We start from the raw sequence: 144,179 nt of genomic DNA, 5'->3' as shown, positions 1-144,179 counted from the left end.
CCACCACCAACAATGATCCTTCAGCATGATCAGAGGAGAGCCAGCACTGTCATTATGGAAGGACCACGTGGCCATTAGATGAATAGTGATATCAGCATTAATAAACCGCATGCGGAAGGTAGACTGGCAGACGCCCATTGCTTGGACTGGCGGGGTGAGAGATGGGGGCCAGGGAGAGTGTTTAATAGTGTATAAGTGAGTTTGAGAGTTTTGAAAGGAGAGTTTTCAATGATTTTCTGCATAGGTGCATAGCCAGAGACTAATAGATTTTCTGTCTCCCTTTCCCATGTCTTAAATCTCTCTCTGCTCACTCTCCTGTGTTGATTCTGCATTTTTGTGCTCTAGGTGGTTTTTAGGCGAATATGCAGTCAAATTCCTAATGCTCCCTCATAAACCAAACTGGAATTGCTTGCATCATATGGTTCTGCAGGCTGTTCTGACACTGCTCAGCTTCAGAATGACGAATGATGATGTTGATGTTGTTGTGAGTACGCATTGTGCACAGGTTTAAACCTGCGTACATACATACGCATGCTGTTGATATTGCAAGTGCTTGTAACCTGAGTGGTTGTACAGGTGCCAGCCATCTCCTGTTTACTCTTCCCCATTAATCTGCATCACCAAACAGGAAAGAGCCACTGATGGACAGTAATAGGAGATGTGAGAGGACAAGAATTTGATTGTCAAGTGGACTGGGACTGACGAATGGAGGGTAAGAGAGGGAGTAGCAGAAGAATAGATAAGAGACGGGTGGGGGCATGTGATAAAAATGATTTTATAGAGATGAGAAAAGAAAGGGAGGGAGGCTGGTGTATGCTGGCACTAGAAGAGAGAGGAAAGTATAATAAAATGAGAGATAGACTGACAGGGAGGTGGAGGAGGAAAGAGGGATGTATGAATGAGGAGAGACGGCTCAACAAGAGTTTGTTGTGATGAGGTCATACTTGGACTTGGTGCCATGCAGAGAGGTATAAACCAACACAAATAATGAACTTCAAAGTGCTCTCTGACACGGATGGCCCTTTCCTCTGTCCCCTATATCAGGGGTCACATTGTGCGATGAGGTAAGGTTTGCGGGCATTAAGGGCACCAGCTATAAAGAATCCAAATCTTAACACATGTCTCAAGGAAATGACGATTCTACACATTTTCTTGATTTCCTGGCTAGCTTTTGTTGTTGACTTAACTGTGGTGAAAGCACCACACCCAGGAGAAATGAGAGCATTTAAAAGACCATTAGTAGGCTGGTCATTTACAACATTGCCATTAACAGCTTAGCCAGCGGTAGGTCTGACCTTTTCTTGTCAATCATACCACTAATCCCTGAGTAGGCACAAATTACTAAGGACAAAGTGGTGGTCTTTTCACTGTGGCCAGAGAATGTTTGTATGTCTGTGGCTCTTGCGGTGCCTCCATTCCTGCGTGGACTGTTGATCTTGGACAGGTCTGGACATTATTTCAGGCCTAGCTGTCCAAACCCAGTGCCATTACATTTCAGTGCTAGCTGTCTTGATGGTTAGGGTCCCGGGTCTGCTGCCAAGCTCTGGGAAGCCAAACTAGTGGTGAGGTGGAGGTTTCTGTCCTCTCCAGAAACACAGCCAGTGGTCAGTCGGTCACCAGGTCAGCCTGCCCTGTGTCATCGTCTGGTTGGCAGCATGGCACACTGTTGAGGCCTGTGGCCCAGTCCTAATTGGCAGTTTGTCTATGTGTGGCTTGTTTTTGGCCAACATAAAGACATGTTGCAGTCTGTTTTTAAGTCCTGGGGAAATCCTGACAGCTTGTAATGGTTTTTGGAATTTCCAGTGTATCTTTGTGGACGTAACTATCTATTGCAGTCTCATTTATTGAGCTGTGTGATGATTGGTGTGGGTGATTAGACATTTAGCACTCTGACCTGATTGTTCACTATGTTGGTAGTTGGTTCAATGGACAACATCCTTATTTATCCACTCTGTTCTGTTGACTAACAACAAATATTCAACATAATATATAATCCTCCTTCCGTCATTTTTATCAATACCCCTATCAACAGGGTTATGTTTTTGGTACATAAAATAAATGGGTTAAAGGGAGACATATGTTCTAAAGCTTGGTAAATATGAGCGTTTTAATGTAGCCATATAAACAAAAATGTTTGAGATTATAGGGGAGTAAAGTTCCTTTGGAAGTCAGCAGAATTGAGAATCGGGGTGTTGGTTGTGCGTTCAGATTGTAAGGGTGACCGGGTTAAAGAGCTGTCCTAATGAGGTGTGTAAAGACAGCTAATCTAAAGTTTACACAACTCTGTCCAAAGCAGGCTCACATTGATTACATGCCTGTTGCTGACACATCGAGGGCCCCAGGGCCTCGTTGTGGCGTCTCACAAATGTACATACAGTATGTACACACACACACACACACACATAGACACATACACACACTCTGCACAGCACATATGTACTATCTCTCACACGCTTATAATCAGTGTTTGCTTGACAGAGAAAGAAGTGGGGCCATTGCCCGCACAGCAGGATAAACAAAACACTTGGAAAAATGTGTGACACAAGTAGTCACCCCCCGGACCTTAAGTGTGTCCGGCAGGCGCCAACCCAGACTCACAAAGTCACATATTGCATACACACACTACACTAAGTTGCGTTAAGTAATATGTCTAAAATGCTGAGATAGAATATTCTCACTCTGTTTGTCTTTCTTTCGTGTCTCATCCGAATAGACACATTCACTTCGCCATCAAGCTGACTGACTGTGAGATCTACGTTATCTGTGCTTTCAGCCATGCAAAGTGCCTCCAAATCATTAGGTGGGGGTGACAGTGCTAGCCTGACAGCCTCCACCCATTACCCCCAAGCCTTCTGCCTTCTCCACTGTCTCTACCTTTTACAGTACACACTTTCATATCTTGTCTCACTGTCAGAGCCACTTTGCTCTGCTCTTCACCAGGCTTTCTGCTCCTTAGCCTGACTTGCACTAATGTTCCATTCAGAGTGGAGGGGAGACAGATATCACTACTCTCACTTTCTTGTGTCATAATACGGGATTTCGTTTTTCCCCCCAGATCTGCTGCACTTTTTCCTTATTTCAATAACAATAATAAAGATAATGTCCTTTATAATCTTGGGGAATTCCTCTTGTTGCTTTCTTTACCGTGGAGGTCAAAATTCACGGTCAGTTACAAAGATTCAGTGTCCTCCTTTGAGCTAGTCGGATGCGTGCTAACACAAGGGCTTGAACCCAGGTCTTCTGGTCAAAGAGCAGTCTTCTTACTACACCACCGTTTTGGCCTTTTTCTTTTCAAACGTAAGCCCTATTTTGGATTTGCAACATTGGGTCACAGGAAGTGGTCATAACCTGATGGCCTGTCTTTGACCAGCGTCCGGTGTTAAGCAAGTGTTTTGAATGTTCAAGATGGATGGGAAGAGAGAGGAGCGTGGCGAGATGTCAGGGCCTCTAGCCCGGGTTCTGACCCTCTCAGTCCCCGATCGACCCTCACCACTCCTCTTTCCCCCCGACCCTTGAACCCTCGACCCCGAGGAGCTGCGACCTCAGAGCGGCGTGTCACTGAACGTCCGGTGGGCCTGACTGGAACTGGGTCTGGAGCTACTCAAAATGAGAAGGGGGGGAGCTGGCATCGATGAAGGACAGAGTGAGTGAAGAAGAAATGAAAGTTGTTTATGTGAGGAGCGGATGTTTGGATTGCCTTGAGTAAGAGAGAGAGATAGGGTCTCTGCTCTGTATTACTGTTGAGGTTAATAGACCATCTTAAAGCTGCATGCTGCTATCCGTTTTGGTCTGTAAAATGTTCACTACTTAATAGCTTCACAAGGGGACAGTGGTGCTTTAGACCAGTGTCACACAATTGAGTGTAGTGACTGTTGTGTAAGTGGGCTGTCGCACTGATAAAAACCATGAAGGAGGCACATGGTGCTCAGAGAGACAATGCTGAAGACAGCTTAAGTTATTAAGGAAACATCGGACGTTTGAATATTTTGCCTTTCATCTCATCAGGACGCATTAATTCTTCATGGACCAAAATTATGGTCATGTGGAAGTTGCATAACATGTTTACATCTTTTAAAACCCATTTGCCCACATGGTGAGACTTAACATACTGCTGATTTATTTAGTTTAAAAGTTTGTATCAAGCATTCTTCAATTATGTGACTCAGCAGTTTTTAGAGAAGGGGGAAAGACACAGTGGTTAGGGCATTACTGAGCAGGGAAATGAGGATAATAAATAAAACATGAATCCACAGTGTGGTTTGAAAATGTAAAAAAAAAAAAATTAATATAAAAATATCTTTCTGCAGAGGTGGGGGGAGGAAGTGAGCGCGATGGAGCCTCTGGGCTGTTTATACCCAGCTCTCTTCTTTCCTCTGGCTTGCTTTTCAGGTAGAGTCTGCGCAAGTTAGATGACATGAATATTTGGGACATTCTCTTACTGTATATCTACCTAAAGCCACATCACTAGCTTACTTGAATTCTCCCATTGGTGGGTCTTTGATGGGACCATAGGCGATGATGAGCAGAAAAGTTGCAAAGCTTTTAACACGTTTTTGATCACATCCAATCCATAAATAGCTACGGTCCAGTGCAGTGTGTTTGAGTGCTCTGTAAACTGGGGATCCCTTTTAACATCTGGCACCAGAGAGTTTTGTTTGTGGTATTACATCACAGTTTGGCTTTTTTTCTATTGTCTTGTTTACCCCGTTGATTAGGTGATCAGGTGATCAGGTGGGATTTGGCAGTGCTATGGCGAACATTTTAGGCAGAAATATGTGCGCTCGCATCACTCGTACCACCTGGGTGCTCAGCTGTGAGCCACATGGGTGTAGTCAGGGGGGCGAGTGGAGCCCCCGAGCGCTATTAATACCAAATCTAACTCACTTCTGTTTGACTGATGTGTCGCCATGGGCATGGCAAGCTAGTCCACTCCACTTCCACTTCCACAGCCTGGCCTGAAGTTTATTTTCATATGCTTCATATGCTCAGTTAGGCTAGACCAGGATTGCTCCACACAGGATTGATTGGATGAAACATTGTGTGTACAGCATGGAGAGGATGTGCATTTCAGAAGGCACGATATTAATTTAACATCTTAGGCATTTTGCAGTCGGTGAAACGGCAGAATACTTGAAAAAGACGACCTTAGGGGCTTAGCTAAAAGCTGAGGAGAGAGCTAAAAGCATTTTAAGAGGGCAATTAGAGTAACTAGAGCTGGAATGTCATTCATTGGGTACAGGGTGACATGAGATACTTGAAGTTCCAGTGAATGACAGCAAATAAAGGGCTCCTCAATTCTGACTGGAGTGGGAAGATGATTAGTGCTCACGCTGAATTTTGGGACCCACTTGCATTCACACATAATTTGCACTATACTTGACTCAGTTGATACTCCCCGCTGTGCTACCCCCTAGCCTGTCCTCTTGCCGCCAGCTGTGGGCTGGCTCAAGCTCTCACTCCTGGAGGCAGCAGTTTTAGTGTCAGAGTGAGGGTCATCATTTTTTAGCCTTTTTTTTTTTTCCATTCGACTCTCCAGAGTACCATTGTTAGCTGCTGAACACGCACACATTTGAAATTAGCAGTGTTTTCACTGGTCTAATAGGAGCTGGCAGTGTATGACACAGGACCTGATGAAATGCCGAGTTTGGTAAGCCAGCAGGGAGCAAGGCCCCATAAACAAGGCCAACTAACTAGCCTGCACACGCACCACTGTGTCTCCAGGTTTAGGGCATAGGGGAATTAGGGCTATGGGGGGAAAATGCTCTCTGCTCCTCCAGCAGCTTCTCGGAATAATGGTGTTTCCTTGCCAAGTCACTCAGAGGTTAACTCATAAGAAAGAGGGAAAATAAGGACAATGGTTATTGTGCTTGATGTGTCTACGCTGGTCCTTATTATGTTCTCATGTGTGCCTGTTTGTGTCCAGGAGATGCTCGGGTGCTGAAGGACGTGGGCAGAGTTATGGTGCTATACAGACGGACCGTCATGCCCTACGCGGCCTACACCCGCAAACGCAAAGGCTCCAACGACGAGACGGAGGTGCAACAGTACGCCAGCTTGGTTGGACAGGACTGTGCTGAAAGGATCTTGCTGTACCGCGCCTAAACACACAGCGTCACACCACTGCACCTTTTTAATATACGTAAATACACACTTCCCAGCAGTGTCTGTCTGTCTGTTTCTGTTTCTGTATATCTGTGTGTCTCCTCACTGTCTATGAAAGCGCTTTCTGCTGCCTCTCCCAGTAGTCTCACCATGCTTGGCTTTACACAGGCTGGAACAATGCAGTAGCCACCCACTATCTTCTGTATGTACGTCACCCATTGGCCTCATAGATCAGTTATGTCTCATTCATATTTATTTTATGAGTTGAATTTCATTCATCAATGAATCTTGCAGCATCCATTCTCAGTTTAATTCTTATACATCTTTTAGTCTGATTTAACTCCATACCGGGACCAGTCCCTTGAATGTTATTCTGAAATATCATATAGTCATCGCTTTGATTTTTTTGCGCTATCTTCAATCACAAATGCTAAAATAATGATATTGTAGGAGCCACACACAGGCGACAGCTTTCTTATGAACTGACACAGGTTTAGACTCAGCATTGCCACTTGAAGAGCATGTTCCTCTATGAATGTTCAGTGATTTTGAAGGTGATTTTTCAGTTGCTTACATTATATCCCAAAACATAAAACTGAGACATCTGACACCACAACATTAAGATTTTTATCACTGGGTTAATGTGAAGCAAATAATTCATTGTTTTCAATGTTTTATGTTATAAATGTTATATTTATAGCTTCATTTCCTTTTCTTTTAAAATTCACACTTGTTATTTTTGCCTAAACTGAATAAAAGGGTTGTATATTCCCTGCTTGAACTTGGTGTCTTTTCTTTGCATGCTAATTATACAACTCAGCCCTGAATCCAGAGGCAGTGGGATTTTGGAAACAGGGCAGTAATGTAATGAGTCCTCTTGCTAGCACAAACTGTATACATTTTTACACATACAGTAGTAAGCTTGTGTCTCCAAAAACACATGCGCACCCAGAGATAAGTGCTTGAGTTGAACTTGTTGAATTGGGCCAAGCAACAGGTGTTAGATATATGAGCCGGCAGAACACAAATGCGAATGGCCTCTTGCCCTCAAACCGAGTGTCAACAGCAGTCCAGCTCTCAGCCAGGACTAGGGCTCGGCTGAGCTGGTGTCAGCCGGCAGGCTTCACGTCTTGAAGAACAGAGCTTGTAACCGTACAAGCTACGTCGGTCATGGCCGTAGCTCAGGATCTCAATGCTCTGTATGTCTGTAGTTACGGTAAATTTCTGTGGTTTTAACAGGCTTTAGAGGTTTTCAGCAAATTTGAGTGTGAAAAAGTACCATGCAGTGGAGGTCTCAGTGTCATCATAGGTCTGTCTTTGCAGCCTGTGTGAAACTAGTATAACTTAGTTAAGCTAAATGTGCTAAATGTGTAAATGTATCTGTATAAGTGTGTGTTTTAATCCTTTGAATGAGATTGATGCAATTTTAGCAAATGTCAAATCGGAACACACTGGCATCATAAAAACACTCAGCATGACTCACTCTTTCCAGAGTGTCTCAAATCTATGATGTCCATCGCTGATAAATCCACTTAAAATAAATGGTCCTTAAAACTTAAAATCTTGCTTTGATAGTAAACCAATTAAGATTATTTTTTTTAAATGAATCAAGCTGACTTTTGTCTGAACATCCCTGGTTACAGTGCAAATAGTACCAGGACTATACAGTATGTACTTCCACAGTACAGACAATATTTAGTATGATATAGTAAATCAACTGGAAAATCAGTCAGAATCTAAAATGATGCTATCCTGTGAGTGTTGGTTGAGCACGTCCTCAGAAATCCTGCTCCACACATAAATGTATTTCTGAGAGTGCCGCCAAGCCGCCACCCAGCAGGGTGAGAATCACATTCTTCTGGATGCTTACCTAGAGACATACAACATGCAACTAACTGAGCGAAAAGTGTAACCACAGACTGTTAAGTGTCAGTTTGACCCTGGCCTAGAGTTGTATTTGTGCAGCGGCTCTGCTCTCCAGTGTGGCCTGACCTGCCAGCCTGTCTGCACCCAATCCTGAGAAAACAGTTGAGAGAGTCAGTCTCTCCAGTTTAAACTCAACCTGTGTTTAAGAGTAGCCTGTGTCCTCGGGAATTAGGATGGATTGACAGGCTAATTCTCTGAGAAGGGAACACTGACGCTGGCTAGTGGCCATCTTGGATTCACTGTTTCTCTCCCACATTAGACATGCTTCCCCTCAGACTTAATGTGCACTCACACGGACCCACACACACACACTCCTGGCACTGTCACGAGCAGTTAGTCTTGGTGGACGCCACACATGAGGACATGTGCCAGTACTGTGGTGGACCTCTTTCTGTCAAAACAAGTGGCCTGGACTGGTTGGCTATTTTATAATGAGTCCATAATGCTGCAAGACACAGCATGGCAGGGTTTGGACATTACGCTGATATATAATTGTGTCACTGCTCATAATTCTTATTAAGTATGAGGTCTGTACTGACCACGCACTGCTGCTGAAATACCGTTCAGCCAAAGGTCAGCATTCAGGGAATAAAGGGGCCTGGAGAGAAGGCTTTATCTTCATGTCAAACCTGAGTCACAGAGATGGTTTAAATACTCTCTATGGTTTATTTTAGGCCGTGTTGGTGCCAAATAGGTGGGGTTTGTCGCACTGGAAAATAAAGAGTCTGCCAAAAAGCTGGGAAAAGAGAGTATGACCCTGTAGTAAGATAACATTTAGAGCAAGACAAAGCTACATTCTCTTAAGAAAATGCAAGTGTGCTTGCTTTGACTGAACATTGCACTCTGTAAACAAGTTAAAATATATTTAAAGTTAATTATTTGCATGTGGCATGTTGGATGTGAGTTGCAGTTGAAGATGAAGCACACAGAATTTGAAATGTCAGTTAAAGTCAAAGCAGGACGTAATGGAAGTGTCTGTTGAAGGGCAATTAGTGAAAGCATTTGCAAATTTAGATTCAAGCCCTGTTGGCAGATGAATTGTGAGTTTGTATGTAAGCACTGAAAGTAGTTGAAGAGTCAGCTGAAGAGTAAGAGATGAAAGCAGCTGAAATGTCTTTGTGCAAGCCAAGAAAGCAGTTAAACTGTTACTTACAGAGTGAAGGATGAAAGAACTTGAAATGTTAGTTGAGATGTAAAAGATGAAAGCAACTAAAGACATTTCAGTTCGAGGTGTAGTCCCAGAATTAGCTGAAGTGTGTGCACTGTTAACAGTCGAAGTGGCATTTAGTTATGTAAGCAGGGACAGCAGTTTAAAAAGTCAGTTTAAGCTCAAGTAAATAATTATTTGTTAGAAGTATCTCCTCTCCATTTTTTGCTGCCTTCTGCTGTTTTGCTTCACCATACATGCAATGTGGCCAGATGAAAATGGCAAGGGGACCCACAGAGTAAAGAGGATGTGTCAGCGTGAAATAGTATGGGAAGGAAAAGCGAGTCTGAAAATGAGGAAAAAGAGACACCATGCCTGACGTTTCCCCCCTTTTTCCAAACGTCTAATCCAAACTTGCGTGTGGAATCATGTCAGAGAAATATGGAATAATATCCCTCAGCTGTTTATGTAAATGTCTCTAAATGTTACATGCTGCCTCAGTGAGCATTATTCGATTTTGTGGTTAAAAAAAGAGGGAAGAATGTGTTTAGGAAAATAATGGTTTTGCAGATTGTAATCTTTCTTAAATATTCATTTTCCCTTATGGTAGGAACACAAATGCTGCCAGGGGATGGAGTTGGAAGTGTATGCGTCATCCACCAGCATCTGATCACATCTACTGTATGTATGAGTAAACCGGGACTCCGTGTAGCATCTGAGGGCGCTATTACATGACACTGTCTTCCTGTTTGTAAATATGAAACTATCTGTAGGCAGTAAGCTGTTTGATCTCTCTCTTTTTCGGTCCTTTACTGTGCTAATCTTTCTACAGTACACACAAGCTTCATTTCATCGTACCCGGGGGCAGAATGTAAACACAGCCTCTGCCCATAGTATGCATGTGTGTGTGTGTGTGTGTGTGTGTGTGTGTGTGTGTGTGTCTGTGTGTTTACTCTTGCTGGCCCTTGTGTGCGTGGGTTGCTTGTTTGGATTGGCTCCCCATAAGGACAGCGTGAAATTACAAGTTTGTTTTTTTGATTCTCCCATGCTAACTTCTCCGTCCACCGTCGCATGCGTACAGTATGTGTGTGTCTATATGTTTGTTCCATTGTAATGCAGACGTGTATTATTGGTGCATGTTTGTACTGGCACCCCACGCCAGCCCCCTCCCCCCCACTGGACCAGCGGAAGCTCCCAGGCCAGAGGAAGTGCCGGGCTCCTTTGTGAACAAGGCCCTCCCGGATTAAGCGTATCGCACCCTAAATGCAGGCCCTTTCTCCTGGGGATTATCTAAGGGACAGGGGGGCGCCCACTCCCACTGGGGCCCTGTCACCCAAATTCAACACACCGTCACCAGACCGCTCCCTAGCCCCCTCGCTAGGATACAGGACATGAGGGGAGGCATTGTGCCCCTAGAGACAATACTAAAGTGATTAGTGTGACTTATTAAGGGACCATAGAAAATGCATTTTGACATGGGGCTTCAAGTTGATCCATCTCACTGTTGGACATGGTGAAAATATTCACAAGCATCAGGTTGTTGTGTACATATGTTCAGTCATTTTGAACTGTACTTATGCAGGCATGTAGTCAAGACTAAAGCATTTAAGCTCAGTTGATTTTTTTTTTCATCACTGGGAATACCACCGGTCACTGACTGCAACTAATTACATTTACTCAAGCACTTTACATAGGTAACCCCCTCACAGAGAAGCAGAGTCTGGTTGGGGCCCTTTGTCATGTCATGTCTATGAGTTGTTGTTGTTAGCAGTTCTATCAGAAAGACATTTCTCCTCTAACTCTCTCAGATGGTTTCATTTAAATAATGGTTTGAGGCCCAAAGACAAAAACCTCCCCAATATTTCACACAAAAGCAAAGATTAAGGAAATATTCCAAAAGATGAATATAAATTTGGGTCGCAGAATTTTGTGTTTTCTTTTTCTCAACCCCATTAATCATCTCTAGACCCCTGTTGGAAGGGCCAGACCTCTAAGTTGGGAACCACTGGACTAAACCAACTGTATATAAACTACTTGTGAAGGAGTATTGTTACATACACAGGGTTAATTAAAGTATTTCTAATTCTGATTCTGATTCTTTTACTTAAGGAAAGGGTGTGAGCCCAGGAGGCTAAAAACACTTTGGCCAAAAACAGGTTTTGTAGAACAAAGCTGTACTGCAATTGATCATTATCAATTCATTGTCTGACTTTAAAGGTGAACTAGGGTGCACAGGCATGAGAAGTGCTGCTGTGTAGGCATGGAGATGCAGAAAATGACTGCAGGGAGATAAATGTCGTCATCATTTAAAACCCTGTCTATGTGTATGTGCTTCTCTCCTCTCCCTCCCTACATTAATGTGTCTCTTGTTGCTAATGTCGCTCTCCCTCCTTTGTCTTTTCTCCTGCTCCTCTGGCGCAGGCCTGTGCATCTCTTTCTCTCTGAGGCAGTCATACATATTCCCACTAGCATTAGAATACTAATGTGTCAGTGTGAATAGAGTAAAGCTTTTGGGCGGTGGTGGGAGTCCACCCACCTCTCAATATGTGCGCTGTCTCTGTGAGGAATCTAAATCTTCTTTTGCTTGCTCTCTCCCTGCTGCTCAATCTAATTGAACTCCACTGTGGAAACTTCCCACTCCCTGTTTCATGTCCCCTCGAACTTCTGTTGGATGTGGGAAATATATTTTCCAGAAGTTTAGAACAGGTAGAGGTGAGAGTCACAACCAGCTCCAGCCCCCTCCTAAACTTCTATCCATCCCACCCCCGGCCCATGAAAGCCAGCGCAGCCAATATTTGCAGAGCTCTAAATCTTCGCCTGTTGAATGCTGCTGTTGTTGTGGAGGGGAGTGCTTGGCATCGTCACGGCAACCTGCTGGGTCTGAGGGGGAGCTGGCCCTTGGAAGAGAACAGAAAAATGTCTGTATAATTAAGATTATAAAAAATGCTGATATTTATGGCCTACGCAGGCTACAGCAGGCGAGAGAAGTCGTAGCAGCAGAACAGAATCCTTTTGACACTGTTTTTCCTCACTGTGTCCTTAATGTGTGTAATGTGTGTTTTTCCTGACAGGGGTGTTGTAGTAGACCATACATGGTGCAGTTTTTTTAATACATCTCACACTCAAGTATTTCCATTTGTATTCGCTGTTGAAATCCCATGTACATTTCTATGACATGTCTATAATCACTTTCACTGTAAAAGCAACAAACATGCGATTGTTCACTCTGGTTACAGCATCATTTGTCTGCCCCTCATCCTTCAACATCTCACTCTCCTCCTTTACTCACACCTCGTTTCATGCTCCAAATGAAGTTGGCTCTCAAGTCTAACTAATAAAGAATACAATCTTCACTCCTAATAGCCTATAATTTATTAATAAGCCATTTTTTCCACTAGTAACAATTGTTTTTATGATTAGGTTTCAACTTACAATGTAGCCTTGCCTCTTAATTGCCAAAGTGGCTAAAAATGGTTTTGTTACACCATATCACAAGTAATAATTCACAGAGTAACTGGATTTATGTACTCACTGCATGGTTGACCCCTACACTAATATTTTCATAAAATTATATTGACGTGAACAGTCTATAAACCTATAAAAATATATTTCATCTGCAGATCATTTGCAGAGCTGTATGTTCTACCCCAAAAGTGTTGTACAGCTGTACGGCCTCACCTCCCCCTTTTTCTCCCCATCTCCCCCAGTTAGAGAATCCTCCACACATGAGCAGCCATTCCTGATTAGCCACACATTTGAGAAATGTCAGAAATGTTTCATGCGCCTTGTCTCAGCTCAACGTACAGGACTGATAAAGGCTCTGGGCCGGGGAGCTAAGAGGGGAGGCGCTGGATGCCATGGGGCCACTATTTGGTTTGGAGGATGAACCCGCGGCCAGCTTCTGCTACCCTCGATGTTTCCAAGAATCGTACGTGGAAGGTGTAACTTCAGATGAGACAACTGAAATCAGTCCATCATCAAGCACTAGACCACCTGAACTCCAGTTGCCCGACGAGCCCATGAGACTGTTCAGCCATTTGCAGAAACACTTAACTGAACAAATATTTTTATTTCTGGCAAAAAGTGGGCACAGGCCTTCAAACTGCCTGGCTCGGGACAAGAGTGGGAGAGGGTGCGGCTCCTGGTGGAGCTGCCATGTGCGGATGGATGAGGAAAGGGGGACGGATGGGGTAGTGGAGCACAATGCATTTCTCAAATGGAGTCTGGAAAAGACTTCAGCTGGGAAAAAGGTGTAGCAGCATTTTTCATGGGCTCCATATACAGTTTAATGACTGTCTTTGTGACATAATATAGTGTCAGTCGTGATGTGTTTATAGCTGCTATAGTTAAGATGTAAATATGCTGCAAATGGAGTCTGACCCCATATTCTGATTATTATTATTTAAGTTTCTACAAAATACACATACATATACAGTAAATCATTTTGTAAATCTAAGTGTACCCTCAGAAGCTTGCTGGAGAATGATGTGAAACTATGCAAATGTATTTAAGTGAGTGAGTTCAGGTAACAGCCAATACATCAATATAAACCACAATTGTATTAAATACTTTGGTTGATGTGGTTTGCTTGGACGGTGTATGCAGAGAGAGAATTCATGTCTGGGTTTTGACTTTGTGGTCGCTACATGGCGCCCGTAAATCGAACCAAATAAGGACCGTGGCCAGAAATCATGCTCGCTCCAAAAGACGGAGCCTCCGAGCCTTACGGAGATAGGAGAGATTCACTGATCCCAGAAATCCCCAGTGGCATGCAGCCTGGCTTGCTCTCATCCAGCCACTGTGGCCGCTGGATCAGGGCCCATCAGTGGCTCACAGAGCTGATCAGTCTCACAGAACAGAAACTGTTCCACACCACTGGGGTTGTTGAATGTGCGTGAGTTTGCAGGCTTAAAGTGTTCTCTGCAGGTTTATTGCTGACTTTGCTGATGCATGATCGGGGATTCACCGACCATTCCTTCATACCAGCAGTCATCCAAGTCAAAATACAACTACATGAAACAGAAATATTTCACTGCTTTTTTCTCTGACATTGTTCTATCAGCTCCATGTTCATCTCTAGGTCTCTATGAAACACAGGCAGCATGGACCAGAGTCTCTTTCAGCAGTGATTCAAAAGGCGTTTGCTCAGGTCAGCATATGAGGTTGCAACGAAGAAAGTTGTTGGCCGAGGGGATTTCTCAGAAAATATCCCCTCTCGCTGGTTAGCAAGCCACAAATCCTTGCTTTGGCCAGAGGACTTTGCTGAATGTGCAAGAAAAAATACAGGGTAGTAGATGAGAAAATGGGAAGAAAACAGTGGGCTGCCATACAAATTAAATGCAGATTCTGTATATATGATTTTTATGTCACATGTGAAAAAAAGGGAAAGATGAAAAATGGAGAGAAATAAACATCATCGGGCTGGCTGGGCCTCTTGTTGCATTTGGCGAATTGAGGCTCAGTACCATTACAGCCCAGTCATTACCCAGGAATCTAGAGTTAGGGAAAAGAAAACCAGGCCTTTCCTTCCTCTTTTTCTCCTCTCTTCATCTCTTTCACTCAATTTCTCTCACCCTATACATCCTATACCTCTCTTTGCTCTCTTTTCTGTTTCTCATTGTTTTCACTCTTTGTCTTGTCTCTCTGGTTTGTTCCCTTAACCGTCTATCCCCCCCCGGAGGGTACTTTCAAGGCAGGTCTAATGCACTTACAAGACCCCAACATGCTGCATAAAGAGACTTTTCCAGCCTGTTTAGGGTTAGAATAAATTCTACTGTTGGTGTGAGCTTGGACAGAGTAAGATTCCTAAGTGCACCACTTTAAAAAAGCAGTACATAATTTTGGGGTTAGTGTTTACGAGGCACTCAGGCGGCCAATACTGTAATATGAAGAATAATATAACAAAAACCTGATCTGCAGTGCTGCGGGAAAGGAAGTGTTTTGGGCTCTGGTCACGTTATTAGTATTATTCTTCATGAAATGGGTTCCTTTCTGGTGGGAATGACGAGCCTCAGAGTGAGCCCACGTCGGTCTGTGGCCTCCGGGTTTTACTGTTCTGTAAACAGAGCAGGGAAGAAGATGGTCTACACCACACATGTAGAGAACCCAAGAAACTTCAGCGTTTGAATCGAAAACGTCTGTGCAGGAAAGCTCTCAAAGCTCGGTGCCAACTTCACCACACAGGATACAGCAGCTAGAAGTGAGAAGGGAGGAAAGGAGCGAAGTGGATGAAGGAAAATGGATCTTTTGTGCCTCCTGGACTTAATAAATGGAAGCAGAAGGCAAATTAGATCAAGTATTCTGTATTTAAAATGTTTGTTTGATGCGCTGCTTTTTTTTTCAATACAAAAAATAACATTGATAATAGTAATTGGTGTCATTGGATAGACAGACAGATGGAGTGAGATACACAGAGACAAAGACAGAAACAGTCATGCATGACCTGCATTATCCCTGGTCACCACACTGGAACCAGGTTGTGATGGAAATTACCATCACAAACTAGACACTGAAACTCACTCTCAGTCGCAGGGAGAGACATATTCATTATGCTTTTAAGATAACACCCCATGTGTCTCTTCCAAAATAAAATTTTCTTGCTGTGTGTTTTCCACTGCATCAACGTGTGTGTGTGTGTGTGTGTGTGTGTGTGTGTGTGTGTGTGTGTGTCCGAGGCTGCCCCTTCAGATTATCTCATCTTCTGACAGAAAGCCTCCTCTCTCCCTCCCAAAAGTTTCCTCCTAATTCTCCTTCGCTTCTTTAAAGCAGCTGGCTTTAGACAGAGTGAGCTGCGTTCCTGGCCTGCTAAGGCGACTTTCCATCACACTGATGTGTGTCTGGAGACAGGACAGGCCTCTGCTGGCTGGGAAACCCACCCCCAGGCCCCAGTGTAGGGGTGAGATATGGGGTTGCGGTCAAGAACTGTACCCGCTTGGTGTAGGGCGCAAACCTGGACAGATGGAGAGAGGATTGTATCCTTTTGGGAACAAGTTAAGATTTAAATGTCAGCAGTCCCACTGCTCTAAATAAAACAGTGGACACACTCCTCCCCAGACCTGTAAATTATAATAAGGTTACCTAGCCATCACATAAACAAAAGACAGTTAATTTCCAGAAAAATGTTGGCATTGCACAATAAAACTATAAATGCATGTTGGAACTGTGAGCTGTAACTGTCACAAGGTTCTTGCCTTTACTATTAAAAGAAACATTTCCAATTCAATAAAAACTACACACAGCAACACTTTTTATTGTGTGGCTGACAATAATATTATCAGTATTTTATAATCTTGTAATTAGTTTATTTGTGGAAAACCATGGTAAACTAATATCCACAGTAAGAGTTGAACCTTTTATATGAGAATTATTTGAATTAACTGGAATACAGCAGCATTTATACATCAGTGTAGTAATCTCAATTTACAAATCGCATTGCCAAACCACAAAGTGTTGTCTTTTTTTTGGCCCTTGCAAGTTAGAAGAGTCCCAGCCAGAAGCCTTCCCAAATGTACCAAACCTTACATAATGAAATTTATTAGATCCTCCTTCACTGGAACGCCCATGTCTATTGAACTTATCACCCCAAGTTTGTCACACAGTTTCTCTGTTTGTAGTCTCCAACTCCAAGCTGGGATACCCCTGATGACATCGCTTGGCTTATTCACTAAAAGTGACCAAAGCTTCTCCAGAGCCGCAGAAGACATTATACAATTATTTTCACATGCCGAGTAGTTCACCCAATGATGAGTTTCCATTTAAACAAAAAACGTATAGAACCAAGTTGCATGAAAAGGTTTCATGCATAATAGCTTTTTTCTTTTCTTCTCACAGTTTGATGAAAACTTTACAGCTGAATAGGTTTTGAATTCATCTTCCACTTCTTTCTTGAATAAGCTCTTGCTGATGCTGTGAAGTTACAGATACAGAGTGTGGCCTGGAAGATATACAAAAGTTTAATTCTAATGGAGGAAATAAAGTTAAAAGGTTGAGAAGTGGCCTTCAGACAAAGATGTTCCCATTTCAAAATCTTGACAGGAAGGGAAAAAGACTAATCTGGGTATTTAAAGTGAGTAAATAGCTCAATTACTGAACTGATGTCTCACCAAATCACCCAAACCCCAAAAGTCCTCCAGAAGAATTTGGTCACCTTCCTTGAGTCATTACTGAAAACGATAACACATTTTTCATCCAACTTGAGTTGTTTAACTGGAAAGTCAGTACATACTCAGTAGCCAAGTAGCTACCAAATACTAAATATCCTGTGATGTTGTCGGACACGGGGCTGTGCTCCTAGCGTCCTGCCAGGAGCATCTGTGTCATTGTGCCAGAGGGAGGGTGGCATCAGTGTCAGTCTTTTCACACCGCCCACCATCCCTTGTTGGTAGATTTAGCATGGTGCATTCTTCCTTTTCAAAGAGTCTGCAGGGCCAGAGGAAAATACAGAAAGAGACCCTGTTCGTGACTGGACGAGGTGGAGTCACTGGGCACCATGCCCACACTCTGTCCTCCCTTCATCCCACACTGGTGGACTGACATGGGGCAAGAGTGTGGGCCTGGAGCTTTTGTCAGACATATTAATGAGTGACAGGCCAGACCGAATGATTTTTAATGTGTGTGGTTTTTAGGGGGGTGGATGTAGTTGGAGTGGGCGTGAGTGTCAGGGTGTGGGGTGACAGGGCTTGTCAGTCAGAGGGGCTGACAGACAGGCGGGCTGTGGGAACGGGTGACAGAGGCCATCCGGGCCTTCATGGGCTAACATGGACGCCTTTTATGGGTTTATCAAACTGCTGACCCCCCATCACCCTGTGCACAGGAAACGCTCTGGCAGATGAATGGAGAGATCATGTCAATGAGGAGGATGGGGCCCGGGACATGGGGCAGGGTGGGGGAGGAAGATGAGCAAGGGGGAATTGTGGGTGAACTTGACTGGTTGGGATGGAGATTCAGCGAGGATCATTTTAGATATATTTTTAATCATATTTTTAATATCAATTATATTAAATAAATTATAAATTATAGTTCACAACTTTACAACAGCTTAAGAAATGGTATAACTTATTTTATTTCTTCTTGAAAGTTGGATGGAAAGGATCAATACCATGTCAACATCATGTCTGTACAATAAAGAAGCTAAAGCCGGCAGCTTAGCTTAGCTTAGCACAAAGATGGGAAACAAGCTAGCCTGGTTCTGTCCAAAGGTAACAAAATCCACCTTCCACCTTTAAAGGTCACTAATTAACACTTAATAACTGGTTTAATCTTTAAAAAAAAAGTCACCTTGTGGTGTTAAGGGTGTTATGTGCCGGACTATTTCCTGGACATGTTTTAACTAACTTGACATCGCCACAATGTTACCAGTCACCCAAAAAAGACTACTGCTTGCCAAGAAATAGTCTGGCACAAAGCCCCTGTAAAACCACAGTGTGTGACTTTTACACTTACATTTTTGACAGATTGGACAAACAGCAGATATATCATGTGTTTGTTGGAGGCAGATTGGGTTGCTAAAATGGAAATTACGAATCACTTTCCTGATTCAAATAAGTTTGTTCAGTGTAGCTCAAAGATTCCACATCACTGACTCTGTAGTTCATTCCCTTTTTTTTACTAAACGAAGCAGAAGCATCACTATTCAAATTCACTTCAGTCCGCACATAAGTTCACTTTTCACGACACCACGACGTTCCACACTGACTCTGTCTTCAGTTCAGTTTTACGTTCAGTCTGAGCAGTTATCAAATCACAGTTGTTTCTATGGCTTTCATATTGTACACTAATGATGGCTGACCTGACAACGGGCCAGTAACCATGGTGATTCAGTACAGTTAGTATTCGGTCCGTACATGTGCTGAACTCCTCCACTTTGTTACCTTTGGGTAGAGCCAGGCTAGCTTTCCCCCTCCATTGCCAACTGCTGGCTGTGGCTTCATATTTACCATACAGACCTATGTGATTGGTAGCAATCCTCTCATCTACCTCTCGGCAAGAAAGCAAATAAAGAGTATTTTGCAAACATGTCAGCCCATTCTTTCAAACTACTCTTGTAGATTAAATGACAAATAAATGTGCTATTATATGTTCAAATGTTCCTTCTCAAGAGACCATCAAATCACCTCCGTGCTGCAGTCAGATACTGAGCTTGAGGTTAACTGTGTGAGTCGAATCCCCCTTAAAACAGCCGTTTCTCCCCCTCTACCCGGCAGCTAAGTACAATATTGGTAAACAGATCATGTAGCATTGCAGCAGTGAAGCGAGCAGTCGCAGACAGATCAGCTCGATGATAGAGAGGGATGGCAAAACTTAGCAGGAGGGAGGGGGGATCTTGACAAGAGAAGGGGAGAGAATAAGAGTATTCTGAAGAGTTTCATGAAAGTATGTGATGCTTGCTGTTTGATTTAAGAGGAATGATAATGTTACATGTAATGCAGAGCGTCAAGTGCGGGGCCTACGCTTGTCAGATTAAAACATTTGTAATATCGGGCAAAGATCTTATCTGCCTTTATGGGTCATCCCTCCAAAGATCTATATACTGTAAATCCACTATTTACATAAAATCTTCTTTTTATCAGCCTTCCATCTGGGAGTTATACAAAACATATCTCACCCAAAGACAGATATGTGAAAGAATAACATAAGAAGTCCCTGCAGAGATGAACATCAATCTCCCTTTCAAAGCATAAATGGAGCTGAACACATTTATATGAAGCTGACCTGTGACCTCCATAACTGAGTTTAAGGGCAGTGAAAGTGAGCCGCCCTGGTTCTCTCTCTCTCTCTCTCTCTCTCGTGTGTGTGTGTGTGTGTGTGTGTGTGTGTGTGTGTGTGTGTGTTTGTGTGTTTGTGTGTCTAGGTTGGTTTAGTCCAAGCTGGGCTGTGTGGATTTAAGAGGGCCTTGAGTACTGTGCGTCTGCGTGTTTGGGTTCGGGCGTCCTCCTCTATCCCTGCCGGCTTATTTATGACCTTAGTCGGGCCTGGTCCAACAGCCAGAGACAGAGAGGAGAGGAGGGATTGAGCGCCACATAACCCTTGTGCATTCCTACGCACACAAGACCTGACTGACACACATTCGCATAGAAACACAGACAGACACGCTACAGATAAGGAGATGGAAATATCTCCCATGATCTCATATCAGAAAGAGTGCTAAGCTGTAGAGTAAGCCACTTTCCCTCCTTACTATTTGTTCTCACAGCTCTCCCACTCTCTTTTTCTTTGTCCCTTGATCACTGTAGGCATCTGTTTCAGGGTCACGGCTCTCTGTTACAGGCCCAGGATTTATCTTAAAATTGAAACTTTCAGTTTATTTTAATCTTACTTCTTCCTCAAGACAATTGATTCTGTAACAGGAATATCATTTAAGGGTATCTCCACAAAAACATTTTGTACAAAACCTTGTACCAGCTAGATTCATTTCAAGAATACCATTGCTACCATATTTGCCCCATTTCAGTTGACCTTTGGGATGTTCAGATGGAGCATTTGAGCTGTTGTGCTTTATGTTGTGAGAGCAGATAGTCTGAAGATGCTGATGGTACTCAGATTCTCTCAGTTGATCTGGGGTTTCAGGCTGATATACTGTATATCAAAGCTCTGCTTCCTCTCTTACCTTTAAGTTACGGATGCTTCTCTCTAGTCAGTCTGCGTTAAAGAGGATGCAGTTCAAAAGCTGCAGATCCACATGAAGACTCTCCTTGCTCTCAAGCATTCTTTATTTCGTTGCTCCCTGCTGTCTTTTCACCTTTCCCCCCCATATGTAAAGACTCCTTACATCACTGCTCAGTCATCTGTGTGTCAGTGAACTAAATACCAAGGGGGTTATATGTGGTTGGACAGGAGCATCAGAACATCTCAGTGTCAAAACTGAGGCTGTTGCTGCTGACTTTCTGTGGTGGACATGTAAAAGAGAAGGGATGGACAAGAGAGCGCTTCACTGCACCTCTCTGTTTTTTTCAAATTCGCTCTTCCTTTTTTGTGGTTAAATGCTGCGGAAAATTGGACGGCCTGGCAAAGCAGAGGTGGATGTTTTCCCCGAAGCAGAGTGCGGATGGAGCACATTCCAGGGGAAAGCTGTGTAAATCCCTCCATTGATTTGGTGCGAAACCCTCCTGACCTCTGGAATACATTAGCAGATTAGCCATGGAGGCCATGTGCACACAGCTCTCTTAGCTCAGCCGCTGGTCTATTCAGACTCCACACACCAGCAGCAGTCTGCCCATGCATGGCCCCCCAAACACAGAGCCCGGATACCAGGGGCAGATGGGCCCACACCCGCTCTTATACTCTCAAAGCCCAATTACAACTGTGTGTATGTACTTAATGTATTCACTTGTAGTTAGGTACATGTTGTTTGCTTCATATATGCCTTGGTGTAATGCAGAGTGCTCTTTTATTACTGAATTTTAAGAAGTGGAAAGGTTTAAAGCTTTCTTTAGTAACTTCAAATACATCTTAACCTTCACTTTCTTTTGTGCCAGACTCCTTTTGTTATGTTGTACAGTCTGAAAAACACACAAAAAGACGCAGGGTAAGTCGTTGAAAGCCAGGTCAATACTACCTCAGCCATCTGATCGATTTCATGAATATGTACAGAGAAATCAAAACAGAATCAAAACACATTGATTAAGACTGTTTGATTCTGTTGAAAATTGGATTTATACAAAATATAGTATGATTCCCTTTTAAACTGTAGCTGCATCATCTTTATGGCTGCAATGTGCATTCTGTGTGTGTGTGTTTGAGATGGGAAATCTGTGTTTTGGAGCTGTCTTTGGTAGAGCATCATTGCTGGCAGTAAAGAACACCAGTGATTATGGGTTTCTATGTTTGAAGTTGGGACCTACATGTGCAGTTAGGGTAGACTATGTTTTAACATAGATTTATAGTACTCTAAAAGCCTCCAACTAAGCGTTGATGAACAGATGTGGGATTGCTAATTTTGTCCCGTTTAGTGGTTGAACAGTATATTGGCACAACTAACTTTTACCAGACCCAGAGCGTGGATCTGGTGGCCAGCTTTTCCATTGTAGTACAACCTTTGGACATGTGCTTTTCATAACATTGTAAGCGCATATAAAAGCTACCAGAGTGTTAATGGATTTGAGCAACTGGCCATTGACCTGGTATTGTGCATATGTGCATTTGGATGCATGCGTCTTGTTTGGGGTGAGGGGTGGTGCTCTGGGTCAGGAGGGAACAGGCATCATGGTCACAGGCTACAAGGCCCACCAGGACCTCTGTGCCCCCCTAAGAGGGGACACATGGCCCCGACAGACCCCCGCACCATAGGCAGACAGTTCGTCCAGCAGCCAAGCAGCCTGACACCCAGATGGTGGCTGCTCCATCTTCAAGCGTGAGGCGTGAGAAATTAAATCAACTCATCTGTCAGATTTGTGTGTTTTGACTGAAGACCGAGTGATCCACTGACCTCTGGAAATAATAAAGATATGGCCCTTTCTACCATTGCTTCCCTATCATACAATCTCCTCAGTTTCAACAAGACTCTACTGTGTATCAGGAGTACTCTCCACTGTCAGTTGGGAAGATGATCCACATTGTGCACACATGCAAACTGGCACACAGATGCTGGTCTTATAGAAAATTAAAAGTACATATCTGATGTTTCACGTAACAATAACAGTAACCACAAAAGCTAAACATCCTCTCTGTTCAATATTATTGTGGGCAGCTGACAGTAACTACTGACCACAGGAAAGACGTTACAGATGGCAGAACTTGCTCGTATGCATCTCTGTGCTATTGCAGTCGAGTAAACAAGTTCCCGGTCTAGACTGGCTGGGGGCTGTGATGGTGGAATACAGAGGACATCCAATCAAATACATATGGCACAGATGCCACCATCACATACACAACTGCAGTAAGAGCATAATGAGGAGGATGTTTACCACTGAATGAGTTAGCACTCCTGAATTTTTGGTGTGTAAAATTGTTGTAATTTACAAAACATCCAATTTTAAGAAATCATAGAGCCTGTAATTTAGTCTTGGGAACTACAAGAACTAAATCATGTTTAACGTTTCAGAGTTTTTGAGAAAACATGTTTGAATCGAAGCAGAACAACCTAACTGGAATAAAGAAAAACACATTTGATTAAATTAAAATGTTTACTTATTGCAGTCTAAAAATATGTACTTAAAGGCCCAGTGTGTAACATTTACACGGATTTATTGGCAGAAACTGAATATAATATGAAAAGTATGATTGCACCTGAAGATAAGAATTGTTGAGTTTTCTTTACCTTAGAATGGGTTGTTTTTATCTACAGAGGGAGCGGGTCCTCTTCCATGGAGATTGCCATGTTTCTGCAGTAGCCTGGAACAGACAATCCAAACACTGGCTCTAGATTGGGCCTTTTGTGAGTCTACAGGCTTGGAAGGCGAGCGTTATTTAGTTGGTTGCAATCTGCAATTACACCGCTAGTTTCCACTAAACCATACACACTGGTCCTTTAATATTTATAATATTTGTTTTAATAAAAAAAGTGCTTTGAGAAATATAGTAGTTAAAAAGATGTTTTGCAGTGAAGTGATTTCCTTGAATATGCTTTGGAAACTGTGGTATGGGTTACATGAACAAAAACATGTTACACACCTTGTAAATGTTTGGTCAGTTCCTCATATTCTGTGGGAACTTCCTTTTAAACTGATCGAAAGGTTAAGGACTTTCTCCAGTTGCCTTGTTTGTCATGCTGTGTGTGAGTGAATTCCTTCTTTTTCCCTGAAAGAGTTTCCCGCCCTCCAGCTCTCTGCACCCTGGTTAATGTTTACACAGTGATTGATTTGGCCCTTCTGAGTAATGCTAGATAAACAACAACTGATCAGTACTATTAGCACATCAAGCCTCAGAGGTGGTTGCGCTCTGCTAGAGAACAATTTGGCTCCTCTGTTGGAAAGCAAAACAAAGATCTCAAAGGTGCCATGTTTTCACGCCATCTTTGATTTATGCCTTGTCTTTGGCTGAACCTTGGGTTGTGTGCCTTTTTCTTTCTCTCCCTCTTTTCTCCCAGCCTCCCCTCCTCCCTCCTATAACCATTTCATTCCTATCTCTCCACTTATTGGTATTCTTCCCTTTGCTCCTATTTCCCTCCATTTCCCTCCCTGGCTTTCTTGTCAACCTTTTAAGTACTTAAGGTCTCTCAGGGAAAGAAAATGCTCCTCTCACTTGCACAAAAACACAAACTAAGCGCTGCATTTGAGAAGGGGTGTGAAACTGAAACTGCCGCCCCTCACTCCACCCCTGTCTTTTTTTCTATGCTTTGAGGTCGGAGGTCAGCAGCCGACTATTCCTCAACCTATCAACCCCTCTGACAGGACCATACTGATTGTCAGCCTCATTGTGGCCTTTTGGAATAACAGCCATATTGCAAAATATTAATTGTGTTTCTTCTGTTGCAGTTAACGCAGCAGGATGTCATAATGTGGAAGGAAATATTAAAATGGCTTTTGAATGAATATGACAGATAGGGTTCATATACATGACAATAGCTTCCCCTCCCCTTTGGCCCTTTCCTTCTAGTCTTTCTACCCTATGCCCTCTTTCTCTTCTCTCTGTCCCCTCCTAAATGTCCCCTCTGCCCCCCTCTCTTCTTCCAACTCTCCAACCCCCCCTCAGTTTTCTGTGAGGGATCATGGGTAGTGTGTAGCATGGCCAGTTGTTTGTTGTCACTGTGAATTACGGTGACATACTAAAGGAGTGACAGCTCGTGCTGGGTAGCACAGGCGAGGGAGAGAGGGAGGCCAGGCCGGGGGTTTGAGATGGGTGTTTGTGTTGTGTGTTTGGAGCGGGGGAGCTTTCTCCCTTACTTTACCCAAGCTTAGCTGTGCAGCCGGGGAAAGAGACAGGGGAGTGGTGTTCAGTGTGAACATCATGATTCTCAGGGATCAGTTTACAAGGTGTGTCTCCTTTACTTTCACTGTTACAGTAATTACAAGCTGAGGTTTTCCCACACTGCTGCACTGCACTGGTTGTACATTTAATTACAGCAAACACTCTGATTCCACAGCAAGATGATGGATTGTTTGTGGGTGGCTTTTCCAGGCTGACGAAGCATATCATCTTGTTACGAGAATACATCCATTCTCTTACACATTGTTTGTATTGACAGTTTACATTTACAACTGTGTCTGTTTTATGTATAACCATGAACGCGCATGTGTGTGTGTGCTCTTAAAGGGACTAAAACCCAAACTACCACTTTACAATGAGACATACTTTATTTACAGTGTGTTATGTACAAAGGTTCATTAGTTGTAAATAATGGTTTTAATAATGATTAATAAGTAGTCTGATAATGGTTTACAGATCAATAATAAGCCTTTAATAAGGACTTTTGTGTTGCTCTAAGTCAGGAAAAATCAATTTATCAGGTCTGTGTCATCTTCCTTGCAAAACATTCTTTTTTAAAGCTCGCTCAATGAAGGTTCAACCACTTACTTATTGGAAAACATCTGCAGTTTCATTTATGAACCACTTAACTGCAGACTTGATGACTTATTAGAAAGTGAAATTCCTTATTAATGACTTACTTACATTTATAAATGAAGAACTTATGGCTTATGAGAAAGTGAGGTGGTCATTAATAACGTGTTCTTCCAGAACTATAATCAACCAAGTCTGCTGTATGCTCATCCAAGTAACTTAATACTGAAGTCATAACTCATAACTGCAGTTAGAAATTATAGTTTTTTTCCAGAGGCCAAGCAGTTAAGTGGTCCATTGGAGGCGTCTTCCTGATTAATTAAGAGGTTGCTAAAGACAAAGGGAATTATAATGAAAGAGGATATACAACAGCTAAAAGTGGTTTTTTTTAACACAACCTGGTAACCAAAAGTTCTTTCAAATGGCTAATCTATAGGCAACTCAATCAAATACAATACATCTCAGCTCACAGATGAATTTCTTTGCTGCTCTCTAACTGTACTATACTTTTCAACACAAACCACATTCACAATTCCATCATTCTTTGCTGAAATACAGCTATGCTGGAACAGTTCTCTGTGTTGGCCTTGTCCCATTTTTCCAGAGTGATTTGATCATGATTGATGGAATACGCACTAACGGGGCACCCAAACTGCTAAGTGCTTTGAAAGGAAGTGTAGCGCTCAGCCTGATTAATTTATTTGTACTGTGCAGCTTTTCAACGAGAATGAGTGAAGTGTACATTAGTCGCCACATGTTCGGGCATACATGTCTGTTTACATGAAGAAAGAATTGTAAAGACTTTTCCTGGCAAGTCTCCAAGGTTGGTGTAGGCACAATCTTTTATATAAATGAATTAGTCAATAGGTCTTTTGTCTTGAGGCACATTCACTTCTGCAGAGGAGTCTATCCAGGTGCCTTCATAAGAACTTGGGTATTTTATAGGCCTAGTAGGAGTTTTTAATCTGCACAGCTCAGGGTTTCTGCCATTGCTGTGGGCAAGAAGGCGGGAGCAATAGAAACTGGTAGATGCTGAGAAATGGGTTTTTCAGGGGATGCCATTGCTCAACAGTGTGATTAGGACTTGCAAGTGCAGAACAATGTCGTAGACAACAATGTAAATCTGTCAGTCTGTGCGCCGGAGGTGGGCATGCTGCAACCTGAAGCCTTGAGTCAAGCCAGCTTGCTCACAGGCACTCTTCTGTTATGGAGCACGGGAAACCATGTAAACAGTGGAGAAAAACGGTATGCACAAATGCACGCAGAGGAATGATAGTAGGAATCTAAGTTTGCTTTTTAAACTTGTATTTTGAGAGCTGTTGTACTGTCACGTGTACACAATTGTTGTTTGTCAGGACTCAGGGTGTATGGATGTTTAATATGACATCTATCTCTTTCACTTTCCTTCTATTCCTCCATCTATCTCTCTGGATGTAGTGCAGGAGCAGCTTGAGGGATCAAAGGTCAGGGCCCTGGCGAGGAGGTGACTTCTCAGGAGACCGTTCAGCTCAAATTAGGCCTCAGATTGGCGTTCACGGTCAAAATAGTTAACCTCAGCTCACCTCATTGTCCCTTAAGAAAACATATGCTTTGGCTCAATGCCTCAGTCTCGTTTTAAGAAACTCTGTCAACCTCACAAGGGCAAACATGCTCCGCCATGAAGGGCCACTGACACATGTCTAAACATCTCTTGGATAAACAGTTACTCTCAAATACCCATATTAGCACAGAGAAGAACAAGTCATGCCAGTGAACTTGAATCAGAATAATTAGGAACTCTACTAAGGCTACAGCTGTTAGATGTAACTAACAGGACCTAATAAAACATGTTGGAGCAATATTGTTTACTGCTCCCATAACTTACTATTTCTTGCGCTCTTGCCACTGGACAGAGGAGTAAGTTGGGACACAGAGAAACAATAAACAGAGTTAAATGTGGGAGCGGGGAATGGAAAACAGCACCAAGCCAAGGTCAAGTCTATAACTGCCGCCCTACAGAGTGATTTAGGTGCTGTGGCCAGGGGGCTTGTCCAATAGCAGCTCCGCAGTGTGAGTTAGGGTGGGATGGTAGAGGTGTTGAGAGCCTTGGCAGTAATGACTTGCTGATGACATCAGGACATAGAGCAGAGTCTTTTCTCGGCCTGGAGGTTAAAGGTCAGACAGCCCATTCACTGACCTTGTGATTTATTCCCTGGGCTTCCCTCAATCTATAATCACAATAAAAGCTATGTGTATGCGGGGAATGCATGACTCTCTGAGGTGGGCACTGCGGAGTGACCCTAAATACTTTCACTTTGTTTCTTCAGCCCTCTTTAGTCTTTACTTTATCGCTGTCTGTGACAACGAAAGTTTTATGAAGATTTGCCAGATGACAGGCAGTGCTCATCTTCAAATGGTGTAAAGACTCACAATAGAAAACACCTGCTTTCAAAATGCAGAGAGAGTCTTTAAGACACCCCACTGCCTCAAAAGGGAGTCTGTGAGGACGTCCTCAGAGATAACATCAGTTCTCTTCACAGCAACGGATAGTGCTGCTGGTAAGAGCAGTCTATTACAGGTACTCAAAAGCACACATCTTGTGAGTTGTCACTCAGGGCTGCTGCTAGTTCTAGGGGAACAGTTTGGCTCTGTACACCATGTAATGTTTAACCTGACTTCCTGCTGCTTTGGGCAGAGGAACTCCAGGGACCACTGCAGTCAGCGTTAATGTCTAACCCCCTCCAACAACAGGGAAGCAGGAACAGGTTGCAAATTATACATTTAAGTATATCATGTAATGAACATTTAAGTCTTATTTTTCATACTGTGACCTGCATTTTAAATGAATAGTTCAACATTTTTACATATGTTACATAGTTATGACGTTACATGGTAATTGTAACTTGATTGAATCCTTTTTGAACAAATTGTTGACTACTTGTTCACTTTTTGTAAGATTTGAAAAAAAACCAAAAGACTTTCGACAGCAACACAAGGACTTTATGTTTTTTCTGTCCAAGGTCTTTACTACTGGTAATAACATGAATCTAATGAGTCTCTGGCTTTGCAATGACGTAAGTCTTACAACTCATAGTCAGGATATGCAGGGTTACTAAAGAGGAATATTGAGCTGTTGTAGTTAACTCTTAAAGGAATATTAGCTTTAGGAGAAAAACAAACCAAACTTCAACAGTGTCAGCAGAGGCTGAAGTCCTGACTTGCAAAGTATGAGTCATACCCAGAATGACTGAGGTGACCTGTTCTTTGAACCAAATGAGCTGTGTAATGTGTTTGTGTGTGTGTGTGTGTGTGTGTGTGTGTGTGTGTGTGTGTGTGTGTGTGTGTGTGTGTGTGTGTGTGCATGATGCTTATGTGTTGTGTGACCATTGGTCCATGGTAAAAAGAGAGAAAGGAAAGGTGAAATAGAAAGAGGCATAGACAAAGTGAAGAGTGAAAAAGTGAGAGAGAATTCCTTGTCACTGTTAAAAATGCCAGGAAAAAGCTCTATTCATTCTTCATTTTATATAGAGGTATAAAGTTGTCAGTTCCACTCAGCATTTCTCCCTGGAAAAAGTCCTGTGTTATTTTTATTAGGAGTAATGGTGCCAGTCAGGTGGGAGGGAAAGCAGACATTTTCATCAGGAGTTATACTGCAACACTGCAGCAAGCTCCATGTTTCTGCTTCATGTGCTGCTCTTTGCTGTTTCCCTTTGCAGCTTGAGGGAGTTGAAACCACCAAACTCCCCAGTTTCATGCTACAAACGTGAACTTACCCCCTTCTCCTTGTGTTCCCCCTTTCAGCTGAGCTGCACTGCAAGCTCAAACTGCAGGCATCCCAGCTATTTCAAACACTCTGGAGTACTGAGGTGGAAACATGTGAGGAATCTGGATGATTGACCCTCCACTCCCCCTCCATCCACTCCCACTATCCCTGCTCTCTGTTACCTGCTGAGGGGGAGGAGAGGACAGCAGAGGCCTGGCTGTTCGGACGAGGTTATTATGGTGTATCAGTGACAGTGAGGAGGCAGACCCGCTGACTTATGTGGTGATGCCTCCTGAGCTAAAAGCAGAGGGACTCTGCTGTGTGAGCCTGCTCATGTTGGTCTGAGTGGCAGGGTTCAGCAGTAAGAGCTGGCCCCCTAGATGGAGGAGATGTTTAGAGTGCCCACATGATGAGAGTAAGAGGTTTCTCTCAGAACACTTTGGCATTTACAAAAACATTTCTTGTACTGCTGCTGCCGATTCCTGCTCTTCTCTCTGACCAAACACCTAAACTTCCTCTTGCGCTTTTGGTCAGGATCCTCGCCACATGGCTGCAGAGAAGCTCCAGTATATGGTTCAGATTAGACCCTGAGGCGTGTGTCTACTTCTTACTTCTCTCGCCAATCTCCCCCATCCCCCACCACCCACGGCTCTGCGCATTTGTTTCATATTTTGTACAGGATATGACTCACCCACGTTTGTTGTTTTAATTATACAGTGTCAGTGATATATTGGGAAAAAAGGGAGGGGTATCTCCAGGATTTGGCATAGTGAAGTTATAATAACATATCACTGCCATTCATGATTAACAGCAGCACCCTCAAGGAAGAAGAAAGAAGGATCTTCCAAAGGAGAACAAGTGTTTTGTACTGTGATTCACAGAAGTGAATATCTCATAGCATTCAGAGAGACAGAGGGAGGGGTTTTCTGGGCCAGTTCACTGTAAGGGAGTGGATTGTCTATGTGCCACCACAGTTAAAAAGTACTGTATAATGGTTTATTGTTTCCAATAGAGGCGTACACCACAACCATTGCCTATGTTATCACTGATATAGCACTGTTGGGATTTGAGAAGACATGTTGTGATGACTGCGGTTGCTTAAAATAGATTTGAAAAAAATAGAGACATGACCCTTCATGAACTACAATAGAAAAGCTAGAAACACCTTCATACCACCAGAATAAGTAACAGGACTACAGGAGTCTACAGTCATGCTGCTGTGGCTCTGTTAGGCTGATCTAAAGCAAAGCTGCTGGCCTCAGAATGCTAACATGCTAAAAATAAAAAATGCTCTAATATGTTGGTGTTAAGCAGGTTTAAAATCACTGTTCACTATCTTAGTTAAATGTGTTAGCATGTCAACATTTGCTATTTGCTGAATAGTTGTAATTCAAGTATTGGACAAATTAAACCTTTGACCTATTGATGGTGCTGGAGGATATGTCAGGGGACCACCAAAGTCATTAAGATTTATCCACTGGGAACAATGAATCTCTGTACAGAATTTCATGGCAATTCAGCAGTTTCTGAGATGTTTCAGTCTGCACCAAAGTGGTTGGCAGACTGCCAAACAGACTCCGATTGCCACCATAGAAAATGTAGTTAGTCAGTGCCACCAAGTAAAATACTATCACTATGAAGTGGTGAGGCTTTACAAGATCCCCTCAGGACAGGTTTTAAGATAGGAAAATACTCTTCTATGAATAATAATTTGTATATTTGGGGTTTTTTGCAAAAATATTACATTAACCTGGTAAAAAAATAGTAAAAATCACATTTACTCTCCTCTCATTTAAAAACTCCTGTATCTATGAATATGAAATATAGTATAAATAAATATATGAATAATAAGATATCTCCAAAATGTCCATTCTCAGTGTATGTTTTTCAAGTTCCCACACACTGCTGGAGCACCACTGGCTTCCAAACTGGTTGTGTATGATGTCACATACATAAAGGTGAGCACAGAGAAACGTTCCCTCTTCTGCAGATGAATGTGAAACCGCCTTCTGTTGTCTGACTCTGCAAATACATCAGCAATGTGAAGGTCAAACATCCGAGACAATGAATGGAACAATAAGCAAAACACATTTCGGAGTGTAGGGGGACTTTAATGCAAACCAATTAGTCTGCCCATGGACAAAGGGAGGTAACGGCTAGTTGTTGATTAGCTCACTTCAACAGCATCTTAAATTTGCATAACAGCAGGAGGCATGCTTAATGACTCAGCCTGAAACATCATTCACAGCTTCAGTTGTCACAGCAATAAGAGGTTTTCTCACCATTAACACGAGGTTATTGGAGAACCTCTCAAATAAGCTACCCTCCTGATGATTTCTATCAACAATGACAAAGAATCAATATGTTCATCTAATATGCTGATGGCAAGCTATTAGCTTGTCACTTTCTTTTCCTCTCTCTCTGCTCCCTAATTCCAAACACCGTGGCTGCTGGCGCAGGAGGGATTAAGGAAGAAAGAGGACTGAAGAAAAGATTGGAGATGAAGAGGGACAATGACAGGTTGACGGATACCACGGCGCAAGGGCATTGAGTCCATCCAGTTCTCAGTCAAAGGCCCATGAGACTCTGCTTGATGAGGTTTCTTTCAAATGTGAGATGCCTGAGCAGTAGAAAATAAATTGGGCGATTGTAAATAGACTTATGTAGCGGGAGGAAAGAGACACACAGAGAGGGAGAAACAGTGGGGGGTATTTTGTGCCACTCTTGAAAAATGAGTCAAACTCTCCTTCCTCACCTCTCGTTCCCTCTTTATTTCTAGCCAACCTGTCAGCTCCACTGTTATCTGATGGCTTTACTGGTGGAGGCAGAGATGGGAGAGGAGAGAAAAACAGACGTAGAACTCTCCATTCACAGGCTAAACCTTTGCCTCCAAAAAAAAAAAAAACCTTGTTAGTGCCTCTTTTCAAAATGAATGGAAGAGTTTTCCCTCCCTTGTTTAAAAAAAGAGGGCTTCAGCAGTGGAAATGAGACAAAAATAAAAAGTCTGTGGAGATTAGAGTCTTCCACCCTCCCCTGTGTCTCTTTCAGAGCACTTGAACGCCTGAACCAATGCAGGAGACAGCTTGAAGCAGTGGGGGACGAGCTGCAGGGGGCCAGCCTTCAGTCTCTCTCTGGGTAGCTGTGGACAGATCTGTTCATTTGTAGAAAAGTTATGAACTTCAGTTACTCCTAATTCTGCAACAATGCTCAATATCATGGAAAAAAAGTCTTTCTATCTCTCTCTTTAAGCTCAGTTCTTCTCTTTGCTCTTTGCTTTCATGTCAGCAGTCTGTTATCACAGGCGCGCTACTTTGTAGTACTGGATGCTTATAATATAATGTCTGTGATGTGATAATGAATATTTACTGTTGAGCTCTTTGTGTAAGCAGTGGTGGGAGAAGTTTTCAGATCCATACTTAAGTTAGGTAACAATAGCATGTTGTAAAACGTTCCCATTACAAGCTAAAGTTCTGCATTCAAAACTTTAGTTAACAATATGAAAGTGTTAGCAGCAAAATGTATTTAAAGTATTATGTAAATTAAAAGCACCCAATAGGCAGACAGAGGGGCCACTGTTAATTAGTGCTATATTGTTATATTATAATATTCTGTTATCATTGCTGGTGCTTTCACATAAGTAGCATTTAAAGTGTGTAACTGGTTATGGTGGAGCTGATTTTTACGGTTTTATCTGCTGTTAGGTATGTTACAATAATATGTCATATTTTACAAGCTGGTCACATGTGTTGCGTGTAAAATGAACCTGCAGATGACCTGTAACCTGTAGAAGTAAAGTAGTATCAAATGGATACACTCCAAAATACAAGTACCTCGAACTGTAAGTAAAGTACTTGGCTACATTCCACCACTGTGTGGAAATCAGTCTATCCAAGTGTGTTTTTCTTCCATGTTAATGCAAATGCATTATTCCACATTAAATACAAATAATAAAGATTGGGTTGTTGGTATTTTATTTTAATTGTGACCCAAAAACATGACAATAAATCAGCTAATTCATTATATCTTACTACATCCAGATACACACTGCTGATATGTTCATTATAGACCCTCTTGCAGCATCTCAGGGATGGAAAGTATTTACTCAAGTACTGTACTGAACGATTTTGAGGTACTTTCCATTGTATGCTACTTCATGCTTCAACTGCAATACATTTCTGAAGGAAGGAAACATCGTACTTTATACTCCACTGCATTTAAATCTATAGTTACGTGGCGGGAAAAGTATTATAAGTAGCCTGCTTGTTATGCAATATAATGACTTTCAAACTGCTGTATTACTAATGCCTTTAACTACTTTGTTGGGTAGTCTGCTCCCGGGCTTCCCAAACTTTTACATGTCAATGACCCCCACAGTAGATGGACATTAGACATTGGACCCCCAATTTGAGAGGATCTTGTCCTAATTATTATTATTTATTTTAGGTTTGAAACTTGGATCACAATACAATAGATCAAAATAACAAACCCTATATCTTCCGTTGTTGCTTCAACTTTCAAAAATGTGATAAAACTTAAAATTTTAAATATTCTATTCCTCCTTTCGCTGAGCACCCCCCAATAACCAAGTACCAACCAACTCAAGGAGCCCTGTTGGTCCCCTGACCCCAGTTTGAAAACCACTGCTCTATAATGTGTGAAATTTGACAAGCTGGTCAGATGTTTATTATGCAAAGTCTTAAAGTTGATTGATTGATCTTATTTATCAAACGCAGGAAATATTAAAGTTCTGTTTGCTTGCTCAATAATTTTAACTTGAGCTAGATTATATTTTATATTGTGGTAGGCTATTTCTCATTTTACTTAGGAAAGTTATCGGACTACTCCTTCCACCACTGCAGCATCTGACCACACTGAAATACACTGTGTGTGTGTGTGTGTGTGTGTGTGGGCTATCCTCCCGCAGATGTCATGTCTTGGCCACTGTGGGGCGTTGTTACTGCGGTCTCCGGAGCGGAGCAGGGGCCCACGCATTGGACCCAGTTTGAGCAAGTTGCGCGCAGGGCAGGCAGGCAGGCAGGCAGGCAGCGCTACAGTTTGATGGGCGGAGGAAGGCTGGGCCCAAAGGCACTGCGGCCAGGAAGCGGCTCGAATTACACTGGGGGTGCTTGGGGGGGAATGACACCCACTGGAGTGAAGGAGGAGGGCAGTGTGTGGAGACGTAAGGAGGAGAAAAAAGCTAGTAAACCTGACAAAGCGTCTGAGAAACAGTGCGAGGACTGTCCGCGGAAGGAGAGAAAGAGACGCGAAAGACGCTCTTTTCACCAGGGGAACGCACGCTGATGGATTTTATGACATTTTGCATCGGACAACTATCCTCTTGTATCTTTTAAAACCACGTTCCGCCTCCTTAGTAGCTGCAAACTTTCTATTCAGTTGACAAGTGTGCTGCTCGGGAACACTGGGCATGTTCTGCGCCCTGGAAGAAACTTGGTGACGGGGAGGAAAGTTTCGGGGGGACAGCGGTATGGTTCTCCGAGCTGTTTTTGAAGGATAACGCGTGTAAACTCGGATTTCTTTGCATGGCATTGGACTACGTTGCCAGCCGGGTTTGGAATATTCCCTCTGATCTGAGTTGATGCCGGCTGATTGTGGAATAGTAAACTGAAAAAAAAAAGGCAGCGCCTCGCAGATTTTTTTTTTTTTTTTTTTTTTTTGGTGCATTGTGGAGTTGGAGACATTCCTCCCTGTGGATTCAGCTCATGCACTCTCCTCCCTTATCTGTGCATGCCAAAACAGAGATATCCTCGATTTTATTCCTCCGTGGTAAGTATTTTCTGTTTACATCCAAAGCTTCCTCAGAATCTCATCCGTCAAGGTTTCGGCTGTCATGACAAACGTGTTAGTGGAAATGCGTTGCGCTCTTTTGGTGTGTACTATTTTTCTTCTCACGGTTGCATGACAAAATGAGAACTATTTTACTTCTTATAGTTCAATTTACAGATTTCTTTATCCATTAATTATCCTCGGAGACTTTTCAGACGTCTGCAAAATATGCAGAGCTCTCCATAAAGTTTATTTTTGGTTAGGTTTTCTTAGATTTACATCCAACAAAAATAATGCAATGTGCGTTATTTGCATGTTGTTTTCTGCCATCCTTCATTGGAGTTACCTCAGTGAAATATGTCCCTGTGTATTTTAGAAGGTGAGGGACTATACGGCACCTTGCATCATCACTTTAGGGCCCATTAGCAAGTGTCCTGGTAATTTATTACTTTGCTTAATTTTCTACATTGCATTTATGGTGCCAATTATCCCGTGACCGCAGTTGTTTTTTCACTGCTTGGTGCCGGAGCCCTAAATCACTGAGCAGCTCCAAATGAGCCCCCATTGTGGAAAAGCCAACTGATTTGAATTTCAATAGGAATTCAATCAGTGCCAAGAAATTTCATTCAAAGCCGGGTTTAAATGAAGGCTGTGGTCATGTATGGAGCAAAGTCCCTCATGAGTCCAAATGTCATGTAGTCAGCAACATGCTAAAAGAAAGAAGTTTTTTTTTTTTTTTTTAAGAAGAGCATTATACCAACTCTTTAAAAAAAATGTTCTGTTAAATTCTGTTTTAGTTTTTTTCTATCTGTTTTATTTCTACCCCTTTGTGTTTTTTTAAAGTGTCTTTAGGTTTGATAGCTGCAGTATAATTCAGTATTTTTTATTCTGCTAGACATGACACCGTTTTAAATGGTGTAAAACGAATGGAGGTTTGTGGGTAATCCTGGTCTCTACTCGTCCTGCTGAAGTTCTTACAAAGCGGTAAGCCCGACGGATGATTGGCGCACTGATTGGCTCGCAGCTCATTAATAATTAATTTTTTTTAAGCCGTAAATGTGAAGAATTGTTTGCTTTCAGTTGCACATATCGAACCCGATGCATTTCTCTCACAAAGTTAGGATGTCGGGATAAATTCATGGATTCACCTCGACAGCATGTGAGCGTCCACCGTGCGTCTCCCTCCATCCCCGGGGAGGGCTGAATTAAAGATAAATCAGGTTGCACGTTTTCAGGTTGGCTCTCTGAAACGTCAAACTACATGTGTCTTTGCGGGTAAAACCAATCGATACGTCCAGCTGGAGCAGAAAGAGCGCAGGGAAGCGTGACTTCTCCAAACCTCCAGAGACACTTGAGCACGGTGGAACCGCAGATGTCTGGCTAAACAGATTGGTGTGTGTGTGTGTGTGTGTGTGTGTCCCAATATTGCAATATTGCATTTCAATTAAAGCCTTACTGGTTTCATAATCAAGTCACGGAAAGGCAATAAGAGCGAATACAATTAACACATATGCACCAGCGCCGGCAACAGGTTTGGCGCATCTGTTGCGCACGGGAATAAATGATGTGGTGCCACATTGGCTGATAACTGTCCTGTGCCTGGGATATTTCTGTTTTAAAACATAGTATGACTAAGTAGGTTAAGAATATGTTTTCTTATTAATTTGGAGGAAAAAATAGAAGTTTAAAGGATTGTGTCAGAGATTAAACATTTTTCAAATTATATTTTAATTGACTTACAAAAACTGATCTGTACTGCAGTTGTATGACTCAGGGATACATGAAACTGGTTAGACTGTGCTAAGACTTAGAGAGCTACAGGGTCTCTTAATTTGTTTCTCTAAAACCCATTTCAATGCATATAATTACAGATGAGAAGTAAAGGTAGATGCAGGCTGGTTGTGTGTTGACTGCTGGTGCCTCACAGCTTCGGTATGTCTGTGGCATGGCTTGTTTGACAGCATTTTGAAACACTCTGTTGTTGTCCCTCACTTAGTTTTCTGTCTCACTTTGTCAGAAATAAAGTGAGAGGAAAAATGGTGCAGAAACAAGTTTCATTGAAGTGAGAGTAATTATTCCACACTAATATGTTTTTCCTTTTTTCCCTTCTTGCCACCTCTCTTTCACACTTTCTACATCTTCGATCATCACTCCGCCACCACCTTCCCTTCCTCCTTCTCTGTCTCGTTCACCTCCCAGCCCAGGTGATTGGGTGAATTCCACTGAGTGACAGGCCGACCCGGCAGCAGTTGATGGTTGGGCGGACCCCCTCAGATGGGATCAGTGTCCAGGGGGAGGTGGAGAAAGGGGGCATGGGGAGCGCTGGCCCCCACTAACGTGATGGCCTCGTGGGCCTGGCTGCTGGCCGCCGTCCTGCTGTCCCTGCTGACCGTCAGCGTGGCCCGGCCGCCTCTCACCGCCACCAAGGAGGAGGAGGCCACTCTGGAACCTGAAGGTAAGCAGCGGGGGATGGGAAAGCACAGAAAAGGAGAGCCTCGGGGGGTGGGGGGGGCAGGGACCATTTGTTTGGTGTGTTTTTAGTGAGCAGGTGTAGGTCTGTCAAGTTTATTTCCCCATTTAAACCCCATTTAAACCTTAACTATTAAGAATCCATGATGGGCCTCCAGCAAAATGGAGATATTTAAATGTCTACAGGTTTATCCACTTTAAGGTAGAACAGTAACAGAATAACATGGGAATTCATTTTCTGATTTGAAGTGTCACTGTTTCCACTGTTGCTCTTACACATACAAGTTAACTGTAAACTGGCATAAACTGTGTTTATGAGCACTTCTACCCATTTAAAGCTCACTTAAAATCTAACAAGTATAAGAACAAAGTCCATATGAGCTTTTGGGGAAATTAAAATAAATAAACAACTAACTTCAGCATGGCGAGCCTCTTGTTTTCCTCACTGTGAGGCGTGTGATTCACACTTTTTTGTTTTATTTCTCTTGCCGATGTCTGGTAGTTCAGAGTACACTTGAGGGGTAAAGGCAGGTTTGTGACCCTGTGTCAGAGGACAAGGGAGAAGGAGGGTGGGACAGTGTTTATGTTGGCATTTCTCTCATGCCCTGCAAAGAGGAAGGTAAAGGGAGAAATTAGGATACAGGGTTTAGGGCTTTGATTTGTTTCTTTAAGTCATGAATGCCTGTGGTCCGTTTGTGAATTGAATATTTTAAAGCCATATTTTTATTGGCAAAACCAAAAACTTTTGAGAAACCTTCTGTGAAAGGCAGTCTTTTACAATGCTGACAGCTTTTTGTTTTTTTTCTATTCTTTTGAGGCTTCTCCATTTTCTGTCTCCAGTCTCTGAGTCTGGTCAGAGACTAGCTAATTAGAGTTGTTGTGATGGATGGTAACTCACATTCCAAAGCCTTTTGTTCCCGGGCTTTAATCAGCATGCTAATTGTAAGTTAGGCCAACAACAGAACATCACTTTTTAAGCCAATTCCCTCCCCCCCATCTCTTTCTCCCCACACACACACATTCACTCTGTGCCTTGTCTTGCCCTTTGCCCCAGAGGTCAGGTATCAGTCTTACCTACCTTGATGAGAGGCCACCTAAGCTCTCCTCTCCTGTTGATGTTTTTGTTGTTCTGTCACAGACCGTTTGGCTCCGAGCCGATGGGTTCAGAGCCCCACATGGCCCGGACGCTACGCTACATGGCCACAGAGAGAGGACAGAGGGAGGGAGGGAGACAGGGAGAGTTTTCCAGAGTTACACAGTCCTCCAGGAAAGGTCTAAGAGGATTTGTGCATATTTGACTTCTCCTTTAGATGGAGAGATTACAAAGCGCTGGGCTGCGGTGAAGTCATGTGACTGGAGATTAAGTGGCTAGACCTGGGCAGTCACATGATTAGGGATCAACGGGGCACAGAGAACCTGGCCTGCGTATCTGATCCTGAATCAGTTTCCCTGCTTCACATGGCAAACATAGATTGTGTTTGATTGAATCAGTGTGAGCTCCGGTTTGTTGTGGTCTCCTTCTGTTCACTGCTCCTGATGAACTGCACTGGTGTCACCTGTAGGGAGACAGATTGGCTGGTCCCGCCCTCTCTGCTCTAATGACACCCCCCTACAGAGATGTTTAGGATTTCCACCCCTCTCTGCCCTAAAGCCTCGGTCACACCGTGTCCTGTGTGTGTGGGAGCAGTAATTGCTGTAGATTCGTCAGATTGCATATCAGTGTTGTCTCTATAGAGCCCACGCCTGCACCCCTGGTGGCCCTGCTAGTTTGTTTACCTGTGGCTGCTGTAACAGTAGAAGCAGAGCGAGCGCACTGGTTAAGTCTTCACAACAGGCCTATTGTTGTCCCTGTAGCCACTTCAGTATCTATGGGAGACGTGTTTACCATGTCCAGGCACTCTCCGTTTGCACAGTGATTAAAATACTCTGACTGAGCTGAATAACAATGGAACACAGGAGGTGTGTGTGTGTGTTTGTGTGTGTATGTGTGTCTTTAACATTGGTATTCTCTGATTTGTGGTCTGCTCAGGCCCCTCATGGCATATAATGTGGAGTAAGTGTGGCACCAGGCACATTGGAACGCAGGCTGAATGTGAGTGTAGCAGACAAAAGTCAGCTCATGGTTTTGGCTGTATTTCGTGCGCTCCCTGCCAAACTCTGTTCTTCAAAAAAATGCTCTGATCAGCATGGAGGCAAGTACTTCAAAACAGTTGAGTGGTTAAATAAATACAGCCTATATTATGTGTCAAGGATGAGTCTTTCATGCCCAGACAGACACAAGAAAAAGAATGGATGCTTGTCAACAAAATTTCAAGAAGAGTCTCTGGGCACACTCGGAACATAATTGCTCTCTTGGCACATTTATATATTTATATTCTGCATGATTTCTTTTAGCTTTCTTAAAGTTTCCACCTGTATACTATACTTTCTTTAATAAGATACATTGTCAGCTTATGTTAACCTGAGCAGCAGTTGCCTTTATTTCATTTCTGTTTGTGTGTCAGTTTCTGTGTGGGAAGGTGGGAATGTCAAGGAGCTGCAGGCTTATTAGCTATCTGTAATACTGTGCTATCTACACAGTAGGAGTGTGGTTGTAAAAGTATAAAAGTGTCAGCTGGCCGGTTAATGACATGGAGTGTGTGTGTGTACGTATGTGTGTGTGACTGTGGCGATGGCAATGGAACTGAACTCTAAACAAACGCAGTGTGTCGGCCAGTGGTGTGACCGGGGGGGCAGTTGGGCTCAATATACGGCCTTCACACAATGACTTTTATTAGCCTGCCGTTGGCCGGTGTTAATCTTGAAGGTGTGTTAGTGGTTGTCAGTGTGTTTGTGTGTGTGTGTGTGTGTGTGTGTGTGTGTGTGTGTGTGTGTGTGTATGTGTGTGTGTGTGGACTGTTATTTGCCTTGGCTGATGTGCCAGAATACCTTGTCACTCTACCGCTCAATCTCACACCTGTCTGATAAGAGGCTGGGAAGAGCTGCTACTTGTGCCAGCTTGTGCCTCAGGTCTCAGTGGATTGTCCGGTGTGCAGCGGGAGTCTGAGGCAGCATCGGTAGGGTGCAGGATACGGGAAGAAAAAGGGGGAAAAGTAGTGAGTAAAATAACGTAATAAAATAAAAAATATATTAATTAAGAAACTAGACTCTGACACAAAAAATATATTAATTAAGAAACTAGACTCTGACACAAAAATAGCGAAGCAATTTCCAGTAAAAGTGAACACAATTTGGAAATTCATACACAAATTTCTTGTCAAATTCTCTGAAGCTGCAGATGTGTTACCTTTGTCAATGTATGCATTTTAACTACATAATATTGCCCCTACTGCATATTTAGTAGTAGTTGTAGGACAGTAGATCTGAAAAGTTACAGATTCGATTCCTGCATCAGCCTTACATCATGCTCCGTTTTTTGCAAGGCACTGAGCCCCCAGTCTGTTCACCTTTCTGGTAAAAAGTGCCACCCATATTGTAAATATGTAGAGAGCTGAAACAATTAGTCAATTAATTGATCGAATGGTCAAGGAATAGTGATGTTCTGTTTCTTTGGTTCTCTAGTGTGAGAATTTGCTGCTTTTCTCAGTGTTTAATCATTGTAAACTGAATATCTTGGGGTTTTGGACTATTGGTTGAACAAAATGTGAATATATTTGAAGGTATCACCCTGGGCTCTGGGAAACTGTTAAGGGGTTTTTGCAAGGTTTTTCATGTACTCATACTTACTATAAAGAATAATTGGCAGATTAATTAATTGTGAAGTCAGTTGCAGCCTTAGTTATTCATACTGAATCCTCATGATTAATCTCTAGAAGCCAAGTAGAGCGAAGCAGAGGGAGGCTCTAGTCTGAAGTCACTAGTGCTTCAACTTAAGAAGATTTTGAAGATAAGGGATAGCCAGAGTTTTAAAGGGGTCGGGTGGGGTTCAGGGAATGCCTTGATGAGGGGTGGAGGGGTGGGTGAACCAGAGAGGCTGTTGCCATGGATGCCAGCAGGAGCCAGTTCATGGAGCTGCTCCTTTGTCATAATAAAAAAATCAAAGGAGGGATTTGAATGTGAAAGGACAGGGACATCAGAAAAGAAGGAGAGACGAAAAGGGGAGAAAAGTCCTGGGATTTGACTGCATGAGGAGGATACAGAGGAAAGAGGAGAGGAAAAAAGGAGGGATAAGAAGGGCAACAGAGATAATGTGATTTGGTTGTGTGTGTGTGTGTGTGAGTGTGTGTGTGTGCGTGCATGATGATTGTGTGTCTCCGAGATGGCAGCCATAACATTTAGTCCACCCATCCCGCTGTACAGAACGCGACAGGGAGGAGATGGGAGAGTAGACTTACAGCCCAATGTGCCTCTCTGCAAAAGTAAAATCATAAAATCGTTTACATAAGAAAATCCTAAACTCCGCCCTCGCCACTTTGCCAACAGCTCGCCACCTGGCTCTCACCACCTTGACAAACAGACAGAAAGACAGACGGGTGAGCAGACGTCAAGGGGACATTGGTGAGAATTGCTTGCTGCATTTTGCCGCAGACACTCAGGCTGCGAGACTAATTATTACCAGCCAAGATGGTGCGAATGAGGACGAAGAGATGGCGAGGAGTGGACAGCCCGAATCCATCACGCCTGATAGACACTTGTAATAGCTGTCAGAGAGATGGGTTTTGAAATGAAGATGTGCTTCAGGAGAAGAGAGGCAAAATGATAGTGATGATGGAGGGAGGGAAGAGGAGAAAGCTGTTTGATAGAAATCGAGCAAAAGTGAGCGTGTGTGTGTGAGAGATAAAGAGGCTCCCGCCTCTTCCTGCGGTGCAGAGGAGGATGAAACTTTGCAGAGATGAAAAATCTGCAGTGAAGTGTTTCAACTCTTCAACTCAGCATCCCTGGACTCCTGTAAACTCTCTTCAAGTGGAACAACGAGTGTGTGAGTGTGTGTTTGGGCCTGTATCTCCTGGTGTCTGATACTTTCATTTATTAAGGTGCACCTCGATGTCTTTATTTTCTCAGTGTGTACAACGTTTCTTTAGGGTTCTTGCTGCTACTGTGTGTGTGTGTTCACATGATACAGGTTCCCATGAACAATCAGGCATGCTGGAGGTGTCAACAGGTTTGGGAAGGGTCAGGGTTAGGTCAGCAGGGTCAGCGGGGTGGGAATGGGGGTGGAGATGTGTGGAATGGGGGAAGGAAGCTGAAGAGGGAAAATGAAGGAGCAGCAACAGGAGGAGGAGGAATTGATGGAGGTTGACAGATGCACACAGCAGAGATAAGAAAATGATGAAGGCAGAACTAACATGTGCATGCTTTCTTTAATCAGACCATTTGGAGAGATTCCTTTGCTTTGCTCTGTATGTATTTTCCCTCCTTCCATCACTTCTGACTTCTCCTTGTAGTGTAACACACTCTCTCTCTCACACACACACACACACACACACACACACACACACACACACACACACTCATTTGTCTGTATGAGTATCCTCTTTCTATGAAGCACCTCAGTGCCTTCCCTTTCTCTTCAATGTGCTGACAGACAGTGCAGCGTGTGTGTGTGTGTGTGTGTGTGTGTGTGTGTGTGTGTGTGTGTGTGTGTGTGTGTGTGTGTGTACCAGGTGTTGTCTTGCTACGTCAACCTCACTGAGGGGCCCACCATCTTGAAGTTATCCATACCCGCTATCTTTCCAGCCGGTCTGCACACTGCTCTGTGTCCTTTTAGTGGCGACATCTTCAAATAACTGAAATCCTAAATTAAGCAATAAAGGAAAAGCTGAAGCCCCAGTAATAAGGTCAAAGCAAAAGGCAGTGGCCTCCGGTGTGAAAAAACATGTCGTAAAAGGTGGCGGAGACAGCTCCCATCAATCAGCACAGGAGCTCCACCTCTTATCAGACCACACACTCAGTCCTGGGGGGTTGGCGAAGGAGGGGTTAATTATTTCCGGATCGAAGGAAAGACGGAGAGAAAAAAAGACAATACAGGAACTGTACCTGTGTGTGTGTCTACTTGCCCAAGGGGAACATTTAGAGGCTTGCTCACATGCCTCGACCGCTGGATTGTAGCAGAATGACTTTCCCTTCCTGTTGAGGCGAGTGAGTGTATACTTTACATTTAACACACACGTAGGGCACATAATGTGGGTGGAATGTTGTTGAAAAGGTGTATTGAGGTACAGGAAAGGCTGGGAGTGCCACCGCCTCTTTAATTGCACCTATCAGCGTTACACTATACTACATATAGTGTCATCACTGGCTTTTTCTTATGCTTTTCCATTGTTGCTGCTTTTCCCTCTTCAAATCTTTTTAATACCTCTCTTGCCCCCACTCTTCAGTTCCCTCTGAAGAAAAAAAAACACAGACATTTTTGTACTGCAGTAAAGAGAACTTGGAATTTGTGTGTTTTCTCATCATGGATGGTTGCAAAGAGTGTCAAGATCTTGTCTACATTTAAAGCATTAGTGAATGTACACATTTGTGCATGATGAAGTTTGTGTATGTGTGTTAGTGTCTGTAAGAGCTTCAGAATGACTGGAATTGGCTTTGGTATATATGGCAGAGGCCAGCTTGTATTTCAGACAGGTTTTCCCCCTTTTGCTCAACATTCAGTCCCAGTCTAGAATTTGCACGGATGATGCAGAAGTGCAGTCTCGGCTACAGACACTCCGATTTCCCTTTCCTATATTGGACAGTCACATTGTTCTCTCTGTGCAGTTGTTCAAGTCAGAGGACATGGTGTACACACATGCACTCACAGGCGGACTTGGATATTCTCCCAGAAGTGAAGGTTTTATGCACTTTGGAGTCATGCAGAGTTTCTTGCTTTCTGCCTTGGCCGGCAGATCCTGTGCAGGGGTTGTAGATCCTCCATGGCCATGTTATGAAAGACAACCAAGAATCAAGAGATGGAAAACAGAAGAGTCAGGCTACAGCCAGGTCAAGGTTTTCGAAGCTTAGGTGCGCAGTCAAAACCAGAGAACAGCCAAAAAAGAGAGCGCTCCCCCCCCTCTACCTTCCCCTGCCTGACAACTGCTTCCGTCCTGGACCTTTCTGGCTGCTTTCCTTTCTGATGGGCAGACGTGCTGGAGTTTTATTACCTTTTTATTTAAGCTGCAGAGATCTGTCTGTACTGCTCCTACTCACCCACACACAGTGACTGCTTGGCATCTATGCTAAAAGGGATGGGTGGTTAGGGGGCGGGGGGGCTGTCTCTCAACACAGGGATGTCCAATTCTCACCTGCTCACAAAGCATCGATTGTTTTTTCTCTACACATGCTGCTATGGCTGTAATTGCATGCTCTGAATCTATAAACGCCAATCACATTGCACACTTGATAACAGAATAGTGATATTTTCGAAAGGGCTCCATTTCAAATGACTGACTGGGAGTTTGTGGAAATGACATGTTGGTGTGACGGTTTAAAAAATGGGCCTCCTCTTTTCTGTATTGCTCCTCCTGCATAAGATGATTTAAGTGCATCCATTGGGGGTTATGTGGTGTTTTTGTTTCCTAAACTATGGCTTGTTTCTTCCTCTCCCACCTGTCTTTCCTCCTTCTTGTGCACCCTCTTCCTCCACCAATCCGTCTTTTGCCTCCCTCTCCCCCCTTCCCCACCTTCTTCATCTTCCTCCACCCCCCCCCCCCACTCGCTCTGCAGACGCATCAAACAAATACCAAATTTCTAAGCCCACGGTGTGCTCAGTGCACCCGGGGGAGGTGCTGAAGCTGAGCTGCCCTCTGCCGGCGACGGGGACCATCACCTGGACCAAAGACGGCAGCTCTCTGGGCACCAACAACCGCACGCTGATAGAGCAGGAGGTGCTGCAGATCCGTGATGCCACGCCCAAAGATTCAGGCCTGTACACCTGCACCAGTGTGGGCAAAGACACGGTCTGCTTCATAGTGAATGTCACAGGTGAGTCAGGGATAAGGCAGGTCAGGATGGGACAGGGAGTTTGGAGATTTAGAGTTGGACAAAACTTGGTCCAGAAAAGTTGCCATGGAGCAGATATGGTCATGGATGAACAGCCTGAATGTTGTTCTTTCTGAACAACTCTGGGGTCTGTTGAGTGTGTGTGTGTGTACAACTACAGTAGCGTACAACCAGATGTATCAGAAAAGGGCCCCACTCTAGCATTTTCTTTACAAATTTGTGTGTGCAAATTTGCAAGAAAGTGACTGCATGAAACATTCTGCATGCAATAGTGTATGTGTGTGCATGAGGGTTGCGAAAGGGTGGCAGTAACCGTGGTTACTCTGTGCAGATGCCATCTCGTCGGGGGATGATGAGGACGATACAGAGCGATCGGAGGACACTGGGGCGGACGGAGAGCAGATAAGTGAGTAATGGAGGAACAAAAGGAGGGATGAATGAGTTAATGATGCGCTACCCTTCCTCACCCACTCCCATAGATCAACCTGCCTTTGAGCAAGGAGCATTATGTGGACAGTAGAAGCCTGTGGGTGCACCAATCAGACCCTGTTTTCTAATTATTCACATCAATTGTCTTGTCTGTTCAATGTTCTGTCTATTGTGAACTGCTCCTGGCAGCTTTTTGGACAAAATACCAAATGCATGACCCCCATTCTATTCAAAATACCCACATTTTCCTACATAAAATAGGGAAATAAAGGGAAGAAAGGGAAAACCGGGAAGTCAAAGCAAGAAAATGTGCATCTGTGTTCCTTCACTTTATATGGTCAGCACATTGTGATGGTGTTCTAGTCCTTTCATGTACCCACAGTCTCATAGTCAAACTGAAGATACAGATGTTGGACATGGCATAAACATTTTAAATAGTCAAGGTTAGTCAAAAGTCTGAAAATCTTACATCCATTGTTTAAAGCCATGTCTTAATAATAAATAATGAACAGTCTCTAACGGCATGTCAAAACTTAAGTCTGGAATGCTGATTGTGATAGCCAAACACTTACAAAGACTTAATCTCTTAGTGAAATAATCTACTTAGCTTTGTCAGTGTTTATTACCACAGTTCAGACTGTGCGATTATGATTAAAGCTGGAGAGAAAGCGGATGGTCTTTATTCTTTCGGGATCGGGAGGAGATAGCCGTTAGCAATGCCAAAAAACAGCTCTGCCCAGCACCTATATCTCTGCTATTCTATACCTAAGCATTCCTGCCTAGGCCTATACTGTGAGATTTGTGAGTGTGTGTTGTATAGTGTGTGTCTCCAGGGAATACAGAGATTCCTAACATTCCTTTAGCTGGTGTCCCTCAGGTAGTCAGGCTTCATGGAGCCAGCCAGCCAGTCAGTCAGCTGGGCTCATCCATTATGAAAGACGCCCATCTGGACCAAGTTACCCACCTGATGGGCCTGTGTGTGTGTGTGTGTGTGTGTGTGTGTGTGTGTGTGTGTGAAAGAGAAAGTTTTTACCGAGGTTTGTCTATGCGTTGGTGAGTATCTGTGGTAGTAATGTGTTTATGTAGCCACGTGCACACATGTATGCGTTCACACACACATACACTCAGCGAAGTAAAGATGAGGGCTTCCACATCTTGTTAAAATTCTCCACACACATTGCGTCTCACCGTGAGTCCTCCTCCTCCACTTTTGGGCTGACTGTAATTGCCTGAAATCCATTAAATATGGGGGAGAGAGAGGAACTCAGCAAGAGGAAAAAATGGGGGAGAGGGAAAAGATCCAGCCATTCTGGTGGTAATAAGCTGTTTGAAAACAAAGGGAAAGCTGTTCTGGCAGTACAGTTGCATTTTCTCGCTGTGTGTGTTTCTGAAAATTCAAAACCGAGATTATTATTAAAAGAAAGGGGGAAGAAGAGGGGAGAGAAATAAGGCAAGGGGAAGAGGAGGGGGTATGTTGGATCAGTACCAGCACTTCTCTGTGCATGGCGTGGAGCCTTGGCCTCAGGCCGAGGACTTGAGCGAGGGAGGAGGGTGCATGTAGGCGTGGGAGGGAATGAGAGCGGAGAGTGCGGGGTGTAGCTTTATATTTGTGGCTTTTTTCTTCTTCTTCTGGAGCACTCAGAATGGGTTGGGCATCAGGCCACCACAAAACAGAGCATTTTGATTTGACTTTGTATAGAAGATTGAACAACATAAGCCGTTGAAAAAAGATAAAAAGGGAGAGAGTCCAGAGTGTTTGTCCATCATCAGCATTGGGTGGTGTTATTGGAGGAGACATGGAAGAGCCTCTACAGGGATGTGTGAGGGAATCTGTGTTTAGGGGAAGGGTGAGGTAGGGTGAGTGGGGTGGTGGTGGAGGGTAGCATTGATGTCATGATGAAGTTAAAGAGCCACGTGGAGCTTTGCACTCTGTGTTCAGTCCTGTTGACGACTTTACTCATTATTGTTTACATCATGACTCATTGTCATTGTGCCTCCCCTTTAGTTAAAGCTGCAGGGTTTTCATGGAACAATCTATCTCACCAACATAATTAAAGTTATGACTGAAAGTTAAGACAAAGACATAAAGCATGCAGCTAAAGCACTCATGCACAGCACAGAGAGAGCTGTTCATAAACTGTTATATGCTGTAATGGATACTGAAGTGAAAAAAATTGGCAACTGTTGAAAAACTAAGTTGAGATTTCTCAAGTAAAGTCATATTTTGAAGAAAGTCACGTTAGATAAATAAAGTCGAAGTCATAATTTCTCGAATAAAAAGTCTACATTTTATGGAAATAAAATTGCAAGGTTGCAAAGAAAACGTCATAATGGCCCTGAAAAGCTATTTACTCAATCAGCTTCTCACAATGGGTAATGGGGTTCTACATGAACATGCAGTTTGCTGCCAATGTGTGAACAGTTTTGGCTATTTTCCAACAGTGATTTCATTATTTTTATTTTGTCTGAGCTCAACTCACTTTTTTGAAGTGGGTGGGACTCTGATGTCACAGATTTCTGTAAACCAATCAGGATTTAGCAACACTAAATAAACAATTTCAAAGCAGTTTGGATTCGCTAAAAATTGTTATCTTCTTGACAAAGTTGACTTTTGGAGATGCATGATTTTCACAAGAACAATCCTCGTACCGTATTCTCAAAATCTCACATTGTTCCCCCAACAATGGCCCTAATAATTCAGTGTAAAAAGTATGATCACTTGTTTGTCTTGTAAAGATACGTGGTAAAGAGGAGCATATCACAGCTTAGCATGAAATCATTTCAATACTGAAATGCTACTTTGGGTCACTGATGGATTTAACTCTCCAGAGGAACTTAGAGAGGAAAAGAAATCTTGACTCATAGCACAGGAGTTAGATAACCTCAGCTCACCCCAGGCCAGCTTAGGATAAACAGCCGTGAGTGGGGATCCGGATGCACTGGGCTTTGGGGGAGGCGGGGGTTCCTGGACTCCACAGCAGTTGGGCCAGTGAGAGTTTGGCTTCATCTGGATAGAGGTCTGAGGGTCGTCTCGTTTGAAGTGCTGCCCCTCCGGATGGAGAGCATGGGAAACAGCAACGCTCACCTTTTATGTCCCAACCTCATCCTCCGACCCGGCTGCCAGTTTAGGGTCAGAGGTCGTTTTGGAGAGACAGCCTCGCAATGGGCCAGTCTCCACCTAATCTGTCTCTGTCTGAACAGACGGAGTGATGACAGGGAGAGTGAACGGGGAGGAACGGAGGGGACTGAGAGGTGAAGATGCAGGAAGAGAAGCTCAGATAGGGAGAGCGAGAGGGAAGAAGAAGAAAGGGGAATAACTAATTATAGTTTGAGTGCTTGCCGTATGCATCCATTCAGGAAGGAAGAGCACTGTTTACTGACTTTACTATCCAAGTATGCGTGACTTGTCCGGTTGTGCATGCCAGAGAAAATGATGGGAGGTGTCTGATAGTATGCAGATTGGACAGGCGAGAAAGAGAGTGGAGGGAGGGTGCTGGAACCAAATGTTCTCCTGGGATGTCAACTTATGTTTGAGGGTCATACTAAAGTCAGTAGTGGTCTTATCTGTGGGTATTCCCTGTGTTGCTTGTACTCCTGCTATTTGGAGAGGAAGTGATGGTGTGGAAGACCGTTTGGGTTGTTGTTTGACTTTGAGTTTCTCTTCCCCTCTGAGCTCCATCTGCTTAGGCAATCACGCTCCCAGGTGCAGGGAGAAAGGGCGGGTGGGTGGGTGGGGGGGGGGCTCGGAGGAAAATCCAGCTGACTCAGAGACTGAAAAAAGAAAAGAGGGAACCAAGAAATGGACAAAACACCAGGAAGGTGACAGATTTCAGTAGGAGGAATGGTAGCAGTTTGTTGTTGATAAAAATCTGGAAAAAAGCGTGCATTGAGAAACCTGAAATCCTTCGTTAAACGTGACATTCATTTTCTCCCCCAACGGCACATAATGATTTTCCAAGGGTGATAAGCATCCCTGGCCCTGCCGTCCATATCTAGCCAAGTGACAGGCAGATAAACAGGGGAGCTATGGTAATTGGAGGAAGTGGAGGGAGAAAAAAAGCTGCTAAGTGGAATGAGATGAAATTGAATGTGATGGTCTAGTTACCCTCTTGGCAACGCCCAGGCACATTCTCCCCTTAGAGCTGATGTTTTTTCCCCCTCTGCAACACCCCGCCGAGCCTACAGGCAAAGTGTGTGTTTTTATTTAACTGTGTGAGTGTGGAGCTCTGGGTTGTGTTATGCAGACGGCGGGTCAGTTAGTGTTGCCAAATGGGGGTAGGGGGTGGTGGGGGGGGTCTCTGGGAGTGTTAGGAATGGTTCAGGTTTGGCTCCTCTGCAGTCACGCTTCCATGTATATCTGCCTTAGCCAGTCCAAGGCCCTGAAGCCAAACTGTTAATGCTGAGGACATGATTAGAAAATCTCACCCCGACTGAACACCAACTGTTCCCTGGTTGTAGGCGCGCCGTATTGGACCTCGTCAGCAAAGATGGAGAAGAAGCTACATGCCGTGCCAGCTGCCAACACAGTCAAGTTCCGCTGTGCTGCAGGAGGCAACCCCCGGCCCAAGCTGCGCTGGCTTAAAAACAGCAGGCCTTTCCGCCAAGAGGACCGCATGGGAGGGTATAAGGTAGGATAAACAGTAATACATCATACTTTTTATTACAAATGTCAACTTACTGCCTTCTCTTGCTTTTTACTGCTTTCTGTGCTACAGTACTTCAGGCCATTTTGTGGATGTATTTACAAGGGACGTCAAGCCTCCTTCTTCCAATCATTCCCTGGCTGTCCTTTCACCCCTTTTCCACCCTTCACTGGAGAGACAGGAGGAGAGTAGACAGAGGAAACGAAGGCAGGGTTTCTGGTGTGAAATTGGAATTGCTCATCCGTGCGCCTCCTCTCACCAGGATACTTTGCAGAGGCTCTCACTGTAACTTGAAATGGTCCTTTACCCCCAACAATTAGAAACTTAAGCCCAGGACTTAAGGGTTAAATGCCCCCAGACAGTAACGTATAGAGAAAGTAGGTAGCGTCAGGGTTGAAATGAGTTGAGAATGCTGAGGTAACTCAATCAGGGAGAACAGGTCCCACTGGCTTTCGTCAGAGACTAGTATGTGATTCTAGCATGTGATTCTCTTGTTATGAAATGTGATTCACAAACACTATTGCCGAGCTAGTTAGAGTTTAATGTGCTGTGCAGCTTTCTAGATCTCTATTTGTAAAATTCTGCATAAGGAAAAAAAATATAAATCAACCCCAAATGCATTTCTTAATTCTTGGAAGAGGGACCAACATAATGATAATTTTAGTGGTATGGGCCATGTCAGTAGTAGACCGCAATGAGTTTGTTAAACAAAGTTAAACAACTTTGTTCCACTTGTGAAATTGTCTCTCGCCCTATACCCGTTTTGGGAAATAAACAGTGAGTTGATTTATATGTGCTGGAAATACCTTATTCTGTATGAATATCCTGAGAGAAAAAAGCTAGTGTGGTTGTGTTTTATTTTCTCTTTGTGTAAAAAAAAACAAAACAGCTACAACTAGTCTTAATAAAAAAAATTCCTCCACTGTGTCGGAGTCTGTTCAGATTGCGGTTTGGTTATTTTGCTCCTAAATTCCTCTCTTTGTCTCTCAAAACAAGCAGCATTTACAGTATATGCCAGAGCTGCATTGATAGAGTGGAATAACAGTTTAAACAGACAGTTATAAAATTAATTTATGAAAAGGTCCAGTGATGCTGAACAAGTCTGAGGCTCCTGGTTAATGATTGACGGTTTATGAAGAAACACGTCTCCCTGCCAGGAAAGTTTAGGAGCAGATTATGTTGATGTAGCTGCTAATGTCGCTTCCCTTTGGCTTTCAGCAGGCTCATTACAGCGTAGACAAAAAACAGCCACGACGTGACGGAAATGATACAGCCAGGCTGTCAGATACAGTGTGGGCAGCTCATTTCTCTCTTTTTGTCAACAAATGTTGGACAAAAGCCTTACCTGAGCCCAGCCCTGTGGCATAATCTCTCCATTGTGTGAAATGTAGGCCTGTACAAGCAGAAGCCACAGTCTCTCTTCAGTGTGCAGACGGAAACATAGTTGTTAGCTCACACCTGTGGAGTCTACACAGAGGTGAAACTATTTTTGCAAGTAAATTTGAATAACTGTGTTTGGAAGAGCTTACACTAGAAGGGTGGAGTTTACTACCCAAGATAACAGTGACTGACAGACGAATTAGACCATAACAGGGAGGTGTGTGGGCGCTGTATTTGTCTTTTTTTTAAAAATCCATTTATACAATTCTCTGTGACATCTACTATTTAGCACTCTGAAAAACGACAGAATTAATCGGGATATTTGTCTCAGCAGTTATTCTAGCAGTTAGTAATTTGCAGGAATAGAGAAAATATTCCGGTTTTGTAAAGCCACTCTGCTGGAATCATGTTGTCATCAGCCATTTAGCGCTGGCTCTTTATGTCTGTTAATGTCACTTGCATTTCTCTGTATTTGTGTGATTGTTGCTGTGTATATCGGTGAGTGTGTCTGTGTGTCCATCTGCTCATAACAAGAAATCCCTGCCTTTCGTACCCAGGTGCGTAGCCAGCACTGGACCCTGATCATGGAGAGCGTGGTGCCGTCGGACAAGGGCAACTATACCTGTCTGGTGGAGAATGAGTTTGGAGCCATCAACCACACCTACACCCTGGACGTAGTGGGTCAGTACCGCACACAAAACACACACTCAGACTCAGAGTGCACCTGTGAGGCCAGCAAGGCGGGGTGGAGGAAGGGGAGGCCAGCGGAAAGAGTTCTCACAGTGAGAATAGTGTGTATGTGGGTGTGTGTGTGTGTGTGTGTGTGTGTGTGTGTGTGTGTGTGTGTGTGCTGTTTGATCACCCAGGTGCACTCAGGATGCAGGTGCAGGTCAAGGAGTGCTGCCAAGTGCGTGGAAGCTAAAGATGCACCTGTCAACAGTTTTAATGTAGTCTTTATTCATTTATATATTTTATTTGTTTAGGTTAATCTTACTTTCATGATGGCATTATGTGTTTATGATGTCCAATTAGAAGTGTGTGTATGTAAGTTGTTTAAATCTGTTTGCTTGGTGGTTGTTTTGTCCTTCAGGCAGGCTAAAACTTACTCAAATCATTCTTTTAAAGGTCAATTTAAAGGGTCATTTCACCCAAATCACCAAAAATGTATTTTCATTGGAACAACTTTTTATTGAAGAATTATTCCCTCAGAACATTGCTGACAGTCTGTGGAATATCTCGAGTAACAGGGACAAGTTTCTGGAAAAAAAAACACATTGTTGTCCAGTTTTTTAAAAAGCAATTTTCCATGATTTGAGCACCACATCTTTGGCTAGTAAAACAGAAACTATCTGCATGGCTCAATACCACAAGAGGTAAGTGGAAAGATATGTTATTCTGTGTGACTTGGGTGAACTGACCCTGTAAGGTTGGCTGAGGTATGAAGGGGACTTAAACCGGTAGCGGATGATCGTTTTGTTACTCTCTGGGGCCTCAGTGCTGGCCTCAGCGCTATTACAGCGAGTTCAGCCCCAACTCAGTCAACCCCTCATGGTGACCTTTGAGCGCAGAAAGCAAAGAGTTTTTTTTTTCTGCTCAGTTTGCAGAATCGATAGACAGTGGGGACAACAAGGGTAGTGTGATAAAGATAGTAGATCAATGTGTGCATGTGTGCTTGTGTGAGAGCAACTTTGCCCTTAATTTGATGAGGACCCCGCTCTCCTTTGGCGTCCCTCAAACCACTACACAAGCAATCAGTACACATCAAAGTTTATCTGACTCTTCTAAAGGTTGGTCAATAATCCACAGATAACCCGGGCGGACAGACATGCAGCTGCAGCAGTTTAGTTCACAGAAGAGCATTTAGGGGCCACTGGTCACTCCATGCGTCAGTAGTCTGTATGTAGAATTATTCTCCTACTGTCTCCAGTGTCCGGAGCAGATCTACTGTAATTACATACTTCTGTTTTGATTAGTGTCTCCATGGTAATAAGGAGTATTATTTTCATTATATCAGATGGAGATTGAATACCTGAGGGATTTTGCACAATGAGCGTATGGGCACATGCACACAAACACATGAAGGTCCACACACGCACACACATGCTCCCCAACTCCGGCCCCCTGCTCTGCTCCCCTCTGGAGTTAGCTAAAGCTCTCCTTCAGACTGCATATTTCTGTTTTTTGTTCTGTTTTATTGCAGAGTAGTAAACCCCCCTCCATGTCTGGCTCCACAGCCACTGCCCCCTGCAACCTCTTGCTTCATTTTCCTCCATTATAGTGGGGTGGACAGAGGGAGGAGAGGGGGGAGAAAGAGAAAAGGAGGGGAAACAGAGACAGAAAAGGCTGTTCTTATCAGTCTTTTTTTTGCCCAAATGACCTGCAGGATCAGCTATTAAAACCAAGAGAAACCAGCCTTTTCTGGTTCAAACTACCCTCTGGAGAAAGGGCCACAGTGGGACATCCACGAGCAGACACACATGACGAGTAGACACAAATGAGGAGTCAAAACAGAACTGTGGCATGCAGTGGCCATGCGGCACTTTGTTGGTAGCCCCATGCCATCCTGTGCCATGCTGCGCTCTTCCTGTGCCTCTACCCCTCCCTGACCTTTAGGGCCCCGTGTGCCAAGCCGCCAGGTTACCCAGAGTTCACCAGTCTCGCATGGGACACCATGGAATGCCCCTGGTCTGTCTCCTCATGCGTCTTTCTGCCTCTATCCCACCACTGCTGCCATCAAATATCTCCACTAATGACTTAATTGATAAATGGATTCAGTTTTGAAACGGGTCACTACTTACTGGTCACAGCAAAACATAAAAAGGCACCGCAGTGTCTGTTCTTTCATTGCATTCATTCAATTATTCAAGTAAAAGTTCTAATACGAGCCCTTCATTCAAAATTGTACTTAAGTAAAAGAACAGTTATCATCAGCAAAATATAATTAAAAATGATTGTTAAAAAAGTGATATTATTAGATGGTATAGACTGATGCATCAGTATGTAAGCAGCATTTTACTGTTGTAGATGCTCAAGGTGGAGCTAATTTAACTACTTTATACCGTCAGGTATTGTAGTCCAGATCAGTTTTCAGTTTATGGTGAAAATTTTGATCATTTTACCTCGTTGAGCACTGAAGTTACTGAAACTATTGAGTCACAACTCAAAAAGATTTGGAACCACTGTTTTGACTCTGGAAATGCATTGTACTTTATTATTATTATTTTTTTTTAATTTACCAACTTACTTGACCAATAGCCAATGTAAAATCTCAATCTGAAAACTTTAAAAAAGTAACTCAAGCTGTCAGATAAGTGTTATTATTATTACAATAATACCCTGTGAAATACAAGTACCTGAACACTGTACTTAAGTAAATATACTTAGCTAGATTCCTTCACTGGATACATGGAAACCAGCCATTAGCTTTTTCACCATCCCCTCATTTCATGCTGCTGACAGAGGACAACATGGCTAAATTTTTCAAATCCTTCTTTTACTTCTTATTTTCCTGTCTTTCCCTCCTTAAGTGTAGCTTTTTTGTGTGAGGTCGATGGGCCATTAAGGAGCTTCTCTGCACTTGCTCAATGCCACACACACATACTCGATATTCCTTTTTCTAATTTAAGCAAGAATTGCTCCACAAACTTTTATTGTTTTGGGGTTTCTCCATAATCATGATGTGGCCTATTTTCTTGCTCTGCACACCCATTCTGTCATCTGGTCTAAACTGTCTGCTGTGCAGCTCTGAATGCTCCAGCTAACATTTGGATCAGCTATAATGAAGTTTAGGATTAATTTTTAAAAAATGGCAGCTCTAAAAGTTCTTTGTCTTGCCAACACGTCTCTCTCCATGACTGCTTTTTTCCTTTTGCCTGTTTTAGTAAATATACATCACACCGCACATTATTGTGTTTGTTAGGCTTTTACAAAGAGACTGTTTGGCAGCAGTCTGATTTCAGTCTATCACCTCTTTCTGTTTGGGAAAGATTGTGAGGGTGCGAAGGCCTGTGAAAGATGGAGGAGGAGAGAAAGTGGGGAGAAAAAAAAAGAGACAATAAACAAGGCGAGCCCTAGGAATGTACAGGGAGGAGGAGGGACATGGGGAGAGAGGAAGGAGGGGTGGGAATCATCTGATCTGACAGATTTCAGGAAGATGGAGCAGGAAGACAGGCACGCAGGCAGACAGACATATGGAAGAAGTCATTGCCTCCTAGTTTCTGCACTCTCCATCTGCTGATCCCTTCACTTCGCTCACCCTGCTAATTCCTTCTCCCTTTTTAGTCCTCCTTCTTAAACCCAGCCTCCACCCTTCATCACACAGCATCACCCTCTGACCATCCCCCCTGAGCCACCCCTTGACCTTATACACACACACACACACACACACACACACACACACACACACACACACACACACAAATGAATTCACTTCACCTACCTTAAGGCTTTGTTTTGGAAAGGCAATGCAGCGCCCCCAGGCTGAGTGATGTCATTTTGTGTGTGTGTGTGTGTGTGTGTGTGTGTGTGTGTGTGTGTGTGTGTGTGTGTGTGGTGGCAGCGGGTGGTTGCTGTCAGTGTGGGGGTTGGTGGGCTCCTCAGTCTGGTTGTGAAGGCCGGGTAGTGTTTGAAAGGGGGTATTGTTCAACAGGTCTCGCTCTGTTTGGATTCGCAGGCCAAATGTTTGCTTGTAGAAGAATGCAGATAGCTGGAGAGAGTGTGTGTGTGTGTGTGTGTGTGTCTGTGTGGAGGGTGCCATGAAGGTGTTTCACTTTCTAACACTGGCACATAGTTTTGCTTAACCCCCTACTCACTTGCAATATATACACCCTACTTTATGGAAGTCCTCCTCCGCTCGAGTTCCTTATCTTTTGGTGATAAATGCCTCCATCTCTTTGTTTTGTGTGAAGCCTCTAAATACTTCTGAGATAAGGAAGAGGCAGCGCAGTCATGATCTTACCTGTCGGGGTTGCTGGGAAACATTCACACTCACAGTCCGGGAAGTTTTGCTTTTGCAAAGACACAGTCTCTCACTCTCAAGTGTTTCACATCCTAAAAGATCTGATTTGTGTGATTCTGGAAGGGAGATAACACGTTTCTGAGACACTTCCCTGTTGGTCAAGTAACGAATCAGCCTCCTAAAACTTTTTTCCCTTTCTCTCTACAGAACGGTCCCCTCACCGGCCTATTCTCCAGGCTGGTCTCCCAGCAAACACCTCTGTACATGTTGGGGAGGACGCCCGCTTCGTCTGTAAGGTCTACAGCGACGCCCAACCTCACATCCAGTGGCTGAAACACATCACTCAGAACGGAAGTCGCTACGGCCCTGACGGACACCCCTACGTCCGAGTGTTAAAGGTACACTCCTGCACTATCTCTTTTAGGTTTTATTCTCTTGATTAGAAGCAAATCCTTCCCTCTTTTTTCTTGGTGTTTTGCCAGTGGTTGCAGGTGTTTCGGATGAATTTCAGAAGTCAAATAAGGAGCTAATCATTATATTTCCTCCCTTATAAACTGATAGGTCTTTTCCATGCTGGGTCTTGTTGGTGATTCCAGCTTTCTCCTCTTTCCTGCAGATCCAAACGCAGTAGCTGTAGTCATGATGTTTGCGTGTTTGTCTGATTAATTCTACTTATTTGTCCCATTTTAAGTGTTCATGTCTTAAATATGTGTATGTGTGGATTGCAGCGTTCAGGCATTAACAGTTCAGATGTGGAGATGCTCACCCTCAACAACGTGACGGAGGACGATGCTGGAGAATATATCTGTAAAGTCTCCAATTATATAGGCGAGGCAAGCCAGTCGGGCTGGCTGACTGTCATCCCAGGTAACCATTGAGACCTGACCCCACCCACTCTCCCTCCCCTTGGTGTGGTTTCCTGGGCTTCGTCCCTGACCTGCTGTGCTGTGGTGGTCCTGCTGGTGGTCTCTTGGTGGTTCCGGTGCTCACAGACCTTCTCTCTTTTAATGTTAGACCCTTGTGTTTCAGCTGCTCCCTCCACTGCTGAGACAGTTGCAGCCATGGAAGCACTGGGTGGATCTGCATACCTAGACACTGAAATTGTCACAGCTAGCATCCCACTGACATTTTTTCACATCTTTATCTCTCTTGCAAGCTGTGTCAAGATGGTGTTTGGTCCTGCAGTGCAGTGCTTTCCATGCTCTCCGTGTTTGTTTGTGCATGTGTCCATTCCAATGTGTGGGTTAGACTGGTCTCTATTAGCAGGTGGTGACGGGAACCTTTTGGGTTTTTATTTTTGGTGTATTGGTTCTATTTCCTCATGTTTTGGTGGCAAACTGGGCTCTATCTGTGTCTTTGTTTATGAAGCCGTCTCCTCCTTACCCATGGAAACTCCCAACATCCTTTGCTCTAGATGGGACCTCAACGATGGACGCCATCCAGCTCCTCTTATTTCTCTCTTGGTGCTGTGGGTCTCATTTTTTTTTCTCTCTCTCTGTTCCCCCCGTCTTTCTCTGTGACTCTTTCTCCCCATTTCTGCTTCCCTTTCCCCCTCTGCTCTTATCTTCAACCCTCTCTTTCTTCTTTTCCACCTCCCCCTTTTCCTCCTCTTCTCCCTCTCCCCAGACCGCAGGTGTTAACACCACAGATAAGGAGATAGAAGTTCTCCTCTTGTCCAATGTAACTTTTGAAGATGCTGGGGAGTATACGTGCTTGGCGGGTAATTCTATTGGGATCTCCTATCACACTGCTTGGTTGACGGTGCTTCCAGGTATATACACTCGTATACTGTCCTCTCTTTTCATTTTCTGTCAGCCTTTTCTCAAACGGTTGCATTATGTCATTTCAATGACCTCTGTGGAAGGCAAGCCCTCCCTTTGGAGTCCGAGACACACAATCAAATATTAGATTACTGCGATGAACCTGCGCGGTCAACAACCAAGACAATGTAACGTAAGAGCAGGGAACATACATTCTATAATATCTGGATTGGTGAGCTGTTGAAAGCTCAGAGCAGATAAGGGGGTAGTTTGCCGACGACTTATTATAACTCTGAGACGGAAGTGAAGCTCCCAGAGCAGCTCAAGTGTCTCCAGACTCCAAAAGGAGGGGAGGGTTTGTCGCCCGCCTCCTCTTTTCCCTCTATTACATCTCTCTCCTGCTCCTTGGGGAAAGTCTTTCAGTGCCACATTTTGGAGTCTGCATGTCAAATAAAATCTCTCAAAATCTTCTCCACCCCTTTCCTGGCTCTGATAATTGGCCTCTTTTAAGATCCTTATTTCTCCTTGAAATAAAGGTCGAAAGGTAAAAGCTCAACACTTCAAGTTGGCTTGACTTTCTCGATTATCAGGGCCAAACCCTCTCTAGTGAATTGTGCATGCGAATGTTTGTGTGTTCTCATTTATCAACTCGTTTTATCCTATTTTTGTCCGTCGCTGTATGTCTGGCCTGTAATTAGTCATACCAAAGCATCAAAAACTTAGTGTCAGTATCTGCAAAAGTTCACTCCAGGCTAAAAAGACGAATGTTGCTGCTCAAGTTCTAGCGGAAAGTAGGGTGGGCATTAAATGAGATCGATGAGAGTAGTTGACTGTCTGCAGCCCTCAGCAGACAACCATTATCTCCTTTAAAGTCGTAACCAGAGGATCGTTTTGTTTTGTCTGTAAACAATACAGCATAATGATCACAGGCGAGCCATTTCCTCTGGGAGTAATATGTAATATTTATTGCCCTTGATGTGCTCTATCTGCACTGATGGCGCCTTTGAGGCTGTGGCTTCTGTGTGTGCGCTGTGGTTTTTGGACCAGCAGATTCAAGGCAGACAGGAGAAAGGTTCCTACTTGTAGCTTCACCTCCAGCTGGCTGAAGGGCTGCTTGGCTGGCTGTGCTGCACAAGAGCCGTGTTTGTGGTCTGGAGGGCTATGCATTATGGAACAGTCCATCTCTATAGCGCACACACACACACACAAACTCAGCCCATTTCCTCGACAGGAAGTTCAGGCCATATGCAACTTCGAAGGACACCACTCTCCCTTGTTTGGGATCTGAAGTGAAGCGCGTATTGTTCCGTTGTCCGTGGGTGTATGTTTGTGTTTGTGCTCTTGTGTGTACAACATGAGTACAGAATGCAGACATATGCAGGCCTGGTTGTACTGACTGAGTCAAGATTTAAAATCTGTTAAGCCCTGTGGAGGCCTGTTAGATAAGCCGACATGCTGGTGTTCTGGGAAGAAGAGAGAGGGAGAGGATGCTACAAAATCATTTATGTTTAGTTTGCCTGCCGATGGTGATTACATTTACGCATGAGTCATCTCCAGCGCATATGCCTCTTAGTTTGCCTGTCTTATACCCATGTGTATCTATTCAAATGGAGAATGTGTGTGTGTCACCTATATAGGTATGTGTGTGTATGATCAGTGAGCGTCCTCTAACTTTCCTCGCCTGACCTCTCTCTCACTGCTCACCCTTTATTTTCCTCAGCCCTCGAGAAATCCCCAGGGCCCCTTTCCCCAGACTATGTGGAGATCGCCATATACTGTGCCGGTGTCTTCCTCATCGCCTGCATGGTGGGCATCGTGGTGGTGTGCCGCATGAGGAACACAGCAAAGAAACCAGACTTTGGGGGCCAACCTGCGGTTCACAAACTGAGCAAGCAGATCCCTCTGCGCCGCCAGGTAACAGAAAGTAGATAAAGAGTTCTAATGGCATCTAACACCCCTAGAGGAGAAAAAAACACACAATGCAGACATACTGCAAAAATATAATGACAAAAATATAAATATAGGAGGCTTATGCTGGACCTTGCATGGTTGATACATTATTATAACTTATTACTTTATTTTAAATATTTTTAAAACAGTACATACTTAGGTGTTAACATAGTATGTACTGTTGTGGTATTTAAAATAATTTACCTCTAGCCTAATTTAGAAGGTATGCATTTCTGAGCAAGTTAGCACTGCTGCCTGAAATTGCAGCCAGATATTTTTCTCTGTGCGAGCAATGCTTTTCCCTCAAGGGAAACCAAAAGGTACAAAAAGTGTTGGATTACATTCTGCGGAGAGCCTGGTTCCTGTGTCAAGGTAAGGTTAAGGTGGAGAGAGGAGAGATGAGCCCCGGGGACAGTGGAGAGGCTGAATGATTAGCACACATTTGTAAAAATTACTGTTGTTGCTTACTTCTTAATGATCACTGAAATGTATTCTCTAGCCTTGAGACCGACTCTACTGTAATGTTAATGGCAATTAAGTATTCATATTAATGTGCCATACCTACCAACAATTCTGGTAACTTAAATAAAAGTACCACAGTCAATCACACATGTACACATTTACTCGGACTCCTCTAGCGATGCCTTGGAGCTTTAGCTAACCTATGAACCCAGACTGCGGTGATCAGCCAATCTCTTTCCTCCTCTAGGTGTCAGCAGACTCGAGCTCTTCCATGAACTCCAGTACGCCGCTGGTACGCATCACAACGCGGCGGAGTTCTGCGCACGATGAGCCAATCCCTGAGTATGACCTTCCCGAGGATCCACGCTGGGAGTTTTCCCGAGACAGGTGAGGGCTTTCTGTTTCTTACACGCATGATCACTTGTTGCATTGTCTTCTGACGTCTGCCACCCCCTCTGCCAGTCTGCTCACTTTGTGATGAATTCAATTTATTTTGCATTAGAAACAACTATATGGCAGATTCTTTTTATAGGAAAAAAGATGTAGTGATTCTACTGGTTTGATTGGTGTTTTGCGTTGAAAATATAAATTATGAACTAGCCCTAATTGCAAGTCTGTTGCAAAATTCAAAATACATAATTATGTAAATCTGATTCAGCTCCCGCATAACCAAACAAAAAGCCTTTAAAATTCACATCTGCTATGCAGTGCTACTTACATCTAAAAGGGCTATTCGTAACAACACACTCAAGATTCAAGGCCTGCATACAGTACCTGTTTGGCAGTTTGCATTAACAACTTTCAGCACTACACCCTTTGCTCTTGTCCTCAATGCCAATACAGCTATCTTTGGCTAACAGGGCACATAACAGTACCAAGATAACTACACAATGAGCATCTTTCTGATTGTATCTCAGCTGCTAAATTATCAGATTAACTATTGTTCCAGGCAAAGAGTGCCATTAACACTGATAGGCAGCAGGCAATGATGACTAACTAGCGAATAATGGTTGAGGTGGCTGAGGTAAAAGCTACTGATTCATCTGTTGGTGCTGTAGTAAAATGAAATTGGCGCCATGCCTCATCATGACAATTGCTGCTAGGTCACACTCTCACTCACACAGTCACACACATGCTTCTGATGGTAAGGAATGAAGCTGTGTTAATTACTGGTTAGCACTCGCAGCTTTCATCTGCATGTTTGGCCTAGGAGAGTTTCTGGTTTCATACCAGAGGAATTAGCACCATTGAGGTTTCGGTTAGTCACAGTTGCAGCGGCCAGTGATAAGCTTTAGGCTGGATTTAATAGGACAGCAAAGGTTAGAACAGTTTAATACCCACTTGAGGCCTCTGGTTTTGAAAGAAAAGGGAAAATCCCAAATCATAAACATGAAGGCCTGTCTTATGTTAAAATGGTTGTAAAAAGTGCTTGGATCATAAATTTTATCATCACTCATCAGAAAAAAACAATTCTGATGTAATGCTAGACTCTCTTGTGTGCATGCTGAATGGCATTCTGGTGAAAAGTTTGGATTTTAATGGATGAACCCGCCAAATTGGATGTTTTGTCTAGGCAGAATAAATCTGTGTGCCTTTCTGTTTGGGTCTTTATTCCTCGCCTGTCATCCCAGCGCCTGAGGGATCATGTTGGGATTGCAGAACGGCAAGGAATGCTAACGTTTGCGGTTTGCGTGGAGGAAAAATAACATTGATTATGTGTGGCTGGATGGACAGAATGGTTGCCATTGAGCGTGGCGAGTGTGTGTGGACAGATAGGGGATTGTGTTACTACAGCAGGGCGCCGGCCTCAGGCCCTAGGCTTTGTGGCATGCAGTGTGTGTGTTTACATAGCCAGGACACTGGGCCTTAGGGGTGGGGCCTACACCTTTCAATCAAATGCAAAATCACCAAGGTACACTGCTAGTTCAGGGGTCAGATAGGTGCTGTGGCTCTGATGGATAGCTGTGAATGAGCTTGTGTGTGAGTCTAAGTTCTTCACCATATAAATCATTGCAGTATAGTTTGGACATAAAGTTTAACACAGCAGTTATGGTGACATTGCTTTCAGTAAAATAGTACTTAAATTTCCATCTGGTATTGTAGTTAGTCCCACCTGTATGGCAACACAAAGCCCGCATTCCATCTGTCACAGGCTAATGTGTCAGGGCTCAGCTAAGCCCTGTGTAATGACTTGTAAAGAGTGTATATTGGAACATGCCAAGGCAGGGTAAACAGTTTAGAAATGAGTGCCTCTCCCTGGCTTTATCAGGTGATTATCGTTGCCATGTCTGCCTTCCTACCTACTGCCCTGGCACGGGCTACAGTCACCGCGCCAATAAAGCACTCACACAGACACAATCTGATTGAAACAGAGAGAGCGATCTAGTAAAAAAAAACACAGGGTGAGGTTGAGAAACTGGCTTGGTGCCTGGTTTCATTCCTCTCACACTCTTTCTTTATTTCTGCATGGGGAGTGAATCGATGCCACAGTCAGATCAGGTCGATGAGTTTTAGTTTGTCTTACAGTATCTTAACTGCATCCTGTCTGCTTTCTTGTTTCCCCCTCTGTGTTTGCTGTCTGGTGGCTGCAGGTTGACCCTGGGCAAGCCCCTAGGTGAAGGTTGCTTTGGCCAAGTTGTAATGGCAGAGGCCCTGGGCATCGATAAGGACAAACCCAAGGAGGCTGTAACTGTGGCTGTCAAGATGCTGAAAGGTAAGTGGGTCTCCTGCCGATGCACAATCTGGGGTGAAGTTGTAATGGTAAACGTCTGACTTGTGCTTAAAATCGAACCACTGGGATAAGATGCACACTGCTTCATTATGTCTTGTGGGCAACCTGAGTATATTTTATAAGTGATTTGTGCTCCAGTAAGAGTTCAGCAAAGGTGCAAGGCGGAGCCTGGGGCTGTCATTATTATTCGTTATTGGTGGTTGCTGAGTGACGGCTAGAGGGAGGCGGGTTGGGTAGGTAAGGGTTAGGGGCGGTCACATACCTGACCCCCAGAGCAGCAGCTGGCTAGAGCTCAGTCAGCACCCACACAAAGAGGCAAGTCACACTAGCAGCACTGCTATGATTAATGAAAGCAGCAGGAGGGGGCACTGGGTTGGTTTGGGGTTGTGGGGGCGGTTAGATCAGGTACAGCAGCAGGCTAGTGGACCAGCCTTGACAATGGGAATCTGCTCTTTAGAATGACTCCAGGTAATGTAATGGTGCAGAGGAATGCAGGCAATGCCATTCTGACTGTCTGGATAGCTCCACTGGCTCAATCAGTCCCATGAAAAAGGAGCCTGTGCAGCAGATAATGAATCCAGATTGAACGTCTTTAATTCCTCCTCCTCTTCCCCCTGGCACTGAAAGGATGCCTCTGTAGTCTGTGTGAGGAGCCTCCCTCGTTGCTGTAATATTAGCCCACATTGTCTGTCAGCCGCACTTAATCAGAAGCACCTACAAAACAAGGTGTTGTCTCACATGGCAGCTGCTGAGTCCTGAGTTGAGGGTTAAAGGGAAGACAGGTCTAGGGTGTGTTTGTTTTTTTCTGACATCCTTCAAATCCGATTTCTTCTGTTCTTAGATGACGCCACTGAGAAAGATCTGTCTGACCTGGTGTCAGAGATGGAAATGATGAAGATGATCGGCAAACATAAGAACATCATTAATCTTTTGGGGGCCTGTACACAAGATGGTGAGTAGGATGGAACACAACATCATAAAGTGCCGCCCTTAAGAAGGGTTCACAAATACACAGATATAAGTAATACACTACGATTTTGTAGGTAGTATTCAGTGTTGGATTGTGTTATAAAGTGCTGCAGAGATCTGATCTGCCTTCTAATGGTGTAGTAAAGGTTGCTGCACACTTCAAACAAATTCATAAAATGTTTCATCAGACAGGTAGTGTAGGATAAGGTGTCCTATCTTTCTACCTACCTTTTTTAGGTTGGATTGTAATTGGACATGAAGAGTAGATAAAGTTGAGCACAGTTTTTTTCCCCCACAAAGCTATTTACGATGATCAGTGTTTTGACTGTATGAACCTTGAAAAGAAATAATATGTGGTCCACTGCAATTATGTCCCTTTTCACACCTACAAAAACCTTTTTAGATCCTGTGGAAAAAATAATTGTGGTTTTCTTTGAGTTTTGTAAATTTACATAAATGCTGGGATGCAGCAGTGGACAGTGTGGCCATTTGGAAGGTGTTTTCTATACAGACTTCCCCATGTTTTCGATTTAAAGTCTTAACATTCAAATTAGAGTTGCCTCTTCTTTATGCACTGTATCCCATTAAAATTCCCTCTGATTTTGGTTCAGTGTCACTTACTCTCAAAGGGAATCATTTATGACCATGTTCAAGAGGTAATGTGGGTCTTTTCTCTGCTGCAGGCCCCCTCTATGTGATAGTGGAGTACGCTTCCAAAGGCAACCTTAGGGAGTACCTCCGAGCCCGCCGGCCACCCGGCATGGAGTACTCCTACGACATCGCCCGTGTCTCAGACGAACAGCTTACTTTCAAAGATCTGGTCTCTTGCACTTATCAGGTGGCACGGGGCATGGAGTACCTAGCATCACAGAAGGTAAGAGGAGGACACGCACAATCACACAAAATGTCTTGTTCTCACATCAGTCTACCTGCACCCCCCCTTGCTGGCTGCATAGACAGATCTCTGTGCCAGTACACAGAGTATTTGATGTGCGGTACCCAGGAAGGTTTTGACGTAGGAAGCTTGCTTGTGCGTCACTGTGGGAATATTGTCTCCTAAAAACACTCTGACCCCCTGCCCAATCCCTGCATTGTCTCCCATTCCACGACAAAAGCCCCTCTGTGTAGAAGAATTGTGAGGTTTTCACAATGGGGGTACAGCCATTTTAGCCAAACCCAGCCTCACGCTCCCTCTCACTGTTGGAATGTGACAGAGCATACTGTCTCACACACACACACACACACACACACACATAGATGCTTGCACATGCGCACTGATGCACAAGAAACAACTCCGACCATATATGTGGTAAAGTATGTAAGGAATCTTTACTTATCCAGACATGTTCGTGTTGGTGCAGTCATTGTGGCGTCATGTTATGCAGTCAAGTGCTGCCTCTGTGCAGGAGATTTCTGGATGATTACATGCACCACAAACATTTTAACACCATTCCAAATTAAGTATACACCTGTTTCAGAGTTGATTTATTTATGCAGTGAGGTAACTCTTATTCTTCTCTTCCCCCTCACTTTTTCCACCCTGTGACCTCTCCTCTTTTCCACAACCCCCTCTTTTCTCACTCTCTCCATCCCAGTGTATACACAGAGACCTGGCAGCCAGGAACGTCCTGGTCACCGAAAGCAACATCATGAAGATCGCTGACTTTGGCCTGGCCAGGGACGTCCACAACATCGACTACTATAAAAAGACAACCAATGTGAGTCTTTAACCTGCACGCCACACATTGAAAGATGTGCGCTTTGAGGGAGTGGAATGTTTTTCAGTGGGCGCAGTGTGAGATTAGTCCACCGGTCTCTCTCTTTTTTCTAATTCCCTCCCTTCCCTCATCTTTCTATTGCACTCTTTCCCCCGGCTGGTGTCTTGGCAGAAGCTGCAGGTTCCCAGGCAGCCTGTGAATGTAGTGCTTCTGGAGACTCTGCCTTGTTTATCCCCCAGTCTCTTTTCCTTTAGTTCCATAGACACTTATACAATTAGCCAGAAAGAGAGACAGAGTGAGAGGGAGAGGGGAGCGGCTTAAACATAATTGACATCTCCATAGTGGCCCAGTGGTGTCTTTTCTTTCCCACCGCAGAGCAGCATTGCCTGCACATCCTCATTTAGTATGCATGGATGGCTTTTCATCGCGTGCACAATCATGCTGAGAACTAGCTGACAACAACAACTACAACAACAACAACAACAACAATAATATGCGATGATGTTGATGGTAATGATGATTAGGAACATGACAGTAGCGACAATGATGATCGCTTACGTTCGACCAGTTTAGACAGAGCCATCATTGTAGTGCTACATTTCTTTTATTTCCATCAGTTTTTTCTTCAGCCTAGGTCATGCAACTATATTGTAGATGCATAATAGAAAGTCTTTATGTCATGAATAAAAACCTACAGTACATGTTTTGATATATATTGTGTTTCTTATCGTCGTTCTTGCATATTTCTGATTTTGGTAGTAGTAAGCTTCTTGCCCATTAGTATTTACAGCGGCTAAGAAATCTGGCTAATAAGGACTTCCATCCTCAATTTAGTAATTTGGAGTCTTTGATGAGATTGTTCTTGCCATTCTTCTACCACACGGATATTGACCAAGGTCGCCTTGTCAGCTGTGTTTAGCTTCCCAGCCAGTGTTTTAATGGCACAGAGATAAACTCTCTCCTTTATCTGTGACCCTGTTTATCAGCTCCATTGCTTTAACAATGTAAATGTTCCTCTGGGAAATCCTCCTCCCAGACAGTCACTGTAGTGCCTTATTCCCCTGGCTGCTTTCACATATCGGCCTTTCCACGAGTAATGAGATCTCCCCGCAGTGAATGAATTCAAACATGCTTATCAGGTCAGAAATTAAGAAATCCAGGAGTGGGTTGTGTGTGGATTGTGTTTGACCTCTCACCTGTGTGTGTCCTCAGGGTCGTCTCCCGGTAAAATGGATGGCTCCAGAAGCGCTGTTTGACCGGGTCTACACACACCAGAGTGACGTGTAAGTATATAGCACACTGTCTCTGTGTCCCACAACAAATACATGATCAAAAAATAATTTTCACACACCAGTGGTGCATACGAGCCTCCCTAGACAGTAAAAGACTATCACTGATATTTTTTAAAGATTTCATTTGGAGCCCAGCTGTCAGATACAGGGGGTTGTTTTTCAGGAGTATAAGAGCAGGGAGTGTGTGAGGTGAGGTGTTTCGGTGCAGTTTGGTGAGTGTTAGGTGGGGGGTGGCTGCCTATAGGGGTCCAGCACTGTCCGGTCTGTGGCAAAAGTGAGGATTTCACGCTAGACTTGAAGCCAATGCCGTGTTACTAATCTGACCAGCTTCAAAGGGCCCTGGAAGGAGCCCGGACCCCACCAGCGCCTCCTCCCCCATCGGCTCACCCCTCCGGACTCGGCTCGGAAGTCTCCCCTCCTTTTGGGCCTCCACACATGTCTGAAAGCAACAATGCTGCAGCCCTCCAATTCGGGCCTCATCCTCCTTCACCATCCTCCTTTAACCCCCTACCATCCCCTCTCCACTCTCCTCATTCAGCAACACTTTGAACATGTGGCTCATCGTTTTAGGGCCGTTCTATGATCAATATAATCCCCCACTCTCCTCCCCCCCCCGTTCTTATTTTCATTCATCTGGTATGTGGATTGCTGACCCGTCTCTGTCTCTTTTCTTTTTCTTTTTTTTTTAAGTTCCAGAGTACTCATTCTAAAAACAGAACAAAGGAAGAGCGTCCCTCTCTTTTTGGTGTTTGAGTCTTATGCGTTCTGACAGTGCTGTTTGAAGTTTCGGCTCCAGACACTGGCGGCAGAAAGTGTATGTGGCAATTAGATAAATGCCTTGCATGCTGACCCTTGGGAAAGGAGATTTTGTGTGTGTGTCTGTGAGTCATACACCAGTAGCACACTAAACATAGGGCTCATCCAGTTAAGCACTCGGAAGAGAGAATCTCTCTACTGTCCATGTTTGTGTGTGTACTTGTATGTCTGTGCACATAAATATATAATATGTGTACGTACACATGATGCCCTTCATGTCCCATAGCGCAGCACCAGTCAATAACCTGGGGGAGAACAGGCGGGTGGGGGGGTGTGGGGGGGGGCTAAAGTGGCTACTGCAGTCCTTTCTATCAGCTCACTGCTAATTATGTTTCATCACTCACTTTTAGTAATTGGCTTTTTCACATAGCGTATGAAGGGAGAAGGAAGATGAAGGTGGAGGGTGGTGGGCTCACACTCAAACATCACCAGAAGCGCAGGCGATCCATACATGACATCAGATTAAATGAATACATGAATTCCAATGAAACTTGCCTCTCGTTGTTTTGACAAATGGCCCCAGGGGACTCAGCTCTGGCTGGCTCAGGTATGGGTAAAGAGTTGTGGCTCAGGCCCAGACAGGCGGTATCATGCCCCCCCCCCCCAAGCTTGAATCTTCAGTCTTGAATCTTCATATTTTGATCAGATCTACTGAGGCATGGTACATGTATTGAGCGGTTTTCCAACATTCATATTCATGTCGCTTTCAGTCGATACCATAAACTTCAGCAACAGAGAAAGTACAACCTAACTGCTTGAGACATGAATGTAATGAGATATGACTAGGACTCCAGAATATGAACATTGCTAAAGAGTCACTTTTATACTGATTGGTTGACTTGTTTAAGTACAGATTATGTATCTAGTTGGCTGGAATACACTGGAAAGGCTGAATGGCAGGTCAGTTAAAGTGACCCGGAGCATGTATGTCTGCCTGTTTATTTGGCGAGTCAAGGTTGGTTGCAGGAGGACACAGACCTCCACAGAGCAACAGGTTGACAAGCACTGAGCGAGGGTTACAAACTAGCACAGAAAGGGGAGATGAGTGTGTCAACAAGTGGAGAGATACAACACAGTGATAGAGAGGAGAACAAACCCAGGGCTGGTTGTGTAAACAGATGGAAGAACTGATAAATACCCCACCTGCCTGTCCATGTCTACTAGCCTGGTTAGACAACTAACATGGCCTGTGGCTGCCTGAATGGACATGCGCATAATACAGCCTTTGTATGGATGTAAATCAAGCATGCTGTCAGTGCAAGAGTGATTTATTTGAGACACCATGGATCCTCAGACTCTGTATATAAACTTGCAGCGTGACAGTGATGGAAATCAGCGGCATGGAATCACTGATACTTAACGACCAGACACAAGGATGAGGAAGTAGTTAATAGTCACTAGCCATCTCTGGACCTCTCTCTCCTCTTTTGTCTACTGTGGGTGGTCCGCTGTTTGTTTTGGTGTGGTGTGACTGGACAATGCCAGCCTGTGTGACTGGCCAGCAAGGCACAAAAGCCATCATTGAGATCAGGGCCAGAGTGGCACTTGGAGCGGGTTCGCACCACAAGCCACCGGACGGCAGAAAGAGGGCATTGACACCACTGCAGTCACACTGTTGAAGTTGTTTCCAAACTTTGGCCAATTGACTAAATGTAAATTATCTGTAGGTTAAAGGGAAGTGACACTCATTGGGTCTAATGTTATTTTACAAGAGTGGGAGGTCTTGGACACTATTTACGGATGAATACTGCTATTTCATTGCAATTCTTGACTATATTCGTAATGTATATGTGTCTTTTTCTGTCTTATCAGCTGGTCATTTGGGGTGCTGATGTGGGAGATCTTCACCCTAGGGGGCTCTCCCTACCCTGGCATTCCTGTTGAAGAGCTCTTCAAGTTGCTCAAAGAGGGACATCGCATGGACAAGCCTGGCAACTGCACCAACGAGTTGTAAGATCTTACATCTGCCTTAATTACACTGTCACCCAAATACACACTAGCTGTTACACCCAGACTCTAATACCATGCCAGTCTCCATCAGATCCATGACTCTGGGGCTCTGTGTCCACTCTGTCGGGCCTCTGCACAGCTGTGACTGGCTACTATCAGTGTCTTCATTCACAATGAGTCCTCTGCAGTCAGTAGACAATGGCACGGCTCTGCTATGGTGCCACACTGAGAGGGTTGATGGAGAACAAAGTAGAGACAGACACAGTGGCAGTGCATGACAAACACACACACAGTATTCAAAAAATCCAAAACACTGGGAGACCATCGTCTCTATTATTGATTGCAGACTAAAATACATTTCAAAATGAGATGTTCAGAGAACACCTGCTGTTTTGATGTGTTCTTTGATATGGAAACACCTGAGTCCGGATGCATAAATCATTTCAGCTGGCACATTTTGAAAGTTGCAGGTAAATGAGGAGTGGCACAGCTTGGATGGACTAAATAAAGCTGAAATCCCAGAAGTAAGTGGTAGTAGTAAACAATTCTGATTTTCTTTCTGTCAGGTACATGATGATGAAAGACTGCTGGCATGCCATCTCATCCCAGCGACCTACCTTCAAGCAGCTAGTAGAGGATCTGGATCGCATCCTCACCCTCAGCACCAATGAGGTGAGTGCAGCTCTTTCATTCTTCCTCACACTTTTTCTCTCATACTTTCATTCCATAAAGTTCTTGGATTCAGGGTGGTTAGAATTTGTGCTACACTAACCCTATAATTTCCTGGCAAAAAGAACTCAGACATTTCAGAACAATAAAATAGAAAAATATGATACATTCCTACACACAGTAACATGTTTCTCAATCCAAACTAAATCAAACTCTTGCCAGTGCATGTAGAGTTCATCAGAATGTTGCTGAAAGCTTTAGGAGCATTAGCAGCCACGTTGCTGACATAAGGCCTAAATGGTGACCGAAAAAATGGCCGAATGATTTGATCCAGGCCCGACATGGCCGCTACGGCCCAGTGAAGTTGCCCAATCATCACATCCATGCCTCGCTCCCTATAATAGGCCGCGTTTCTTTCCATTCCCCTTCCTGTCTTATGTGATATCCGTGTGCCGACCTGAAAAGAGGCCGTCGATGGAAAGCTGTCAAGACTCGTCTGCTCTAAAGCTGAAACTTCATGAATTTATGCCAAAAAGCCCAACTTTGAGTTTGAACTTTTGAAATGTAATAAAGCGCCCTTTTCTTGCTTTCCCCCCCATCTCCCCCTTTCCCTCTGCCCCAAACCGCTGGCAGATGTGGAGGTCTTTAGTAATGTGAGCCTTCTCGTGTTGAGCTGGGAAAATGGAAGCCAGCACTCATTTTCTAGAAAACCCCAAGAACTCTTCCTCCTCACAACTAGTCCCAATAACAGCCATGAAAGACAAGCATGAGGGGGAAAAAGGGTGCCTCAGCCAACATGAAAAGACCAAAACAACTTCCCAACACTGGACCAAGTCAGAAATGAATAACAGGATTTCTTGGGGTTTTCATTTTCCTTCATCTTCATTTTGATTGGGGAGGGGGTGAGCGTTGTGTTGTGCCAGCTTCTTTATTTTTTCCAGCCATCTCGTAGTGTTTATGTCGGGTGTTTTAGTGTCAGATGTCAGATTTGTTTGGAGAGTGATGTGAAGGGATGCTGCAAAGGCTGGAGTGCCACATCTCTGCCCCAGTTCTGTGGTCTAAACATATCCTCTTCTCCCCAACTTCCTAACCAAATGAAAAATTCTGTGGCGGCCCAAAGCCGCGACTAGGTAAACCTCGCTGTCTTTAAGCTCTGCTGGATCACCCGGCAGTCCAACATTCAATTTATGACCTATTATTCCCGCAAATATTTTCATACAGTATCCAGTTCAAGATTATTTGTTCGGCTCTGTTTCATAAATCCTTCCAGGGTGATTTGGTGTGGTTTAGATAAATATCACAACGAAGGTGATACTCTTCTCCTCCACCTCTCTCACCCTTTTCTGGAAAGTCCCTGTTCTTGTTGACTGGGTTTCAGCACTGTATGTACAGTATGTTCTCCTGTTTGCTCTAGGTCTTTTGCTTCTCACTCCTTCGAAGCATCCTTCCCTTTTGTAACACATGAGCTTGTGTTAAGTGTAAATTATCTCACCCAACCCTCTCTTTCCTTTGTGTCTACAGGAGTATCTGGACCTGTGCGCCCCAACAGAGCAGTATTCCCCCAGCTTCCCCGACACTCGCAGCTCATGCTCCTCCGGTGATGACTCTGTCTTTTCCCACGACCCCTTACCGGATGAGCCCTGCCTCCCCAAGTACCAGCACATCAATGGGAATGTCAAAACATGAGCCCCCATCCACCCTATCTACCCCACTTTGACCTACCCCAGTCTTATCCCTGAACATCCCCAAAACACACGTAGCACACATGCCCTCTCCGAAATCCTCCCAACCTCCTGCCCCCCCATCACCCCTCTGGCTCCCAGTGGACTAATGGACCCAGACGGGACTGGGCTGGTGGCAGCGCTGCTGTCACACACTCATACTGCCATGCACACACACTACATACACTACATGCTCACGTGAGGTCTTAAAGGAGAGGACAAGGACCCTACACAAGCTGTTTTTTGACTGACTGAATGAATTGACGTTCCCCTGGGGACCCTCCTCCTCCTCTCCCTTCATATAAACACACAGACTTTTCATTTTGGTTCTCATGTTTGTACCCAGAGGTTTTTTTTTTTTTACAATCGACGATGTTACTTGTTTGGTGATCCCATTCCAGTGGCTGGCATTCCAAGACTGTTATTTGCTCCTGGAGGAATGTATGGACCGATGTGAACTTTAAAAAACAAGGGACTTGAAGAGGATGACAAATAGGAAATGGACTGAGAGACAGAACTTCAACTAACAAAACAGAGGAATAGAAGGAGAGCACATATAGAAACTGCTCTTCTGTTTATTTTGTAATATTGATGCATTTCTTTTTCAGTTCTCTTGATAAACCTTCCCAATTATTCTGGAGAGAGAAAATACACAGTATAATGTATAGTGCTGGGTATATTTGTAAATATATTCAAATATGTATAAATATATATTATATATTTACAATGAATTATTTTTTGTATGGACTCCTGAAATAACCCCAACCCTCCCTACCCTACTTTGAGTTTGAGGCAGGTATGCTAACAGGTTATGTGTCCTATATTTCTCTTCACACACACACACTCACACACACAGACAAGGATACACACTTTAATGTACACAAACACCTGTCTTACTCTCACTCAGTAACACAGTTGAGTATTGGCTTTCAGGGACTGAGGTAGCATGTTAATTTATTGACTTATGTTTTTTTGAGATGAATCAAAAAATTCTGGAAAAAGAACAAAAACAATATGGCATAAATGATGACATTAATGATGCTGATAATACATAAATAATCCATTAAATTTATGGTAATTTAAAATGATCTTTCAGCAGTAACAGAAAAAAAGCTATTTTTAGTGGGTTTGAAAGATCCAGGTTTTGTAAGTTTTATATATGAATGTGAATATTAAGTTAAATTTTAAAACTGTACATTTTATAGTCAGCTAATCCCTTTCTTATGTAGATGTTGATGCCATTTCTATCCAGTCATTTTACTCTTTCTTAGCTTTGCTTTAGGAAACGAGATTGATTTCTGGATATTTATATATGATTGAAAGAAAAAGATTTTGGAAATACCTACTAGCAATCCGCTCCCTCATTTAGACTAAATATAGACTCCAAATTTACTTGACAGAATTGAAAGCTGAAAAACAAAGTATTAAATCATGCAAGTGTTTTTTGTCTTTTTCTACTGGACCAACGTTAAGATGTTCTTTTGCAAGTGTTCATGTCACATTTGCGAAATAAATGGTGGAAAAATTATATTCTTGTCCTAATCTCTGACTTTGTTGGGTGTTAAAGTTGCACATGTAGGAGAAAACTGATTTACTTTTATGTGAGGAAACTGACTTTCCACCATATCTGTGATTAAGTCAGCAAAACTGTAGAGGGTAGAGGACATTTTTCTGTATTTCAGTAGTTTATTCTGATAAGACTTGATGGCATACACTTTTTCTTCAGTTGTCCTAAGAGGTCATGCACAACCGCTAAGCTCAGCACAACACATAAAAGTAAATGTGATCAAGTTAGATACTGAATTTATGCCAGCGGTCAAAGCAATTTTGTTAATGAACAGGGATCTCATCATTGCCATGATAGTGTCACTCTGTGTCTGTCTGAATTTGATCAGACAAAGAGTCTTTGTTAGTCTCCTGGCAGACTAATAGGTGCTCTGATTAGCTGATTGATTTCCCTTTTTTTCTCTTATCAGAACAGATTTAATTCAACAGAGTGAGTAGTTGATTTATCTGATTTGATGTAAGTTAATCAAAGTTGATCTATTAGTGAATGTGATTGATAGCTGCAGTCATGGATGTGGTCGTATTTAGTAGGCTAATGGTGTTTGCTTATCAGCCACGGAGCAAGAATGTTCTCACAACATAGTACTGCAATGATAGAGCCACCCAACAGCTCATTAGGGAGATCTCCTGAAGCAACAGTTGTATTGATATAATTGACATTAGCATTCATTGCAAGCATTTGTCTTTATCAGGGCAATGCTAGCAGCTCTGTGGAATTACCTAGGCATATGAGCTGTAAGTTAAATGTTACAAACCTGCTTACAATGACAGTACATGGTGATTTGTAGCAGGTATTTGGCCATAATTAAAATGTTGTCCTCACAGCTATAAAAGGTTAAGGTATAAGTGTGGGGAACACAAAATGATTGTAGTAGATGTTGAGATGTTTCACTGGAAAGACTGCTGCACATATACACTCAACACCAGCTAAAAGAAAGCAACACCATGGGTTCTTTACAAGGTTACACACCTTGATAAGTAAAAAAAAAAAAAAAAAAAAAAAGGTGTTCTTTAACATAAATCTGGATCCCCTTTATTACCATGTTTGAACTTGTTCTGAATAAACATACACACACATACACACACCACTTCCAAATCTTCCTCTATTAGACGTGTCCCCTCATGTCTCCGGAACCTAAAAAGGGATTGGAGGGAAAAGTCAGTCAGAAAACATTCCTCTTTTTCCATAGAATATGGGGGGAAGAAAGCAGCTACAGCCCTGGAGGATTGAAGGGGGATTGGAAAGAAAGAGTGGCAAGATAAACCACAGCACCATACACCCTCATTAAACGGGCGAGTGGAGAGAAAGGCAGCCGGATATCCACACTGGCTATTGCACACTTTTATCAGCACGGCTGTCTATTGTGCTGTAGGCTGATGGCACACACAGAGAGGCAGGGAGCAGGGAGGAGTAAACTCCAGGGAGACCAAATAGGGGATTAGTTTGTTCCATCTTGACAAAATGCCCTCTGAGCTGCCGTTGCATTTATGTGAGACAAATACGCTGTATCTGATTTCAGTAATCTGACGCAAGGGATCCTAACTAAAAGCTAGCTTGTCCAAGAGACACATTATCAGTTCTGTTTACATATTGATAATGATGTAATGGGTAAATAAATAGATGGGTTACCTATGACCTCAGTCATCAGTCAGTGATCACGTGAAGGCAACTAACAACTGATTTAAAACAGACCACTCTCAGTAAATGCTTACTTTTTAGTACAAAACACAGCATATTATTACATAATTATTAACATTTTGTGATTTAGATCATACACATTCAAATCACCCCATGAAGGTGATTGTACTATATTGCACAATCCAAGAATCTTCTTTATATGCTGCACAATTCCCTCCTCAATTACATTTTAAATTAAAATGTATGATTACAAATGTCATCACATAGTTTTGCATAACTTTAATGAAAATCAAATACTGTTCGTGTGCAGTACAGGTTTGCTATCGTATATTTACTGCAATATGAATGCATTTTGATGGGTTTTCTTTCTCCCTTACACAAATGCCCCAAGGACTCATGGAGCAGGGATACTTTCTTGCCCTCCACAGATAAACATGACCCACCACGCTCAGTCTAAGCCCTAAATGAGTTTTTCATTTTGAGGGGTTTTTACTCCATGGTCTCAAGATTAACCCAGTGACCCTCAAATATTAGCTTTGAATGACTTTAGGGAGACGGGGCAGTAGCTGGAGGACATGAGAAGGACACTTCTTGTTCAGTAGTGTATGTATTGAATTGAATGTGGGGGACAAATGTCAACCATTTCACAGATTTGTAAGAGGATAGACCCTGGAGCCATCTGGCAGTGTGACAGACTGATGGATTGCCGGGGTGCCTGACATTCTGTTGGTAAAAGTGATTTTCATTCTGTTTCTTCCCGTCCTTCCTAGTCCTCCTCTGTGTCGTCCTTCGTCCTAGCCCTGTCCTCCCTCGCCTAGCCATCTGGTGGGTCCTGGTGTGTTTGCACAAGGCTCGGTCCTCTGGAATGTCAACATGAGGCTTTGTGTGAAGCCAGAGGAGCCCACATTCACTGGAGATAAGACCCCACCAACCCCGGGAGAGGAGGAGTGGGTCATGGGGGGGGGGCCTGGTGGGCGTACTTAGAGGGTGACTTAAAGTTTAACAAAGCTGCCAAGTGACCGCTATACCCATGGCTTAATCCTGAACATAACTCTCTCCCCTCACCAAACTCCAGCTTTGCCTAATGAGCGGGGCTGTTAAGAGGGAACCAAAATCTCATTTCTGGGTTGAAGACATCTGGCTGATAGGGTAGCCCCCCACCGCCCCCACTCCCTGTTAATCTTATTATTTTATTTCCTGCATTTGAAGCAGATATTTCCCTAAACTCTTTGCCATCAACCGGTAGGGTCAGAGTATGTATCTGTCAAGGCTGTGCTCCTCAACCTAGCATTTGCATTGAGTAGCAGATAATGAATGGTTCATCGCTAGGTCAGTGCTCATGAGCGGGAGGGGTCTACTTGTGTTTGATTAAGGGCTTGCAAGGCACCGTGTCTGGTTCTGCATGGAAGGATAAACAAGTTGAGTGTGTGTTTGTGCGTGTGGGACTGTTGCACGTGTGTGTGTGGTTTGTTGCCCCGTGGGATCTTCTAAACATTCACTAATGGCGCAATTGTGTCTCAGCAATTGTAATTCACAGAATCCACTTCCACTTAGTTTATATGCTGACTTTGCGGTCTGAAGGTCTGAGGTAACAGCTCTTGGAGTGTAATCAGTGGAAAAAAGAAGAGCTGAAACTAAATTGTTTAGAGGAGGATAAGAATCGCCAGAACTCAACATCTTTAAGCACAGTTTAGACTGCTTTTGTTTGTCGACTAAGCAGGAGACAGGGGAATAATGTGCACCATTTAAGAGTGTTTAGTAAGATTAAGAAGGTCAAATATTGCACACACTAGGAAATAGAGCTAGTGTTGATCTATGCACACAGAATTATTTCACATTGCAAAATGATGTTGCTCTCTAAACTGGTGAGGTTTGTTACATTGGGCTAACATGGCATGTTTTACAGCTCTGGGTGTGTTCTATAAATGAGCTTAGTCATAATGTTCCCTGCCCAGTGATGCCAATCACAACACTCACCCCATCGGTCAGCCCTATTCCCCCAAGTCTTGTCTAGCAGTGATGATGTCACTGGTGACATCAAAGGCCATAAACCCTGACGCATGCTAATGATGTCTTGCCAAGGTGTCAAACATGGGTTTTCCAATGGCAAGATTTTTTATCCTCTGCACAAACAAATCATGCCTCATGTAGCAAAGATTTATTTGGGCTTGTGACCGAGCGTGTGACTGAGGCAAAACTGTGTTTTATAAGAAACTGAGCTTAAAAGAGCACACCGGCGATTTAGCATTGAACTTTCTTATAGTTAGAGAGAGCTTCAAATGAATGCAGCAGAGGTCAAGATATCCTGTACTCTAATATGGAATAAACCTCCCAAACATGGGCTCCAACATTTCCCACGACGCAACTCGGCAGTGTCAATTGTTAGGTCCTCCAAGCCTGGTCTTTAAAACTTTTCCAGTTTGTAACACAGGCTTTCCATTAAAACTGCAGTCTCCATAAGACTGAGGTACCCTGGTGATGTCACTCGAGTAAATGTATCAGACTTTCGAAAACTTCTTCTGATATGACTAGTACATTGATTTTGATATGTAAAATTGGTGAAGTTCCCCACCAGAGGCAGAGCGGGTCGTCCCCTAATCGGAAGGTTGTTGGTTCGATCCCTGGCTCCTCCCGCTACATGTCGAAGTATCCTTGAGCAAGATACTGAACCCCAAATTGCTACAGATGCTGTGCATCGGTGTGTGAATGTGTGTGAATGAGTTAGTTCCTGTTTGATGGGCTTTGTCGTCGCTTTCTGAATGTGTGTGAAAGGGTGAATGTGGCATGTAGTGTAAAAGCGCTTTGAGTGGTTGGAAGACTAGAAAGGCGCTATACAAGTACAGGTCCATTTACTATTTACCATTTCCAATTATTTAAGGTTTTTGAATAAGTGAATGATTTCTTTATGCATTACAATTGTGGTTTATTCCATGACACCACTTATATTCACAGTTTATATTCACATGCAGTGACCTTTCATGATAGAAGTAATTTATTCATTTATAGGGTTTTATCTGTTTCTCTTGCGCTTAGCTGACAGCTGTGTTTGCAGGGACACCTGACCAAGCCAGAGTCACAGCAGAGAGTCCCTGCAGTTTATTTACATTACTATGTTCCTTGGAGTTACTGTACTTTGGAATCACATATTAAATGTGCCGGACAAAAAAAAAAGATAATAGCAAACAACAAAATCAGAGGCCAACTTTAGAGACAAACTGCAGCTCTTCCCTCATGCACGTTATGCTTAACTGAGAGTGCAGTATATTACTGACAGCAGAACAGAAAGGTGGCTGTTAGTGCATCGTTGACAGTAAAGAGCCTGTTGCCTCCTCTGGCCTCCGTGTCAGGAGACTGACTGGATGAAGATATATGGCAATGTACACGCAGGACAGTTAACTACTCCAGGACTGTTACTGTCATGAGTAAACACAGGCCCAGGCCAATAAAAAAAGAGTGCCCATAAATGATGTTTAATTGAAACTGTGCAGGAGGGCAGTCTGTCAGAGCTATGGCTCCCAGGAGTCCACACACACACACACACACACACACACACACACACACACACACACATTGGTGCTGGGGGAAGTGCAACAGGAGGAAGAAGAAGAGGAGGAGGGGGAGGAAGAACAGGAAGTGGAAGAAGGGAGGTTAGGATTGATTGAAAAGGGAGGTTTGGATTGTTTTGGTCTCCAAAAGTGAAAGTAGAAGAGAGAATTGTCAAATGCATGATTCAGAGCCAAAATTGCTTCCTTAGGAGGCATTCAAATTTTAATATTTAACTTCTAGTCATTCTGAATAAGATTAATATTTTTCTGGTTACATACCATAACGCAATGTTCTCCCAACATTTCTAGGCCTAACGTTCGTACCGAATAACGTTTCCCACCAGAGTTCAGGAGTAAAGTTTGTGCATACTCAGCTGCAAATATTGGCGCCTACCTTTGTCAGGTGGACTTCTTTCACAATCTAAATGACGAATGAACACCATGACAATGCTATGGTGACAGACAGGGATATAAATCACATGGGAAATAAATCACCACAAGACCCTCCTCTCCTTTTCATCTGCATCACTCTTTCCAGCTAACAAGAAGTCCACTGTTTCTCTGAATGCCATTGTAATTCGTCAATTTCAAATATGCTTTCAACGTTTTGTTGGTTCTTTCTCTGCCTGTATTTGCGTCTCCTTACCCCCCCCCTCACTCTTTTTCCCCTGGTCAATCACATTCTCCCCCTTATCCCTCTCTGACTTGAATGGCTTGCGTGATTGTGTGCTGCTGAAAGTTTTGGGGGCAGGTAAAGGGAAACTTTTCTCTCTTTTTCTCATTCTCCACAGTAAGGAGGTCATTAAATAAAAGTGTGCAGTGAGTGACATGCCTCTATACCTGCCTGTCTGCTCAGAAACAACAAGAGCCCGCTCTGTCCTGCCCAGGCAAGACGGGATAATTATAACTCCTCCTGACTTAATCACTTACCTCAAAGCCCTTTTTAGTTCTACAGCTTTTTGCCTCTGTGCCTCTCTTTCTCTTTTCAGGTTTGCCACCACCTGCCAATAGTAAAGTGTTGCAACATTATGGATTGTAACTTTCTTCATTCAGAGACAATGATGGGTGTGGGCAAAGTGTTGTGGTTGGTGTAGTTTGTACATGCACAGAGAGAGGCAAACAGTTCAAGGTGTGCTCCAGGCTTAAACTCAGACACACTGTGAGTTTTGGGTTCACTTGCAGGTTAACATCCATCTCCTTTAGGCCCAACACTTTTGTCCATTTCTCACATTTTCCAGGAAATAATTTGGGTTCTTGAGTGAGTTAAAGCTGCTGCAGTAAGTTTCATTCTGTGTCCTGGATCAATATGATGCCGATCAATAATACATGGCTGCTGTGCTTCAACCTCCTCTGCTACTAATCCATTCTATATTCTGATATTATGTATACATGGTTTATAAACTGATTAAAGTCTGTCTGGTCTTCTTCATCTATCCCAGCTGGGAACATATGAATCCGTAAGTTGAACCTCAGCCCATTTTTGCTGTGAATACACTCCCTCCCAGGCTCCATGAGGTGGCTGGCCCCTGGCTGAGCAGTGCGAAGGGGGAGCAAAGGAGAGAAGGCCCCTGAAAAGGTGCTTTGTGCTGGTTTAGAAGGGCCCGAGGCTTTAGCCTGTCAGAGGTTGTGGTTCTAGGCCAGCAGCCAGGCCTTCAGACCCTCTCGCTGGCAGGGACTAAACTACCATCTGGAGTGACGGGCCCTTCCTGAACTGCTCCGTGAGCTGCTCAGAGCCAGGCTGGGCTGAGCTGGTTAGGCTGGGCTGAGACACACCACAGAGGGCTGCAAAAATAAACCATTGGTGCTTCGCTGAAATTCTTTGGCTCCAGAGCCTTAACTCTGAAGATCATTCCCATGGGAGAATAGCAGAGTGGCCTCACACTGAGCTGCAGAGTAGGCTACAGGACTAAACTACTTCGGAAAACTAACCACATAGACCGCTTAAACAAATCCATGAACGCGATCTGGCTTGTTGATGATTGTATCAGTTGATTATGATGATGATGATGATGTTTGAGTTGCACTCAGAAACCTGCTCAGGTTGCATTTGGCTGCCTGTGTAGAATGCCTTGAAAATTGATGAAAAGAAAAGAATAAAAGAATAAATGGTGTGAGATGAGTCACTATCATCAAAAGTGATTTATTATGTTTATGGAAGTCCGTGCCCTGGCTGTCATCAGCACAGGCAAATGGGAATGATCAGCACACTATGTGGTGCTGCAAACACAATTAAGTAAAGCGGCAGAGACAGCAGACGCCTGACTCACCCGTTCTTTCATGGGCTTTGTTTACCTTGTGGATCCAGACCTATATAGTGCAGGAGAAGGTCTGAGGAAGGAGTGAGAAGTGTAGAGTGAGGGGCCTGGCAGTCAAAATCATATAGGCTCAAATTTGGTCTGTGGAGTGCATATACTGTAGAGCTTAATGCTGCATTACAGCCACACTGCTACACATGAGATGAAATCAAAGTTTTCCCCTTCAACTGGAAAGCAAGATAACTCATGGTACATTTAGTATGAGGGAGAAAAATGTGAACCATATTGTGTCGGGTGTTTTAGTGGGGCAGGTTTCTGTGTTTCCCCATCCCCCAACTCCTGCAACAGAATAAAATTCCTCAGCCTCTCTGGAGCTGGCCCAAGCCAAGCAAATTATGGACCAAAATCTTTTTATATGAACCTCTGTCACGCAAAAACATCACTAAGCCCCATCTCTAGCTCTCCTTCTTCTGGAACAGGCCCGTTTTTATCCCATTCCTCTGAGCGAGGCCATTATGTTGAATCCTCGAGGCCTCCCTAATCGAAAGGGAGAGAAAACAAACAAAAGAGCAAAAGCCCAGGCCCTGCAGAGACCACTTCAGAGAGTTTGACGCAAAACAAAAAACAAGCAAGTCACATAGATAAGCCTGGACAATGTAGGCCAATGATTAATCAATATATCATCATGTCCTCTCTGAGACTTTGAGTGACAAGCCTCCAAGCTATCATAGCTGGAACCATAATTAGGTCCAACATTTTTTATTTTATTTTCCTTTAAAGGTTCATACAAACCCTTATTGAAGTGCATTTTCTATTTAAAACTATAAATATGATATGATGATATGATTTATAATATAACACCAAGTTAATTGCTGAGAACTGGGAACATGGCAATATCACTTAAAAGAAGACTGGAAGGATCTGTCATTTGACAAACAACCAGGTTACCCAAACCCTAAAGATTTTTACTGCTACTAATATGTTTTATATTTGGAGAAGTTTTGAATAATTTTACCTGTGCCCGTGCACATCAATGGCGTTTATCATCTCTCTTTTAACCTAACCCTAGCCAAAAATATTTGGAAACTGTACATTGTAAATTTCCATCATAGACTCTCGAGGGACGGCCACTAGCTAGCCCCACTGCTAGTAAGCTAAACCACTGGTGCACTGGCAGTCATGTGATCCTTGCAGTCCCCTCGAGAGTTGCTCATCACAGCTTATGGACCAAGTCTTGGTTCAACTTTGACCCACTGTACTTTAGTTACTTAGTTTTGCAGTGCAGTTTGCGTTTGGAAAGTACTCACCTGTGGTTTGACCTTCAAATAAAGTGGGTTAGGTCATTTAGCTAAAAGGTTGCATTGTTTATGGCCCTTCTTGCCCCATCAGACCTTGCTGTAGCAAAGTTGTTATTTTTCCAGATGTCAGCAAATTAATTTGGTGAGTTCAATATAATCAGTAATGACAGAAATGATGGCCAAAAATACAAAACATAAGAACCAAGTTGTAATTTACTGCATTTATCCTTAAAAGGCAATAAAAGAAGAAAACTGAATCACAGATTTTTGAAAGAGGGATACTCTTTTATATTTATCAGTAATCTTCACAAGACCACCACAGACCTCTATATGCAGTCAGAATGTGTCCCCCAGCTTTCACCTCTAAAGTTCAGCTTGGTGTGAACCACTCAAATGGCCCTGTTGTTTACAGTAGTGTTAAGTGCGTGCCCCTCTAGGATCAGTCAGAGCCATAATCCCCTCTTCATTCCCACTGAGGCCCAGAGTGTGTGTAAGTGGACATGGGTGATGGCAGACAAGGAACGGCTCACCAGCCCACCCATTCAAGCCAGCCATACAGCTTCAAACATAGGGAAAAACACACATCTCACACACACATATTCATTCTCAGATGGACACACGCACACACACACACACACACAATGAGAAAGCACTAACGCAAACAATAGAGAATGAAAGAGAGCAAATGAGAAAGGTTTTGTCTTTTTTTCCTGGATATTACCCCCTTCTTGCTCTGTTCTCCCTGCGTTTTTATGTCATGTCACCTTGTAAAAAGGCTTTATGGTCTTCCCAGGCCTCATGGCTATGAGTGTGGTGAGGTGAGGTGGATTGTGGGAGCTTTAGAACTCCTGCAGGACCAGCACTTAGCGCAAGTGACAGAAGAGCATCTCCAGAGAGCTTTAGCTCGCAAACTGGGAAACACTTTAATCTGACTTCCTCTCCTATTTCTTATTTTTTGTCTCCTTCTCTTTTTTCCTCTTTCTACGAGTATAGGCTTACAGAATGGCAAAGTAAAAGAACTTTAGTGGCAGTTTACCAAAAATGCAAAGTAGAGCTACTTGAGCAGAAAGCAGAAATATTTTGTATTTAGCTGATACTAAATTGGATGATAAATGCGTAGTGAAAGATATTGTGCCCCTAACTGAGAATATAAATCAAACTCAAGCACATGTGACTCTTCTGACCTTTTTCATTTCTAACGACTTTCTGTCATCAACATCCCAATAAAACTGACCAATGACCTCCCAAAAATGAAAGACCCAAAGGTTTTTGTCAGTCTCTTACACTTGCATGGCCAGACCAGAGGGAAGGCAACAGTCTTATCAGTGTTACACCATATAAATGAGAGTGAATTCACCTGTGGCTCTGAATCAGTTTCCACTTGCTCTGCAGGTCACGCAACACAGGACATCAAGTGCTACTGCAGTCATTTATATGACGTGCAATATAACGGTTAAAAGAAATTGGCATGAGAGACTAAATGAGAAATCCATATTACAGAAAGGAGAGGAAGGAAAGGCGGGGGGGTTTGGCCGTATGTTAATCTAATCAGGTAGGTGTTACCCATTAGCGCTGAGGACTCATATCAGCAACTGTAACTTCTTTATACCTTCACCTCTTCCTCTTTCTCCCCCCACTTTCTATCTTCCGGTCCCTGTGCAGGTCTGCCTGTATAATGTCCACACAAAGCCAATGTGGGGCCTCTCTGAGGTGTTCAACAGCTATGCTTTAAATCATGCAATTAGTGCTCAACCGGGGGATTTATACTTTCTGGCAACAGCGCTTCTTTCGTTTATATATGGCCATGGGGAGACGACCCTATGAAAGGAATGCCACAATAAAAACAATCTGAAAATCAGATTTCATATCACATCTCATGCATTGCTCAAATATATATTTATTATATGTATAAAACATAATTTGTAAAGAATTGTATTTGTATCTGTAGCCTACATTTGCACACATATGTGACATGCAAATGTGTACTGTACATTGTAGTTGAGAGATGAAAGACATTTGCATCAAATATTCGTCAATTTTATGTTTGAATTTCAGTTGAAGGATGCCATGCTGCTCTTTAGGAGGATATTACCCAGTCCCTCACAAAGCTACTGGATAATCTCAAAATTGCAGGCAAGCTTAAAACAAGGCTGCTTTTCGAGTTCCTGAAAAGTTTTGTAGATACAAGGTTTTAACGCAACAACAGTAATAAGGGAATATGTAATGTAAGTACCATTTATGTATAGTTCTTTGTATGTGTATGAGAGCTGACCAATCTCAGTTGCACCCCCAGATTTCCTTTAGTCTACCCCCCTCTCTATGTCTCTGGTCTTAGGCGCCGGTCTAAGCAGTTTTATGTCCTTTCCCAGGACAAATAAACAAGCTAAAATGAACATAATGAATAGCGAGCAATGACTCCACTGCTTAAACTGCCTTTCCCGACATAAATGTAGTCACAAAAGCAAATAATGTCTTACTCAACTTTGGACGGAAATCACAATTTTTTTTTCTACCCCTTGCATTTTAATCATGGTTATCTACGTACACACTCAGAAACCAAATAAACATTGGACAACACAAACACACGGTGTCCTGGCTCCTCACCAGTGCCTTGGTGTGAGAACGCTCCAAAAACTTGTATGTGTAACAAAAGAGCTGACCACAAATTCCCGAGTGTGTCCAGCCGTTGGTCACTCCTTGGGTTCAAAACCAAAACCACAAAACACGTGAGGCCACAGAAAATGCAGAAAAGGAGACCATTTCCCTCATAGCAAACACACACCACACATGATACTGCACAGACGAACACACTACCTTCCAACAATAAAAACTAATAACTCCATTTTTTTGTCTCCATCCACACATACAGACACATATTTTTATTTACAGTGCAGAACCACAGAGGGAGAGACAGAGACCCTTTGTGAAGACAAAGACGGCTGTCATACGAACACATTTAGACCAAATTTAATCATCATAATGATCCCCATCAATCACAGTTGAGGTAAATATGAGTTTGTGTTGGGAATGAATCATGACTGATAAATTGAATCCATTTAATTGGGCAGGCGTCCTGAAGATGAGCAATGAGCTAAAGACATTCCCCAGATTTGATTTCCCATTAGCCCGTTGAAGTGAAGAGGGGCATTCACAAACACCACGCCATCTACTCTGATTGATATGATGTTTATTCATATGAAGAATATTGATGGTGCTTTATCTGCTCTTTAAAGAAAATAAGCTGAGGGAATCAATTGAGTTTATTTTAAATAACTTTCAAAACAACCATTGCGTGATTGGGATCCTTTTATTTGAGTAGGTGTTAAAATCTTCCTTTGTGCTTCTGATATATGATGCTCTCACTCCCCTCCTTTTCCATCCCACCCTCCATGTGTGTGAGTATGGTTTCCTGTGTGGCATACTCTCCAGGTTGTGCTTGGGAGAAAATTTATGATGGAGGATGTTTGGTCTTCCTTTAGCTCCAGGGCAGGAAAAGTTGTGAAATATGTGCAAGCAATAAAAGAGACCAGCATGTTGTGTTTAAACGGCACAAATAGTAACATACGCACGCTCTGTATTCATACAGACACATACACACATGCATGCCTGTACGAGTCTCAATTGTGAACCACAAAGTCGAGGACAAAGACTGAATCAGATGTGTGATGAGGGAGAGAGAGCATACTGTACAGTATGACAGAGAGCGAAAAAGAGAGGGAGAGAGAGAGAAATAAGTATTGGGAGATTGAGTCTGTGTAATTCTTGGCGCTGTATTCGCACCCTTTTACATTCCTTCCATGAAAGAATGCACAGAGTATAAAAAGCCATTAACTATAGAGGTTGTCCAACAACAGCCTAGCCCATTTACTATGGTATAATTTACTGCCTTGTTAATTATCTTGCTGCATTAAAATACACCATTTTGACCAAAATTGGGACTGGTGTGCTTGAGTGTGGTTTTTAGCTATGTCTGAAAGAATTAAATGCAAAATAGCCTCTTTTTTTTTCCATTGGTCAGAAACACATTCCTCTTTTAGGTGTGAGGTTTTGGGTTTTTATTCTTGTCATCTGTGTTTTGCCAGATTGAGGAACACTTGGAGAAATAAATTGCTGAGTAACACAGACAAGATATGACGAAATGGCAGAGTGCACAAACCCACACGTGTGCTTGTGTATTTTCAGACAGTAAAGCGGTTTTCATGTTGCTCGATGTGTAAAAGTGTGAAAAGTATAGCGTGTGCAAACATTTAACACCCAGCTACCCAAACTTTGACGAGGTAATGAGAACACACACTGGACACATTGTTTTTTTCCAGTAATAAGCCAACTGGATGAGCTCCACTGAAAATAGTACGAAGGACGAGATGGTAATCTATTTACCCATTTTTACATTCTTGAAGCGGTGGGGCTCACCTAAGTGTACTGCTGTGGGGGAAGCCATTAAGCACTTTCTCCGAGCTGATGGCAAAACCACATTTTCAATTTAAGAGCTGCAGTTGTTGGGTTGCTACTTACTAACAGTTATTGATCTAAAACCTGCTTATCATACTGAGGAATGCTGACCTGCGCTGAAACACAACTTTTGTAGGTAAATGAATGACAATGTGAGCCCAGGAAAGCTGCTGAAATCCTTTAATGGGACTTTTGGAACCACTGTTAAACCCCTGTTCACCCCACCTTCCTCTCCCCACACGGCTGATATCTCCACACTGTGGCATACAGTAAAATTATGGCCTAATTAAGTCGGGGGATGAGAGGAGGGGGTGCTGGTGGTTAAGTTTCAGGGTCTAACTGTTGCTGCTGCTCTTAGCGTGATGCTATCTGCTCAGGCTCAGGGGAGCACAGGGGACCAACATCTAGCCTTCACCCCCCACCCTCTTAGAAGCTATGAGTGCAGACAGTTTGGTGCCATGAGGTCCGGAACCAGTAATGGACCGAGTGGTGGCTAATGAGCTCCCTAACGCACAAATGGGAGCATGTGGTGTGGGCCACATCCCCCAGCCTTTTCTGCAGAGCTCACTGAGGTATTCTTATGCACAGGGGACTCGGACAGATGCTGAAGATCAGTCTGGGATCGTTTTCACTTAATGCAGGAATTGGTGCTCAAACTTGCCGAGACGCACAATCCTCCCCTTTTTTAAAGAAGTGAAATATTTGTTGATACGTTATATTTCTTTAGTCTTAGTCATTGGATATAGACTCTGGCCTGGTCTGCCATTGGCCACGTATTTCACAAGGCATTTTCCATAGCAACCTACATGCTGAAAATGGCAAGTTACCCTAACCTGGTCGCTAACAGTACTAACATAAACAAGTTAGCAGCTATTACCTTTTGTTTTTGCTGGGATTTAGCCAACTTAATGCCAGGGCTTGCCTACCACATGCAAATGTTGCATCAAAACAAGTGAGTCCAAGATGATTGTGATTGGAGATTGAGACTGAAGAAAGAACAAGCCAAATCAGTTTCCATTATACCAGAATGATAATGGGTACTGACCTTCTGGCTATGTGAGGCTATAATTTCTGCAGTATTTTGCACTGTTCTAAGATTATCTATCAAACATTGTGGCTACTGTGACATCTCCTTCCTTGGACTTTCTTTTCTTCCTTTCTTGTTTTTTCTGCAGCAAAAACTAAATCACATCCTACTCAGCAGATGATGTTCTAAGGACCGAAACGGACAATGTCAAACTTTCATGAAAAGGATATTTCTTGCACAGCTGTGTTACATAAATTGGTCATAAGGTTGCAAATGTGACATTTATTTATATGAAAATGTTGCGCATCATCAGCAAGAGAAAAATAATTTGCTTGCCAAATGCAAAAAGAAGAAAAAAGTCCACCATCTCCTTCTTCTCCTCCACTTCTTGGCACCCCTCGGGCCGTTGGTTGTTAGTGCTAACATAAACCTATGGTTACAAAGGGATTTGAACGTCATGTAATCGTGTGTGAGCCATTTGTTGTATCAATGACACCCACAACTAACCAATTCCTTAATCATATCCCCCTCCAATGGATGTTTTCCACAACCCCAAACACATCAGTTCATTTCTGACAGTCCTGACGAATTACAAACCGTTCCTGTGTTTTGGGTTTAGTCGGGCCACGTTGGTTGGAGCACCACATGCAGCGTGTTTGGAGACGAAGGGCTGATGAGAGCCAAGCTGTTGTCAGAAACAGACTGCGCACACAAGTAACAATGCAGCACTGAGAGCCACCATTGACCATATGGTGGCACTTAGTTGAACTCTTTGTCAGCATTACATTGTTTAATTTAATATATGCCTGCTTAAGAAAGAAATATATTTATGTTTACCCCCTTAATGGAATTTGGATTTGCACAATGGATAAATATTTACAGCCCAGATGAAAAGTCATTCATCAGGTTTATGATGGCTTCTCAGGACAAGGCAGGTTGCATCAGAATAGTTGGTGGGATTTCTTAAACAGAATGGTTTATGAAATAGAGTTTATCGAGAAGAAATGGTCATTGTTTCATGTTCTCTGTTTATTTTCAGGTGATGTCATTCTGTCTTCATCACTTTGGAGGAATGATTACCCAAAGTGCTGCCATATAGTATATACTACTACACTTCTGAACTCAGGACATGCATCAACACAATCCAAATGGAATGCAACATTCTATTTTATTCACGGTTGAACCTGATCCACCTTGCATTATATACGGATGCTGTCTGAAACAGGAGCACACCAACAAGCGGAGGTCCAGTGAACCTGAAGCAGTTATATATTAGGTTAGTTTTAGGTTACCAAGTGGATGATTGTCCACTCAACTAACAGAGAGTTGATTCATTGAAAGGGTAAAAGGTGATCAATGGTCCATTGCATCAGATAAGCACCTGACTGGGTGGCTGGATAGATCCCATCTCAGGAGTTGAATGTAAACAATGCACTCCTAGGTCACCCAAACGCACCTGAAAATTAATGGACAATCAGGGCTTTTCAGAGCGATCAGTGGAGTGAGTGGGCAGGTTGGTCAGGGGTGAGGAGGGGCAGCAGAAGCAATAAAGGCTCTGTGATTAACATGAAAATAACTTGGTCAATTGATTTGGTGACAGTGATGGAGTCGTATATATGTGCAGCGAGCATGTCACAGCAGTAGTATTGCTAGGTTTGCGTTACAAGGGAAAAGACAGACACTGTTTGGCGTTACTATTGATGGATGATGTAGTAATGGATATAAGATGGGTTGCAGATAGAACTCCAGATGGAGAAAGCGAGAGGTGAAGGATGAGAAGGAGGAGTGTGGAAGAAAGACACCATCTTCCTTACACAGTGCTGTAATGTCTCACTCTCAAGCCATGATCTCACAAGCGTGAGCAGGAACACCTGTTTAGAGCTGGCTGTCTCTGTGGCATATTGATATGTAGCTGCAGAAAGAGAAGGCAAGAGTAGTTGTACTAAACATCTGCTAAGCTGGATACTGTTGAACAATAAAGCTCAGTGATGTAAAGTCACATTAAAATAGCATGAATTAAACACATGAATGTGGCTGAGCTGACATGGCAAATTGATTCAACATTTTTGGTTCATACTACTAAGAGAACAAGAAGTGGAGAGAAAAGAGATATTTTTCTTTCACAGAACATCACTTGCATATTAAAGGAATACTCCACTGAAAATGTATCTTTTGACTATCTAATACTCACCACCTGCAGGCCTGAAATGTGGCTAAAAGGTTTTTCGCTCCTGGGATGTTCTGATAGCCACATGGTTAAGATGCATACCACATAACCGCAAGCCAGGGACCTGTGTTGCAAAGCTTGTTTCCTGTCTGCATCTTTATAGTGTAATCCAAAAAATAAAAAATAAATAAAAATGTCATTCCTATGTTGAAGAAAAGCAAGAACCATGCTGTACCTAATTAATTATCCTTTGGAGATCAATTTATAGAATTTCTAAAATACTAAAAAAGTGTGTCCAAATGTACCAAAACATCCACGGAAATGTCTCAAAATACTGCTTCAGCATTATCCATGATGTTGATTTTCATGCTTACTACTATGCCTAAATATGCTTCTTCAGAGGTGCTAAGGAGGCAAAAGCACAGCATAAAAGCAGTTTAGCCTTGTTGTAAAGAAACAGTTTGATAATCAGCAGAAAAACTTTTCCTTTAAACATATGATCTTTTGAATAATAGTTTGTTAAAATATGAGTGTGTATGTGTGTGTGTTTAAAGAAATCCATCCCAAGTGTCTGTGGGAATTCCTGTCTTTGTATATGTGTATGTAGTACAGTGATGTATGCATATGATTCTACTCCACTTTTTGTGTTTTGATTTCGACTTTGACCTCTCTGTGCCCATTACCTCATGCTGTGAGATCACACACGTGTCACACAAACACTATATTTAAATTCCACCACTAAAATGCTAACACCTGCGCTGTAGCCACTGCCACCCATCTACTGTAGTGGCTCTTGTCTTGTGCATAATAAAGATGAATTCATGATTTTAAAAAAATCGTGCCCAGTTCCTGTTGTGTTTGGATCGACCAAGAGCTCCGTCACCAGTTTCATTGCAAGGTGTTGGCAGCGTGCTTGTGTGCACACCGCCCTGGGCTGGCCAGAAGACAGTAGTGTGTGTCATGGTGTGGCCTCACTTTGCATTCCTTTGTATTATATCCTTTCAAGCCTAAGGCAAACATCTCTGCACTCAGTAACACACAAAAGCACAATAACACGTTTAAGATTGTCTCAACTTGTGTTTTCAAGTGAACTTTAAATTTTGCGCCCTCATGTGAAAATAAAATCAGAGAAACTAGGCTGTTGGTTATATGGGAGGGGTGAGAAGAGGAAGAGGTTCCTGGGTAGATGAAGACGAAGAGGTCAAGCTGCCTGTGAACACGGAAACTCAATCTTTAATCTTGATAAAGGGGTGACGGCTGGACTGAGTTAAGTTAAACCAACAAGGGCCTGATTGGAGAAAGGCTTTATTCACTTCACAGCCTCACCGCCTTTAGACGTTCCTATAAAACCTGCATGTATTCCTCCCGAGCAGTTTCAGAGAATGCCCTTTCACTCTCAGGACATGTTTTTGTTTTGTCTCCCAGAAGGCAGCGTCTCCATGCCTCTCGCAGCTCTGACCAGAGCCCTGATGTTTCCAGTTAACCCACAGTGGAAGTCTCTCATTTGACAAGCAGCAGTTTTGCCCCCGGAGCTTTGGTATACCAAGAAGAGAGCCTATCCACATGAAGGCAGTATCTGGCAGACGAAACTTTTACTTATCCCACAAAACACACACACTCTCTCACACATACAGGACTTGTGATTTATGCCCGTCCTTGTTGTCAAGATGCTCAAAACCAGCTGCACTAATTGATAACAGTGTAGTTTATGAGTGCGGATCATCACTCATACTTCTGCAAGTGGTTTACCAACCCTCGAAGGGTTGTGTGCTTGAACACAAAGGCCTGCATGTTTTCCCATTGTTTAATATTATTGAGTTTTGTGTTGGAATCCATCATCTTAAAGCCCTCTTCTCTGAGGGTGATTAAGGTCAGAAAGCCCCTTTCCCAACACTGTGCCAGTTAAAATTTACAGCATCTCGATAAATCCCAAAATCTTGTGACAATTGAAGATATGTGGAAAAAAGCTGATGCTGTTTCCTGTCAGGCTATCGTGTGAGACCAAGAAGCAGGTGATGCAAGTAGGTTATGAAGCCAACAAGGCAAATGAGGGGAAAACAGAGCTTAGAGAAGACAGCCAAGACGATTTGTTTAACTCTGTGGCTTTGCAGCCCGGTGATGGATGTGATACTAAATGGTTAGTCTCAGCTGTGCTGCAGTGTCCTGGACTGCACTGGTGGGTAACACTATTTGAACAGTACAGAATTTTTGATACTCTGCAGTATCATATGGCAGAAAGTAACAGTCTTGAACATGCTAGGCAGACCGATTGTCTGCAGAACAGTAGCCAATAGGTGCTTTCAGCCAGGCCTGTCCACATCCACACACTTCTGACACCAGACATCAGAATACAATGCCCTGCATTTAACACACACGCGTATGTCAAGTGCTCTTGATGAAAGGTGTGTCCTTCTGTATGAGTCAGAGGTACCTGGCTGATGATAATAACAGACAAGAGGAGGTGAGGAATGGAGAGGGGGAAAAGTAGAGAGGGAGAGGGACAGAAAAACATTTTTACTAGCCTGCACAGTAGATCACTCTTACCCGGGGGTGTAGTCAGGAAAGGTTGGGTCGCTTTATTGACTGCTTGGCAGCTGGCTGTGAGAGGAGGGGAGGAATGGAAGATCAGATCATCCTCTCACCTGAAACAGTTATAATCCAGTAAGAGTTATTGCCCCTGTCGGGATTATAAGCACAAGTGGCAAGTGAATTCCAACGAGAGTGAGTCAGAGATCGGATGTTACAGAACCAGATCACTGATATTAGCATACTATGAAAATCAGTTGGCTGAAACACACAGTAAGTTTTTTTTTTATACGTTTTTCTGTCGTCCGTGGTTACATTAATTTAAAATGTACATTAAAAAGTATGAGAGCTTCTAATCATACCTAAAATTCAAAAGGTTAGTGTCTATTGTCAGGGCATCCTTGAATGCACCAACAAGTAGTGGAGTTTTTGCAAAAGCAACTGAATTACCAAATGACAATTTCATTCTGTGACACAAATTAAGTCAAAAAATGTTTACTGGTTTGCAATCGGTGGAGGAAGTGCATAGATCTTTTACTTAAGTAAAAATAGCAATACCACAATGTATAAATACACCACATACATGTGGTCATGCATTGAGTACAAAAATATTAGTACATCAAAAAGTACTTAAAATACCAAATGTAAAAGTAGTCATTATGCAGAATGTCCCATTTCAAAATAATGCATATTACTGGATTCGACTTATTCATGCATTAATGTGTTCATCACTTTAATGATGCAACTTTTAAAGAGCTAAATGTAATCATTTTATATACTGCTGGGTAGCATGTGAATTCCAGAAGCATAAAATTGTATGTCCCTTAAAATTGTACTCAATTGCATTACTTGAGTAAACGTACATACTCTAGTTACTTTTCACCAATGGTTGCAATACCCATCTAAAGCAAATTTCAAGTCTCTATAAATTATTATTTAGCGATAAAAAAAACCCATAATAAATGGAAACTAATGGTTAGAAAATGTCAGCAGGTAGTTCACGGTTTAAGGTGCGTGAAATAAAAGCCATCATGTTAACAATAGAGATAAGATGTTACACACCTTTACCCTGCTGCAGCCTGCTTTAGAAATCATTTCATAACAGGTGTATTTGTTAACGTTACAAGAACACTTACTTTGATGACATTTTATAGCTTTTTCCTCTCAGGTTACCTCACAGCTTTTATGTTGTTCCTCAACAAGCAGGCACATGATGGCTCACCTTCCCATCGGTTACAGCAGCAGTCATAAAAACACTGCCTCAAAACTAAAAATGTAGCAAGAAATGACATAGTCTTTATTTTAAATGCTGGAAATCACCTAGTTTTGGAAAGCTCTGACATTTTTTGTTTTGAAACTAGAAGATTTATTTATTACAATAAAATTGCTTTGTCTGCCCCTGGACAAGGAGACAAGGAGTCAGTGTGAAGTATTCAACTCCACACCTGCTCACTGCCGCATCTGGGGAGAACTGTGTTACTCAACTCCTTGGAACAACCCTTGTTAGCACCCAAAAGACACACACACACACACACACACACACACACACACACACACACACACACACAGACAGAGCAGACTGAGGTGTTCCAGCTTGTTGAAGGACAAACAGAAAAGATTAACACTGAATAGTTGCTGCACACATCCACTGTAGGCTGGGATAACAACCCTGCCAGGCTGGGACACTGCTAAAAAAAGAACAACTTGAGTGAAGCTCCTCCAAGTGGTTTATTTATTGTCTTTAATTCAGCCCTGCAGCGCGTGTGCCTTCCTGAGAGCGGAGCCCTGTCTCTGTCTGCTGTTTGGGACCTGCCAAAAAGTCCCACAGCAGAGACAATCTGAAAAGCCCGCCAGGCTCGCCAGCACCGAAGCATAATGAGAACACCCAGTGATGGCATGAAGTCATCCTGCAAGACTACACATGCAGCCAGCAAACACTCACCAACAGAAAACAGAAGAGCAACACTTTCTCTTTCCCACTGATTAAAAGTGCTCGAGGGTGAGGCTTGGTGCGATAATTGTCACTGTATTGAATTGTCACTTAACTAAATGTCACTGAATTGTTGTGTTTATTATGTTGAAGTGCCCCTTCAGGCAAATCATGAAATGTCCACTTACTCTCAGTATTTTATTAGCTAACTTTTTTTTTTTAAGTATATTTTTTGGGCTTTCATTGCCTTTACTTGATAGTGACAGCTGAAGATAGACAGGAAAGGGGGGGCACGCAGCAAAGGGCCACAGGTTGGATTTGAACCCTGGGTCGCTGCAGCAAGGACTCAGCCTCGGTACATGGGACGCCAGCTCTACCAACTGAGCTTACTGGGCACCCCTAGCTAACATTTTTAATTGAATTATCAAAATAGTTCTCATCTAATTCTTGGCAAAAAAGCGAATGAGTTAATTTGCCAAAATATCTTTTCGATGAACAATGATTACTTAGTGCACTCTACTTTGTACTGAATTGCCCTGATGTGGTAAATCCTTGTCTCTCTGGCCCGCCAGTCAGGTTTAAGAAAATACAATTTCATCCAGGTAGTGTTGCTATGTATGCTATGTATGCATACAATACAAGTGTATGATACAATAGCAGAACTGTGACATGGCCAAGTTTCAAATATTGAGTGGCTTTTTAAATTGCAGATAAGGGTGTGTCACAGAGATACTGCTGTGTGTGTTTCTAACAAGCCAACTTGACAATATCACACACCGCAAAATGCACTGCAACACTACATCAAATAATACACCTTGTCACAAAAACATGCGTGCTGAAAAGCTATTACTGTGTACCACTTCAAAGACATTTTCTTTTCATCTCTCTTCACACACTTCCTACTGTGTTATGAGAGGAACAAACTAGTGTTGAGGAGAAGAAACCAACAATTATTATCGGGAAGTGATTCACTATTATGGTTAATCAAATCACTACCACTGGAACCTGCTGTACACCCATGGCCTATGACAAGTCCCCAAATTTACAGGGTATAATAATCTAGCAAAATTTAAAAGAAATCCGATTCTACATGTCTGTCAGGGTGTGACGCCAGTCTGTGTGACAGTGTGTTGAACTGTATGGATGGTGACCCAAGTTAATCACCTCTGTGGGTCTGCTTGGCTCACATGGGGGCAATAGGCGTCTGCTTTATAGCTGGGTGATGACAGTTATTTTAGACTGTGGAGTCGAATGGGAAAAACGCCACACAAAACAGAACGTATACCCACACTGAGATACTGTATGCGCGCACACGCATCGACACAAACAAACAGTATGTTTCCCCTGAAAGAAACACATTTCACACCAATCTAGCACCCTGAGATTGTGAGAGACGAGGAGTTTGAGGCAGAGGAAGAGAGGTAAACAGGACAAAGAGTGAGTGAAAAATAGACAGAGACAGACACTTTGATTTCCAATGTCCTTTAATTAATGAGGTCTCCTCAGGCACCTCAAAACACACAATGTACAAGACTAACTGCACACATACTTGCACACACACACCTCTGTTACACTCACCTTACTGCAGCCCCTCACTGCAATAACAGAAGAGAGAAACCACAGCAGGCCCAGCCTGCAGACATAACAGTAACAGTATATCAATACACAAACATGACAATATACCAGACCCACCAGTGAAAAGTCTGACTCAGATGAAGGCACACACCAGTGGTTGTGTGGAGATTTTAGGCCATTTAATCTGCTGCAGACAAAGCATTCCATATGTTTTTAGGTTGATAACTTACTTTGCTTTTAATTCATTCCATGTAAATCAAAATGTCTCCTTATCTTAGCAGGATAATTTATTGCAAGCAGGGACCATTTTTGGAACCTTCCGTAGTGGTGCATGCAGTCAGCAGCTGGAAACCCCTATCTGTCAAGTTATGTTTTTGGAAAATCTTGAACACAATCAATAAGCAAACATTGACAAGGATCACGTACAGTTTGATAGGGGTTGCTGTTCTGCATTCTTGAGCAAACCAAAGGTGGGGATTCTCTAAACAGGCCCTGCTGGCAACTGCACTACAATACAATAATAATGTAACTCTTACAAAAGGTCCAACAGCTAGCCAACCAATACTGAGCAAAGTAAGGAGAGGTGACGTGATTACATTAATCAAACACATGATCACTAGTCTCAGTTAATTCACACAAGTCCACTTAAGGCAGAAAAATGTCCGTTGCCCTGCACTGATCTTTTGGGTGGAGACAGCTTATAGAAAAACAGAGACACAGACATAAAGGAAGGGAGATGGACAAATGGCACGTCTGGCATGTATAATGTTTCTGTAGTCTGCTCCAGCCAAATCACTGATGAGAAATCTCTCTCCGCTCAGCCACAAAGGGAGCTAAAGTTACCCTGTGACTAATGCACTGTCCCTCTTGTTTCCTACACCTTTTCCAACCTCCTTCACTTCCTCTCATCTCATCTATTTTCCTGCTCATTTAATCTTCCTTTTGCTTGGATCCTCGCCTCCTCCAATCTTCTATCTCTGTATTGTGGAGCTCTCTTACTTATCTCTGTCCACCTTCTGGCTGGATTCGAGTAGACACCAAACTTGTACGTCATCAGCCACTACGCCACACTTGCAGATGGAAGTGAGCAGAGTATCGCACCTGGTTGGCAATGGGTCACTGTGAAACTCTCAGGAGGCACCAAGGGGGGTTCTTTGGAGTTCAAAGGTGAATGAGATCTTGGTGCTGTGGGACAGAGTGATGAGGTGAATCTGAGTGCTGAAACAGACTCCAGACAGAATCAAGTATCGGTCCAAATCCCTGCTTGTTCAGATCCATCAGCTCCGGAGTGTCTGGAAATGTCCAGAACATTTAGAAATAATAAATCTTGCTGATGTTCTGCAATCTCTCTTTTTCCCCTCCTTCGAATTTTTCTATACATGTGAGGACCATTGACAACGTTCAGTCTGTCATCTCAAATCTCTTAGCATACTACATCACATTAAACTACCCTTTACTGAAAAGGCCTTTGGGATGATGCAGAATTTTATTTTCAGCTGATCATACACTAATGAAAACGTACCTACATTATATTCTGTTTCTGCCACAGATGCTCCTAAATGTTACACAATGGACCTTTAAATTAAATAAACCTCGGCCAAAATGACATCACTTTACAGAAGCATCCCCATTCTGAAGCTTTAAAAGCTCAAACTTTTTCTCATAAGTACAGTAGCATGTGGTCATACACACACGCACACTCGCTTTTGTTGAATTCAGCCAGACACACAGATATCAGTAGAAATTTGATTCATCACACTGTCTTCTGGTTTTAATGCCAGTTCAGACTGCTAGTAAATCAGCTCTGTTGGACGCTGTGTGTAGGACTTTGAAACAAATCCCCTCGTCTTCTTTAAACTGGTCCACATGGTGGGGTATCTGGACTGTAATACCCCTGATCCCTCTCCTTCTATTGGTATGTTTTACCACTTGTATCCACTTTCACGAACCAAACCTTTTTCTTCAGCTACGCATTAAAATTAGTGCTGTCAAACGTTTAAAATATGTAATCGCAATTAATCGCACATTTTTATCTATTCTAAATGTCCCTTGATTTCTTTTTGTCCCATTATTTTTTCTCATTTTAATGTTCTTATCAACATGGAAAAGTGGATCAGCTTGCTTTGAGCAAATGTTGTTTTTATTGAAAACAACATTGGCATATACTGTAGTGTTCAATTTCACACTAACATTCTCACTTGGAGCAAATAATCTCTCACACAATGTAACACTGTCCATCAATAAAAGGGTGAAAAAAATACTTTGTCACACAAACAGCCCCTTCAACAGCCCTTTCTAAGTGATCAAAACAGGGCGAAATTAAATAAAATTACAAAGTGCACATGTAAGGTAAACTAGGACTCAGCCTATAGTGCAGTTAAACCATGGCTTAATACTTTTCTCAAGTTTGCTTTGAACATAGCAGTCAGACTACTGCTCTTTATTCACCGGAGGCTCAACCCAGCCTCTTATTTCAGAAAGAATGAACAGTAACGGATACCAATAAAAGGTAAGCCTACTACTTCTTTGCTTTGAGCCAGTTACTCAAACAGACAAGCCTGTTGACATTTTCAGACAACAAGGCATCCATCCATTTCAGCGTCTCGCGCTCGCCATCCACTCAAAACGTAACGTCTACTACTCTTAAACAAGTGTGTGCGGCGTGCCTGTTGTTTTGTTTCCGGTCTAGCTAGATCCGCTGTGGTGTTGTAGTTTTTCTAACGTTACTAGTTGTTGCAACAGCATGTGGAAAAAAACTACAAAGTGTGCTAGGCGTTAATCTCGCAATAAAAAAAATTGACGCCGTTAAAATGGGTTTGCGTTAACGCCGTTAATAACGCGTTAAACTGACAGCACTAATTAAAATTAAATATTGATTATAGATTACACATTGATTGTACATGACTTGTAATCATCCCTCTCCACATAATCTGTGTAATTTACTGCCTCTCTCTGTCTACTTACTAGCAGTACCTTTGCTCACTGCCCACACTTTCAAAACCTTTATTTTAACAAGTGGTTTTGATCAAGTCCCAAAATCTTGTGTTCTTAAATCAAGGAAAAAATCTGCTTCTGGAGTGAGATTTTATTTCAATAAAAATCACCTTGTTTCAAGAGACCTACCTGCCTGAGAATGAAAACAACTCTAAAGCGGCAGCAGCTTGGATGACAGTGTACAGTTTCCCCTGGACGCTGCTGAATGCACAGCTCCCATACACTGAAAGTGCTGCTTATGTCTCAGAATTGCTAGCATGTGTAAGTATTCAAGAATGGGGTTGTTTTAGCAGCTCAAACACCATTTTATAAGCAGGATATTTGTGCAATCACTTTCAAGTGTACTTGAGAATGTGAAGTTCAACAGCTGAGGGGACTGAACCAAAAAGGCCCCTCACCCTCCTGGCTAATAAAGCAATGAACAACCAGGCCGCCTGAGGAAGTTAAGCTTACCAAAGTAGTGCCATCTTTTAAATAACTTCTTAAAGGGATAATTGGACATTTTAGGAAAATAAGCTTATTTGCTTTCTTGCTGAGAGTTAGATGAGGAGATTGACACCATTCTCCTGTCTGTAGCCTACATTAAATATTGAGCTACAGCCTGTTAGTGTAGCTTAGCATGAAGACTGAATCATTCCCAAAAGCTAAAGGTTGTTTCCCTTTGTTTGTATTATTTCTGCTAAGCTAAGCTATCCATCTCCTGGCTGTAGCTGTATAATTAATGGACAGAAATGAGAGTGGTATCTTATTATCTCGCAAATAAGATTATTTCCAAAAATTTGTTGAGTGGTTTGAGTTTTTTTCATTGATTTGCTTTTTATTTACAAAGTTGTTCACTATTTGACCTTGCTCTTATTATTTCTTTATTTGAATGCTTCCTTATTAGTACCCTGCTTTGTTATTCCTTCATTGTTGTTACTTTTTTATTTTGTGAGTTAGTATAAGAATTTTCCAGTTGTTACCTTCTTGTTTCTAGTGCAGGCCAAATCCTTTTTTATTTGAAGACACTAGGAATCCTAGCAAATTTAGAAAAAAAAAAAACAAAGCAGAGGGAAACATTTTAATTTTTTAATTTCTTGTTTCAAGAGAAATCCTGAGGGCCAAGTATGAGACTAAATGTAATATAATATGGTAAAATAGAAGAGACTAGAATGATAGAATAATAGAATAAAATGGAACAATGTAAATAAATTATAGCCAGAATACAGTTGATCGTTATCTTAAAATGTCCTCAGACCCTCCACGGTGACACACTTCTTTCTTTTATTTCTTTTCATTTCTGTTTCTACAGCCAGAGTGAGCAGTAAATCCCAGCTGGCAGAGACTCTGTCAGTTCAGCTAGTGTGGATCTGTGGATAATCATCTGAGTCTGTACACGAGGAAGATGTCTCTGAACTGAGGAGCTACAGGCCAAAATAGACAGACCAGACTAATAAAATCCCCCTTAAAGTTATGTTTATAATGTGTAAAGAGTACAAGTCCCGTTTATTGCCTGATCCCGATGTCAATAAAGGTAAGGGGAAAGTTAAGTGCTTAATGTTGAGTGTCGAACGTCAACACTAATTACTCCAAACATTTGTTAGGTTGCTATGATGAATAGTAGCACATCTTGTATCGAATATATTCCACAGCAAGCAGGTGAAAAGGCCACATACCGAGCTAATTGTCAAGAAACACAATGTCTGAGGGTGCATGTCTGTGTTTCTCCGTTTCCATATAGGTGTTTGGTGGTGCAGCCAGAAACCAGTGGCGTAACTTGATAACGAGTGTATGTGTGAGGTGTGTGTAGTGTCGGGTTGCCCTGTTGTCTTGGAAAAGCGTCATGTTTCAATCTTCTCAAGGAATCCGAGAGTTCAGCTCAGTGAGCACGTGGACAGTTAGCTGGGAGGGAAAGCCTGCAATTGGCTTGGAGAGAGAAGAGCAACTCTGCAGCAGCAGCTTGGGTGACAGTGTACAGTTCTCCCTTGACACAGTTAATGTCATGACATGAGTTAATGTGTCATAATCGCATGTGTTCAAGAATGGGGTTTTCCAGTCGCCACAGCAGCTTAAACAACACATTTACAAGCAGTGAGAAGTCAGGTGTTTTGGGAATGTCTCTTTGCTCGTGTTTATGAACCTGTATCTATGCATCTGGGTCTATGTATGTAACTGTAACCTTCTCCGTGTGACTGGAGCAGGTCTAAGCTGCCGGGCCGGTCCTCAGGTGAGCCACCAAGGCAGTATAGGTAAGGCAATCCACCTGAGAACTGCCCAGGGAATTGTGGGCCATTGTTCTGAGGAGAAAGGCAGGGCCCTCCAGCGTGTGTCCGCTGAATAAGAGCCACTTGTGCCATTTTACACAACATACAATAACACCACCACAGGATGAACCAATCGAATCAACAGGCTATTCTTTTCCCCCTGTGCTCTGACCTTGTGTACAAACCTGCAATTATCACTTCCCAACCCACTTGAACACCACATACCATTGTTCCTGAAAACATGTGGCCTTGAAAAGCTATATTCTAGCTCAGTATATGTTTTGTGAGGCAATGTAACTGATGCTTCTCTCTTTTTTTAACAAACACAATGGAATCTTGAGCCTTTTTTGAAATATAGAGCAAAAGAGAAGACGCTCCTACCTCACATTAAGGTAAAAAACCTAGGAGAGATGCAATTAAGTTGTTTTCTTCAATTTACTTCTTTACCAAAGAGACTACTTTTAATTTGTCTCATTTTGAGCTTTGCAAACTTAATGACCTGTTGCTGTGGGTGGCCCAGTTCAGTCCTCACTATGGCTTTAATAAAACGAATGTTTATCCTCACAGAAAGACGAAAGACAAGAATGTGAGATTAAGTGAGAAAAAGGGAATGAGAGACAGATTGCTAAAGGTAGATCATTTCTATATAACTACTGCTGGTGAAATAAAATTTCCAAGCGAAGCAGGGAGGGTGGGGGGCTGTACAGCCATAGGCAAGCACATTCTCTGCTATTGAATTTCACATGTTTCCATTTCACATTCATGCATACTCAGAAGTGCCCCAGATCCATTTTTGGTCTGTCTTGTTGAGACATTTTCAGGTGTCAGGAGGAATGCTTGCTGTGATGATTTATAGTCGGCTTATAAATGACAGTTAGGATCTTTGAGGGGCTTGAGGAAGAGTAGTTGGGGGGGTCTGAGGGCAAGACCAGACAGATGTGAGTGGAGGTGCAAAAGGTGTCTTGGTAAAATACATCTTTGTGTGGGTGCCAAAGACCCCATTGACACCACCATCACACGCCCCATGATGCTCTTGAGATCCTCTCTGCTCCATCCTGCCTGCCTCTACAGCTACAGGGTAGAGTAAGTGGAGGGGGCATACCTTCTGCATAGTACAGAATGACCTTTGTTTCACGCTCCTACCTACGAAAAGTGCCTGTCGCTCACATAAACACACAGCAGAAAGCAAAAGATGGAAGGAGAAGGAGGGGGCACGGTTAATACCTGCTGTCAATCTCCCTTCTGACCTCTCCTGCACATTCCTCCCCTTCTTTGCTTATTAGTTGTATATTAGCTTTTCCATTTGTCTCTGCTCACCCCTGACGGGCTGTGTGTTGTTATACGGGGCATTGCGGACGGCCACATGAATCCATTTAAAAGGTGGGCACAAAGGTAGCTCTGTTTTTCCAGACACAGGGCAGTGGTGCAAATTGAAGCGTTGGTAAAGACTGACAGCAAAAATGGGCTGAGAGCAAGATGTGTGTATGTGTGTGTGTGTGTGTGTGTGTATGTGCATGTGGATATCTGTGCATGTGTGAAACAGTCACCCACTCCATTCCCCATGAGCAATCCAAGGTCCCCCCCCGCCCTCCCAAGCCAGCCAACACCTGAAGCTTATTAAACATAAATCTCCACAGCGCCATAGATGTAACTTGAAACCCATATTGACTTTTAGGGGGAGCTTCATAAATCTTTTTGCTTCTCTCCTTCCTCTCTCGTCAACATTCCTTATATATCCCGCAGAATGTTGTTTCAAAATGAAAACATTTGCCACTCTGCTGTTGACAAAATATTTAAACTTTACAGGCGTGCTATACAAAAGTAGCACATTCAGTGAAACATGAAAATGCATAAATATTGATTCTGTGGTGAAACTGAATCCGTATTCATTAAAAGTGGAAGGGACAGATGAGTACCTGCATATGGAGAAAATATGAAACTATTCATTTTGAAGGAATGTGTGAACTGCTCTTATTGTAGTGATGAAAGGGACTAGTGTTGAAGGGGAATTACACCAAACTTACCATATGTTGCCGCTCTGCAAAAGAAGATTTCTTGTTTTTGTTTGAAGTTATTAAAAAGTGTGTTATGTCATCACAATAAATGAACATCTTATCTTAAAAACAAAAGGGAATACAGTATTTAAACCTGCAATAAGTAATTTGTTTGGCCCCATTGGGGCGGTGGAAACTGAACCTACATCACCTTTTAGATATGACAGACTTGTTAGCAAACAGAACCGATTTTCATATACAGCAGTTAAGAAGCAATGTTATCACTGATTTAGAGTTGTGTTTCTGTCTGTTTTATTTCTGTTCTTGGTTTCTTCCAAATCCTGAGGGAAATATGCATCTGGCTTTTCAGCAGCTAAATGCTCCATTATGTTCACTAGCTAGTTGCTAACTGTGTCTGTCTGCACTAATGGTGCTGAGCAGGTAGTGTACAGAGGGTGTTTAGAGCTTTGTCTCTAAAAACAATGCTTAGAGAGCGGTAAAAGTGAACCAAAACAGCTAAACAAGGAGTGGAAAACAAAATATTGATTATAGGTGCTTTAGCAATAATTGGGAATAAAAACAAAGCAAAATCATATTTAAATTCTTGTTCAGACAATCCAATATACCCGCCTGTGTGTGTTAATAATTTACAGCCTGTAACCTCATTTTTTTGTTTATTTAAGTTTATTATGTAGTTTTTTAATTAATCTTAATTTAATAGAGAGAAAATGTGAGACCCAGGAGCATAATTATCAACTAATTTGCTATTTCATTAATTTTTTCTCTTCTTCTATTAGCACAAGCATTTTCTGAGCCGAACCTTTAGCGCCTTACTAATTGAAAACAACAGTAAACAGTGTCTTTATGCTGCAGGTAATGCAAACAAACCAGTTTAAACCAATGTTCCTTGAATTATAAATATTATAATATTATTTGTATTATTATTATTAATATTGGTAAGTGTTACAGGAGCTGTACAGTATTGTACTGTAGGCTGTTTCCAACAACAAACTTAAAGCTAACTCTCATCTGCTGAGATACGTAGTTGTGACGCAGTAAGATGCAGAAGAAGTGAATATACGGTTTTGTGGATGGAAGAAAAACAGAGAGTAATGAAGAAAGCCAATATGTTGACCCATTCATGCCTATGAAAGTTGCTCACTGGGCGCATACGGCAAAAAAGGCTTCTGTGGTTTGGGCTAGTTGAGAGCATGCAGGTTTGAGACTTTCTTCTTCTGAGCCTGCTGACTTCCTGCTGGAACACTGCAGAAAATGATGTCAAAAAAACAATTTAATGATACGGCTCTTCTAGTCTGTCCTAATCTTATTGGACTGAATGGATCAAACTCAATCAAAACACAAAGTCATTTGGGGGTGTATTCATTTTATCGTTTTACAGCCACTCCTTTTCTAATGATTGTGTTGTGAGTCTTTTTAGGCCACTACATCAAAATGGCTTCATAGACCTGTGCTATTTCCTGGGGGCTTGAGACAGAAAAATCATTTATATGCAGTACAGTAACATAATAGTTCCAAGGTGTGAACCCCTTCGGTGAGATTAGTTACACCAATGAAGGATCTTTGCATTGAGATGAGGTAAAAAAGAGTAACACGAGTATGAAAGTAGTAGCAGGAATACAGGAAATGATGCCTGGTGTGCCTTTAGGTTACCTTTGAGATGTATATATCAGCAGGGAAAGAGAGAAAATCGATACCATGACTTGCAAGTACACCAAAGCATTATAATACATCCAAACATCTGGGTGCTATTCCCATCTAAGCAAGAGACACAGCAGCAGGATGTTCCAGACCGGGGGGACCCGGTTTGAATTTGCGGCTGCATCACAGGCTGCCACTGCCAGAGCCCTGGACTTAGAGCTGCAGAGTTCATGACACGCTTCCCTCCCTGGAAAGAATGAGTGATCCCTGCCTACAATAAAAACCGAGTAGCAGTTTGATGTGTGTTTATACGTGTGTGTGTGTGTGTGTGTGTGTGTGTGTGTGTGTGTGTGTGTGTGTACATGAAAGTGTCAGTGGGCAGGATTGGCAGCGGCTGCAGGGAAAGGGGAATGGCGTAAAAGGAGAGCGGAGTAGAGAAGAGTGGAGGTGTTATAAACCGGGGACGTGCACAAAGGGCCCTCTGTGCAGGGGTGGCCGGTGGGTCACACACTCGCTTTCACACACACACACACACACACACACACACACACACACACACACACACACACACACACACACACACACACACAGACACACACCTTCCTCAACCTGTCGCCACTACCTCCCCCGGGGGAACCTTTCATTCTAAAGCTGCCCAGCGTGAGCGGGGTGAGCTCATATAAATAACACGACAAATAAGGAAAAAGTGAGTGTAGAAGAAAAGATGGAGGGAAAAATGCAGCGACAGCAACAGCAGCAGCAGCAGCCTGTTGAATAGGGATTTCTTCTCTCTAGCGACAATGTCTCATTGTTTTTCAGAGGAGGGGCGAGCGGGGAAAACCACTGGAATTGTGGAATGTATGAGTCTCATTCATTACCCCCATTTTCTCCTGTTTAAAACATCCCCTGTAATAATAGTTGTGCTCACATACATAAATACAACAGTGATTTCCTTTGGCAAGCAGAGCACTTATGACATCTACCCCCAACAGGCAGAAGAGACACTGAGACTGTGTATGTCTGTGCGAGAGAGAAGGCTGAAATCGTGTGTGTTTATAGACTCTGGCATGCATTTGTGTATTTGTGTGTCTGTGGAGCACTGACGGTTTATACAAGAAACTGTACTCTTTACCCCCTGCAGAGCACAGACCGAATCTGACAAGCTGGTTGGCACTGAATGCTTACTTTGCTGCCTCTTGCCGAATCTGCTACCCCACAGTGCTAATGCTAATAAAAACCTGAAGCACTAAACAAACATTTTTAGGAGAAAATTGTAATGGGAAAAAAAGGAGAATCCAGTGGGGGGGAAAAATCATTTGTCACCAGTTGCTTGTTGTTTTTTGCTATTCTTGTGGAACCGGCAGTGTCAGAATCCCTATAGCTGTGTTGTTTTTAGTGGCGTTGTTGTTCAGAGTAGAGCCCTTTCCAAAAGCCACACCAAAGTGAGGCTCAAAATCCAAACATTATGGCTAGAGTCATACACCAAAGAGGACAAGCGTCCAACAAGTGGTATTGGCCAACTAAACAAACAAACAGAACACAGGATAAACCGCAGGAGAATGGGAGGCAGGCATCAACTTGAAGACTTGTTTTCAAAGTCTGCCTGTCAGGGACAGCCCGAGCTGAGCCTTTTACTCTGCCAGACAATTTTCCATATGGAGCTCCGCTAACCCATAAAGATTAACTATCTGATTCTCTCATGAGAATCCAGACAGAATGCTTTGTGATGGGAAACGCACATGAGAGGTGAGATTAATGGAGCATTATCCAAAGACTGCAAAAATCCAAATAGTGCTCCATTTATGGGGCTCCTCCTTCCCCCCAGCCTCATTTTCCCCTGTTCCGATACAGTAGACTTCTATTCAAGAGAGGCGGACATAAATATTTACAGTAATTTGATGCATGCATGTAAGGACAAGACTTCCATCCGCAATACTCAGAAACAACCACCATGGGTGGATCATAATATCAGAAAGTGGGAAAGTTGCTCCGGAAACAAAAAGTCACAACAGAAACAAAACTTGTCCGTTATTTAAAGGTCATATGTCAGTCAAATTGCATTTATTCACATCATTCACCTTTGTTTTGAGATTTGAAGTAAATTTGTAATTCTGTTCAGGAGTAAAAATAGAAGCAGGTGTAAATTCCTGGCTTTACTGGAGTCCTGCAGGTGAAGACATGCTTGCAGCTTTGGTTTAATAAGTTCTTTTTCTGGATGAATACACCTTAGACTTGCTGGGTATGTCTCTTCTCAGAGCTAAGAGGTAAATTGCTTCACTGAAGTCTTAATTGAAGGACAACCTTTGACCTCCTACCAAGATGTTGCCTCACATGTTCCCCAGCGGTGCTTGGATTCAGATTGTTCAAAGCGCAATCTGGTGGAGCATGTAGAACTTCGAGCCTCGCCTTGATAAAAGGGCTGACATGTTATGAAACAGAAGAAATAACTAGCTTCTGATGTCTTACTTGACATGTAGCACCAAAAGTGTCAATGAAAACTAACTTGGCTATAAATCAATGCTACATCACAGGGGTCCTGGTGGCTGCAGCATGGACGCACAAAGGTTGATATGAGGAGAGGAGACAGAGGGTATGTAGTTTGCCTCTTGGGGAATGTTTCTTGGAGCTCCTGAGCAGGCCAAAACACACTCAGCTGTAGTGGTAAGCAGATGGCTGCTTCAGCTGATGCATGCCTTTGTGCCTCAGTTGATTTCCTTTTGCCAGTTGTGACAGGAAGTTATCTGGTGATGGACAGACTTTGGGCCTCTAACTGATTCTAACAAATCTGAAAGAAGGATGCATTCTGGCTCTTATTTGGATGGATAAAGAAATTCAACTTTATTACACCTTGGATGTTATTTTTGTAGTTTTGTCTGTTGTTTCTATCAGCTATAATTGTGCTCACCAAGTTTATTGGGAACACTGTGACATTGCTATAACAAATCCTGACAGGGGGGAGTTCTGCACAGGTCCAGTTTTGCAAACCCGCACCTGCAGAGCTCAGAACTAGAACTGACCCTTTACCAGCAATTATGTCCAGACCCAACCCATTAACAAAAGTCCTTTAACCCAACCTTGGATAAAACATCATATTTTTACTTGCACAATTAGAAGTGTAGGCATGTTGAAACATGAATTCAAATTATAATTAACTGTAGTCTACTTGGCTGAATCATTCACTAACTATGTTACTCACTACGCTGTTGCTGCTGTGTCCAGGGCCAGCTGGGCACAGATCTCAATCAAGTCCTGTGTTTGCAGAATCCACCACCACACACAACAATCTGATGTCCTGGAACAAAAAACATAACTAACTGGGTTATAGCATCCTCGTCCTCCTGTTTTGGTGGTTTGAGAGTTGTGTTTTTGTAAAAGTCAACTGGCCCAGCACCTGTTCTCTTGCTGCAGCTGTATGTTTCCTCAGAGAGGATGTGCGCGCTTGCGGCTTTCACAATTTAAAAAAATCCTGGCAGCTGATAATATTTAGCGGATTTAGATGTTAAAAATAGCCCTCGCAGTCATTTTCATTTCTGATTTCTCTAGAAAAAAACAACACATTTTTGTTCTCACCCCCTGCCTGCCTGCATTTAGTTCACTCGTTGCACAATGTTTTTGCAGATTACCCCGTTGCAAGACTCTAAGACAAGGCAAGAAATAAGAGATCAGAGGATCGGACGGGTTATAAACAAGCATACACTTAAGCCAGATCATCGATCCACTTTTTAAAAAAAGTGAAAGTGAACTATGGCCTCACATGAATTCTTAGAAATAATGGCCTGTTGCACAGGAAAACTGTGCATGACAAGTACAGAAGGTCAAAGCTGAACAAGGAATCTTCAAGGTTCAACTTTATTGTCATTACACAATGCAAGACTGCACAATGAAATGCAGTTGTAGCCTTCCATGTTGCACACACAGAACATGTTTTTAAAAAAGCCAAATATTTTAATAAAATAATAAGCAATATAGATAATAATAGAATGTATGTACATACATAACTGTATAGTCCTACACACACACACACACACACACACACACACACACGACACACACACACACACACACACACGTATATATATATATATATATATATATATAAAGATTTACAATATCTTGTCTTGGCTTGCAATAATGTCTTTGTACTGTTATTGCAAGTACATATTTTTGTGTGTATATGCATATATATAGTATACTGTAGAGTGTATATAGTGTGCAATCTACAGTAGAACATATATAACATATGCAGCTGAGGAAGTCTGTCTTTAAACTATGATGGAAGTTTACAACAAACAATTTGAAAAATGACAACATTTACTTTTTGTCTTCTCTTCTAGGTTTGTAAGGCGAACCTAGGTATTTGATTTAAACATGTCTGACTCACCTCCTTTTTTAGCAATACTTTCACATATCTCCTCAATTAATTTGGTAAGTAGAATGTTATCTTTGCTTGTAGGACTGATGGTCAAGCCTACAAAAATAAGAAGAAGTTTTAAAAGGATTAGTCTGGCAACCCCAAACCTTTTCATTCCTGCTGAAGATGTAAATCTTCAAAAAAATGGGTCTTCTTATGGAATTTGTTGATGACTTATCTTTAAATAATGTTTATGTTTTTCGATTACAATGCCATATCTATAGAAACCAAATGTCCTACAAAGCACAGAGTGCTGTAAGCTGAAAAATTAGCCTGTCTATCTGCAGACACCTATGTCATAAGTCATTCCGATGAACCTGGCTGGGCTGCCTTAGGAAGACGCTCCTAATCAGGCTCTGTGTGCTAAAGCTCAGCCTCTCTCTCACACCTGGCCCAGCTCCAGGGCCAGTGCTTTAAAGAGCTGTCAGTCGAAAGCTTAAGCTCCTGTGTGCTGGCTTGGGGCACCACTTAACCCCCCCCGTCCAACAACTGCACCTGACTGAGCTTGTGCTGGGACGTCACCTCACCTTGGGGGAAACAACGCTGCACCGGCTCATCCTGTACCTGCTGCCAGCCACTGTGTCACAGAGAGAGAGAAAGAGAGAGAGAAAGCGATGGAAAAAAGGGAAAACTGAGTTAGCTTTTTTTGTCATTCCTGATGATTTGTGAGAGAAAAAGTTGGATGTTAGAGTGGGAAAGTGTTTGGATATAGCAACGCCTCTTAGATATCTCAATGCACTCTCGTTGCCCTCATAGATCTTGGCAATCCCTGGTGAAGTGAGATACCTTAAGAAAATAAAACATGGGCCTTGCAGTGCTGGACCCGCGCCCCTCTCACACAGTCTGTACGCTATGTACTGCCAGAGCAAACATGGTGGCTGTTATTGTAGAGGACAATTACATACAGTTAAAAAGTATACTCCCCAGCCAGTGCCGGCTTGTTTTAAAAATTCACTGTGAATAGAAGAACAAACACAGAGAGGAGCACTCTCTCTCACACACACACATACACAAACACACACAAACACATGGTACACACCAAGTGAAAACACGCGGCCACACATACACACACGTGTATCCGTGTATTTGGCTTCAGCCAACCGTGAACTCCCAGGCATCCACTTTCACCCAGCCTGACTGTTCGTCTAGCGACCCCGCTGTCCGGCGTCCAAATGGCACAATTATCTGCAATTTATGGTCAGACAAAACGGATCACTTCCCCGGTAAATGAAATTCCCCATTAGGAAGAGCAACAAGGGGGAGGAGATAAGGTTAGTAATACATTCTCTGGTATGAAATGAGAGAGGGCACAGGGCATGCCCAGAGCCACCCCATTCCCAGAAATAAAGTTGTACAGATGTATCAAGGATCAGGATTTAAAAAGAAATTCCTTGAAGAAAAAAAAAGACCATTTGAGGGGGGAGGTAGAGGCGGTTCTTCAATGAGAGGGCAGAAAGGCTCATTAAGAAAACCCCTAACATGTTCTCCCTCTAGAGTCACAGCCATTACGCTCAAAGCTAATATCTCGGCTAGAGACTTGAATGACTTTCTCTTAATGAGTGATGGGAAATTAAAAAGCTGTGGAAATTCAATGCTATGCTTGGATCCAACTGCATTTTCATTAGCTGCTCAGATATCCATTCATCATGTTAATGAGCCAAGAAAAGTCAGTGGCAAAAACAAGAGATCACTGAGACATTGTTTTGCAAATGTTGGTGCAGGTTATAAAGAGCTTTGGCTCATCTCCAGCTCCGCTCTGACCAGGAAACGATAACAAGTGTATCTAGTTGACTCAATCTGTATCATGTTGACACTGCAAACTGCGCTGAGGCAATTGTTTCGAAAGACTACAAGTGAATGTATATTGGATTTCTTCCCAATGTGAATGTCTTGCTAAAGTGTTATTTATTACAAATAAAAATGTTCCAACTTAAAAGTATTTTTTTATGAGGCACAGCTAAGTTGCTCAAGCCTCCCAGATGCTTAACTAAATTCAAAGATTGTCTTGATTTACCTTTCATCTTGCTCACATGTGCTTGTTGGGACACGTAGGTGCTCAGCTTCTATATTCCCGAATGTATGAAAATGTACACAGACATGCATAGGGACGCACACCTAAAAGGAAAATTCCATCCTTGGACTCTCTTGAAGTGTCATAAGTAATCAATCTTTTGCTAAACTGCAATGTGGGACGTGTTGCAATTTACTCTTCAAGTGTTCCCACTTTCCTTCACACTGCCTCATCTACAGTACGTCTGCTGCTGGTTGTTATTTTTCCAACATTTCCAAGAATGATTTTGACAAACCCAGTATGTGTCTGAATAGGTTTAGGCAGAAAGAGCAGCAGTGATAGCAATTGCATTGCAGCAGTAAAAGGGTGAACCTTCCCAGATGAGGAAAAGTGACAGTTGTGCCCATAACTTTAAAACAAAACATGTACCGTGGCTGCATTGCTTTCTGGTCTATTAAAGCTTCTGTGGGTGGAAACCTTGGTATTTCTGGATTTTCTTCCATTAATTTCTCTGTTTTGAATTTATGCCTGCTTAGGGATCAACACTATACCTGATGAAGTCAAATATTAACTCTCTTTTTAGCTCTGTTTTGGTCTCCACCAACTCCTTAGGGAAATATCTGGCTCCTTAGCTGCTAAATGCTCCAATATGTTCACCTGCTAGTACCTAACTTTATATGTCTGCTGTTTGGTGCAGTGTTGTTTCCAGTTGCCTTCTACAACTGGAAACAACACTGAGAGCGGCGAGAGTGAAACATTAAGCTGAAAGGCGTTAAAACACTCCATAAAGCTGAGGAGAACTGCTGGGTCAGGTGATTCCTTCGTGTGTTTTTCACTACAGCCGAGCACATATATGTATAATCAAATATCCAAAATGGGCCAAACATTGTGTCATGTTATTTTTGTGTTTTAGGATGGATTTTTTTCTTCTAACAAAACACCTGTCTGAATAAGGATTCCACCCTACTTTTGAAGTGAAATGAAATTTTTTTTCTTCAACATAAGAACATAAATGCACATATAAATGTTTATGCCATCAACAGCCCTACTATGCAAACACACCTGAAAGGGCACAATCACGCATGTACACACATACACGTGGATCCCAAGGTCACCTGTGTATGACAGATTAAGGGTATAAATGGCTGCTGTGTGTAGCTCTAATGACTGATCTGTCATCAGTTTTCATTAAGTGCCCGGAGTTTACCAAGGTGAGACCGCTCTGTCTGCACAGTCTGGATAGAGACGCCGAGCTGTGGATTGTGGACGAGAACAGAACTTTGGAACAGCAGGGTGACCTGAACTTCCAGTAAAACACTGGTGCAGAAAGGAAACTGGTGTTGCGTGTTTGGCATGTGCATACAGAGCCTGTGACTCGGGTCGCTGGCCCTATGTCCTTAAAGGCAAATTCCAGCAAAGTCATCATTTGGAAGAAAAATAACACGCTTCATGAATTCCAGAGTAGTCTACAAGATGTGTTGCTTGGGCAATCATATGTTTGTCCAATCAGCAGGAAATAATTGCAGATTCGAACCAAGTTTGTGCATACCAAGTCATAATAACATGATGAGAAATTGAGAAGGAAGAAACACATTTATTCTCCCGAATGAGCCACTTATTTCTAAAGTTCAAATTAAAAACCGTCTTGCTGCCTGAGGGACATCAGAAGGGATGGTGCAGAGCCAGAGCCCGGTTCCAGGACAGGAACCAGAGCCTCCAGTGTGTCACCTCAGACAGAACACACAGCAACACGAGGAGATCTTTCTATAAAGTCCAGAAACACTGCTGACAGTGTTTAGACAACTGCTTAAGTCTCTGTTTCCCGCTATAACTCACCCTGCCTCCTCTTTCCTCCTCCGTCCTGCACCCCAGGAACACGGAAGAAAGATGCTGAGATGAGCGTCAGAGACAGAGAAGAGGCAGTAACACAAAAATTAGATACATAAACAGATTTTGCTGGAATATTTGATGACTTTGTAAATAAGTGTCAGGAAATGGAATTTTGGTAATATGCTTTAAGCTGACGGAGAGGAAACTTTGCTATCACTTCTTGTGCTTTTAGAGGTCCAATGTGTAGGATTTAGTGCCAACTAACGGTGTAGTTTCAGATTGCAACTCACTCGTTTCACCCTCACTTTACAACCGCAAGGCATAAACAACGGTGGACACGAATGATGCGAAAACAGCCCGATTTAGAGTCAGTGTTTGGTTTGCCCGTTCTGGGCTACTGCAGAAACATGGCAGTTCAACATGGCGGCCTCCACAGAAGGCAACATGCAGCATTTGTAGATATAAACAATCAATCAGACTTAATTTGTAGTGCACTTTTCATATAAGCAAAATGTAACACAAGGTGCTTTAAACACACAATTCTTATTTTTAGGTGATTATAGAAAAATGAAAACATAGCTTTGAATATTATATGCCATTTCTGCCAACAGATCCTCCTAAATGTTACACACTGGACCTTTAAAAGAGAAAATCCTGCAGGAAGTCAAGGACATCTACTGATTATCTGATCTGAACAGAGACAGAGATGTGTTTTTTCCCACAGCAGTCCAAGATAACATTAGTTTCGGTGAGATTAAGAGAGATTTGTGGAGAGCCATTTCCTTTTTAATTAAACATTAATATCACAGGCAAATATTCAACATACATGATTGATCTGGTTTATCACAGTCAAACAAACAGCACAGATTACTATCTGGAACAGACACTATCCTAGAATGCCCTTTCATAACTCCACTTATAAATAGCTTTGAATCAAATCCCTGAAAGAGCACAAAAAAATTGGAAGGAAAAACAACCAGAGAGTTAACATGCTCCCAGTTCCAAGAATAGGCTGTACCACAAGGTCCGGGATTGGATTTTGTGATAAGCCAGCCATATGAGCTGCATTCTCTATCTGCTCTGACCCGGCTGCATGTGAGCCTCAATAACAAAGGCGCTCAGCAGTGGGCCCCAGGGTCCGTTTACTCAGTGGTGTAATGTTTGTGCTCTCATGGCCCTCACAGCAGCAAGAGCGCAGCCCTTATCAGGGGCCCTGGCCTAGCTTGCCACAGCCCTCTGGAAGGCTGCGGCTTCACGGCACTGTGTATTCTACCACTGCAAACAACCCTCACACAAAGGCGAGAGAAAATAGCAAGGGGTGAGGAGGTAAAGAGAAGGATGAAAAACAGAGGGATCTGATGCCTGGGGTCTTGGTTGCTTTCCATAAAGGGGCCTCCATCCCTGCTCCTCTAGAGGGAAAGAAGAGAGGAGGGTGGAGGGTCGGAGTGCATTCCTCTCTCCTCATGCCCTGGAGGGGTGTCGGCTTTGGCTGCAGATTGGGGAATGAAGGCAGGCCTAAGCCCCTGCAGACACGCAGGCCTCGGCTGGCTAATGCTCTGTTGGCCTAACAGCAAGCAAGACAGAGCCACCAGCCCAAAGACTTCACTGACCAGAAGGCCTCTCTGGTGTGCCTCATCATTATACATGGATGGACTGTACAAAAACCAATTTCAAGTGTGAGAATAAAAGCGTATTGTAAGGAAAGCAAGAAAACAACAAGGGGAAAGTGTTTATAGAAAACATGTCATGCTGTGAACTGAGCTGAACTCATTTCAGTTGTTTGGTGAGTCACAGTGCCAGTCAAGCCAGGGAAGAAAAGGACTGTTCCATATTTTCCATCCTCATTGCTGCTTTTTGGGCTTTTCTCCTTGACTGGCACGCAGGCAGGCAGCAGGCTGGCATGGCCATTGTAATTTCCAGCTCTGTCCTTTCTCAAAACGCCTCAGAAAATAGTGCTTAATGTCACTCTAAGGCCAGTTCATTCTAATTGGAAATATCACATCTTCTACCTTCCAACCGCAGCAAAAAAAATGGTTTTCTAAAAATAATCCCAGTAGATGTGGGGAGAGATCAATCATTTTGAAGGGATGATGATGCCACTTTGAAAAAGAACAACTTCCACATCCAAAATGAAATCAAAAATTCCTCTGCAGACTTGGCTTTAGCTATGCGATGCCAGTGATTGAGGCGGAAATCTTCCCAAAAGCCACCAAAAAACCTGTTCCAGTTTAGCAGAAACCATCCCACACTGTGACCAAAAGAGGCCTTCCTTCCATCCAGCAGCCAACCCACCAACCCACAGCTCTCTCTTTCCCCCAATGTTCTCTCTGGTTTTCCCTAAAAACCAACAACGAAATAGGATGCAGGCCTGCAGACTGTTTTGAATTGTGCCCATAAAAAGGACAGACTGAGAGATGGAGCACTCTTTTTGGTCCCCAAAAGTAGAGGAATGTTAAGCATATCCCTAAGAAGATTAGGGGTCTCCTTGGTATAGCACACAGCTTTCCCTCGATGTGCCAAAGGACCCGTGTAGATCAAAGCTGCCTCGGACTTCCTCGTCATTAGCCGTGGCTTATCCCCAAATGCTTTCACCCTCTGATACTGACCCCCCTCATTATCCCAGCACACCCATCACTTCTGCTGGCTTTGGAAACAGAGTGCAGGGCTCTGGCCCAGGATGTGATCCCCCTCTTAAAGACCTTCTTCCTCTCTTATTGAAAAAGTTACACTCACTCAGTCAAATTCAGCTGTAAACAGCAAAGGCACATGGAGCTGTGCACTTGCAAGTATCTGAGTGAACTGACGTGCACACAACAAATTTAATGTTTTGCAGTTACCTTTGTGTGCCATTTCCACACATTTTATGAGCAATCTATTTGTTTTCTAAAACTGATCATTAATGCATAAAGCTTGATGATGACCAAAATACCAAACACACTGACTAATGGAAAAGATGTTACATGCTTAACCAAATATAATAATTAAGCCTAAAAGGGAAACTAATAAAGAATTGTTTGTTTTGATATTACTGCTTATACTTTTTCCTTTTTCTCTTCCTTTGTTTACAATACTAGATGTGAATTTGTTAACATTCCTTCATTGGTCCTTTGCCGTCTGGAAGCCATTAATGTCAGGGGTTTGCTTGCCAAAAAGGTTATAGGCATATTTATACACTTATAGCTCCTAATCAAAACAAAGACTGGCCATCTGAGCCAAACATTTACAGTATATATTGTTTGTGAAATAGAAATACTTGCTTCAGAGGTAGAGGGGATTTGCAATTAGTATTCAGAGCAGTCACAGGGAAGAAAAAAAATACTAGCTGCCACTTTGTGATACATAAAAAATAAAGCAGTAATGGATTGCCCTGTGCTCGGTTCAACCCTGCCAACATCCGTCTAACCAGCCCCCTATCACTAAAGTCAATACAGCTCGATTAGGCGTGAAGGAAGCAGGTTAAGAATGCCTTTGTTCCAACATTTATGAATACATTCCTCCATACTGTAGATTACCCAGCTATAGCACGAGAACAAGCCTGTCACACAGAGATGGATTTTCTCCTCAAAGTATAAAAGCATATAGTGTAGAGCCATCCAAGCGTTGAGTGTGTTTGCACAGGGTGTGTGAGGCCCGCTGTGGCGGAGCTTGCTTGGGGTTGCTGGGAAGGCCACCTGAGCGGCAGAGAGCTTGCACACCTGTTCTCTGTTTGGTCAACAGGGCAATCGTAGCCCGGTCATACAGCACAATGCTATCGCTGTAGATCTGGAGAGCAATCCGGCGCTTATCTCTTATTGGCTCTGATTGCAGCCATTCAGGCCAATTAGGAGCTCTCCCTCCTGTTCAGTGGGTTCCTGCCCTCCAGCATTGGGCCCCGCTGCACGGCTGCTGCAGTTCCTGGACTGCGCCAAGCCAGCCGGGGCACTCAGGGAATTAAGATTTAAGCAAACATTACGGAACGTCAATTCCCACATATGGATGTGTTTGCAGAAAGGAAAGAAAAGGTGGAGCAGTGGCTGTTGTGACAATGCAAACCTTGTCACAGCAATTAAGCAAAACTGTTTTCACAAAAACAAAGCTCCTACTGAGTGGCTTGGACTTTTTCATGAATGATTGGTTTCAGTTCACTGTAAGGCTCAGAGGCAAAAAAAAAAAAAAGGATTCTGGCTCTTGTTGGGACTGAACTTGCAACCTTTCAGTCAGAATTGTTCAGCAGGCCACCCTGTCTCGACAAAATTATGCAGTCTGTGAAACCTGTGTTGTACCCACACAGTGCACAGTCACACAATGATTAAATTAAGCTCTCCCATTGCCCTGGTGAGGATCAGTCTAGCTAAATGAGGTTGTGCCAGTGAGACTGAGGGTCCTGGACTACAAGAGCTGTAAGGTGCCAAAGCCCTTGCCCCTCCAAAGCCCTCCAGTGTGGATGAAGAAAGCTGAATCTGGCATTGACCCTCCATTCACACCGCTGCTCACTTCTCAGGAACCAAAAAGAAGGGGGGGGAGAGAGGACTTTGAACACACCTTAGAATACACACACACACACAAACACTTGCTATTTCTCTTGGATGGACTCATAGTGTACGTCACCAGCCTGGCCACATTTGACCATCGCCGTGGAGACGATTCACAGCCCAGCCATTAACGCAGTGGGAGCACTGGAAATCTTGACACAAACCTGGCAACATGCGCATATTGTCCACGCACATATCCTGCCTGAAAATCCCAAATTAGACGCAGAATTGATCTTTTAATGCTTGAGAGCTGAGACTGCGCCAGTATGTGACGCCAGCATCATGCCTGCTCACAGTGTGTGTGTGTGTGTGTGTGTGTGTGTGTGTGTGTGTGTGTGCAGGTGCGAATGTGTGAATCAGACAAATATCTGAAAATAGCCAAGTGAGCATGGTTCATGGAATCAGGTTAATGATTATTTTTGTCAACTAGCTTTGTTTAAACTTTGACATTCACTAGCTATACTCTGCTGACGCATGCAGTACACTAGTTGTCTAAACCATACACAGATATGTACTATTAAATACTATGTGCTGCATGAAAGTATCAAACAGAGTAAAACACTATAAAAAGAAAACAAAAATGTATATAACGGATGTGGCAGTAAGACCTTAGCCAAGTAATGTCCTGTACTGTGAAAGAACAGATGTAAAACAGTGCCTATACACAGGATGGAGATGTAGCACCACATATATCATGAAGGTGTTAATGAAGAGGAAGAAAATTCATCTCACTTCTTGATCTTCACCTCTGCGTGCAGAGCTGTGCAGCATCAGTCCTTGACAGCTCATAGTGCTAACCGAGAGCTCTGGAAAAACAAGACACTGGCCAGAGACGGAGAGGATACTGGATATGAAGAGGGGATTTAGAGAGAATGGAGACTGAACTCTATCCAGCTCCTCAACTCCTAATAATGACTGTGTGCAAAGCGCGTGTGTATGTGAGTACATGCTAAATGGACAGAAATCCTGCCTAATGCTGGGTGTCTTCAGAGCATTTGTGTCATGTCATTCAGCGTGCAGCAACCCTAAAACAATGCATTTCCTTCACGTGATTCCTCCTAATACACTATTCGGGAGGCGATTAGCCTAGCTTAGCATGAAGAGTGGAAGCATTGGGAAATAGCTAGCCTGGCTCTGTTCCAAAATATGGCTACCAGTACCTCTAAGTAACCAGTTTTTTTTTTGGTACCATCGTGCCTGTACCGAGACCTGTACTAAAACTGTATCTGGCAATGCATGCTCGGGGGATACACTGTTTCTGCGCATAACCCCAAATTTCCAAAAGAAATAAAATTGTTTGTGTATTAAACAAACAAGGAACAAGATAGGGAATTATAGATGAAGGTTAGCTTCTTCCTTGTGTCAAAGCTTTACGCTAATGTGGAGACCTTGTTATGACCCGTCCTACTCTGCCTCTGATTGGCTAGTACTCATTGCCTTCACTGGTTTGGTTGGTTAGATTTGGGCATTAGGAGCAGGATTGATTAGGGTTAGGATGTAAGGGTAAGCCAATCAGAGGCGGAGAAGGGTGGGTCATGACTTTTCCATCCTGGGTGAAAAAAATATTAGTGTCAATCTTTTCATCCAACCACTCTGAAAGAAAGCAAATAAGAATATTGCCTAAATTGTTACTACTTACTAAACTATTACTTTAAATCTCATTGTAACTTCCCTGTAAATTAGACAATATAAGGAGAATGATAGAGATGAGTGAACGTGAGTGGTAAAGAAATTATAAAAGTTACATTTATAGTTACATTGGACTTTATTGGAAATATAAATATATATATATATATCTTGATCAGCAGTTCGTTACAACTGGTACTAACACTCCAACGGGTTATCAGCACACCTGCCTGTAATAAAACAGTAATTGAAAGTCCCATGAGGACCTGAGTGTGTGCCAATTAAAAGGTCATTAAACACAGAGATTTATGACTTTGTAAGACCACTTTATGACACTTTATAATCACCATGGTGGTAAACGTCAGCTCACCACAGAGAAAAAGAAAAGCTATTATCACTATGAGGAATCAAACATTGTCTTACAGAAACATTTGTGTCTTTCAGCACAGCAGTTCACAGGATCAAAAGGAATCTAGAAACTAGAACTGTGCAGAACAAGAACTTTGACTGAAATTTTTCTGGCAGACCTATTGTATGTTAAAAACACAGATAACCCTGGCAACAATAGTAAGACAAATATACAGTATGTTGGCTGTTATAGATACCTACTAGAGTGATCTCAACGTCTGCCATTTCCAAGTAAACCTATGGTTTTAAAAAAAGATAGTCACAAAGAGTTCTTATATTACTCATAAGTATCTTTTATTCTTTTCTTATTTTAGGATCAGTGGCCATGTTGTTTGAGATTTCAGCAAAAATGCTAAAACATTGAGCAGTCATAAAGTTTTGATTGAAAGGGTGGTATATCTAGGTCAGTTATAGCCAAGATACTGAACCTATAACTGAAACACTTGAATGACAGGGAAGAAAAGTCTGAATCAATGAGATACATATGACGAACAGAGCGCTATGATCTGTAGAGTCATAGATCTACTCCTCTACTCATGGAAATTATTCTTGGATTGCCTTGAGAGGCAGCCAAGCTATGCCGCATTCACTGAAAATCAAACATGCTGGGCACGGCACATATGAAAGTCTTTATGGGACCCTATAGTGTGCCTCATTCTTTGTTTCACCCACCCCTTCCCTTCATTCTCCGTGTCTTGTCATCCTCAGGGCTGTGTAAGCTCTGTGGTTTTGGCAAGCCGGTGCAGAGATCCCAGTAGTTCCTGTTGTGGGGAGAGCAACTATTACAACTCCACACTGCTACAGTTCACAGAACAATTATCATAATTATCATTTCACCAAATAGAGCTATGATATCCTCCGATGCGGCTGCCATGGTTTTAAATGTCAACTTGACATGCCTGATATGTTTCTATTTTGCAGGCTGTCTTTAATTTAGTCTCTTTTGTGTATTCAGTCGTTCACAGAAAGAATACTGTGTGTCACTGGATGAGTGGCCACTGTGAGAAATTTATGACACAACCACTTTCTAAACAGATAGAAAGAAAGACATAATGAAAAACACATATAAAAACAACTAATGCATTTGAGCTGTTAAATGCCAATTCTTTTTTCTTCTGTTTCCTTCTACACATGTGGCAGTGCACAGACTGACCAAAGCCAGTCCATGCGAAGAGAAAAATAAAGAACAGGAGAGTAATGAGCAGAAGAGTGCGGGAAGAGATGAGGCGTCCTCTAGTCTCCCAAGCAGAGGAAGGATGGGGAAAAAGTGAAGTCAATAATATTTGGCTTAGACAATGCTCGCATCAATCCTCCATCTCCATCCAGCCCCTCTTTTCTCTCAGCCACAGCGACTGTCATAAATGACTGTGACTTAACCGATATGTGGAGCCGCGAGCATTAGACACCACAATGTCTGCCGCCAGGGGTGAAAGGTCACATCTGAGCATGGGGATGGGAAACCGCTGTAGCCAAAGAAAGGGGGATGAAGGAGAGACCAATGCAGGGTGGTTATGTATTCACTGGCAAAATGAAATGAGAAGCAGTGGAAGAAAAAAAAAAGGATGAGATCGTAAGTAGAGGTTTAGACTTTGTGTATGCTCATATTTCCTCTATGATTTTTAGCCTGCAATGGCAGCCAAATCACACTTAATTTTTTGGAGGCATCGGCCTTCCTGTTTAGATAGACATTCAAAAACCTTTTACACTCACTTTTTATGGGATTTCTCTATGATTAGTTTAAAAATACTTGGTGCAGTCTGAGGAGCTATGTTTGGAGTCAAATTAAGCTCAGTGGAATGTAACCATAAAAAATATATATCACAAATAGAAAAAAATGATATCTGAACAATACATTTTAACAAAAAAACTGTAAACGGGAAAAATAAATGTTCAAACAACAAAAAAAGACCCTAACTCTAACCCAAAGATACAGTCACTAAATCACTTATTCTCTAATTGTTACTAAAAAAATTTGTCGGTAGTTACTTTATAGAAATAAAGTCTGTAAAAAGGTCTGAAAAGTCTCCAAGTTGGCAACACTGGAATGAAACAACAAAAACATGTCTCCCTACAACTGAAATCTAATAATGCAATCATTGGATTCATTTTAAAACTAGGCAACTAGCTTGGAGGTGTAAACGCTCCCTGTAAAATTTAGAATACAATTTAAAACCCTCCTCCTCACCTACAAAGCTCTTCATGGCCAGGCCCCTTCATACGTTAAAGAGCTCATAGTACCCTATTACCCCACTAGAACACTACATTATCTGAATGCTGGGCTACTTGTGGTTCCTATAGTCTCTAAAAGTAGATACAAGACTTCAGTATTAATTTTAAATTCAGGTGTTCATTGTGCTATTACTAATCACAATGAGTCCCAAAAAAATGAAAGGAACCATGTTCATTGGATATCAAGTATTTTTTTCATATATTAATTATTTTTTACATTCATGTGACCCCATACATGTTGCCTACACCTCTTTAGGAAAGTAAAAAGTAGAGGGGAATACTGCAGTCAAAGAAGATTTATTCATAGACACACCCACACACTTGTTATTTAACATTAACACAAATCTAACTTCACGCTCACTACCCTCTCCAATTCCAACCTCTTCCACTCACTCACACTGCATTTAACAGCGCACTCTTGCATACTTGTGGCAGCTGTAAGTCCCAGTGAAGCCACATTTCCTTCATTAAGATATATTTCACTGGCACAGAGTTCTGGGTGCAGCTTGTTTCAGTAAGACCCCAACAGACTCAACCTGGCTCATTTATCACCATTAAGGAAGTGCAAGAAGCCCGGGACAGGTGCTGAAACATGTTCGCAGAAAAAAAACTTTATTTTGACACAAAACACCATCACTATTGGTATTTCGCTTAAAGGAACCAGTAATGAAATGGACAGCAGAACCATGGAGCAGGATTATCCCTCAGCCAGTTTCATTTTGTTACAGACCTTTAAACTGTATTTGTGCCCCCAAAACCAGTGGAAAGTATTTTAATATCAGCTAAAATAGCCTACAAAACTCTACTGTAATTGTGTTTTTGTATTTAATTCCTCAAATCTAATACTCTAAACATTATGAATGATGTGTAAACATTATTTGACCAAGGTCTTTACTTGAGTTGTTACCCGATCCTACCCTTAAATCTTTCACAAACGACAAGCAACCTGGTTTCCATTTCACCACTTAATTTAACTACATAATGGTTCCTCAATGCCTTAATCACTGCAGCTCAAGATACGTTTCTCAGTTGCTCCCCAAGAAAACAAACCTCTGACTGACATTTGTTGCCAGGCGTTGAACTCTAATACAACTAGAACAATCGGCTCTGGCTTTTCAAGTCTGGAAAATTGACAGGATTCAGAGGTGTGGTACTGTTCAGGAGGAGTAGCCTGGAACCTCTAATGTGAAGAGCTCGTGTCACGACTTGTGTCTTGTCTTAATTCCCATTATTCAAGCTCGGAAAAGTAATTTCACTGTTTGTTCTGTTTTCTTTTAGTTGAGTAGACCTGTTGAAAAGTTTAAACTTGTTGTAATACCCTTGGCAGACAGTGTGTGTGTGTATGTGTGGATGTATGTATGTGCATGTCAGTGCACTGTGTGTGCACTGTGTATGAAACACTGCCTCGAGGTTGCCTCCTGGGCTGAATGTGAGGAATCCGCCCCCGCTTTCTCAGTAAATGTGCACCCTGTGCCCTTCTTCATGGCAGACCTCACCTGGCCCAGGTGTGCTTCTGCCCCGGGGGCCACCAGTGAACTTGGAGCAGTGGGTCTGCTGGGGTCGCCCAGCCAGCCAGTCCTGCTTTATAGCTCATCTCTTAGGCCTCTTTCCTCCTCCTGTCCAAGCAACCATGTAATGAAGCCCTAATGAGCCTGTCACTCCAACTGTCACTCATTCTCACCTGCGAGACACCGCACTAGACGGGGAAAATCAGGGTAAGCAGGTGAGACAGGCTGAAAGTGGCAGGAAGTTAAAGAAAGAGAAACTCATCAGGGAAATTTAAGGATTAAAGTGGAGACAAAAAATAGTAAACCAAATTGTTAAGATTCAATTTCTAATATCATAGGATATAAAGGATGATTAAAAACAACATTTACAGAAATACCAGATGATATTTTACAAGTTTTACACAAGTGGAGACAGTAATAGCAAAACATTTATTACGTGTGAACAGTGGTGTACTGTTTAAAACCTTGCTTACTTAGAAAGGTACATAAGTATTATTAGCTAAATGTACTTAAAATATCAAAAGTAAAAGCTCTCTTTCTGCTGAAAAATCGTCTGTGACTGACATTTTAACACATATGATTATATATATGATGCGGATATATATGATTTCTTAATATATATTATTTTATTATTATAATGATATATTATATGATTATTATTTACTACTTTATAGTAGTTAGGTATAACCTAATGGTTCCCAACCTAGGGGTCAGATCCCCTCCAAAGTATCTCAGGCTAGATCTGGAGAGGCCATGAAATGATCAATCTGAATTCCAAACAAATCTAAATTCACTTTTTGGAATATTCTTAATTTTTTGCTTTATGTCTGAGTTTTACTTTTTTGAGCCTTAAACAGATATTAACATGAAACTACAACATGTCTCAAGAAACTCCAGTCAGGTGGTATTTGCAGTAAAAAGTAGCAAGAAATGTCAAAAGATTGTACCTAAGTACTTGAGTAAATGTGCTTAGCTGTATTCCACTAATGCATATGAAGATACAGAAAGTTGTAATGCTTGTGTGTGCTTCACCTCTACCACTATGTGGAGCCAGTGAGCTATTTTCCCTGTAGCAGTGAGAGAAAATGTCCTAGAGAAGAGGAGGGAAGGACGGAGGGAGAAAAGAAAGGAGGGGGAACAGTGTACAGTCGTCTGGCAGAGCCAGAGATTGCCTGATTAAAAGCATGTGCTGACCCCCGATTCCCAAGCTATGACAGACTGACTGCAGCAGATACAGATAGACAGACATGAACAAATAAGTCAAGACCTCCAGCTATGAACACAAAAGTGCTACAGATGCACATCTTTACAAGGACACATATTCACTCTTGCAGAAACACATTTGGAAATGCTATAAGTAGTGGTGGGGGACATTCATGGATGAGGTTTTCAGAGAGGTTCATACCTTCCTGTTTGGAAGGTTAGTTAATGACCACAAACACACCCTTGAGAATCATGAGAGGAGTTAAAAAGAGGAAAGGTGGGTGTGTGTCCCATGTAAGAGCATCACCGGCCCATGACGTGAGGAACTGAAGCGAGCCAGGGGAAAGCAAACAGAAGCAGAGAGCTGAAGAGGGGCTCAAGATCCAGAAAGTTTGAGCCCAGAAAGAAAATATACATAGCACAGGCCTTCAAATAAAATAATAATATCTCTGAAAACACAAGAGCTGGGCAGCAAATGCAGCTCCACAATGACAACACGCAGACTCTTTTGTTCTCCAAGTGGTCGGCTGGGATGCCAAGGCTTTGAAGCTGACAACTGACGAAACCACACTGAAGAAACAAATTAGGGGGAAAAAATCATGACCTTAATAAAATACATTTTATATATTTTTTTCTTTATTTAGACTTTGCATGCATTTTTTGTTTCATTGTGATCTTTCACCATGCTTTTGGTGTGGCCTGGCTTTGGAATATTAAATATTTATCCAATCCTTGGAACACATCATTCAGTCTTTTCTCAGTGGTGTGGGTTTCAAAAACACACATGCTGACTAGTTTACCTCTAACAAAACATTTTCAAGGGAGGTTCGGGGGTGTAAAAATACATCAATCTTTGTATGTCAGCGCTGCGTTGGCACAATGGGAATTTCAAATGGCACGAAGCATTAGCCAGCAGCATGAGCAGTGTTCATATAGGAGATGTTGATGGTCTGTACCCAGCAGAAGTGGTCGCGTCATTGGGCTGTCGTGTTTGTCTGGTTCCCCTTCTTATCTTGTGTTTATCTGGCTCTCAGAAGCCGCTGCCAGCAGTCACGAAGACCATTACAGCTCCCCACAAGTTATTTATGTTGGCTTTGATTAATAGCCTGTGCATTTTCAGTGAGACACACACACATTGATTGAGATGTGGAAAAGGATGACTTGTTTAATTCAAAAAGGAGCTTAATCCATTCCCACTCCTCTTGTGACATTTCAGTCGTGCAGCGCATGAACAGGAGAGGAGGCCAAGGAGGGCAGCCTGCATGCTACATCTGCAAACAAGCCCAACCAGCTGTGTAGTGTATAGATCCTAAGACTCTTTAAACCCTCAAGTCTCTGTTCATTTGTCAAAATTTACATTGAAACAGATTAGACAAGCATTTCTGAGACCTGCTTTCCAAGATGAGGGAGGGCGTTTTTTTCCAAAACTTTATTTTTTCCGCAAACGGAGCAAAATACTTAAGGTTTCTGGTTGTGAGCACACATTAATTGTGGAACATTTCTCAGAAATGAATGTGATGTATTAAGCACAATAATTTTTCATTGCATTGAAAAAACTAACTGCAACATCTGTTGTAAGCACATAAAACATACACAGTATATTTCTATCTGTTTATGGTGTATTTTTTCCTTTCTCTTGTCCAGTAAAGGCTTTAAAACAAACCAGAAAGACATCTGTAAAAAGTGATTTTATTGGCAACGTGAAGCAAGTGTGAAATCACAACAGCCCATTGCAACAAGAGTCTCCTCTGTTCAGAAGCCTTGCTCAATCCCTTATGTAAACCCAAAATTCCCACAATTAAGTTGCACCGTGATGGCTGAGCTCACCTGTCCCAGCATGAATTGTGCTGAGAACAGCATACGCCAGTAAACGGTGTGCCACTTTTATCTTGCTTTGGGGTTGCTATAAATATTTTACCAATACAGTGTGTTACTATGGATTTGAGCAAGTTGTAAAATTAATTACCAGGTAGAACGGATACTGTAGGGCGTACCATGCTTCAACATGCCAGGTAAAAGAGCAAAAGCCTCCAACACACTGTTGTATAAGGTAATTCTCAGTAATGGCTCGTGCTGCAGAGTCAGTGCAGCAGTGGCTATGTGTGTGTGTGTGTGTGTGTGTGTGTGTGTGTGTGTTACGCTGGGGCTGTACTGGTCAGTGCAGCTGCACACCGCTCCCCTCATGGCTGCTTCACATTATGGTATTCCCTCATTCCCCATTGTGAAATTTGTTATCTATCATGTGACTGCCTGGGTTCCATTAAAGCTCACACTTCCCTCCATCCATTTCTCCTTTCCCTTTCCTCTCTACCTCCTTCTCTGATGGGGGGTGATGCAGGATGGTGACAGATGGTGTTTCTCCCCACATTTATGGATCTGGACTGATGTTTATTTGTGCAGCAGCGAGCTCAGCGGGAGTCTGCCCTTTCGCTGTTAGCACCCCCCATATATAAGAGTAGCCGCATGTGTGTATCTATAACTAAGTGACCCAAATTCCCTATATGTGCAGGCATCCATCGCTGTGTTTGCACTGTATATCTATTCACAGTGAGTGAAAAGCTGATCAAATACATTAACAAAATGTCGGTACATAGCCCAGCCTTATCTGTGGAGCTCAGTGGAGTCATACAGTAGGTATGTAGTAATGCACATTTATGATAACTCAAATGTGCACAAACCTATTGGCCTCTGTGGGCCTGATAACAAGTTGGCGCCACAGCAGAACTGATATCACATGACAGGGTGAGTGATTGTGAGAAGCAGAAAGAGTCTGTCAAACATTACGACCAAGAAGATAACTCCAACTTTCAGCTAGACCTCCATCATTCACTCTGACTCTTTATCACCCCCACCCCACCCTCTGTGGCCTGTTGCCCTCCTTTTGCTGCTCTTGCTCCATCTCCCCCGTCATGCAACTCCGAGCTGGGGGTGACCACTCCGCTGGGCCACAGTTCTATCCAGAGACCCTGCTTCGACACCGCCCTGTTCACAGAGTCAGAGTGATGGAGAGGGGTTATCAACCCAAACACCTCCCTTTTCTTCCCCTCCTACAGAGAAAAGGCCTGGGAAAGGAGTGAGGCTGGAAGGATTGAGCTGTTACCCTGGTTTGAATAAAGTGGAGCCTGATGGAGAACGGGCTGTTTTGCTGTGTCAGAGTGTTAGACTGAGACAGGGTCGAACACTGATATCAGTCAAGTGAATGCCGTGTGAGAGGCTCTTTCACAGTGATGTATTGTGCTTGTTCAATATGGTATTAGTAGACTTTAACAGTAGCTTTAAAGCACACTTATCCATCTGATGACAGTTACATCTCTCGGACTTGCTGTGACAAATGTTGGGATTATAGCATTTCAAGATAAAATACTTTTTCACACAGATTCTGATCTCCCTGGAGCATAAAATAAGACAAATGGCCAGTTATGGAATGCTAGCGACTTCAGAGAAACGGTGAAATACTACATCATTAATAGTTTAAATTGATAGCATTTACTTTTCTGTTGAGTAAAAGATGAAAAGAACAATGTGTCATTGTTTCTGAACTTTAATTTCTGAGTAATTCACTTTTTTTTTCTCAAATCGCTCAACACTTACAGGTCAGGGCTGTACTCTGGAAAAGCAAAAGTGAAGTCCAAGAACAACCACATCTTCACGCTCACACACACACACGCTCCCACACACACACACACACACACACACACACAAAGGTCGCCCAGCTGTGAAAAGAAGCCAAAATACACTTAACTAATCTGCTTGATCTAGCAATTTATTGACGATGAAAATTTCAAAAGGGTTGAAACTTGAGCCACATGCGTCTCCTAAACCATAGCCAATGCAATTTCCACTGGCAGGCAGGGGGGTTAAGGTGGGAAGGGCCTAACCAGTGGATGGAGCTTTATTGGTTGCATTCGCCCCGGCATAAAACTAATTCACCCTCGATGACAACCCACGGCGAAGGGGCGAAAGACGAGATGCATTCTTTGTACCCCCCTCCCGCAACTACCTACTTTATTAGTTGGCCTTTCTGTGACAGAGCTATTCATTCTCTGGCCTACTCTACCCTTCCTCTCTGACACACACACTACGCACATGCCCTCTTCCCTTCTTCACGCACACGTCTGCACACACCAACCACCCCAAACATGTTATATTACCGGCTGGGAATTTATATCGCTTTCAGAGTGAAAAAGCAACTACGCCTCAGTCTGGGCGCAGGGCTCCATCGCTCATGTGCACAGGCTGCCCTTTATGGCTGCACAGTAGTGAGGCCCCTCATATACACTGGGATCAGAATACACTCAAAGCCGTGACACACACAGGGAATTGCAACAGGGCAGTCCTGAGTTATATCTACACATGTGAAAAAAAGGCCTCTTTATCTGGTTTTCCTGTAGATTAATGAATGAACAGACAGGAGACTGAGGATTCTGAGCATGAAGACAGCAGGACATTTGTCTTGGTTAAATAATTTATTCATCCCATCTGGAGCAATAACTTATCAGAGTTCAAAGCTAAACGGCCTGTCATTATTTAGCTCCACCTCCACTTGCCGTCACTTACACTCTCGATAGGACCATAACTCTTTGAGGATGTCTGATCTGAAGGATAAAAATAAAGAGATAGCATGGCTAGCAGGAGCCACACCAAGAATTTCACTTTCAGTAACACCTTGTCTAGTCCTACGACCGAAGTTCCATCTCTCCCGGGGTAGCTCTGAAGGCCAGGAATGTGACCCACCTCAGATCTCCCAGGGCTCCAATGAGCTCCACATTGTGCTGAGGTTAGGTACCCACAGGTCCAGCTTGGCTTTACTAGCAGTCCTGCCTCCAGCAGCTCTGCAGGCCTATCAAGTTACCCTGATTTTGGGTCAGCAAAGCCCTCCTGGATCCACTTAGAGCCCTGTTTCATTATTTCAGATTTATCACTGCCATGTTTGCCAGTTGCCATGTTTTTCTTCCATACGCCCCTAAGTGTAATTCATAGCATCTAATAATACACAAACCAAGACATTTTAAGGGACTGCAAGTTGGAGTCGTTCCCAGGCTGGAGGGATTAGGGGCTCTCTAGGGGCTGCTGGGTAAAGCGGTGAAGCCCAAAGGAGAGCAAGGCCAGTCCCAGCGGAATGAACATTACTGGATATGTACCGAGTCATTGCATGGCCTAAGGGTCTGGCCTGACAGCCACCCACACTGTCCTCCCAGCATGGCACTGTGCAAGGCAGACCAAGTCCCAGAGGACTGCACAATGGCAAAGTAGTGTCATGGATGATTTCCAAATCTTTACAGAGGCAGAACATCATTATTGTATCATTATCTGACCAGCTGTGGATTTGCATAGAATGACTAATTGACAAATGTGAAGAATAGAAACTCACAAGGCTGTCATGATACATTTAAACTGCTTAGGACACAGATAAATATCAGTGACAGAAAAAATTAGCTATTTCACAACTAACTACATCTATTCAACAGTAGGACTTTGCATCTAATCTCTCAGGGGCCCTAGGGGCCATTTAACTGTTGTGTTCTTGTGCCGGAAGCTCTCTGGTGGGGGTGTGGGGACAGGAGACTTGGATGGAGCAAGAAGGGGAAGAAAGCAGGGATTCATCCTCCATTACCATAATAGAATTACCGTGGCGAACAAAGCAGGCATTAGTGCGCCCACGGTGGCATTTGGAGAAGATCCATCTCTCTTTCCTCTGCGGGCCGGCCCTCGCCGTTTAAAGAAAAAGAAAATCTACCCTTTGTTCCCCCTTTCATGAGCCTTGCCAGACTGCAAGAAGGGGCTCAACGGACACACATGCACGCAGACCATTGCACATACTTGTGTGTGTAATGTGCGCCTGCATGTGCGCACTCACGGCTGGTCGGTGCCTCAGCATTCAGCAGGCAGCTTGACCTGCCCATCAGAAGGGATTACATCTACATAACTCCAGCAAAACACTGTCAGCACCCTGCCCCTCCCTCATCCACCCGTCCGTTCACTTCTTCTGTCATCCTGCTTCTCTCCCCACTCCATCTCCTCATCACTTTAACCTTTCAATCCTTCCCTCCTGCCTCTCTCTCTCTTCTCCCTGTCTATTAGACTTCTGTCTAGTCTGATGTAATATATTTCCAGTATGCCAGCATTTATCCCAGCTGTGTTGCATCAAATATCACTCAAAGTCCCCTCAAAGACATCAAGCAGGGGTGTGAGTGAACGTAACCTCCAAGTATTTATAATATATAGGTGTCAGCTTGGCATACCTGAGAGGAGGTTTTCCCTGCACAAAGAGCTACGTGAGCAGTGGCTATAAGGAATAGCTGCTCTGCTGATTTCCAGATTAGGCAACATGCAGTAGTGCTGGTGTCAGATTGTCTCTGTGATAGTGGGAACATGGCGCCGTCATGCACAAACACAGCAAGCTGTTATGACATGGACCTGAAACTTCTGGTTGGCTCTCTCACTGCGTGACCCACTAACACACACCTCAGCCATCGAGAAGCACGCAGCAGACGCACTGGAATGTGACTCTTTTCAGTGGGTTTCTGCGGCCTAGTTAGCGTCCTGGGAGAAAAAAAGTTGACATGTTGAACTGAGTGAATTAATTAGATTAATTAAACAACAGTTTACTGAAATGTATGCAGTATTTTTTATTAATAAGGGTGATGCTGTGAAATAACTTGTTGCCACTGAACTGCAGAATGCATAAGTAGTTTCAATAGGATAATTATGTAGATACATTTTGTCCTCCTAATTAGTTGCATCTACAGTACAAGCTATTCTAATTTCTAATCTATATACAGTACATCTGGAAACTGGTCTAGGGAATTCTAAATCCCCAAACTCTAAATTAGTTGGGCTTAAGGAGGAAGATACTCACTACTAGATAAATCAAACATCTGTTCTCCAGACCTTTGCTGCCCCCTAGTGGAATCCTTACAACGATCTATACTCTTATACCTATACTGAAGTACAGCATACACTATGTACTTATGTTGATGGTGCTCTACCTTGGCAGCTAGTGTACAAAACATGAATAAACTGTACAATTGTTACTATCTGGAACTACATAAATAGCGCTCTAACATGATACGGTAATACAACTACAACTTTGAATTTTAAACTTGATAACGTCAAAGAATTATCGAGTAAATGTGGTTTTGTAAGGATTTCCTACTTTATTTGTTTGTGTTTGTGTTTGTGTTTGTGCTGTCACTGAAACTGGGACCCCTCTGTCCACATTTTATACATGCAGCAGCTGTAAAAAGTCCTACATTTTTGTGGTATGTTATATTGTGGGACATCAGTGTCCATCAATGCTATACTCAAAAACCCTTCTTTCATTCCTTTAATCTGAACGCACTATATACTCAAGATGTGGTTAGAATATGTATAATACAACTGGGACATGGTGCTTGTCTCAAATGAACACAGTTAGGAAGTGCAGCCATAAAACCAAGCTTATGGCTCTCTACCTTATACTGTAGATATGACTATTCTGTGATTGATTGCCATCTCAGCTGAAAAGCACAGCGGATGTTTTCCTTTAAAAACCATGGGAGAAAGACTGTGCCTGAACCCGGTTCTCTCTTGGCAGTGTAGCACGTGCTTATCCCCAGGAGTGAAGGCCTGCACGGGGCCGCAGCAAAACAGTCCACCGCTCCTGGGCCTCCAGCATCCCCCATGGCCCCGCTCTCACACACAGGGCCAGTGTGTCCGGTTGGACTACACAGAGAGGAAACACACGTACTCCGCTTGACTAGAAATAAAAACACGCAGCTCCGCGAGAGACCCAAACACAGCAGGATAGTCTCTCAGCACTCACAGGAAAGAGGCCAGGGCAGTTAAACTGGGATCACTCCGTACATTCAGACACCAAGCACATATTCATGGAGGCACATAACAGCTCAGGATAAACACACATACACACAACCAACAATACAGGAAATGGGTCAGCTGCAGCACAGGTATCCTTTACATCCTCTACTGGCTCCCTCTGTCCGCTGATGAAAGGGAATACCCCCGTCTCTGCAGCCCTGGGCCCGGCTGGCCGAGCATACAGCGGCTTATAAGAGGCCATTTCCTTCATAATCATCCCTGCTTTCCCCTGCTCTAATCTCCCAAAGGACAGTGGCAATTAGCCTGCGGAGGGCCTCGCTGTAGGGGCATCTGTGGCATCTCTATTACCTCATGGCCTGCAATTGAAAAACATTAAAAAAACCCACACACATACAAATTTTGGTATCAAACAGAGTCATAACTTTTTGGATCCCCATAAATCCTTGTGTCTGCAAATAATAACTTTGTTTCCTCTCTTATATGCATACTGTTTAGTTAAGTATGTGTTCATTAGGCCTCTCCTTTCTTCTTCTCCTGACACCTTAATGCTTAGTTGCTATTAATTTTCTTCACAGTCATTAATAAGATCTCTCTGCAGTGTCTACTGGTTATTTGAAAAATGACATTATTTACATAAAAACAAACAGTCTGGATGTGGTTTAAGCTTTGTCAACAATAGTTGGGGAAGAGATCTTTCAGCAGTGTCTTTGCAGCTTGTTGACATAGCAGTGAGGATTTCCTATTATATGTGACAATAATATCATCAGATAAACCTCCTAACTCCCAGTTTGGAAATTTCCACGAGTGTCAATCTAATGTCAAAGTCTGCACATCCCACTGTCTGTGCGAGTCTTAACCTTGTTAACAAATCATTAGTCCCTTTCTCACACACATAACCCTGATCATTCTCTGAGGATTAGTAGTGTAGAATTGTGTAAAAGCTTGTGCAGGAGCTGCAGACCACACTGCAGTAATTGACAGAGGCAGCACCACGCTCCTGACACAATGCACTCATTGATTCCTCTTTGCTTTTGTAAATACCAGCCCTGACCGCAACATGCACACGTGGAAGCCACAAAAGAGCTTTTTTTAGAGATAGCAGCAGCTTTTTAAAAAGATTATCCTGTCCACAAGTCATTACCAGGGCTCGATAAGAGTTTGTCATCGTGTGGTAATGTTCCAGAGATCCTGTTATTCCCCCATGGTGCCCCTGCCCCACCCCTCGTACCCCACGCTTTACTCTCTTGCTTTTTGCCTTTCTTAAATGGGAGCTGTGTGGTGTTGTGGCGAGGTGACGCCATGGTCTGCTGAACACTGTGACATTCATCTAAATGGAATCAGATAAAGCTGGGGGCCTGAATACCTTAAACATAAACATTACCTGGAGCCCCAAGCAGGGGCCCCCAGCTGGGCAGCCAACCAGAGTTTGCAAACATCAGGGGGAACAGGGAGCTCAACCAATAGCAGAGGCTGAAAGGAGGGAGGGAAATCATTTCTCACCAATCCAAGGAGCGGCTGGCTGCAGATATCAGACGATATCAGACCTGTGGGTTCCTTCCACACCAGGCAACACCCCCCAGGTGTGGGCGAGGGGAACTGATGAGGGCTGTGAGAGTGATTGTGTGAGAAACGGATATGACCTTTACACGTGTAGATCAGGTCACCTGTGGAGCACACTGGGAGTAAGAAAGTGTTGAGAAAGGTGAGAATTACAGTGATGTGGAGAAGATAGACAGTTTGGCTATAAGGATGGAAAACATCAAATAGGAAGAAGGTAAGCACCAAAGGGAGCATGTACATTTAAGGCTATTCTACCTTATTTTCAACAGAGGTCAAAAGGACAAGAGTGAAACAGCAATCAACATGCCTAGACAAATAATTATCCTAATAAATGCATCAGCCACTCAACCCAAAAATAATTCCACTACCTGGGGAGTGAGCTGCCTAAAGAATGCTCCAAAATGTCTGGAGAGGGTGTTGAGAAAACAATGGAAGGTGGGATAATTACAGAGAAAATGAGGGATGAACTCAGTGGTAACCCTCAGGGAGGAGGGGAAAAACATACTGAAAAACACTTCACACAAACGCAGAGTAAGACAGTGGGTTTTCAGTAAGTTGTGCGAGCAGGCAGGGACCTGCCCATCCTGGATAAAGCTATCTGTCAGCACTAGAGGGGAACATGCTCATGGGAACTGGATGACCTGCTGTACTTACACACAGTCTTTACCACACAGACTGTGCAGTGTTGGCTCGGCCTCTGCCTCTGCTTGCTGCACCATAGAGGTCTTGTTCGATGGCTACTTATACAGATGATTGAGAATGCGTAACAGTGAGACTACCGTATACGATTGATTTGGAGCCGGCTGTTAATTCTCGCCGTATGTTGCGTGAAACTATGGAGGCCAGTGATTTCCATCTGTTAAATGAGCATAAGTGCTCCTCACAGCTCTGGATCCAAGCACACTTAATCTAGTGTTTCTGACACTACTTTGAATCTTATTTCAGGAGGGGGAAGAGGGGGGCTCTGAGAGGTGAAAGCCAAGCAGCAGATGGAAACAAGGCTTCCAGGAAATTAGTGGAGGTTGGGTGCAGCAGGAACATGAGTTGGCATGGTGTCTGCCTGTTTTCTTTAGGTGGAAGAAAAACAAGGACGATAGAAAAAATGAGGGATAAAGTACATGTAAGGTGGAAAAGGGAAGTGGCAAGTGAGGATAGCTGGATGGGAGTTGTTATCAGAGCCATTTGGCTAGCTGGGTGGTAGCCTAAAGGATAAGCAGTGGGACAGAAGAGAAATTCTGTAGTGAGGCCCTGCATACTGATGACCTGGCTGTAACGGCTGGATCGGCTCTCCGGCAGTTATTCATTAAGCCATTAAAGGAACACAATAAAGTCATTTGTGTGGCCTTCTGTTTCAGACTGTTTTTCTTCTCTGTGTGCTCTGCTTTTCGCAAGAGAGAGAGAAGAAACAGAATACATGTCAATGAATAAATCTGAGGCAAAGAAAAGAGTGAAAACGGTTAGACCTGGGCATCGAGCTGAAGCCAGCTGTTGGCCCTCCTTCTGGGCAGAAAAGAGGTAATTAATTGCGGAAGCGACTCATGCAGGAACTAATTCGCTTTTAGGACAGTTTGATAAATGAGTGAACATTCAAATTCAATCTACCTGGGTTGAAATTAAAGGAGGATAATTGCAAAGAGCACTTGATATAACAGCTCTTTTCACACAAAGTGCCTGACATTAAGCATAAAAGAGCCCCAGCCACTTTGCCTCCTAATGAGGGGCAAGAGCGCCCTCTTGTGCCAACATCTTTAGACAGGAAACAAAACAGAAACGATAAAGTTAATAATATTGATTTTATTGCCACTCATATATACATATATCTTTTTTTCTTTAGTAATATTTATATAGCTTAAAGCATCAGGATCACTGTGTAAACAATGAACAGAGAACAATGAAGAAAAAGGCTCAACTTTGTTAAGTTCATCTAACTACAAAGAAAAGCAGTGAATGTTAATCAAACTAGTGCCTAATCATAAAGAGCAGTACAGTACATGTTGCTTCCACAATACTGCGTGACATGATTGGAGGAAGATACACAGCGTCATGTAAACTGCAGCTGATTATCTGCTGCGTTGTGTGACTCCACGCTGGCTCTCTACGAGATACTACAGTATGTCCGTGGAGCTATGTGAAATGGATCTACAGGAATAACATGTAGTCCCCAGAAATAAGCATGGGTTGCCATAGTGACACTGCCTGGGGTGCACTGTAACACAACAGCACTGACGTGTTTATAAAACACAATGACACACTAACAAGGTCCTTTGGATGGAGTTGCTGTCTCGTTGCAGGACCACTAAACACGTTACGAGGCAATTCAACACACGATCACTAAAGTCTTTGCATTGTTGCACACATGATTTTGACGATCAGTAGATATTTGCAATGTAAAGATGAGGCAAAAGCAGAGATACAGTATGGCAGCAGGCCTAAACCATTTGCTAAACTGCATGTGAGGCTTTTTGATTGTGATTAGCAACAGTGGGAGCAGCACAGATTATTGTTTGTGTGTAAATGATCCATCTGAGATCTGATTAAAATGAGTTACAACACATTTTGACAGCTCTTCTTGTAATACACACACACACACACACCAGAGAACAACCTCATTATACAAACATCAAGGAATACAGAGAGCAAAGTATCCTCCAAAGTCTTCATAAAAGTGGAACATTAAAAAATCCAAATTGGATTAATGGAATGGATTAATGAACAACCAGTATCTATTTAACTAAACTGAACTCTGCAAAAGCTAATTAAATGGTATCACTCATGTGGCAGCGGTCAGATTCCTCTTCTGTCTGTGTGCAGGGGGATAATATACTAATAAGTCTCTAATAAGTGCAGGGTGGCCTTGCTAACTATTTTTACTGCAGTCCAACAGTTAACAGCTGCAGAGGCTTTTGCAGAAGCAGGCTTCGGTCAGTCACTTACACAGCACCACCTGCTACGGATAAAACGTCCAGTCTGTCGAATGTGTGTGTGTGTGTGTGTGTGTGTGTGTGTCTGTCTGGAGCAATATTTTGTCTCTGTTATAAGGAGAGCAGAGGAATCAAAGTTATCATTCAAAAAATGTTTTGGTTAAATCAAGAGTGCAAAAAAATTATTTTGGAATTCAGTCATGGACAAGATAAAGGGGCTTTCTATATAATGTCAGTGCATATTTAAAATGAAATGAGGAATGCATTATTTGGAGATAAATTCATTCTGCCACATTTAATCTCAGCAGCAGAGTAAAGAAAATTAAATCTGTAGAGCTACAACAGTATTCTGAAGTTATTAACACAGGCACACAAAATAAAGCTTAACAAGCAACCATTAAAAAAATCAATGAGTTAAATTCATTAACCAACAAGAAACACAGAACGATATCAACAATGTGTATTACTTCACTTGTTGGGGCAATCAGGACAAAAGTGTGTTTCTTTTGGGGCTGTTACATGCATACACATATGCACACAAACACACACTGGTCATACCAAACATTAAGAAATGTCATTACAGACACAGGCAGACTCCAGTGAGGGACTGTTAACTTCACATGGAGGAACCTCCTCGTATCGCCCTTCTTCTCAGGATGTGGAGATGATGATCATAATTCCCCTGGATGCCGACACAGAGTTCATTCACAATGGACTGAGTGGATGACCCTTGATTTGAACCAAAGAGTATCTCATCCGTTCTCTTCACCTCCAGTCTTCGAGGTCACTCAGTGCTCTCCTGGCCCAGCTCCACTTCCTCTTTGCCAAGAATGACTTCTGGCATGCCTCCCTCTCCCTGGAACAGCTCCTCCATCAGCTGCTCCCCAGCGCTGCCGGCCCGTGATGCCCACAGAGCAGCGCCCTCCCTCAGGCCCAGTGTGCGTAGCAGCCGTGCATAGTCCAAAAATGCAGCCTCGATGAGTTTATGTGCAAACACAGGTCAAGGAGAACTCATAGCATTTCATAAAAACACAGTATGCCAAAGAAAGCTGTCATCAGTCAAAACTACGCTTTCATTTAATGCCACACTCTTCAACTGTAAGTGCAGAGTGACTCAAGGCTACTTGACACTAGATTATTACATCCTAAAAATGTAAAGTCATTTTAAAAAGCAATAACCAAGTTGATCCAATGAAGCTATATTTTAACATGATACGCGCATACAAACAAGTCAGAAATTAAAGGAAAAAACTGAATAAATAAGTGAAAAAACATATCGAATGCAGATGCTTCCATACAGGGCACAAGGGGTGAGTAGAAAATGTATATGAATTATATAAAGTGACATTTGCAGTCACCAGATCGGGGACACTCTCAGCTCTGAGCTCTATTTTCATGTCAGCAGTAACATTCAGTACACACTGTAATGCATTTTTTGGCAGTTTCCTGGCTCCTCTCATCAGAGGAGTGGCACACTTGAAATTGTCTTTATGGACTGCACTAAATTTCGCAGTTTTCCAGACTCATACAAGCTTGTAGTGCAAAGGCTTGGACATTTTTGTGACTTTAGTGGCCAAAATGTCAACATTGAAGTCCACGAGGGTAGGCTAAACGCTAAACACTTTTATGCAGTACTATTGGATAAAATACAAACTATAGCCTCCAAAATGGCTATAACTGGCTCTCAGCTTCAACATGAACAGGACATTACAAACGTCATGACGGTAGGGTCTACTGCAGGGCTGTTGTATTGACTGCATTAGTGTTAGCTAGGGCAACTGAATGTACACAGTGTGGCACTATGTATGATCCGTTAGATTACAGTAAGTTAGACAGTAAAAATATTTACAACTGAGACAAAACAAACAAATTGTAGTATGTGATAAACAAACAACACAGACTGACCAACGGATACTGCACCCAATATTGACTTTTTCGATAACGACTACTACTTCTATGGCCAGTTGTGATACAATATCAAAGTCTAGGTTCTAAAAGTTCTCTTCAGAGTCTGTGGTATAACTGAGCTCTGTGATGACAGTGTGATATTGGCTATTTGGAACATGTGAAATGTAGCACGATGTGCTCCGTGGAGCATCTAAAATGACCTTGATTGAGAAAAATCTCTCCGCTATTGAGTGCACGTCTGTAGTAGAGATAGACAGAGTTAACAGCGGCGCTAACTCTGGTTATAAATGGTCCTCAGAGAGCAGTAATGGGTTTTCAAAAAGGATATTGGAAGAGTCGTTGGCCTCCATCACCCCATACTTCAGACAGGCTTCGATGAAGAGGGCGGCGCGATCAAAGTGTCTCATACTGTCCAGGAGATAGAAAGAGTAAGAGAAAGACAGACACAGAAGGAGGAGGTGGTGAGAGCTATTGTCAGAGACCAGCATCATCCCTGCTTGTAATTTCTGTGATCCTAAAGCAGACATCAACCCTGTCCTCCTGATGCCACTCTAATTCTCTGCGAAAGCTTCTGCTGCTCGAGGCGTCTCAGAACACGAGCTGTCAAGAGGACGAGAAGACCAGCAGCAGATCGATGCTGAGGTAAAAGATACGGGGTCAAACCATATTATACACTGTGAAGTGTCCTTCAGTGGACTCAAAGGAGAGAAGGAGAGGAAGAAACTGACAAACACTCAAGCGATGAGTGTGGATATAAGAAGAGGGGAGTAAAGAAGAGAAAGGCTGAGCAGAAAAAAGCTATAGAGTAAATACATTTTTCAAAAATGGAATTGAAAAGAGTTGAAGGTAAAGGTGTTATATACGTCATTCAGAACCACTAGATGTAGCATTAGAGCAGCAGCAGCTCAGACCAAAACAAATGGACACTATTGGCCATTGGTTGCAGTATAGACTTATTTTACATATTCAGCTTGGTATTACTATTTCGTTGATCTGCCAAGTGACTTGAATTCATGTAACAATATTATTAGCTCGCTAGCTATCCTGCTGAAGCAACCTAAAACACCACGTAAAATATGCTTTAGCTAAAGTTTGATGGTTTCAACTGAATGTTTGGGATACCGCTGGAGGGCTTTTTGGGAAATGGCTGGACGGCACATGCACTAACATGCATGCACGGAAAGGCCGGCTACAACTCAGAAGCTTGGATCACAACACACACAGAGGGAGGCTGACTTCGTTCTCTGCTTAGAATGTCTTTACTCCACTATATCTTTACATAGAAAATAGCTGTTTGCTGCTATATTGAATCTTAGAGAATACATTGTGAGAGTGGATGTATTTCAGTGAATGGAATTAATACATGACATAGTAAATTACAGGATTAGTGTTTCTCATTTTAAAATTCAATAATTTTCAAGACCAAACTCCTGCATAATATACAGTAGGCTCAGCACAGCATCATTTCTGGTTCTTACCTGTGGAGCATCTCTCCAACTTTGTAAAAGCAGCCGAGGCTAAGCAGCACCAGGATGGCTTTGGACTTGTGGTTGACCTGCGGGGAGCAGAGGTGCTCTGCCCAGCGCTTCAAGACATCTGAACTCTCTGCAGGGCTCAGACGCACCTGGAAACACACACAACATGCAAGGCACTGAAACTCCAGCTGCTTCAGAGGTGTTTCCTTAGTGGCAAATTGTAGGTGCAGTGTAAGAACATGTGTGGTGCGGCTGTAAATGTTCCTAACTTGGCTGTTTTCCCAGCTGTATTACTTGCAATCTTGAAGCTAATAATCATAATTAATAATTAAAACATAGTTGTAAGGAAGTGAAAAAATAATGAGAGAATCAATAAGTTAAAAAAATGAATTAACAATTGCTGCATAAATGTCATAAATATAATTAATCTACGCAACTACATGTTTTACAATCTTTTTACAATGACCAATATGAAACATTAAAGCTCAAGTATACACATATACAGTATGTACTCACTTAACAACCACCCACCACTCACACAAACTATCCAAACATTACACAGTATCTGTTGTTCCCTGTTGATGGACAGCGTCATGCTGAGTTACCTTAGCCAGCCAGGCGGCACGGTTCCACTCCCCGTAGGTCTGCAAATAGCGGCAAGCGTCCGCAGCCTTGTCAATCAAACACAACAGCTGTACTCCCTCTGTCAGACAGCAAAAGGGGAAAATTTGCACATAGATGCGAGATGGAGAAATTATGGCCTATCGCTACCCGAGGTGGCTGACTCTGCCCAGATACCAGTATCATGATTTCTTTATACCCTGGCAGAAGCAACATTCATTATGCAGTATGTCGTTCGAGTCCAATTCAAAATCTTAATTTTAAATAGTTGTGAAAATGAAAAAAAAAGCAAAATCCATAAAACTGGTTGGTTAGACTGCCCTGCTCAGCAGAGAAAGCTACAATCTTTTTAAAACCTTTATAAAACATACCATATTTAAAAGGTGTCTAATTCAGTTAAAGGCCTACAGAATAGATCAATTATTAAGAAATGTTCAAGGCTGCAGACACCCACACAATGAATGCTGCTTGTACTCGTAAATAAGAGCGGAGAAGGTTGCTAACTGCTATATATAATATACAGTGACACTACCTGCTAGCTTGCCATTGGCTATCATGTTGGTGGCCACAAGTTTGATGGTGCTCTGTGAGGGGCCTGAAGAGGTGATGGTGGTCACTAGGCAGGCCTTGAGCGAGTCACAGTAGTAGCTTGGGTTGTCTGCGCTTGTCTCCAACAGTAACTGCACTGCCCGGTCCGTCTGAGAGCGACAACAAAGAGATGAGAATGACTAAGGTTGCAGAGAGAGACATGGCATTAGCAGCTAAGGCTGGTAACCATAGGGAGAGCTGAACAAGGCATAAATAACGAGGGGAAATTATGTTTATTATCGTGCTTCTCATCTGGTGTATAGATGAAGGCTCATGCTGGGGTCAGTTCAGACTGGCCTCTGCCTGTCTGCCTGTTGGAGGACTGCACCTCCCCAACAAACAGCCTGCTGATTGCAGCCTGTGATTACAGGGAGAGTGGCGACATTGAGAAGAGAGAGGTGTCTCCAGTACTCAGAGGCTGAGACAGCAGGGAGGACCGAGGCAGCACTTATCATCCATCTTACTTCATTAGGCTACACAGCACCAGTATGACCCATTTACCATTATGACAATATGCATGTATGCACAGCTAAGGAGTGTTAAGGTGTTTGTGAGAGAGAAGGGTAGTATATAGCAGAAAGGGGGAGAGAGGTTGCAAAATTTGTGTCACATGTATTTGTGGAATTATCAAAAAGGATGTGTCAGCTAAAAACAAAACTCATCCGTTCATGTGCGAGATTCTGTTTAAGTATACCAATCACTGTGATGTTAAATGTTGTTAACCACAAAAGACATTTTGTTTATATGAAACTGTAACGTCTGAGCAGGAACTCTCATCTAATTTCACTCCCATGTGATATAAATGCAACATGTATCTGCAGCCTCTTTACAGACACCATTGTGTGAGCAGTGTGGGCAGGGTAATACTGACCTGACCCAGCAGGAGGAGCTGGTCAGCACACTTCTTAGTGTGTTCATAACTGGAGCGCTTCACCTCCTGAAGGTGAACCCGATCCAACTGGAACTTCTGTAGAGCAGTAAAAGTCGAGCCACAAGTTTACTTTTTTTTGTACATACACACACTTCTTCCAAAGAATCCATGGTCAAACCTTATACCAGTGTGTGTGTGTGTGTGTGTGTGGGGGGGGGGGGATAAAAATGGAATGAGTTGGTACACACAGAAATACAGAGACGGAGAGTGTAATTATAACATCTTTAAAATATTCAGTAGTGTTTCTGGTGCCAGAGCCTCCCATACTGCCTTTCATTATTGGTGGCTTTTTTCACATTATTTCACTACATGTTCCCTGATGGGAGATCAGATTTTTTTTTTTGGGTGAGCAAATGATAGGCATGAAACCCGAAAAAAAAAAAAAAGAGCAATAGATATTTCCAAGTGTGAGAGCTCATCAGTTTTATAAAAGGACTAGAGGGGGAATGATACAATGAGGGGAGAGATAGCATAGCAGCATAGTAGAAAATTAGTTACAGGGGCTGTATGTGTGTGTGTGCGTGTGTGTGTGTGTGTGTGTCTGTGTGCATTTGTGTATCTATATCTAACACAGAAGCTTTACTTTTTTTTGCACTTTATTAGGATGAATTCTTCTGTGAGTCACAGCCGTGGGCATAAATCCTCGCAGAGATACCAAATGAGTTTAGCAACTGCGCGCTCTGTATTGGAGTCTCATATTAGTAATTACAGTCAGACTTCTGCCACTGAAGCCGTTTTATGACAACAGGAGCCAAATGTAGCTGCAGACTGTCTGGGTAGCT

The 144,179-nt window shown here is 42.9% G+C and overlaps 3 protein-coding genes and 1 long non-coding RNA gene across 12 annotated transcripts in view; 3 read left to right on the top strand and 1 right to left on the bottom strand.

Annotated features, from left to right (window-relative positions):
• LOC127377377 (uncharacterized) overlaps positions 1 to 5,138 on the top strand; it is a 5,434-nt gene extending 296 nt beyond the window's left edge. The window contains exons 1-2 of the long non-coding RNA XR_007887674.1: positions 1 to 484; positions 629 to 5,138. The exon at positions 1 to 484 is cut by the window's left edge and continues 296 nt beyond it. This is a non-coding gene — a long non-coding RNA (uncharacterized LOC127377377). The remainder of the gene's footprint in view (positions 485 to 628) is intronic.
• LOC127377352 (arginyl-tRNA--protein transferase 1) overlaps positions 1 to 6,883 on the top strand; it is a 49,526-nt gene extending 42,643 nt beyond the window's left edge. For all 4 annotated transcript variants that reach the window (XM_051425168.1, XM_051425160.1, XM_051425176.1 and 1 more), the window contains one exon: positions 5,924 to 6,883. In XM_051425168.1, the coding sequence (XP_051281128.1) occupies positions 5,924 to 6,102 (179 nt within the window). In that variant the 3' untranslated portion in view covers positions 6,103 to 6,883. The remainder of the gene's footprint in view (positions 1 to 5,923) is intronic.
• Positions 6,884 to 34,455: 27,572 nt separating this feature from the next.
• fgfr2 (fibroblast growth factor receptor 2) lies at positions 34,456 to 74,496 on the top strand. 6 transcript variants are annotated; one of them, XM_051419461.1, is made up of 18 exons: positions 34,456 to 35,135; positions 37,335 to 37,590; positions 45,246 to 45,503; positions 45,853 to 45,927; positions 50,409 to 50,578; positions 52,531 to 52,654; positions 57,138 to 57,328; positions 57,659 to 57,797; positions 60,411 to 60,604; positions 61,350 to 61,489; positions 63,694 to 63,815; positions 64,675 to 64,785; positions 65,486 to 65,676; positions 66,398 to 66,520; positions 67,733 to 67,803; positions 70,441 to 70,578; positions 71,145 to 71,250; positions 72,769 to 74,496. In XM_051419461.1, the coding sequence occupies exons 2-18, from the start codon at positions 37,410 to 37,412 to the stop codon at positions 72,931 to 72,933; spliced, it is 2,499 nt and encodes an 832-aa protein (XP_051275421.1). In that variant the 5' UTR covers positions 34,456 to 35,135; positions 37,335 to 37,409; the 3' UTR covers positions 72,934 to 74,496. The 6 variants fall into 6 exon arrangements, with proteins under 6 accessions (XP_051275421.1, XP_051275403.1, XP_051275393.1 ...); XM_051419443.1 differs by lacking the exon at positions 57,659 to 57,797 and adding an exon at positions 58,557 to 58,701 and having other exon boundaries at positions 34,457 to 35,135; XM_051419433.1 differs by lacking the exon at positions 57,659 to 57,797 and adding an exon at positions 58,557 to 58,701 and having other exon boundaries at positions 34,457 to 35,135; positions 60,411 to 60,611; positions 61,351 to 61,489.
• A 62,236-nt stretch (positions 74,497 to 136,732) lies between these two features.
• The window catches only part of wdr11 (WD repeat domain 11), a 54,491-nt gene continuing 47,044 nt past the window's right edge, over positions 136,733 to 144,179 (bottom strand). Inside the window, exons 24-29 of the mRNA XM_051422528.1 lie at positions 143,338 to 143,433; positions 142,411 to 142,576; positions 141,863 to 141,960; positions 141,261 to 141,406; positions 140,111 to 140,190; positions 136,733 to 138,861 (exon numbers count right to left, since the gene is read on the bottom strand). Of these exons, the coding sequence (XP_051278488.1) occupies positions 138,659 to 138,861; positions 140,111 to 140,190; positions 141,261 to 141,406; positions 141,863 to 141,960; positions 142,411 to 142,576; positions 143,338 to 143,433 (789 nt within the window). The 3' untranslated portion in view covers positions 136,733 to 138,658. The remainder of the gene's footprint in view (positions 138,862 to 140,110; positions 140,191 to 141,260; positions 141,407 to 141,862; positions 141,961 to 142,410; positions 142,577 to 143,337; positions 143,434 to 144,179) is intronic.

This window comes from Dicentrarchus labrax, unplaced genomic scaffold (assembly GCF_905237075.1).
Source record: "Dicentrarchus labrax unplaced genomic scaffold, dlabrax2021, whole genome shotgun sequence".
Lineage (NCBI taxonomy): Eukaryota > Metazoa > Chordata > Actinopteri > Moronidae > Dicentrarchus > Dicentrarchus labrax.
Note: the sequence above shows the minus strand (reverse complement) of the source record. Positions and strands in the feature narration are given on the sequence as shown.

Excerpts from the sequence above, each read along its gene's own strand:
- fgfr2 (XM_051419433.1), top strand. The coding sequence starts at position 37,410 with ATGGGATCAGTGTCCAGGGGGAGGTGGAGAAAGGGGGCATGGGGAGCG. Across the intron at positions 37,591-45,245 it reads GGCCACTCTGGAACCTGAAG|ACGCATCAAACAAATACCAA; the intron begins GTAAGCAGCGGG and ends CTCGCTCTGCAG. Across the intron at positions 61,490-63,693 it reads TGGGAGTTTTCCCGAGACAG|GTTGACCCTGGGCAAGCCCC; the intron begins GTGAGGGCTTTC and ends TGGTGGCTGCAG.